Source organism: Malus sylvestris, chromosome 10 (assembly GCF_916048215.2).
Source record: "Malus sylvestris chromosome 10, drMalSylv7.2, whole genome shotgun sequence".
Lineage (NCBI taxonomy): Eukaryota > Viridiplantae > Streptophyta > Magnoliopsida > Rosales > Rosaceae > Malus > Malus sylvestris.
This window is the reverse complement of record NC_062269.1, coordinates 24,088,508-24,210,955: the sequence shown is the minus strand read 5'-3', so window position 1 is coordinate 24,210,955 and position 122,448 is coordinate 24,088,508. Positions and strand designations below refer to the sequence as shown.

Here is a 122,448-nt window from a genome sequence, read left to right as displayed (position 1 = left end):
AGTCACCTAAAAAAATTTGATAATGGTACTACTTTAAAATTTTCTTTTAAATATGCTTAATTAAAAGAAAATTTTATCCAAAGCACTCTCGGTAAGGCATCTAATAATAAAATATATGTACAAACGACCATCTAGAAAAATTAGTAGAGATTAGACAAAATAAATAAATAAATAAAAAGACGAAATCGTTCAAGCACTTTCGGTGCAGAAACAAAATGTAAAAAGAAATATTCAATCAGTTGTAATGACAAGCTTTACAATTTTTGTGAAATGGTCAACTCTGAAGTTCGACATCATAATCCATAAACTTTAGATTTATATTTAACCATCGATTGTCGTTTACACTATATTCTTCTCATATGACTTTATTTTTAAGAATTAAAAAACAAAAAACAAAAACAAAACCATGATCTTTTAGCAGATGTAGAAAAATGAACGTTTCGAGTCATTATCATGTTCTTGTGTTTATGATAAACTAAAATATGAGTCGATATAATAGTTTCTATAAACTTTATAAACTCCGAGCAATGAATTTCACTAACGCTATAAATATGAATGTGATACCAACGATCCAAACCTTTTATCTTTCTGCATCCGCAAAATGATCATGTTTCCAAAAAAGAAAATGTGAAAAAATGAATTTCAGTGAGAAGAATGGAGCGGAAATCTAAACGACAATAAACGGTTAAATTTAAATCTATAGGGACGTCCCCATGTCCCTCCCGTGTGGCGACGTGGGGCGTAAAAAAGGAAAGAGAGGGATGAGGTTTCTCTCGCTTTTGGCATAGCGGGCCCCCAACGAGAGGCCCGCACAGCAGGCTATTAGCTCAGTAGTAAAGCGCGCCCCTGATAATTGCATCAACAAATGGCAAATGCTTTTCCTTGTGTGGATCCTATTTCAATGGGAACTTGATGAGTCGATCCGCAAACACGTCTCGCTTTTACTGCTATATCGGGAGTTACTCCACGTATTGCTTGACGTAAGATAGATAGTGGATTTGTTTCTATCTTTTGTTGAATCTTTTTCATGGCTCGATAGATAATTTGATAAGCCAATGATTTTTTTCCGTGTTTCAGAATACGGTTAACCAACATGTTAACTAATCAATTACGATAAATTGGATCAGATTTTGCAGTTTTTTCTTCTGCAGTACCTCGGCATGACATGAGCGTGAAGGGGTTCAAGAATCAATTTTCTTTTTATAAGGGCTAAAAGATTTCATTTCAATTGGAATTTGGTTATTCACCATGTACGAGGATTCCCGCTAAGCATCCATGACTGAATGGTTAAAGTGCCCAACTCATAATTGGCGAATTCGTAGGTTCAATTCCTACTAGATGCACGCTAATGGGACCCTCCAATAAGTCAAAGATTGAGACAGTTATGACTTCCATTATTGAATTTCCTTTACTTGATCGAACAACCCAAAATTCAGTTATTTCAACTACATCAAGTGATCTTTCAAATTGGTCAAGACTCTCTAGTAGTAATATGACTTATATATTGTAAATGAGTTTTATCTAGCTGTCTTCTCATAGAAAGTACATGGTATCTTATTCATCCCTTTCTTTTCTTCATTGTTTAAAAGAAAAAGTGAATGCACTTGCGACTTTTACCATGTTATTCTTCAATACATGATAGACATCTTTAGAAATGAACAACCTACTGCATCTTCCGGGCTCTTCAACACATTGTTCGTATACAATTTCCCAACCCGTTTCTTGTACCAAATCATGCATATCTATGGTTTCCCGTTCCAAATCAATCGATATGAGAGACCTATCACGGAGAACTCTAATTCCATCTGCCGCACATGAACCACCATGCATTTGGCCAAAGTCTACCATCTTTTTTACATATTCAATAGGCTCCCCTTTATAAAAGCATGCTGTATCTAGAAATACCTCCTGCGCATTTCTTCCTAATCTATTATAGCTTACCCTGAACGTTTTTTTAATTTCTTCGGTGGGATAATTCTTCAGTGTGCTCAGTACATCTTCCCATTCGTCTTTGCTTTCACATGGAAACAATAAGGAATCCAAAATTTCAAGAGCTAGCTTTCGTGAGTATGCTCCGTTCTCTACTTGTTACAATGATTCTACTTCCATCCCGGTAGCGAAGATTATCTCCAGCTACATCTTTTATTTGCCTTGATCACTAACATCATAAAAAACAATGAGAACCTTTGTACGGCTGAGCCTGTCTCAAACAGAAATCGAATATATGGAGAGATTTTCTTGCTTTAAGATCTCTCTAAGAAGCGTTTTATGCACTTGATTGACTCCATCTGTTTGCTCTGCTTTCTCCCCAACATTGTTAAGAAGACAAGAAGCTTCGAAGTTAGAAGAGTCTCTTGAACACAGCCTTAGCAAGGGTGGTCTTTCCAAGACCTCCCATACCCCAAATGCCTACAGTGCAAACACATTTCCAATCATTAATGCTTAAGAACGATTCAACTTGCTCGAGGCCACTTTTATGGCGCGTTTACTAATCCGTAATCAAATTGAGAGAAATTGAATTGAGGAGGAATTGAAATGAAGTGGAATCAGAATCAGATTCCTTTTGAAGTTGTTTACTAAAACTGTCTGGAATCGGAGTAGGAATGACATTGAACTGTTTACTAATTCACATGAATCGGAATGAAAACTATTGTGATTACTAAAATACCCCTAGTTTAATTAATCTATTTTATATGCTAATTATTTTTAGTAAATATTTTATTCTTTCTTTTTTTTTTAAGAAGAGAGAACCATTATTATTTTTTATTTTTTAGTAAAACTTTTATTATCTAGAACCCACGGCTCACAATAATTAGTTTTACGTCACTTCCGCTCCACCACATTGAACTTTCCGGTAAAACCAAGGGGTTGAGAAAATCACAACAAAACCAAACCTCATGAGGGCTCCGAAGAGGCCGATCCACACCGTATGGACATGGGCGTGACGCCAGCCGTCCAAAGTTTAGGCCTTTCTGGCCGTTGTTTCGGGGCACGGTGGCGCTGGTTCTGCTCCGATTCATCGTCCACGATCACGACAACCTCTTTGTTGCAGCTGAGGCTGTGCACTCGATTGGAATCTCCGTTCTTATCTACAAGCTCATGAAGGAGAAGACTTGCGCTGGTAAAGTTTCGAGCTTTTTAGGGTGTTTTTTGTTTTGTTTGAATGGGTGCAAATTTTGGGATTTTAGGGATTGTTGATGCGAATGATTTTTTTTTTTTGTTGATTCGATTTTAGTACTTGCTTTTCTGTTGTGGGGAATCCGGTATTTTCCTATATTAGGATGACTGGAATTTCGCATGCAAAGTTTCCTGAATTGGGTTTGTTTGGTTTATGAGAATTTTATGTTATTATCAATGGTGGCAACTGGGTTCGGATTTTCTGAAGATTTGATTTTTGCTTTGGGTATGCTTGCCATTTTTGGGTTGATTTTGCTGTGCTGAATCCTATGGAGGAGGACGTGGAGGATTTTGAGGTGGTGGAGCGAGAGGAGGCAGCGGAGGAGCAGAGAGCTGCTGGAGAGGATGGCGGAGGACAACGAGAAGATGGAAAGGAGTATTGAAGGTGCAGGGCATTTTGGGAAGAAAATTCAATTCCGGATGGAGCCTTCTCCCCGGAATCCAAATACTACCTTCTTCTAGGTAATCCAATCCCGACAATATCAGGAGATGAATTCCTGATTTTACGTGGGGCTCGCAGAACTGTTCATTCCGCTTAAGTTGGTAAACAGAGGAATAATCCGTAATCGGAATCAGATTCCTTATTCCCATTCCGATTACTGGTTAGTAAACACGCTAATTCCAACCAAGCCCTTTAAATCATATGAGGTTTCATGTTTCAATTTCGTTGAAACATCTTCCACAACTTCCTCAATGAAATCGGCCTACGTCCTACAAAATATGATTATAAATTACAAGCAATATATAATAAGTAATGCCTTCACTAGTATGTACGGTTTGTTTAAAGACTAGTTTGGTATTGTCGGCTTTTTTAAAACGCTGCTTCTATTGTGCTATAAGAATAAGTAGTTGTAAAATAAAGCAATTAAGTGTTTGATAATTTTTTTTGTTAAATTGCTCTCAACAAAATTGTCTGATTGTTTTGTAAAATTTTATATAAAACAGTTATAACCATGTTAAATAAGTAAAAAGGGTATGAGATTCGATTTAATATAATAATTTATTTGATATTTTATTTATAATCTTTAATTGCTCACTATTTAATAATTCTTATCTTCTATATCTCTCACAATTTTCACGGTAAAAATCTCCACGGACAAGGATTCTCTCCTCTTTTTTTCCATACACTTCCATCATTCCCCTGTTTGTGTGGTCACAGTTAAACCACGTCAATATTTTATATTGATTTTTTTATAGAGATAATAAGACAAAAAGACGTGACTTAACCGTGACCACATAAACATGAGGAGGATGGAAGTGTATGGGAAAAAAGGAGGAGCGAATCCTTGTCCAATCTCCACACTTTCTCGACGACCAAACACCCTGTTCTGTGTCTCTCCAAACCCTAACCCCCAATCCCCCACTTGGCCCAGCCAATCTCTGCCCCTAGGGTACGCCGTTGTTCCGGTACATGCACACGCTGTTGAAGGTGCTCCACCTCTGCCCGAAAGTATATGGGTCGTGCAACAATCTTCGCAGAGAGAGGGTGATAGTTGAAGTCTTTATAATGAATATGGTTCCTATAAAAAAATAAATAAATATTTGAAAAGAAATAGTCACAAGTAGAAATTGATACAAGTTACAAAGTTACTTACCCTTTTTTGTTTGAATTATCATACCCAGAAAGATTGGCTGCAGTCCTCAAAGCTTTCCTCCACTTGCGCACCTTGCCCATACCGTCCTTGAAACGTTTTTCAAGTTGAGCAAACGCATCTGCATAACTCCCCTCTTGTATTCGCACATCTGATGGATTGATGTCGTAAAAAATGGGTACAACCATCTAGCCTTTTTTCTTTCTGCATTTGAGTATATGCACAAGTTCACTCAAACACCATGTGGAAGACGCATAGTTTTTGGAGAAAATGATTACGAAAAGCCTTGATTTCTCGATTGCTTCTTGTAGGCGGGGTTTAATTTCGTCTCCTTTCTTCAGCTCGTAGTCTATGTAGGTTTCAATTTTCTTCCTTTCCAAAGCAGAAACTAATAAACACATCATACTTTTCTCGAAAATGGGGTATATTAACATCATCATTGTTATCATCAACATCATCAGCAGCACCAGCAGCAGCAGCGACATCAGCAGTAGCAGAAGACGACGTAGAAGAAAATGTTAATGATCTGCAACACGTGTACAACAGAGTCCCAATCACCTTCATCTCTCTATCTCTTAGAGAGAAGAGAATGAAGCGATCGAAGTGAGTATTTGATTATAGAGAGCAAAGAGCGAATATGAACTATAGTTGCACCTGAGACAACATTAGATTTTAGCACAAAAAAGAAATTAAAGTTGTACAACTTATTGAGGATGTGTGCAAAGTTACAAACACGCCGGGAGGACAAAAATTAAATTTTTTGGAGAGGCTAGGACTAGTCACCTAAAAAAATTTGATTATGCTACTAATTTAAAATTTTTCTTTTAAATATGCTTAATTAAAGGAAAATTGTGTCCAAAGCAGTCGTTTTTAGGCATCTTTCAATAAAATATGTGTACCTCGAGGATGACGAAAAAAACATAAAAAATGAAATTCTGAAATTGCTGAAGCACCTCCGGCGCATGGGCATTCAAACCAGAGAAGGATCTTCCGGATCCTCCATCATGTGGGAATTCTAGGAATCTTCGCATCTCAGCCGTTCATCTTGTATCATGTGGTCAATTTTTGTCAAGTACTATTTGTGTTGTCACACCCCGATCCTGACATATGTCCAGGATCGACACGTGACGTCACCAAATACCCGTATATCTAACATACCTCGCCTCCTGAATATATACAAAGTATCCTTCAAGATCCAGATGCACAATAATTTTTTGTATACTTTATGGCTGCATCTAACCTCTTCGTTAGACTGCCTACGTACCCTCAATAGGGATCAAATCATTCGTAGTTCACCTTATCACAAAATCAGACGTTTATCCACTAAGTTCAAGCAGAAAAGCATAGCATTCCTCAATCATTTATTATAACCTGACAACATGTAATTCCTGGACTCAGGCTACATAACCAATCCCCATGAAAACATGATTTCTCTCCCATCAAGATATAAATCATTATGTCTCATCATGATATCGCAATTCACAACACACATCATATTTAAGAGCCGACGAAACATAAAACCATTCTCTAGCCACATTAATTAATTAATTTGATCAAAGTAATAACAATCATTCCCATATCTTCTAAATTCATACCTTATGAAATCATAATCGAATCATAGAAAATCTCGAAGGAGTCATTTAGACGTCCAACATCTTTTCTAACTCAATTCACAAGACTCTCGAAACCATTGACACAAATATATATAAAACTAAGGCTAGAGTGACACAGTTAGGCCAAGCCTACTTCTCCAATTAATGGGATTTTAGGCCACTCCACGAAATTCAACAACTTTGGGTTCCGGACTACTCAACGGAACCAAACCAAACATGATCGCCTATAAAATGTACCAAGTACAACCAATCACCATCACCTCTAGAATGCGTATGGTCCCCCATCGCGGATATACCAAGCAGAACCATAGGCATAATCTCATCGTGTAGGCAGTGATCACCCATCGCGGATATACCAAGCATGATCACCCCTGAATACATATGGTCCCCCATCGCGGATATACCAAGCATGACCACATCCATGTACCACTACTACGTGGTGCAATCTCATCATCACACATTAAACATAATTATACGCATACATGTTATCGATTCCACATATCAACCAGCATCTAGTCATATGGAGCACAACACAAGGAATTCCCTTAATTACTATTTCTACTAAAAATCTAATAAAGTACCTAACTCATCTCCATCTCAAGCTAGGTAGTAATGCCAAGTTCAAATAGGTATTCAGTTGGCAATCATATCCAAATAATTATCAAACAATAATTAAATCCCATAATTGTCATAACATTCATCATAATTATCAATCACATTATTAAAAAGATAATTAAACACATATATATCACAAACATCATTAGTGTACAAGCCAAATCCTATTTAATAAGCATAGGTCTATGGCTAAATATATAAAATCACATTTCAATAGAAATCACATTTATAAAACCAAGTCGTAATCACAATTGATATTAATATAAGAATTTAAGGTAATCACCATAGCCCCTATATTCAAGTCACTCTCTAACCAATGTAGGCCCACTAGGCCTCACTGCGTCTCCCGTAGTACTAATTTTAGTATTTAAAACGTTTCGAGACATGTTGACCAAAAGTCAACTCTCGATCAAAGGTAGGGTTCACAATTCTACATAACTCGATCTGTAAGATCCGCACGTTGGATTTCAGATATGTAACTTTCCAAAATCCACATTATGCCTCTAAAACAACATACTAAAATTTCATCACGATCCAACGGTCGGATCTCCGCCAATTACAAATTCAAGTGGCGACCAAAGTTTGATTTTATAAACTTAGAAATTCAATATGGAAGGATCCGTACGTGGATTCCCGATCTATCAGTTACTATGGTCCTTAAATATTACGTACTATTACGTAGTAAAGTTTGTTAACGATCCAACGGTCGAATCATCGATTCATATTTTGATCAAGTAATGTATCATAGTGAAATTAGGTTCAAACGATCAATCCATGTCATATGAATATCAAATACAAAGTCAGGATATCTAATTGAACTTAGAAAGTCATCGTCGGCCCATTGGCCACGTGCCGCTGCAGGTGGCGGTCGGCCACCCCGCTCACCGGAAAATTCAACTATTTTAAAAAATTACGAAATTTTACAAACAAGTAGATCTCAGTGAGGGGAACAATTTTCATACCTGTGACCAAGGCCAATTTTGCCGGGAAACACCTCGATTTTACACAAACCCGCCGGAACCCTAGAAAAGGGTGTGCTTCGATTCGGATTCCATACGAGCTCCAATGCCTCCACCACTGCTTGGGCTTTGTTACTGGGGTTGAGAGGAGTCCTTTGGTGGTGGTCATCGATGGTGAAGCTTGCCGGAGGCACCGGAAAAAGGATAAAACAGTCAGGACACCCGTGGGTTTGTGGCTTCGAACTGAAAAAAATGGGAAACAAATTGAGAAATCTAACACTACAGAGATGTAGGGCTCGTCAAGGGCTTTCCATGGACACCAAGATCACCTAAAACGGAGTTCGTATGAAGGAGATATGAGCGGTTCAATTTTGAAGGTTCGCGGGTCAAAATGACCCATTTCGGGTCTCCCTCCTTTCTCCCTCCTTTCCTCTTTTTCTGATTGGCTGTCACCCCCCCCTTTCCTCTCCCACACTCTCTCCTTTCTCCCCTCTCCCTTGCTGCCACTTGGCAGCTTCTAAACATTTAATTATTTATTTTCCAACAACTAAAACGTCTTTAACTTCTTCGTTATAGATCCGTTTCACGAACGGTTTGCGCCTACGCGTTCGTGAGATCGAACTCTATCCAAAGATATAAATTGTGACCTCGAACAGTCTACGAATTTTAAATAATTAATTTCCAAACTCTAAACTTCACAACTAGTTTAATTAAAGTATAACTTCAAATAACTTAATATAAATTCTCGAAAAATAATATAAAATCTCAAGAATACAAACACGTACATTATAACAGTGAAATCCGGGAACGGGATTTCACATTCTTCCCATCTTAAAGAAAATTTTGTTCTCGAAATTTCAGTATCAATTCCATATTCACCAATGCCACATATTAAACAGATAATGATGCCCTGATGACATTCACACTTCCATTATACTCGAATTTGGCTATCGTCAAGTTCGACAACATCGAACCACAACTCACAAATTCAATTTTCATCTTCTCAACACGATCTCAACGACAAATCTTTGTACAAGCACAAAGAATGCCACTATTAATAAGAATTCATCAATATACTCATGATTCAGGCAACTAAACCAACCAAATTTGTAATTACAAACTTTCCCCATCATTCCATTTATAGTGAATAAAATCATAAAATCAATCTACGAGTTTATTCAAACTCAAAATAAATAAGTCAACGAATAAATCATCGTGATTCTCACTCATACACTCAGATTCCCAGCAACATTTATTGGTAGAATAAATATCAGGAATTCTAGCCATACACATTGGCAAAATAATTATCGAACATCAAGCCGCAATCCTCATTGGCCAAATAAATACCAGAATTTCAAGCCAAACCATCAGAATTAGCAAATCAAATATCAGAAATTCCGACCAAAATCATTGGAATTTCAAATCACAATTATTCACCACTATATATTAAGCCAATCATAGCCTCGGGTTGTGATTTCGTTCCCGTTTATAAAATCATTATGACTTTCATAAATACTAAAATTTCCAACCATAATTATCATGGCCAATACACATCACACATATTTTTCACTTCAATAATTCATTCTCGCAGCTCACACATGGAGCTTCTCCCCGGAAACATTGGGTCATTGTGCCCACTCATTCATTGCTTACCTTCCATGGCCTTTTCGGCCCGAATCAATATTTCTTAATGACACAGGTACAATACGACTTTTCCATCTACTTGTCACAATTTCACAATCATCTTAACGTTCGAAATTTTCATAACACATAACACAATATCACCCAATTCAAGATTAATTCGAAACTTTACTCAAACGCTCATCTTGGAAGCTATAACATGAAATATGATATTTTAAAATTTTCCTTTAGTGTTGTTTTCAGAGCATACCTACATCATATATTTTACTACACAAGGAACGAGATCATAGGTATCAATGTGAACGTTGTGAAAACAATCTTTGAATCAAGAATAGCTATCATGGCAGCAGTTATTCTCTTTCATACAAATGAAGGGTTAAACTTTAGTCAACATGCCACATTCAACCAATTTGTTTTGAATCAAGGTTATAATGGTAAGACGAGCATCGATATTAAGATCATTTATTGGCTGAGTTGTGCAACAGCAATTTTATAATCTTTCACATACTCCAACACAATGAATAAGATAGTAATAATTCAACCAATTTGTTCTCAATTTTTCACCAAACAAATTATGCAATCAGTTCATGTATCAATTTAAAGATAGTCTCAGTCATAGAACTAACTTATCTCACATTGACAAAGTCACATGCCAAATCTCAAGCCATGACTAACGTGGCTAACCAAATATCGGAATTTCACACCATAATGCGTTAATGGCAAACCATAATCACAGTTTATAATTTCATTCCCCTTCAACAAATCACCATATCTTCCTTAAATATTAACATTTCCAACCACATTTGTTGTTGGCCATAACATTTTAAAATTTCTATCCACACTTATCATTGACAGAATAATGATTTCACCATCATTTTCTTTTATTTCAATCTGTGGCTAGTACGTTGGAAAATATTGTAATATACCTGACCAATACACAACACACTTTCTTTTTCTTTTCTTCTTCTTCTCCTTTTTTTTCTTTCCACATCTACGGGTTTTTTTTTTCCACATCTACGGGCCTTTTCCGCCCATTTTCACATCCACGGGCCTTTCTCGCCCAATTTCACATATCCACCCTAAGGGATCTCGATGCGGATTAACCAAGCATGATCACTCCTAAGCATACATGGCCATAAGGATCGCCCAACGCGGATTAACCAAGCGCAATCCATATATATAGTAAGGTCCCCCAATGCGGATTAACCAAGCAAGACCACTAATGACCCCCTATCGCGGATATACCAAGCAGGGTCATGGTCTCCTACTAGCCCTCAATTTAACAACCATTCCAATATGCAATTCAATTCACTTTTTCAAAAATATTATCAATCCAATTTACTTCACTTCATGATGATTTGCAACATAAATATACTTCTCACATAACTTTCTCATTACACAAAGAACTTAGGGAATAATGCAATACCAATGCAAATCATAATTTCCATTAAGAAGATTTTTCATAATTACCATGGAAATTTCACCACAAACACAATGCAATTCATATATGTATCTCAAATATATATGTGTCCATATATCACATGAATGCATCTTTATGCCCAAAAATTATGAAATCATGCAACTACAATGCATATCGTAATTCACGCCAACAAGACTCGAGATGCTTGCATATCATAGAGTAGGATTATTTGCTCTGATACCATTAAAGTTGTCACGCCCCGATCCCGACATATGTCCAGGATCGACACGTGACGTCACCAAATACCTGTATATTTAACATACCTCACCTCCTGAATATATACAAAGTATGCTTCAAGATCCAGATGCACAATAATTTTTCGTATACTTTATGACTGCATTTAACCTCTTCGTTAGACTGCCTACGTATATGATGTGCGCACGCATAAATTCTATTGATGTCTTAGGTCCACATTTATATTCAAATGCTAAATTTTGTAAAATGTGTCATATATTTATACATCCTATAACTTTTTGAAGTCGGCGAATATTCAACTAAATAAATGTGCAACAATCAATGTCTATGGTCTATTATACATAAAATACTATCAAGAAGAGAAATGGCACAATTCGCAACGCAAGGGATTTGAATTTGATCAGATCAACTTTACTCTCGCAAAGACCCTCGCTGCCCTTATCTTTTTTAAGTCCTTCCTTTGTCTCGACTAATTGGGCTTCGTTTGGTCTTAATCTTTAATTTGATTTGTTTTGGACTTATTTTGAAGCTATGAAGGTTCAAAAACGTGACTAGACTATTTCTCTACTGGGTAGATTTCCTAATCAGATTTGAAATGGTAACGGCGGAACCTAGTGTTTAAATTACTTTCCAAAATCTTCTTTACTTTACTAATTATTTAATTATTTTTATTTAAATTCGTTTTTATTATTTTAAATTTTAAAATCAACTTTTTCCAAACAGTCAATATGAATAGCCAAATAATGGTGTGTGTGTACACACACCCACTCCATTGAAAATTCACGAATTACGATTTTAGTCCAAATACTGTTACGTATATAAAAACTCGCATCGGTCAAAGAAACAAATGAAAAACTAATATAGAGAGAACTGTTTTTACACTTAGAAACAGTCAACATGCAATCGAGCAAGGGTCTTCTTTAAATCACGTAATGGTTTGCGATTCAATTTGGTCATAATATCATCGACAGCAATCCTCGACAAAATTGGCCTCCGTCCTGAGAAATATGATACAATATTTAGTAAGCATGCCTTAATAAATCTTGTATGAACCATATGGTAACAAGCAGAAATTGGTACGAGGTAGAGAGTAAGTTACCCTGTTTTGCTTGAAGTATCCACCCTGACATATGGGCTGCTTCCTTCAAACTTCAAAGCACCCCTTCACTTGTGCACAGTAGCAGAGCCAAGATTTCGATTTAGGAGGGGCCTCCCACAAATGTTAGGAAAAAAATTAAACGGATAGTATTTGCAAAACTATTAACCAAAACATCATAATATATAAATTGACAAAACTACTTTCATTGTTCTTTGGACTCTTTGGAGACGACGACTCTAATATCTCAGGCTATGATTTTATTTTGAAATACTTTTCCATAACTGAAAACTAAAAAATATAAATTGACTAACTTTAAATTGTAAGAAATATGAACATATATACTAAATTTTACAAACTAAAACAAATTAGGCAATTAATTAAAAGAAATTGCAAGACATCAATTTAGTAAGAAAATAACCGTAATTTAGAAACAAAAATTGCAAGAGGGATTGAGAGTAAAATGCATACTTTGGGTTGTAGGTCAACTAACTAAACTTCAATTTCTTTTTCTTTGTTGGAATATATAATGGAAGTAATCTTCTAGTATACAAAACAAATATTATTTGTTGAATTAATTTACATATAAAGATGACAATCTATATAAATTTGACAAATTGCAAAGAATGGGAGTTTTAACGAAAAATGCGGTACTGTTCATTTTAACGAAAAATCACGTTTTTACATTAAAAAGTCAAACTTAGTACTATTCACTTTACCCTTTATTTTGTCATTTTCGTTAAAACTCAAATTTGTCAAGTTTTTTTCATTAGTTTTCTTAAGAATTAAAGATGATAACCTGTGGAGATTTGGAGTTCATGCTCCGCTGTAGTTGCTGCTCCGGTGAGACAATGTGAGAGAACAAAAATCGAGAGTTAAATGATGGGACGAGTGAAATTTTTTTGTTTCAAATAAAATATTTATTTTATTATTGGGAAACGGAATGAAGGTTATCAGATTGTGTAAAAGTTTATATCAATTAAATATTTTAATATTGAAAAGGAGGCCAATTGAGTAAAAGTCTATCACATTAATTATTTTAATATTGAAAAGGGGGCCAATTTGATTGGAAAGTGCACTGGAAATGGTATAAGCCCCTATGCTACAAATAGGATATAGGTTTGAATTACAAAAGTTGGACTGGGAAGAGGGCAGGACGGGTTGTTTTATTTTTTATTTTTTTATTTTATACAAAGGTAGGGTAGGCCTAGGACTACTGTGGTCCTTAGGTCCCTCCGCCTCTGCTTGTGCACCTTGTCCATATTGTCCTTGAAACGTTTTTCAAGTTGAGCAAACGCATCTGCATAACTCCCCTGTGTTTTCGTACATGTTATGGATCTATTCCGTAAAAGATGCGTATAACAGTATCCACATCTTTCCTTGCGTCCTAGTATATGCACAAGCTCATCCAAACACCATGTGGACGAAGCATAGTCTTTCGAGAAAATGACTACCGAAAGCTTTTAATTCTCTACTGCTTCGAGAAGTAAAAAAAACGTCATACTTTTCTCGACGAGAAGTAACAGCAACAGAATCATAAGAAGAATCAGCCATATTCACGGCCTGCAAACCCACAAGTAGTCAAAGCATCATATTCTCATAATCCAAAGGCCTTGATTGGTACGAAGGATTGGATTGGAATGGATAAGCCAAGGTATGTTGAATGAAGAAATGAAAAAGTTATGGTCAATTTGGTTGGGGGCAGGAAATGGATTACCCAAGAAGAAAACTTATCCATTCCGATCCTCTCAAAAATGAAAAATAATTCTCCTCTAACTTCACTTTATGTTGAATTTTGAGGGTTATCAATTCCAATCCAATCCTAGACACCAAACGAGACATAAATGTAAATGATGCAATCATGCACCGATCAATATAACCAGTGTGATTTTGGCAAGATCACATTTTCAATTTTTCATGTCAGGAATATTACAGATACCAGATTAGCAGTTTCAGGATAGGTAAGTTGCAGAGAGATGAATTGCAAAGTGAGAAACAATATAATTCAAAAGAGAGTAAGGTGCTAATAAGCGAGCATCAGGTCCTAATTAAGCAATTGAGATAGAACTTGCTGCCAGAGAGACTACCTTGGAGCAGTTGCATGCAGAGATTTGATCAGGCTTTAGCAGTTGACATTGCAGTTGACTATCAAGTTACAAGTTATCGAAAATACAAAACCCAACAGTGAAAGGGTATTAGGGAGGCTCTATAGGACCTACCCCATTGAACTACTTTCTCTGTCTCCTTTTTAGCATAGCAGTCCACTATTTTCAGAAGTCAAAGAAGACTCACAGAGTCATTTCAGCATCTCTTAGCTACCATCGTACGATTCATTAAGGTCAGGAATCGAACTCAGAACATGTTGTGTGGAATCTGGTTTAGAATAACTACTTTTCTCTCTTACTTAAGTTCCAACATATCGGCAGCAGAAGCTTCAAGTCTTTTTCTGAAAAAAAACAGTCCAAGACTCCAAACTCCAGAGTCCCTTGTCTCCAAGATTGGGCTTAAGTCCATAACTTGAATTCAAGTTGGTCGGGTCGGGTTGGCGGCTAATCTGATGTGAGCAAAATTTGTGGCGATAAAAGTGGCCGAAATCATCCACTTTGGCATCCTTGAGAGCTCTATTGTTATGTAAAATTTTAACTTTATATGATACTTGCCTCTGTAAATTTTGTCTGTCTACGATTAATATGAAAATTACAAACCTAATTTTTCACCCAAAAAAAAAAAAAATTCAATAATGATTTGTTCTATCAACGAAAAGAAGACATAATTCAACTTTGTCTTTAGTTTTCTCTAATTTCTTGCTCCATACACCTTGTATCTATATATTTTTTTGGCTTAAATGTCAACATGGTCCTTGTGTTTTACTCTATTGATCAATTTAGTCCCTGTGTTTTCAATTCAGCCATATTGGTCCCCGTGTTTATATCTGTTAGCCAATTCAAGACAATCCGTCAAAGGACTGTTAAAATTGACATGTGCTAGGCACGTGAGAGGACAAAAACGTAATTTTATTGTACACCCACTAAATACCAAAAAACAAAACATGGAAGACCTTTGAATCTATTTCTTTCCCATGCATATGATATGGATTATCAACATGAATCAGCTTCCAGTTCACTAAAGCTGCATGTGTCGGTTAAAACCACTCACCAATCAGGCAATAAACTTCAAACATCGAGTATCATTGTGTATATTCTAGCAACGACCCGAGCAGAAGCGCACCCAGAGAGGTTAAGGAGAAGTTCCATAAAAAAATTGTTATCATCGTCGTCAAGAGAAGCTTCATCGTCGTCGTTAACTTCTACCGTCTCCAAACCAACATTATCATTTTTCAAAGCTTCAAGCCGAGCAAGGGTAGCCTAAAACACCAACCAGCATAACCCATCAACTCTAATAAATTTATACAAATTCACAGAAAAAAAAAACACCAAACTATATATATATATATATATATATGGAAACCTTTTTGGGTAGGATTAATCTGGAGCTCACTGTGAGTGGTTCAGCTAAAAGTCGTCGTCTTTTATGAGATTAAGATTTGGGTAGTCGATCAATTCGCAAAATATATCACATAAAACAGAGACAATTGTATCAGCTAGAGAGAGAGAGAGAGAGAGTCGATGAGGCTGTACCTCATCACCTGGCGCACCATCGTGCAGGATCATCGTCGCCGGAGTTCTGTACCTGAGCCGTGAAGAGGAAGTCGATGAGACATGATCTGGAGATTAAGGAGAAGGAAGGGAGGCGGTGGAGGTTTGGGAGTGATGGAGGCTACAGGAGAGAAAGGGTATAAGAGAGGAGCGGCTACGGGAGAAAGAAGGAGGGTAGAAGCTCTGATTTATGACGACGCCGGAGAAGCAGTGGGGAAAACGGTGGAGAAGCCATGGTTGGGTTGCAGCAATAAAATTACGTTTTTTTTCCTGCCTAGCACATCTCAATTTTAACCGTGCTTTAACAGATTGTCTTGAATTGACTAACTGATATAAATATAGGGACCAATTTGACCGAATTGAAACACAGGATTAAATTGGCCGATAGAATAAAACACATGGACCATATTGACATTTAAGCTTATTTTTTTTTATTTCAGACAAAATGAGTAGAGGAAGATCTAAGAAAACATGGAAATAGACTTAAAAAAAAAAGAGACATAAAGTAGTTAGAACTAACAGAAGACTTAATGCAAAACTGAGACGACGTTTTAGGATTATTATAATTGGCCTCACTTAAAAAAAAAGTCTTTATTGTTGTTGTACATGCTCTACGATAGGCATGGAACATCAGATGGCCTTTTAATTCTCCTTCATTTCTTTCTCCCTCAAAATTTCAATCTTTTGTCTCTGGTTTTTTGTAATGAAAATTTGCCCCAGCAAATTAATTAGCTCTTCAATATGCAAATTAGAAACATAATTTTCCCCAAAAAGTTTACAAACATAATTAGATTGAAGGCATTCAACTTCCACCAGAAACCTATCATACTCAGCACTCCTTTTTTATTTTTAAATTAAAAAAAACAATGCCACTTCCACTCCAACGTACCTATCATAAAAAAAAAACGAGTTTTAACGAAACACTTCTGGTAATATTCACTTGTAATGAAAAATCACATTTGTACTTTTCCCTCGTACTTCGCACTATACCTTTATTTGTCATTTTTCATTAAAACTAAAGTTTTTTTGAACTTTTCATTAGTTTTTCTTAAAAAAAAATTACATCATAGTGAATATATTGAAGAAGAAAAAATAAATAAAGATACAAAAAGTTAAAGGGAACATGAAACCATACCCTAACAAGAAGTAGAAAGATGATCTAGTGGTAAAAGACAGATTGCGAGGCTTCCTTCAAATTAAAAACTGGAGGTTTTGGGTTCGAAACCCGCTGCTGATGTGGAAGTCAGACTTGTGCCCAGGGAGAGGCTGAAATGCCTCTGTGAGGCCCCCGGAAGAGGTGGATAACTGTGGCACGGAGGACAAGAATTCCACCAGTGAACCCCCAACATAATCAAAACCATAGTTTGCCAAACAATCCACCACTTGATTTCCTTCGCAATAAATGTGAGAAAACAGAATATGGATGGGGAGAGAGAATATGCAACAATTTGCCCAATCAACCGATAAACGGCAAGGCACCCTGAGAAGATCCATTAAAAAAGAAAATGCATTGCCAAAGAAGAATCTCAATGCAATAAGAATGCAAACCCCAATCCAAAACTAGCCATATAAACAACATAAATAATAGCTTTAAGTTCCACCTCTAGTAGCAATTTCCAAAAATCCTGACACATTCGTTTGTTTTTGTTGTTTCTCTACTTGAACAGAGAATTGTTAACCTCCATGTGGGACATGGGTGGACTCATGTTTTAGTCTGTCTGTCTGTCCTATGCATTTCACATTGTATTCTTCAATGTAGCTATGGTTATTAAGACAACGTTCTTTGTACCCCAGAACCAAACTACCATTTGAACTTTTCTCATCAACCAAGTTAAGCTTTTATGTGCCATCTTAAATAGTTATAATTTATTGCTTCAAATTACTTTAGATGCAAAATTGTTGTTCTCTTACTTTTTTTTTTGATCAAATGATATTATCTACACTAAGAGGAATGAGTTGAACTTAGCCTTACAATAAGCTAGCAATAATATGGTTCAAATTAAAAGTATGAACTTCGAGTTCATAACTCCCGCAAACGAAAACATATATACAAGGGAATCTATGCATAAAGAAATTAAATTAAATTAAATTAAATGGGTTAACATAACCCAGGCCCAAATGTTGGGCTACGAAAGGGAAAGTGTAGGCAGAGTCCCGATAAATAAGATTTTGGATTTCATATGGGCTAAGAGAAATAGGTCCAGAAGAAAATAAATAATTTTCTCTGACTACGGATTAGACTGCAAGTCAATTGGGAGAAAATAAATAATTTTCTCTCACTCGGATTAGCATGGAAGTACAATATGCTTGAGAATCAAGGAAATTTATATTGATACATTTGATGAGTTAATTGGAGCATCTCAAATCCCTGTACATAGACACAACGCTAGAAAATTTCAAATCATAAACTTTTTTAAGAAACTAAATCAGAAAATTTCAAATCCCTGTACATAGACACAATACTTTGGCCTTAACATTGTGTACTGTTGATTTCACTGTATTTACTATTGGCTCTACAACAAGCAAATTATAAACATAACTTTCACCACAAAACTACAAACATAATTCAAGGAGATGACCCCCTCATCAAACTACAGTCGGGTTATTAGATCGAACAATGACTCGACTTGCTACAGGCTCGTCGCACTGGCTTCAGGTTCACAACTTCCACTTGCTTCAGACTCGTCATGTCCCGTATCTTCTTCTACTTTTACTTTCCATAATCATGACATCAGTTTTAATTTCTCGGCATCTTCGGCATACAACAGGCTGATACCACACTTCACCTTCACATAGGAAGTGGGTTGGCCGGAAATACTCACTGGCCAGAAATGAACAGAGGCCTCCCTAACAAGTTTGCGAAAATCAGTGGAGTATTTACCATCTTCTTCAAGTTCAAAGGCATTGTAGGTCACAAACACGTGATGTGGATTGAAATTGGAGTCGTACCATCCTAAATAGAAAGGACACCTGATCATTTCATGACTTTCACCATTCTTAGTTATGAACTAGTAATAGAACCCGCGCGATGCTGCGGGTTTTAAAAGTTTATAAACATGTATAAAGTTCTATTCCAATAGTAGAAAATGATAGTAGGCAAGAGAAGCAAGGGGTTAGCCTAGCTGTATAACAAAGCTTCAGTAATGCATATTTGAATGAGAAAAAAAGTGAGAGATGTTAAAAGAAATAAGATAAAATTGGTAGAATGATAAATTAAAAAAGTAAGTTGAAAGGTGTATAGAAATGATTTCATCAAATGTAAAGGAAAGGACCGCTAATTACTAAGAGATGCAGGTAACACAAAAACAGTTACTCTTGAGCTTACAATTATGATTGTTGTTTGAGCAAGATCATTCAGCTGAATCTGCTCCCTTTATCTGTCTCTTACATGCTCCAGCCAAAAACACATAGAAAGAAAAAAGAAGAAGAATGTACGTGTTTTGTTCTCTTCTCATTTCCTCCTAAAGATAGTCACAATGGATATCATTGACAATGATAGTATATTATTGTTTCTTTGGTCAAATGTAATCTAATATTGTCAATTGGTAGTTAGTTCTATAACATTGTTTTTGCAAAAACGAAAAAAGAATGTTGTAGAAAGATGGATCAGATACATTTGGTTTGGTATCTCTATGTAATATAGAGATATAATTGGCTGAGTTGTTTCAACTTCCATGATTTGAACAAATAATCATCACTTCCATCTTTTCTCTTCAGAGGAATCGACTGTTACTAATTTGTAGATAAAGATTTTCTTACTTTATTTGGTATAAATACATGGTCAATGAAGTTGATTGTTCACTGAGGAGTTTATGGACATCCAAAAGTATAAATAGAGATGGTGCCACGAAAGATATACTTTCTCTACATGTTTTAACCAAGCCAAAAAATATCTTAGAGGTAGGGGAATTGTTAAATCTAACCAATAAGTAATGAAAGTGATTTATATATAGATATAACAATTTCTTTATTGGCAAGGTATGTGGAGAGGGTATATCTTTAGTAGGGATATCAAGATTGATACTCTTGGATGTCCACGTAAACCGATGGGTGATCAGCCAGGTAATTGGTCATGTGTTTAGACCAAACAAAAGGAAGATAGTTCTTATCTACATTGGTAACAAGCCATTCCCCTGAAGAGAAATGTTAGTAAACATTGAATTTAAATGTAAAATGTTAGCAAATGATCTGAAAAACAAATGCATCAAACATGTAAAACTCACCTGGAAGCACCGGATTAGATGGGTCTCAGCCAAGTTTGAAGCAAATCCAAAATGGGCAAAAAATTTCTGAAATAAAAAACCAAAGCACATGAGATACTAACAAAAGTCATGCAAAAAAACATGGAAAATCAAAACCTTGTGCGGGAACAAATATGTAGAACTCACTTGGAAAATGTAGAAAAAAATTCCATTGTAAATATTGGAAAAAGGGAATGAGAATGTTATTTTTGGCCGGATTCATAATGGTCTTATTGTTAACTACATTGCAAAGATGAAGGATTTGTACAGAGAAAGAGGAAAAAGGCAGAGAGAAACAAGAGAGATTCTAGAGAGAGAGAGTGTTTAGAGAGAATAGGAATTGTATTGATTGAATGAATATTTACAACTATGAGACAACAGTTTATATAGAAATCCTAACCACTTTAATCAAATACTAACTACCTAACTATATTACTAACGTATTACATTTTTACCCTTAATACTCCCCCTCAATCTCAACTGGGGTAACCCAGTTTGAGATTGGAAGAACAACTGCAATCACTGTTAGGAAACCTAGAAAAACAGAACAACTTGAACCAACTGCAACCTTGATTCTGCAAATATGGAAATGATCTCGAACCTGTTCTGAATAACGAGTTTGTTATAGCTGCAGAGCAGCAATGAACATCAATCTGCCCCAAATATATTCACTGACTCACTGCAACAAACTCAATCTGCAAGCTCAGTAGGAAGCACATCCAAAAGTGTAATATTCCTCTGCCTTTTAATAGGATCTTCACTGCAAACCAGATAGAAATTTACACCTTTTGTAGATACAATCTTCCCATCCAAAACATCCAATATTCCTCTGCCTCTCGCAGGAGCTTCAATCGAAAAACAACCTCTTATAAAATTGTAACACACCCTCAGGCCGGTTATAACAATTTCTTACGGGATTACCCTTCGTGGGATTTACCCTCAACAACTTCATTTAACATTGGCTTCGGCCTTTTAAAAACAGACAAATAACAAACTATAGTGTGGCATCGGCCTTAACTATAGCACCACGGGATCGCCCTTTGTGGATTTTACCAAAAACAACTTCTTTGAACAATGGCAATGGCCTTCACAATTTCAACAACTGAAAATCAACATCTATGTAGGATTACCCTTCGTGGGATTTACCTACTCAAAACACAGGATTACCCTTCGTGGGATTTACCGTGAACAACTTCTTCAAACTTCATCTATAACCGGACTTACTGTAGATTCATGCTAACAATTGAGTTGGTTAGACTTGACATTATAGGTTGTGAAAAGAAATATATTGCACAAACTCCTGCACTTGGACAAGAATTATCCCCAGGTTGCCTGGCATTATCCATTAACAAGGATCTGAAGCAAAATTCTTAATTGATTCAATCATACCAGAGCAACTTAACAAATGCTACTCAATATACGTAACAAATTCACCAACTTTCTGACTTCGACCTTCTTCAATTATCAACTTCATAAAACTCATAAATGTCAACAATTTACAACTCCCTGAACAAGCAACTTCATAAATTTCTTCAATTCCCAACCACTGCAATCAACCTTAATCATATACGCAAACCCCGAAACAGATCATATAAAATTCACACCAACACTGCATAAAATTTCATTGACCCAAAAACACAAACACCTTCTGTGCAGAATTGTAAAACCAAAGAAATGTAAAGACCTGATTCCAACAGTGCCACCAGAAAAGATTACAGCAAGAGCACCCATCCAAGAACAGCAACTAGACTCCAAGAACTTCAAGAACCATACCCAAATCCAATGCAAATTCAGTGAACATTATGAAAGGAAAAAGCAAAGAACCATACCATAATCTGCAGAAAGAGCAGAGAGTGAGACCTTTCTGCTCAAACTAAAACTCTGAAAGCTGAATCGTTTCTTCCCCAAGACCCAGTGGAAAAAAAAACGCGATAACACACAGAGCTGCAGCAGCGGCATCACCGATCAGCCATGGGTAAGGTTCACGGATCGCTCGCACGTGCCGGGAACGTTAGGGGTTAGACTCCAAATGTGACGAAGCAAGACAAGAAGAAGAAGCCCAGAGGCCGCGCCCACAAGAGGCAGCAGTACAACAGGAGATTTGTCACAGCCGTTGTTGGATTCGGAAGAAGACGGGGTGCGTGCTGCACAGCCAGAATCAATGGCGTAAGCCTGGTGGCTCTGATACCATGTTAACTACATTGCAAAGATGAAGGATTTGTACAGAGAAAGAGGAAAAAGGCAGAGAGAAACAAGAGAGATTCTAGAGAGAGAGAGTGTTTAGAGAGAATAGGAATTGTATTGATTGAATGAATATTTACAACTATGAGACAACAGTTTATATAGAAATCCTAACCACTTTAATCAAATACTAACTACCTAACTATATTACTAACGTATTACATTTTTACCCTTAATACTTATAAGGGGAGTTAGTATCATGAAACACAATTTGATAATTTAAAAGTGAAATAGTTTAGAACATTGAAAGCTTGAAAATAAAAAAGAATTAATCTAACTTGAATAAACAGGAATCAACATTCAGAGATAGGAAAAGATTGAGTTTTTACCTGCTAGTCTAGCCATAGTAACGAAGACTACAACTCTTATTCAAAGATCAATTCTTTTTCCAATAGAAAACTGTACGTTAAGACAAATTTATTCAATTAGAATGAAGCCAATGAGATTAAAGCCAAAATTTAAAACTAAGGGTGAAAATGGATTTGACAGCCAAAAAAATTGATGATAGGAAAGGTTGCAAACCTTGGTAAAGTAGAAGGATTTTGAAAGCTGTAGACAAAAGCCATATAAAATGGAGACCAACGTCTGTTGAAACAGAAAAGAGAATTAAATTACATATTTGAATGATAAATCTAATGATATAAACAAAAGATCTAAAACTATGTAAAACGTTATGCATCCATTAATAAAATTAAGAATTTTGTTCTAAATTTTGTAGCACATCTTTGAAAACTATATTTAGAGTATGGTTGTTCACATCATTTTCTACATTTGTGATCAAAATTTTTAAACCTTCTCTTGATGTGACTCTAGACAATGCAACATATAATTGACCATGAGTGAAAACAGGTTCGGGAAGATATAGTCCAACTTGTTTTAAAGATTGTCCTTGACTTTTATTAATGGTCATTGCATAACATGGCCTAACTGGAAATTGACGTCTTTTAAAAATGAAAGGCCACTTGTTTTCAGTTGCTGTAAAAGTGATTCTCGGTATGAATACTTTGTGACCAACATTATTTCCAGTAAGTATCTTAGCTTCAATAATTCTAGGAAATAATTGTGTGACAATTAATCTAGTTCCACTACATAAACCATAAGATTGATTTAAATTTCGCAACAACATAATTGGCATTCCTATTTTTAAAATTAAATTATGTGTAGGTAAACCATTGAAATCAAGCGTATTTAAAAATTCTGTAGCATACATTATTTCAAGATTCTCAACATTTCCACTTGAGGAACACAAAGAATCGTAACTTAAAAATGTATGTTGTTCTCCAGGTAACAAATTGGTTATATAATTGTTTATTTCTGTTACTGTTGTATTCCGAGGTGTAACAATAGCTCGTTCTCTTAAGTAAACAAAATTGTGAAACAAAATTTTAAAATTAGGATAAGTTGCTTCAAAAATTGAAGAAATTGGGTTTGTAGAAGGATGAACTATTAAATCTTCAGGTATTTGAATAAATGATGTATCACTGTCATTTGAATGATTTGCATCGTTAATTTTTCCGTCACCTATTTGTAAAATCCAGTTTGCAAAATCACTGATTTTCTTTTTTTCTTCAACGTTTAAATCATTTCTTGACAATCTCATGTTTTCTTTTAAACGAAAAATTTTAAAATGAGACCACAAATAAGAACTATTTAGGGAAGCATTTATTATATCTTCTTTGGTTCCTGCAGGTAAAACATGTAGTATTTGTCGAAAATCACCACCTAGTAAAAGAGGTTTACCACCAAATGGAAGTTTCTTATTTGAATTTTGCAGATGTGATAAAATGTCGGAAAGTGATTTATCTAATGCTTCAAAACAATATTTATGATTCATAGGTGCCTCATCCCATATAATTAAATAAGTTTTTTCAATTAATGTAGCAAGATGTGTTTTTTTCTTTATTGGACAAATTGAAGAATCAGTAATAATTAATGGAATTTTAAATCTTGAATGAGCTGTTCTACCACCTGGTAATAATAATGATGCTATTCCTGATGAAGCTACAGCTAAAACAATTTTTCCTTCAGATCTAAGTTTACATATAATTGTATCCCACAAAAAAGTTTTTCCAGTTCCTCCATGACCATATACAAAAAAAAAGACCATGTTTTTTTCTATCCACAGTATCTATCACAGTATCATATACATATTTCTGACCTTCGTTAAGCTGTGATTTTAAAATTGCACGCTTTTTGGACAATTCTTCACAATCATAATTTAACTCTTCTCTTAAAAGTTTGTTTTTAATTTCTATCATTTTATTTTCATCAGGCATTGGTAAATTATATTTGTCCAAAGATGTGGAAGCATTGTTAAAAAGTAATTCTAATTCAAATAAGACAGAATTTTTTAATTCTTCTTCTGGTATAGCCATATTAGGAATTCCAAAATTTTTTTGCAGTTTGTATAAAATATCATCATACATGTTCTTCCAATGAGCATAAAAAAGAATTTGAGGATTTGCAACATCACAAAATAAAACAATTGTAACAAATAGTTGTCTTAATTGAGGAGATGATGCAACATTTACAGCAGTTGATAAAGATTCTAACCATTCTTTATCATCGCCTAATAATCCTAAAGATTTACATGCATCATGGTATGAAAAATGCACAACACCATTAACAGTTTTAATATCATTAAAATCTAATGCGCCTTTTTTCAAGTTTAAAAGCATTCTTAAATAATATAATTCACCAGATGCAGGATGTACATATGCTATTCTACCAATTGATCCTTTACGCTTTCTTGGTTTCCAAATTTTATTTTGTGTGTCATACAAAAATTTTGATGGAATTTGAGCATAAGTTAGTAAACGTGCTTCATTATAAATTTTATTGGCTTCAAACCAGCTTGTTAACATCGTATGTTCAAAAGCTTTTTGTCTAACAATTGATTGAAGTGATTGATCACCACTAAAAACAATATTTTGTTCCAATGGTAAATGAACATGTAATCGTTCAACAGAGGGTTCCCTATGATGTATTGAGTATTGAAACAATCTCCAAATAGCTTCATAAGGTGATATATATCTACAATTCAAATATGCTAATATTTCATCATTTTGATCCTCTTGAAAAATTAATCGTGCTCTATCTGGACCCTTGTTAACATATTTGAATAAATATTTTATAAGCATTGATTGACAACAGGATTCAACATTTATATGAGCATTGTATCTTAGCAATAGTTCAGCATTATAAGGAACAACAAATCTATTATCAATTTTAACACCATTTTTAATCACAAATTTTGTATCATCACCACGACGTCTATAAATCGGAAAACCATTAGATTGAAAAACTGTTTCATTTTTATATGATTTTGGAAAATTTTTGGAACATTTGTTTTCCTTCATGCATGGAGATTTTTTATTAATATGACCGTATGGACCGTGAATCATAAATTGATTAACAATTTCATAAAGTTTAGGATTAAGAATTTTGTCTGGTAATTCAGCTGAAATAATTGAATCTATATCAGATGGTAAAAAACACTTGAAATTTGATTTTAACCATATTAACATATGAGAATGAGGCAAACCTCTTTTTTGAAACTCAATCGTGCAAACATCTGCAAGCAAATAAAAGAAATAGATAAAGTTAGTTTCATAAAAAAAAAATAATAATGATGAATAAATAAATAGCAAACAAAAGAATAAGTTTAAAAAATTTACTTGCTTCAATTTCTCCAAAAGGTTTTCCAGATTTTATAAATTCAAGCATATCATCGAGTTTCATTTTAAATACTCTAGAAATTAAATCAGGTCCATCCTCAGGTTTGAATCCTGGTTTTTTTTCAAATTCTCTTATGATTTCTGGCCATTTGACATTGCAAGTAAATGTTATGAACAAATCAGGGTGTCCATATTCTCTACAAATTGCCATTGCATCTTGATAATTATTGATCATGTATCTAGGACTTCCTGTATACGAAGCAGGTAATATAATTTTTTGACCCACATTGTTTGCATCATTATCACCTCTTGCGACTGCATCGTAAATTCCTTTATAAACATCAGTTCTTAAATTTTTTTGATTTTGTCTAATATAATCCAATCTATCTTCTTCAAGTGTTGCATAAGAATCCACTATATATTGTTGAAAAAGTCTACCTCCTTTTAACAATGTAGTTAACCATGGTTCTCGCTCTTGAATTTGATAAGCTATAAAAGCTCTCATAGGCACTCTTTGTCTTTTAGTTTTTGGACCTTTATAATTTTCATTCCATTTTAAATCCGGTCTACCATATGGAAAAAGAATAGGATATTGCAATGCCATAAATTTTGGATTTAATTTTGTAACACGCTTTAATTCATCACTTTTAGACTCTATAATAATATCTCTATTAGAATCAGAAAGTCCTATATCACCAACTATTAAACCACCAATTTCATCACTTGTCGGTTGGTCATATTGTTTGCTATCAATTGGTTGTCTTGCTAACAATGTCATTTTTAAAGAAGTGAGGCCATCAGTTTCAAATCTATCCCTTGCAATGCGAAAAAGTTTAACTAATTCATTTGATTCATCAAACATTTTAATCAAACTTTCAACAATTTGTGTATCCAATCTTCCATTGTTTCCATCAGAATCAAAAGCTTTCAAACGATTTTGTACTTCATTATATGTATCATAAACATATAACTGAGCAAATTTTGGAGGCTAATTATCAGGAGGTAAAAGAGAGCCCATTAAATGACAAACTTGACCGCTAATTTTAAAAATGTAAGGACTTGATCCTTTATTGATTGAATGATCAATTTTGGCACCCATAGAAGTAAAGGAAAACATAGAATTGTAGGCTCTAATATTTTCTCGAAATGATGAACTTTTTTTACCTCCATTTGGATCAAGCAATAAATCTAATAAATATGGAGCTGGTTTTGAAATTGGAAGGCTTATTTTTCCTTGTTGACAGCAAAGAGTAAAAACAGGTTGATTTTTTGTGCATCTTTGTTTAAGAGATTCTTTTAACCAAAAATAAGCACCACAATAAGTACATTTATAATTTTTATCCCCCAAGTCTGCATACTCTTTGACAATACCTATACAAAAAGATATATTAAAAAAATCAATATTAAATACAATAGATCATTAAGTAGAAAATAATGTAAAAATTTGAGATAAGAAAATATTATATAAGACAAAAAAGACATACCAGTCCTTTTATTTTGGAAAAATGCTTGACCTCTATTGATAAGATTGGAATTCTCAACGTGTAAAGTTTTTTTAACTGTGTTTTCAACATCCTTTGAGATATCAACAACGTTTTTTCCTTTTTTATCATATCGGTCAGAAATTTGTCGATTGCATATCATATGTTGTGTTTCACCATGAATAATATTTTGACCTAAACATTGCATACGACCAGATTGACTGCTGCTAGATTGATGGTCTAAGAACAAATTTGTTTCTGATCGACTGCTGCTAGACTGATGGTCTAAGAACAAATTTGGAGAAACAAATTCATCAATTTGAGGTAGAAGAGTGGCCGCAGAATTTTCCACATATATATTTCTACGCACTCTTTTTGGTTGATGATTATCTTTGAAAACCTCAGCATATTTATCATCCACAGTATTTTGTTCGTGCTGGGCAGGTTTAATTGTTAAATTTTTTGCAGCTCTTTTTGACATAGCGTAAAAAATTTGTTCTAAGCAATTTACAAACAAACAGTTGTAAATTAAGCTGGAAAAAAAAAAGGAACAAAATTAATAAACATATGAGACAAACACTGAAATATTGGAATTTTAATGCAATGAAGAATAAATAAAATAACAAACATAACAATGCTTGTAAAAAGAAAAAATAAAATTATATATTTATGCTTTAAAAGAAACAGTTCCAAAATTTAAAGCTCTTACCTTAAACACCAAAAGCCTTGCACAACAAATCCAAATGGTTTAAAATTATGCGTTGCACAATTTTGTGAGAACCTGTAAAAAAAAAAATGAGTCAGCATTAGTACGTTAGAATCAAACCATTCAAACGTGCATACAAAACAAAAACCATTTGGACCCCATTTTTGTACAACAAATCACAAACGCTGTAAAATGCATTTAATACAGGGCAAATAAATACTGATAAAAAAATTGTCAAATGATAAATACAGGCTTCTCTAAGTAAGCCCATGCAACTACACACATAGAAATAGATCAATAATAAGAATATAAATATACCTACCATTCTTTGAAAACAATGAATAAATTAAATCATCATCTTCACAATTATAAAGAAACCAACTACATGATTAACAAAAGTTAAGCCTAAAAAGAAACGGAGGACATAGAGATCCATTATAAATTGCCACTTACATCAGAAACAAATATTAGTTTATTCAAAATCAATCATGGAAAAAAAATATATACGCAAAGGAGAAAATAGACAATAAGCACAAATAAAATTTTGAGATTATCAATTCATATTGCAAATCACAGGTCACAAATTGAAAGCAAATGATATCATCCAAGAATATAAATTTTTTTTGAGCTAATCAATTCATATTGCAAAACACAGGTCACAAATTGAAACCAAATGATATCATCCAAGAATACCTTTTGTATTTTGTCTCTATATTGATTGCCAACAAAATTGTCTTTTTTTTTCCTTTCTCAACCCTGTGCAGTTCAAAAGTAGAACCACCAAACCCTGTAACGAAACAAAATATTGTTCATAGCAATTTCCAAAAATTTAATTAGATTTAACTAATACAGTCCTAAACCCGTTTAATCTGAAAAATATAAAGAGAATTCTGTACATTACAAAATCAAATCAAATCACACAATCTCAAACATTTTATTCATACCTTTTTTATTTTGTCTTTATACCGATCACTAACAGCCTTTATATATTTTTACTCAGTCTCTGAAAGTGATTTTTTTTCAAAAACCTGCAATTATAGCAAAAAAAAAAAAAAAATTAATATCACAAAGATACAAAAAAATTGCAACCTTGAATACCAACAGACTTTAAAAACAAATTCAAATGAACTAAACGGAAAAGAATAACAAAAATTCATGTAAAAACAAAGAATTTAAACATATTAGACCATATGCTGACTAACTCTGACTAAATCATGAACACTCTGAATACAAATAAATGAATGTGCAAGTAGAGGTGTAAAGTAGAGGATCCCATAATTGTCCCAATTTTATTTTCATGAGCAGTTTAAGAAGACATGCGTGGACAATAATTACTCTGTCAATGATGGAAACAATTTTAATAAAAAAGGAAAATTAAATCATGTTTTTGCTTTTTTGGTTTTTTACAAAATTCATCTACTTTTTGCATATGGGCACTTTCATATCGACCCATTCACATGCTGTTTTTCACTGAGAAAGAAACTAACAAAAGCATCATGCTTTCATCCCTTCTTTATGTTCTTCTGATATTTCTGATCACCTAAAGTGGTAGCTTCTTTTTCCTCTTCCCCATATCCATCCAAACAATTTTTAAGCAGGATTATCAATAAATTAACCAAAAGAATGTAAGATCAGAGAGCAAAGTCTTAATGGCACGTTTACGTACTCGTAATCGGAATCAATTTATGGAATTGGATTCCGATTACGGGATACACCTTTGTTTACGTAATCTTGGGGAATCATAATACATGTGGGGTCCACATGCATTAAGGAATCAAACTCCTAATTTTGGAGGAATTGGACTCCCTACATAAGGGAGGTATTTCAATTCCTTGTGACTTGAGATATCCGGAATGGAGTTTATTTACCAATTATGCCCTCACTTGTTTCTTATTATCCCAACATTGCCTTTCATTTGACACTCATTATGCCATCTTTTAATAAATAAATAAAACCTATTTATATATTTTTATATAGATGAATTTTATTATATAAATTTAATTCAATTAACTAGTATGAAAATAATTTATTTATGTAAAGGCAATTTAGTAATCAATCTATTTTTCATTCCGATTGAAGTGAATTAGTAAACAATTTATATCGATTCAACATCATTCCTACCATATTTTAATAAATAAATAAAACTTATTTATATATTTTTATATAGATGAATTTTATTATATAAATTTAATTAAGAATTTAATTTAATTAATTAGTGTGGAAATAATTTATTTATGTAAGGGCAATATAGTAATCAACTGAGTTTTCATTCCGATTGAAGTGAATTAGTAAACAACTTATATGGACTCAACATCATTCCTACTCCGATTCCAGACAGTTTTAGTAAACAACTTCAACAGGAATCTGATTCTAATTCCACCTCATTTCAATTTCTCCTCAATCAAATTCCTCCTCAATTCAATTCTTCTCAATTTGATTACGGATTAGTAAACGCGCCCTAAATGTTGTGCTAGGATAGCACCAAACCCGTTGGAACCAACTCAAGCTAACCCACAGGAAATTTATCAAATGAAAATGCAAGAACAAAATATTAAAGACACTAAGATTTTAACGAGGTTCCTCAACAGTCAGTATAACTGGAGTACGTCCTCGGAGCAGTAGGAGCTCACCCAATAATCCACTATCAACTAAATGGGAGTTTACAAAGTGTTGGCAATCTCACAACCCAAAAGCCCAATACACCCAATAGCTCACACACACCAAAGAAACAAATAGAGAAAGAAATATAATGAATAATTTATTCTCTATACATATAGCTCAAAACTAGTACAACAACAATCACTTTGGTGGATGATTACTAACCAATTGAAGCATCAACTTGTTCTTCTTTTTGGGCTCTCTGCAAGACTGCAACTCTCTGAATTTTTCTCTCTATTTTTCTCCTCTAAAACAAAAGGGCAGCAGCTCTCTTCTCTCTCTCTCTCTCTCTCTCTCTCTCTCTCTCTCTCTCTCTACCACACAACCGAATGGAAGAAAGCAACCAAACCCTCCATTATTAAGGAGCCAAAACTCACGGGTGGTAAACAAAAAAACAACCCATATTTTCTTCCCCAAAACAAGGAAATATGTTGTCCACTTTTGGTTTGTTTATTCTAAAGTATATGGCCACTTGGCCACATAATCCAACAATCTCCACCTTGACCAAGTTCCGAAAACGCCATGATAAGCCAACCAACACAAAAAAAACACTCCCAATCACTAGCAAGAGAACAACTAATGCCGAGCCAAATGCTCCAAAACTCCTACTGCTCAACGCCTTCTTTATATAGGCATAATGTGAGCCAAGTTCAAACAGTGAACAAACTTGGCTACATCAACAACCTTAGTCAACATATCAGCGGGGTTGTCTTTAGTTGGAATCTTCTGGAGAATGATCTCCCCTTCACCAACAATTTCACGAACAAAGTGATAACGCACATCTATGTGCTTGGTCCTCGCATGATGAACCTGATACTTAGCCAAATAAATGGCACTCTGACTATCACAATGTACCTCCACCTGCTTCTGATCAACCCCCAAATCTCTAATAAGCCCATGTATCCAAATGGCCTCCTTTATAGCTTCAGCAACTGCCATATATTCAGCCTCTATAGTAGACAAGGCAACAGACGACTGCAAAATGGACCTCCAACAAACTAGCCCTTTAGCCATTGTAAACACATAGCCTGTAGTAGGCTTCCTTCCATCCAGATCACCTGCATAATCTGAATCAACATAACCAACTGCAAAATGACCAATACCAGAGTCATCTCTCTCAAAGCATAAACCAACATCTCGAGTACCATGGAGATACCTCAATATCCACTTAGCTGCTTGCCAATGCTCTTTACCTGGATTATGCATATATCGACTCACCATGCCAACTGCATGAGCAATATCCGGTCTAGAGCATACCATTGCATACATCAAACTACCAACCAAATTTGCATATGGTATATTTTTCATTTGCAGCTTCTCTTTATCAGTTTTAGGACATTGTAGAGAACTCGATTTAAAATGAGGAGCCAAAGGGGTACTAACCGGTTTGGTTAAATCATGAACTCCAAACTTCCGAATCAACTTCTCAAGGTATTGTTTTTTATTCAAATTGACCAAACCCTTCTCTCTATCTCTAGTGATCTCCATGCCAAGGATCTTCTTCGCTTCACCAAGATCCTTCATCTCAAACTCATTCTTCATTTGCTTCTTCAATTTCTCAATCTCTTCGACATTTTTTGAGGCAATCAACATATCATCAACATATATCAACAAATAAATGAAAGACCCATCTTGCAACTTCTTGAAGTACACACAATGATCATATTGACTTCTAGAATAATTTTGGCCTCTCATAAATTTATCAAACCTCAAATACCATTGTCTTGGAGATTGCTTCAAGCCATAAAGTGATTTCTTCAATTTGCAAAACAAATTCTCCTTCCCTTTCACTATATACCCATCCGGTTGACACATATAAATCTCTTCATTCAAATCACCATGTAGGAAAGCCGTCTTCACATCAAGTTGCACAAGCTCAAGATCATACTGTGCAACAAGAGCTAACATAATGCGAATTGAGGAGTGCTTCACAACCGGAGAAAAGATTTCATTGTAGTCAATGCCCTCCTTTTGTGCATACCCTTTAGCAACTAATCTTGCTTTGAATCTCACATTGCTTTTCTCATCAGCATCTTCCTTCTTGGCATACACCCATTTGCAACCGATAGCTTTCTTGCCCTTAGGCAATTTAGCTAACTCCCAAGTCTTGTTCTTCAAGAGAGAATTCATCTCATCACCCATGGCATTGCACCACCTCTCCTTCTCCTCACTTTCAATGGCTTCCTCGAAATTGGATGGAATCTCATCAGTGATAATAGGAAGAGCAAAAGAAACATAGTCACTATACCGAGCTGGCTTGGTAATTTGTCTCTTTCCTCTGTTCTTGGCAATGGACTCTTGAGGTGAAACTTGCTCTTCAACTTGAATAGAATCTTCAAGTTCAACTTCTTCAGCATCCTCATGGTCTCCAACTTCTTCACTTGTAGTGGCTTCGACATCAGCGGAAATAGGATTTGAAGTACCAGACGCAACTTTCTCAAGCTCCACCTGTTGGACATCTTTCACATTCTTCTCAGAGACTTTGTACATACTTTCTTCATCAAATGTCACATCTCTGCTGATTACAATTTTTTTCATCTCTGGGCACCACAACCTGTAACCTTTGACACCACTACTAAAACCAAGAAAGATAGCCTTTTTGGCTCTAGGATCAAGTTTATTTTCAGTCACATGAAAATAAGCAGGTGAACCAAAAATATGGATATAGTCATAATCAGAAGAAGGTTTTCCAGTCCATACCTCCATTGGTGTCTTACCCTGAACAGCAGCTGAGGGTAACCGGTTGATGATGTGACATGCATAATTAACTGCCTCTGCCCAAAATGACTTGCTTAAACCCGATTGAGACAACATACATCTAACCTTCTCAAGCAAGGTTCGATTCAATCTTTCTGCAACTCCATTTTGTTGTGGAGTTCCCCGAACACTGAAATGTCTCACAATTCCTTCCTCTTTGCAAACTTTAAAGAAAGGATCGGATGTGTATTCACCACCATTATCCGATCTCAAAATCTTAATCTTTCTCCCAGTCTGGTTCTCAACCATTTTCTTCCAACCCAAGAAAATGCTTAACACCTCACTCTTGTGCTTCATAGTGTAGACCCAAGACCTTCTTGAATAATCATCAACAAAGGTCATGAACCAATGTCTACCACTCAAAGAGGGAGTCTTTGTAGGACCCCAAACATCCGAATGCACATAATCAAGAATGCCCTTCGTCTGATGTACAGCAGTACCAAACTTCACTCTAGTTTGCTTCCCCAAGACACAATGCTCGCAGAAATCAAGCTTACAAGTCGTGGCACCTTTTAGAAGACCTTGTTTCACAAGCCCTTGTAGAGCTTTCTCACCGGCATGGCCTAATTTCATATGCCACAGTCTAGTAGTATCTGAATCAGATGTGCCCATATTTTGAGAAACTACAGATGCTTCACCTGTCACAATGCTTCCCTGCAATAAATACAAATGGCCACATCGAGGAGCTTTCATCACAACAAGTGCACCATAAGTAACTTTCAATGTCTGTCCATCTGAATGAAACCTGAAGCCCTTGGATTCCAAAGTACCCAAAGAAATAAGATTTTTCTTCAAATTCGGTACATACCGAACACCTGTCAACTCTTTAACCATGCCATCATGCAACTTCAAACGAACTGTACCAATCCGTTTTGTTTAGCAAGGATTGTCATCTCCCATGAACACAACGCCACCATCAAACTCTTTCAAGCTTGAAAACCAATTCTTGTGAGGAGTCATATGATGAGTACAACCCGTATCCAACACCCACTTAGTAGCACAATCAAATGATGAGGAAGTGGTTAAAGCAAAATCAGAAAAATCTGTTTCAACCTTAGCAACATTAGCTTCAGAACTTTCTTTGCCTTTGGTCTTCAATTTAGGACAATCTTTCTTCCAATGGCCCTTATTATGACAAAAGGCACATTCATCCTTTTCCAAAGGTTTTCTACCTTTAGAGTTTCCTCTAGGTCTAGACTGTGATTTTTTCCTGCTAGAAGATGACCTCCTCTCCGATGATCTACCTCTAACAAATAAAGCTTCAGAGGTACTATCATGATTTTTATCTCTATGCCTCATTTCATAATTCATCAAGGCATTTGACACATCTTCAAATTTCACAGTTTCTTTACCATGCATAATAGTGGTAACAAAATGCTCATAAGAGTCCGGCAAGGAATTCAACAATATTAAGGCCTTATCTTCATCCTTAATATCCTCATCTAAATTTAACAAGTCGGCAATCAACTTATTAAAAGCATCAAGGTGTCTAATCATTTTTGTACCTTCTTTGTATTGGAAGCGGTAGAGTTTTTTCTTCAAGTGTAGCCGGTTCTTTGCACTCTTCGTCATATACTTGTCTTCCAATTTTTGCCACAACACACTTGCCAATGTCTCCCGCATCACAAAATACTTCTGAGTTTTTGCAAGGCACAACCGAATTGAAGAGCAAGCCCACAAATTTAATTTCTCCCATTCCGGCTTCGACATAGCTTCCGGCTTCTCTCCCAAAACGGCAAGTAGATCTTGTTGAGCCAACACATCTTTGACCTCACATTGCCACATCCCAAAGTTGTTTGTGCCATCAAACTTTTCAACTTCGAACTTTGCATTTTGCACCGTAGTTCTTGCAAATCCGGAGCTGCTTCCAAAAGGATTCTCATCTTGCCCGTCTGACATTTATGGCAATTAGACAGTACCCAAGAGCAACCAGTGCTCTGATACCAATTGTTGTCCAGGATAGCACCAAACCCGTTGGAACCAACTCAAGCTAACCCACAGGAAATTTATCAAATGAAAATGCAAGAACAAAATATTAAAGACACCAAGATTTTAACGAGGTTCCTCAACAGTCAGTGTAACTGGAGTACGTCCTCGGAGCAGTAGGAGCTCACCCAATAATCCACTATCAACTAAATGGGAGTTTACAAAGTGTTGGCAATCTCACAACCCAAAAGCCCAATACACCCAATAGCTCACACACACCAAAGAAACAAATAGAGAAAGAAATATAATGAATAATTTATTCTCTATACATATAGCTCAAAACTAGTACAACAACAATCACTTTGGTGGATGATTACTAACCAATTGAAGCATCAACTTGTTCTTCTTTTTGGGCTCTCTGCAAGACTGCAACTCTCTGAATTTTTCTCTCTATTTTTCTCCTCTAAAACAAAAGGGCAGCAGCTCTCTTCTCTCTCTCTCTCTCTCTCTCTCTCTCTCTCTCTACCACACAACCGAATGGAAGAAAGCAACCAAACCCTCCATTATTAAGGAGCCAAAACTCACGGGTGGTAAACAAAAAACCAACCCATATTTTCTTCCCCAAAACAAGGAAATATGTTGTCCACTTTTGGTTTGGTTATTCTAAAGTATATGGCCACTTGGCCACATAATCCAACATTAAAGCATCAACCAATCAGTTGAATCCATATGGTTAGCGTTATTGTTGTATGGAACATTTCAAACCTTACATGTTCAGCAAACAGAGTTTAGAGTATCAGTCGAATTTATGGGAAATAGTCAAGTTCAGACAAAACAATTAAAAGGATTGCTAAGACATATCAGTCGGGATTTGGATTTAATGAACACCTAAACGGATTTTTTTTTCCTTTCTCAACCCTGTGCAGTTCAAAAGTAGAACCACCAAACCCTGTAATGAAGCAAAATATTGTTCATAGCAAATTTTCCAAAAATTTAATTAGACTTAACCAATACAGTTTGAAACCCATTTAATCTGAAAAATAAAAAGCTAATTTTGTACATTACAAAATCAAATCAAACCATATAATCTCAAACATTTTATTCATACCTTTTTTGTTTTGGCTTTATACCGATCACCAACAGCCTAAAAATTAATATCATACTGCATAACTGTATCCCCCTGTTGATTCCATCCTTCTGCTTAACTCTATCTATTGTCTAATCTTTCCAACTCAGCCATAACCTTCAAATGAAAAATCTAGATGGAGTCTTAACTCGCTGAGAGAGATGCTTGAACTTTAAACAGAGAAGAAGCAGAGACTTTCACAGAGAGAGAATGGTCAAACATGACGGGTAGCGTCCGTCAATGGTTGATAAAACCCTCTAGAATTCTTTCCTTTCTCTTTCTACATCCTTATCCTCTCTGCCTCTAAATAATTCCTCTCTCTCTTGGTGCTTCGTTGAGGGCTTTTGTAGAAGAGCTTTTGGGGTTGCCATATTCGTGGACGGTTTTGGTCCAGCAGTTCTACTCTGACATTAATTTCCTGGGGTTTTTCTAAATCTGGTGCACAAAAAAATGGCAGTAAGTTCACAATTTTTGTGGGTTTTTTGTGCTTTTTTTTTTTAATAAAGTTCTCTACACACCATTATCGCTCAGTCGATTCAAATCTTCAAGAAAAAAGGTGGGTTGCTAGATTCATAGCTCTCTACCATCTTTAAGTGAATCCACAATGTAAGATATCTTAACAGTTCAAATTAAATCGAAAAAAAAAAAAATTGAAAGAACTTGAGCATCATACTTTCATACTCAGAAATAGAGAGAAAAAAGAATTGGGGGAAAAGTTGGGAAATTTACCAGAGGGATTTATGTGGAGGCGCCGAGAGGAGGCGATGGGCAAGGCGGATTGAAGCTTAAAGGGCGGAGCTTCGACTCTCTGGCAGCGGCAAGATCTAGGGTTTTTCCACAGAGACAGGGGGAAACCTAGATTGGGAAAATAGGGAGAGAAATAGACACCTTGATTCGAAGAGATATGGTGAAGCTCTAAATCGAGCAGCTTGGTGCAGGAGAACAGTGAGGTGAGGAGGGAGACGGGGAGAGCAGGGTCAATCAAAATAAGAAAAGCTGATAATGGAGAGAGAACGGAAGCACCCAAAGAAATCGAAACCGGAGAGGATGAACGCGTGGGTTGGGAGGGCAAAGAAGTCATTTCACTGTAGAAAAGACGGAAAAAAATTTGCTTAACAAACGAATTGAGGGGCATTTTGGTCCGCACACTGCCCTAGAACAGTAACCTGATGTTTGAGTTTTAGTATATATAGAATTTGTACTTACATCCGAACTCCACACCATGTCGAACCCGGCAGTCGTTATAAGTAACAACCACAGAGAGAGCAAAACCCAAGAAACCATTACAAAACCAGCTCGGGGAAGGTTGATTATTATTGAAGATCCGTCATATTGATTGCTGAACCAATTTGGAATTTCATGCCCCGGACATACAATGGTAACCAAAGGCCGAGAAGAGTTTTCCTGTAACATTGATGGACAATTGGACTATATATTTTAGATCAGTGGAAAAAGACATTGTATATTTTAGAACATTGAAAAGTAGCAACAGAGGGGAGAGAGAGACATACATCATATTTTGTTTCTCTTAACTTCGGGGACGCACTTGCGACTCGCAAAATTCTAAGTTGTGCATCAGCCATTATGTTGCTTCTTGCATTGTGCTCTAAATTTATGCAGTCAAAAAAGTTGATTATTTCTTGACAAAATTTATCCCAACCTTGCGTGAGTGTTGTCCTTGAACTTGACACTGTCTTTAGTGATGTGCAACCTTCTGCTTCAAGATAGACTAGCACCGGGAGCTCTGGTAAAGACTGAAGCATCTTGCAATTGGTTAACCACAGGCGAGACAGGCGAGACAGATGAGGTGCTTCTTTGATGCATGCAGGTATGCTCCTAATCAGGGTTTCACTCAGATTTACATCTTTCAATGAAGCTGAGCAAACGAGACTATCAGGGATTTCTGATATACCGCTGCGACTGAGGTTTAGTACTTCCGAAGAGATCAAACTGACAGTGCCGAAGGTAATTCCTTGAGTTTCTGACAGGCATAAAAGTTGAGAGTTACAAGATTTTTTAAATTGTAGATGTTGCTTGGGACAACCTCAAAGTTCCCGCAAAGATGGAGATCTAATGTTTGAAGCCCAATTAGATTATCAATCGAACAAGGGCTTTTTAACCGCAGTCCCTTTGAAACAAAGAAACTCCAGATGTTCCATTGGCTCCAATATTTCTGGGAAGTATATGAATCTAGAGCAACCAGAGAGATCAAGTCCCTCAAGACATTTCAACTTACAAATGCTCGTTGGGAGACTTTCAAGCCTTTTGCAACCTTTTAATTGAAATGTTTTGAGAACAGGGAGAAACTCGATTGTTGAGTGTAGCTCTTTAATAGCTATTTCTTCTAAACTAAGAAACTCCAAATGTTCCTTTGGATCCAAGATGACTGGGAAGTATTCAAATCTAGGGCAACCAGTGAGATCGAGTTCCTTAAGAGATTTCAACTTGCAAATGCCAATTGGGAGACTCTCAAGCTTTTGGCAATCCTTTCGTTTAACTGTAGTGAGACTAAAGAGGTGCGGCATTGATGATATAGGCAATAATTTTGTTGATGTCCTAGCCAAATCTAACACACTTATATCCTTGGGAAGCTCGGAAAACTCGCCAAGAGATAAGCAGTGATCTAGACTAAAAGTACCGGAGGCTTTCAGATTACAAGTGCTGCTTGGAAGTTTCTCAAGTTCTTTACAATCCTCAATATTAAACTCCTGAATTCTTTCATTAGACCAAACTGATAATGGCAACTCCTTTATACCAGAGCTTGTAAACTTAAGAATTCGATATTGCCTGGCATCTCTGGCAGATAATTGAGACTCTTGCACCATCCAAGTTGAACATAAGTAAGCTTGTATAGAAATTGAAAATACGAAGGAATTTCAACCAAACTTGTACAACCAAAAAGATTTATTTACTCAATCTTCAAACACCGAGAGAGATTTGGAATTTCAGTCAAATTGCTAGAGTAAGTAAGATCAAGCACTTTTAAGCTCATAAGATTCTGTTACAAATGAAAGAGAAATAGTAAGAATTAATACTTTAGATTGAACAACATTGTGCCCTGCATGTTATAAGAAGTAAAATAAGCATATGTACCTGGCCTTTCTTCCAAAGTTGATCAACTAGGACGTGGGGCATTCGAAGCTCAACAAGATTTTCTGGAGAAAATTTTGACGGCAAAGATTTGAAAGGAAATCCACACCAGTAAAGATAACAAAGAGAATTGGGAAGATCTAGAGAAAAGTTTAATTGGCCACAGCTAGAATTATCAACATTTAGCAACTTCAGTTGATTCATTTTTTTGAAATCTGCATGATTCAAGTGTTGTTCTTCAATCTCAGATATGTTAAAGAAAACGGCTTCAACAGCTGAAGTTCCCTGTCAATCAAGAGCAAATTATAAATTTGAATACAATACACAACAAAAGTTAACCAGAATTACATTTATAAGAATTTAACTTGTTATAAATGAGTTTCTAATAGAAAGTTAATGACATTCTATAAAGTTAATGCATTTGGCTTATACCGTATTATTTTTCAATACATGATAGACATCCTTAGCATTGAACAACCTCTTACGTTTTCCAGGCTCTTCAACACATTGTTCACGAACAATTGCCCAACCCATTTCCTGAAGCAAATCATGCATCCCTTTGGTTTCCCGGGTTGAATCAATTGATATGAGAGACTTGTCAATGAGAACTCTAAAACTAAGGCGGGTGTCCTCACCTCTGAAACTAATAAACACATCATACTTCTCGCGAGGAGAGGGTCCAGATAAAGGAGGAGAAGAAGAAGATGAAGCCATATCTCCCTATCCACAACCTGCACACCTACAAGTCAAAACATGCAAATTGGCTGTATATGAATAAGAAATGAGTGATCTTTCGACAGATAATTTATGCAACAGCAAAAGTCAGTTGGATTACCTCCGGAGTCCAGACCAAGATAGAAGTTGTAAAATATTACGACCAAAACAACCTAATTAAGAAGACGTTGCACTGATCACGACGAAATTAAGCATGAGAGCTAGAAAGCAGTTGCAGAGATCCCTTTATGTTTTAACAATTGCAGTGACTATTTGCACAAGAACAATGTAGGAAAATCACCAGACGTTAACAACCAAAAAAATTAAACTTAAAACTAAAATTAAAAAAAATAGAAACTTCCAAGGAATTCAAGCCATGCAACTCTGACTATCTGGTGGCAACTCAACAAAACTGCACAAATTTAAAATTATCATGACAACATAACTCTTTCACGCTGTTTTCGAACATTTTGCTCTTGTTTTTCTCCATCCTTTTCCCCAATCTCTCCATAGGCATCATATGTGAAAAAATGTAAAAAAGAATTCAAAAGGAGATGTGGCCCATGATCATCTTTTTTTAACAAAGAATAAACAAATTGAATTGAAGTGTGAATTGTGAAACTTTTAAGTCTTCCATGACGTGTGCTCTATAGAAGACCATACTTTTTCAATGGAGAAAAAAAAAATCCAATTAATACACTATTTGGTATTTCAACTAATTTCGTCAAATGTTTGATGTAGAATACGTACCTTAAATCGTATTACAATCGAATTTCGGATGGAATTGATTTGTTTTATTTCATTTGGTATATGGGAGGGCAGAAGGCATAAAACGAGAAAGACTTACCACAGTTTTTAAATTAGACTCCCAAGTCTACAGTAGTTTTCTCTACGATCGAGCATAGTTGATCTTGCACCTCGAGTTTTGTTCTCTTTCAGGTACTTGTTCATCCCCTTGTTTCTTATAAGGGCTCAAAGTATCACTTCCGCTTGCTTCAGACTCATCACAACTTCTCAGACTTTTAGTATCTTCTGCTACTCTTAGCTCCGTCACGCAACATCAGATTACTTAGTATCATCGGCATACAACAGGCAGACTCCACACCTTTTTATCTTCACTGTGTATGAGTTAAGTGGTATGTCATGATGATCTATTGAGTAGAGAACTCAACAGATGCCTCAGTGACACCATTGTGAAGAGCAGTAGAGCATTGTGCTCCCCCCACAAGGTCCAATGTATTATAGCACACAAACACGTGGTCCCAATTGAAATTGTAGCGGTTGCTTTCTTCATCTTGGGTTTCACCCCACAGTCGATCACACAAACGACAGCTAAATTCATGGCTTTTACCACTATTCCCTTTGAGTGTGGATTTACATCCGAACTCCAATCCTTGTTCAACATTATAGTTGTCAAATTAACTCAACAAGAAGAGGGAAAAGGAAACCCAAGAAGTCTGACCCAAAACAATTTGGAGGAAGACTGATATTTATCGAAGATCCCTCATTTTGAGCTCCAAACCAATTAGGAATTTCACTTCCCGGACATACAGTGGTATCTAAAGAATTTCCATCCAACGATTCCACATTGTGTGAAGCCGCCATTCGCATAATTTGAAGATGTGCGTCATCCATTATGCCATTCCGCGCATTCTCATCCAATTTCAAGCAACCAGAAAATATAAGTCTCAGAAATTGTAATATACCTCATTATTATTTGTTTACAAGAGGAAAGTCCTCTCTTATAGATGGCGAAAACTACACAACTAGTCCTAACAAGTGGACAAGCCAAATGATGATTACATGAGGAAAACACCGAAGAGGAAAAATGAGAAAAAGAAAGTAAAGCAAAGTAATGATGGCTAACTATAAAGTAAAATAATGATGGCTAGCTAGAGGAATAATTACAAGTCTATTGTCTATACCAATAATGTCTAGCAGCTATTGTTGATTTGTTGACACTCTCCCTCAAGTTGGTGCATAGATGTCCTGAATGCCCAACTTGCTTAGTGAGTTGTGAAATACTGTACTTGTGACTGCTTTGGTGAGCCTGTCTGCTAATTGATCTTCAGATTTAATGAATGGAACTTCAATAAGTCTTGCCTCAATTTTTTCTTTAATAAAATGTCTATCCACCTCCACATGTTTGGTTCGATCATGTTGAACCGGATTGTGAGCAATGCCAATTGCAACCTTGTTGTCACAATGTAGACGCATAGCATGCTTGGGCCTAAATCCCAAATCTCTCAGTAAATTCTTCACCCAAAATATTCTGATTCAGCACTTGATCTAGCAACAACCTTTTGTTTCTTACTACGCCAAGAGACTAGATTTCCTCTAACAATAACAAAGTATCCTGATGTTGATTGTCTGTTAGTTACAAACCAGCCTAATCAGCATCAGTGTAGCCTTTAACGTATAGATGATCATGTTTTGAAAACATTAATCCTTTCCTAGGAGCTGACTTTAAACACCTTAAGATACGGTTTACAGCATCCATGTGTGTTTCACTTGGTGCATGCATAAACTGGCTTACCATGCTGACTGCATATGCTATATCTGGTCTAGTATGTGCAAGATATATTAGCTTACCAACAATTCGTTGATATCTCTTTTTGTTGGTAGGTATCTGATCAAGATATTCACCAAGTTTGTGATTCAGCTCAATTGGGGTATCTGCTGGTTTGCATGCTAGCATCCCAGTTTCCGTCAAAATATCAAGAACATATTTCCGTTGTGATAGAAATATTCCTTGTTGTGAGCGGGCCACCTCAATTCCCAAGAAATACATTAAGGCACCGAGATCTTTCATCTCAAATTCACTTGCTAGATACTTTTGCAGTGCTGCCTTCTCTTCTGGATCATTTCCTGTAACCACCATGTCATCCACATATATAATAAGAGCAGTGATTTTACCTTTCTTATGCTTTAAGAAAAGAGTATGATCTGAGGTGCTTTGCTTGTATCCGAAAAATTTCATCGATTTGGTAAATCTCCCAAACCAAGCTCTCGGTGATTGCTTTAAACCATACAACGACTTTTTTAGTTTACAAACGTTGTTGGTCTGATTGGGATCTAGCTTGCATCCTGGGGGAAGCTCCATATAAACTTCTTCTAAATCTCCATGCAGGAAAGCATTTTTGACATCGAATTGTTGCAAGGGCCAGTCAAGGTTTGCTGCTAGGGATAAGAGTACACGAATAGTGCTTATCTTAGCTACAGGGGCAAAAGTCTCTCCATAGTCAATGCCATATGTCTGCGTGTAGCCTTTTGCCACTAATCTTGCTTTGTATCGCTCAATAGTGCCATCTGCATTGAATTTTACTATGTATATCCACCTGCAACCAACTGATTTCTTCCCCTTGGGTAGGTTAGTTAACTCTGAGGTGGAATTTTTCTGGAGTGCCTCCATTTCTTCATTCATTGCACGAGTCCACCTAGGATCTTTCATAGCATCCTCTACACTACAAGGAATAGATACAGTGGATAATTGATTTACAAATGCCTCACATGATGTAGATAGCCTATGGAGGGACACATGGTTAGCAATTGGGTATTTAACCTTGGCTCTAGGATCAGAATCATATAACTGTTTAGGAATCCCTCGAGATTTTTGAGGGAGAAGTTGATAATTAGTGGACTCAATTTGACTTGACTCAGGTACGATCTCAATAGAATTAGATTGATCAGTTACCTATTGATTGTGTTCAGGGGCTGATTGATCATGTGGTACTATCGAAGAAGGCAATCCCAAGTCATCTGGACTTAACGTTGCTAGATGTACTTCTGTGTCTGATGTTGGTGTCGATGATTCTGTTTCTGCGTGTATTGTTTGATTACAGTCGTCTGCCGACTTATCAACATTTATCTCCGTTTCCGAAATTTTTGCAACAATTTTAATGTTGCTAATGTCTTGGGTATCCTCTTCAAACATAGTATTCTCCTCCTGAAGGGGATACTCAATGTCTCCCTTTGAAAAATATGTTTCTCCTTCTTGAAATTAGACATCTGCAGTGATGTATAGAGTTTGGGTAGGAGGATGAAAACATTTGTTGTGATAATCCGTCCCAAATTTTATTATTTTATAAATTTTAAAAATGTGAAATTACGAATATGCCCTAAAGGCGAGGATTTTGACTTCTGTTGACCATCGTCTAGAGGAACGTATGACTTATTCTTTTGGCGTAATTGTGTAATATTCGTTAGTACGAACGCATAGGCGAAAACCGTTTGCAAGTCCGAATTATAACGGTATAGATACAGACGTTTGAAGTTGTGAACTATAGATTGTGGGAATTATTTAATTCCCACATATGGGTTAAAGGTTAAGTTAGTTTATTAAATGAGGGCCAATCAGATTTTTAAAAGGGGACCAATTGGAAATGAAGAGGAGGGAGCAAGCTTTCCTTCCTGTGGCTTTTCACACACAAGAAACCCGGTTTCGACCCGGGGAGAATTCCGGCCACCTTCACCTCATTTTCAAGCGAAATTCACCCCACCTTCACCTACAATCATCACCATACTTCTTCTCCTTTATTTTTCACCAAAGATTCGACGGAAATTGGGGTAAATTCGTGGTATTTGGGCATGGTGAGACCGACGGGTTTTAGAGGTGATTTGTCGATCCGGTGAGTTTCAACACTAACAACCACCCTTAATCAACTCCCCTTGGCCCCTGGAATAAGACCCAATCAGTTGTAGGGTCGTTGGAACATTGAGGAAGTCGAATCGAAGAACACCCATCTTAGGATTCCGGCGGGTTTGAGTGAAAATGGAGCTCTTTCCGGCCTATTTGGCCTTGGTCACAGGTATAAATCGATTACTCATGTTGTGTAGATGAATTTTCATGTTTGGATGTGTGATTTGGTGAAGAAATGAGAAAGTTATAATGATTTAAAGTTTGCCCAGTTTCCGGAGACCTCCGCCACTTTTGAGGCGTTTTCCGGCCAAATCATGGCGAGATAGCCATTATGTAAGGTACCAATTTCTTCGTCGCATCAAGAACTATGATTTTCGTTTTTGAATCACTTGTTTTCATTAAGTATTGACAAAGTTATGGACGTTGAAAGGTTGCCCAGAAATTCCGCGAGTTACCAGTTTTCTCGCGGACAGCCATCTTTCAAACCATTTTCCGACAACCTCCGACCACCATTTGGACTCCAAGCTGGTATAATTTTGTTCTACTTTTCTCTAGCTTAGATTTGGTATATTATAGGTTGAATTTTGTTGAAAAACAAGTGAGATATGGAGTTCCAAAGATCGCTCAGGAAATCTGCAAAATCTGCAGATTTCAGGCAAAGTCCCATTAAGGTCCACCATTTGATTAGAATAGTAATCGATGATCCGACCGTTGGATTGTCACCAAACTTTAATACATTATAGTACGTAATATTTGAGGACCATAGGAACTTACAGATTGGGAATCCGACGTACGGATCTCCTCGAATTGGATTTGTAAGTTCGTAAAATAAAATGTTAACCGCCACTTGGTTTTGGCAATTGTCGGAGATCCGACCGTTGGATCGTTCTGAAACTATAGTATATTATTCTAGAAGCATAATGTGGATCCTTGGAAGTTACGGATCAGAGATCTGATATGTAGATCCTTTGGATTGAATTGCGTAGACTTATGTGCGATGTAAGTTATGTATTGTATCAACGAGAATTCTGAGATATGGTTTGATAATTGGTCACAGGCGCCGATCGTTTGTGACGCCTCGATGTTCATGCTAGGAAGTTGTAGCGCGGACTCCAGGTGAGTGGATCTTTCCTTGCTCATCTTATGTTTCATGATTGATAATTCTATAAATGCTCTTAAATAAAACTGAGAAACTTATGCCATGACATATATATTTATATGTTATAAAATACTATGAGATGGTTGAGTTAGATTTCATCATGATCTATCCATATGCGTATCACTATAAATGATTATTGTGAACTATGAATGGCTTGATCCCTGTTTAGGGTACGTAGGCAGTCTAACAAGACGTTAGATGCAACCATATAAGAAATGAGATTAAATAATCGAGACCTTAGCCTTATTTAAGGAATTGAGCAATGTGTGTGGGCTTTTGGTTTTCAGTATATATTTATATACTTGATATTTTCCTAGAAATATGTTTAAATGAGATTATGCCTTGAATGCCATGCATATAAGTTTATAATTCGTATATGAATTGGTATATGATGTATTATATATAATTGCGTTGCTGTGAGCGCTCTGAAGTGCAAAGGTGAACGTAGGATATTCAGGTAAGTTCAGGTAAGTTTAAGTAAATTCAAGTAAGTATACGGTATTAGATGATTGATGAGATATATGATGAGATATGAATATGTCGTATAGGTCACTAGAGGTGACTCCGACTTATATGCTAGCCATGATTGATGAGATATGTGATGAGATATGAATATGTCGTATAGGTCACTAGAGGTGACTCCGACTTCTATGCTAGCCATGATTGATGAGATATATGATGAGATATGAATATGTCGTATAGGTCACTAAAGGTGACTCCGACTTATATGCTAGCCATGATTAATGAGATATGTGATGAGATATGAATATGTCGTATAGGTCACTAGAGGTGATTCCGACTTATATGCTAGCCATGATTAATGAGATATGTGATGAGATATGAATATGTCGTATAGGTCACTAGAGGTGATTCCGACTTATATGCTAGCCATGATTAATGAGATATGTGATGAGATATGAATATGTCGTATAGGTCACTAGAGGTGACTCCGACTTATATGCTAGCCATGATTGATGAGATATATGATAAGATATGAATATGTGGTATATGTTACTAGAGGTGACTCCGACTTATATGCTAGCCATGATTGATGAGATATATGATGATATATGAATATGTGGTATAGGTCACTAGAGGTGACTCCGACTTATATGCTAGCCATGATTAATATGTGATGGGATATGAATATGTCATATAGGTCACTAGAGGTGACTCCGAGTTATATGCTAGCCATGATTAATGAGATATGAATATGTCATATAGGTCACTAGAGGTGACTCCGAGTTATATGCTAGCCATGATTGATGAGATATATGATGAGATGTGAATATGTCGTATAGGTCACTAGAGGTGACTCTGACTTATATGCTAGCCATGATTGATGAGATATATGATGAGATGTGAATATGTCGTATAGGTCACTAGAGGTGACTCCGACTTATATGTTAGCCAGGATTGATGATATATGTGATGATATATGAATATGTCGTACAGGTCACCCTAGGTGACTCCGACTTGCGTACTAGTATGAGTTATTAATCGCATCATTATTTGATATTATTGATGAGATGTGTTGTGGTACATTATGATTTCTCTGGAAATTATACAGGTGTTGTAACGAGTGATTGCATGTTTATATGTTTTCTATTAGTATTTTACTTACAGGGTCACTCACCCTTATCTTGTCTTCACCCTTCAGGTATTATTAGCTGAGTTTTATTATCACCAAAGACCCGCGGCGATTCTTAGTATCGGAGACTATTTCGAGAGTACGATTCTTATATCACTTTTCTGTACTTGCTTATGCTCTAACATCACGTGTGAAGTGGGTTCATTCCCACTCAACAGTGCACTCTGGTATTTAGGTACTCTTAGGTTTAAATTTATTCACAATTTTCCACAACCTCACACTTTATGGCTTCGTCACCTTCCAGGTGTCGGCCAGCACGGCTTGATTCGGAGTTCTAGTGGACATTCCAAGTCGGGGTGTGTCATTTGTATCCCTTTTTTGTATCATAATAACCCAAGAATACACACCGGAGGGCACATGGATCAAACTTCCCCCGTTGATGTGGATAAACCTGTACATAAGCCACACACCCAAAGACACGTGGTTCTAAGTTTGGGATAGATGGAATGGTGAGAAGGTGGTTAAGTGTTTGGAATGGTGTTTGATATTGGAGAGTACTGGATGGTGTTCGATTTATGAGATAAGTTGCAGAACACAGTGCCTCCCCCCAATACTTATGATGCATGTTGACACCATATAAAGATGCACGAACCACTTCTAAAAGATGTCGATTCTTCCTCTATGCTACACCGTTTTGTTGAGGTGTATAGGCACATGTGGTTTGATGAACAAAACCATGCTCTTGCAAATAGTTATGCAGAGCATGATTGACATATTCTTCTCCATTATCAGACCTGAGTGTCTTAATTTTCTTGTCAAACTGAGTTGCAACATATTGATGAAAAATATTGAACTTGGTAGGAACTTCACTCTTGTGCTTCATTGGAAACACATAGGTCATTCTAGTACAGTCATCTATAAATGTCACAAACCATCTAAATCCAGAAATGGTAAGAATTCTGGCAGGACCCCAAGCGTCAGAATGAATGACCATGAATGGCACAGAACTTTTATTTAATCTTAATGGATAGGAAACACGATGACTTTTGGCCAAAATACAAATTTCACAATGGAAATCGGATTCTTTGAATTAAGGAAAAAGTTCAGGGAATAAAAGTTTAAGATAACCAAATGAGGGATGTCCTAATCGCCTGTGCCATAACCAAATCTTCTTCATTCAGGTTGATTCGTCTCTGCTTACATGATGCACTTGACTCAATCTATTGCTGTATTCTTCCGTTAAGTCCAAATAATATAGTTTTCCCCTTCTAGTACCACAACCAATCACGGCCCTGGTGAGCAGATCCTGGAAAGACAATATAGTGGCAAAAAAGAAACATAACAATTAAGGGAGTCAATAATTTGAGAAACAGATAAAAGATCGTAATCTAGGGATGGTACAACTAGGACATGATCAAGATGGAGTGAGGAAGTTAGTGAAAGGGAGCCTTCTCCAATAACTGAAGATATTGAACCATTGGCACTGGTAATGAATGTCTGGTTGGCTGTTTTTAATGAGTGAAGAATGTTAGCATCAGATGTCATGTGATCTGTGGCACCTGTATCAATAATCCACGATCTATTACAAGTATTAGCGGATGTATAATTAGATATACATGAGGTGTTCAAGGCTTTTGGGACATGGTCAGATGAGCTAACATCTTGAGAAGACTCAGAGGTGGTGTATGATGCTTTGCTGGATTCCTTCTTTCGTCCTTTGTGAACCCATCTTTCTGGATAGCCAATAATCTCATAACAGCCTTGAATAGTATGATTTTTCAATCCGCATTTGGTGCACTGCATAGGTGGTCGATTACGAAATCGATCAGCTGTTGAGGAGTTTATGTTTTGAAGTCGAGGTCCTTGTGGAGATCGAGAATTTGTGGTAAAGAGCACAGTAGCTTCAGGCATGGTGGCACTTTCTGACATGGTTCCTTGTTGGTTGCTTTCACGTTTGACATGAGAGTATGCTCCTTCAAGACCAGGTTTGGGCTCCATCCTCAAATCTCACCACGAATTTGATCAAACTTGTTGTCTAATCCTGCAAGAAAAATATAGACTCGAAGTCGCTCAATTTCTTGCTACCTTGATGAGATATTATCTGGGTCCTTCATGTTAGTAGGACTAAGTTGATCAAGTTCTTGAAAAATCTCGGTGAGATTGCTGTAATAGTTAGCAATAGGAGCTCCATTTTGCTTCATGGTAAATGACCTTTTATGAAGATCATAAATTTTGGCTTCATCAGAGCCATATGAGTAAGTCTTTTTTATGGCATCCCATACCTGCATGGCTGTGTTGTAACAGATGAACTGCTTCATCTGATTGGGTGTCATAGCATCAAATAACCAACTTTTGACTTTCAGCTCGCCACTTGTTATACAGTGGGTCTGTGATTGCAGGCTGCTTGGTATCACCGGAAAGATGCCCATGTTTTTCTCAACCAGCAATTTTCATCTCTATGACTTGATGCCATAGAGAATAGTTGTTCTCATCAAGTTTAATTCCTGCAGAGAAATTGGAATTATCATTTTGCCACTTGTGTGGTGGAGTTTGATTCACCTGGTGTGAAGGACTGAATTGGTGGGTCTGATACTTCATCATCACTAGCCATTGTATAGGCTTAAGATCAGTGAAGTTGAAATAAAAATAAAACTAATATGATGATTGAGATATGATATGGCGGAAGATTTTTTCTGTTTTTTGAGGTTCAAGAGTCAGTCATGATCGACTGTTCTCATACCATCTCAGAAATTGTAATATACTTCATTATTATTTGTTTACAGGAGGGAAGTCCTCTCTTATAGAGGGCCAAAACTACACAACTAATCCTAACAAGTGGACAAGCCAAATGATGATTACATGAGGAAAACACCGAAGAGGAAAATAAGGAGAAAAAGAAAGTAAAGCAAAGTAATGATGGCTAGCTATAAAGTAAAGTGATGATGGCTAGCTATAAAATAAAGTAACGATGGCTAGCTAGAGGAATAATTACAAGTCTATTGTCTATACCAATAATGTCTAGCAGCTATTGTTGATTTGTTGACAATAAGTTTCTCGGGGATCCTTCCATAAACTCCATGTTCATAATCATCACAACCTTGTACAAGTTGAGTCCTTAAACTTGACACTTTCTCCAGAGAAGTGCAACCATGTGCTTCCAGCCAACGTACCCCTGGGAGCTTGGGTATAGATTGAAGGCTTTTACAATTATTTAACAACAGGCAAGACAGCCGAGAAGCTTGTTTGATTCTTGCTGGTATCCACTTAACCATGGTTCCTCTGAGATCTAATCCTCGTAATGAGGTTAAGCAAACGAGGCGATCAGGGATTTCTAATATACCAGAATAACTGAGAGTTGCTTCTTCCAAATCGTTCAAGCCAAATGAGGATGAAGGCAATTTTTTAAGTTTAGAACAGCCAACAAAACTGAGAGTTCAACGACAGTTTAAATTGTAGATGCTGCTTGGGACAAACTCAAGCTTCTTGCACAGATGGAGATCTAATGTTTCAAGCCCAATTAGATTTTCGATTGATGAAGGTAGCTCTTTAGCTGCTGTCCTTCTTAAACTAAGAAACTCTAGACGTTCCATAGGCTCCAAGATTTCAGGGAAATAGTTGAATCTACAGCACTCTTTCAGGTTGAGCTTCCAAAGGGATTTCAACTTACAAATGCTCTTCGGGAGACTCATGAACCTTTGGCAATTTTTCAAGTCAATGATTAGGAGACGAGAGAAATTTGATTGATGAAGGTAGCTCTTTAACTGCTGTTCCCTTTAATGAAAGAAACTTCAGATGTTCCAAAATTTCTGGGAAGCATTCAAATTTAGAGCAACCAGTGAGATCAAGTCCCTCAAGACATTTCAACTTACATATGCTCGTAGGGAGACTGACGAGACTTTTGCAATCTTTCAGTCCAATTTCAGTAAGACCAAAGAGACACTCAATTGATGAAGGCAATGTTTCTATTGCTGTCCCATTCAAAAATAACTCTTGCAGATCCCCAGGAAGTCCAAAACCTTGCGAAGTGCTGAGCAGCCCTCTATACTAAACCGAAAGGGGAATTTCAGCTTGCAACTGCAGCTTGGAAGATTCTCAAGGTCTTTACAAAATTCGATATCCAGGTGAGAAAGATTTTCGTTTGATCAAACTGATGAAGGCAATTCCTTTATTGCAGTCTCTGACAAATATAAGGTTTTAATATTGATTGGCAACTCCAGAAGATATTTGAGATTCGAGCATCCGCTCAGCCCAAGAAAACTAAGTTTGTCAAGATATTGAAAATATGAAGGAATTTCAACCAAACTTTTACAGCAACCAAGATTTATAAGTTCAATTTTAAGACTCAGAGAGAGACCTGGAATTTCAGTCAGGCGTTTGGAGAAGCTAAAATCGATCAATTTTAATAGAAAGAAAAGAGAAATGACAAGAATGCATAACAAAGCCAGATTATTTCCACACTAAGTTTTTACAAGAACTAAGATAAGAATATATACCTGGCCTCTACTCCAAAGCTGTTCGACTTGACTGTGGGCCATTTGAATGTTAACGAGATTTTGTGGAGAAAACTTTGATGGAAAATATTTCAAAGGGTATCCCTCCCAGTGAAGATAACCAAGCGTATCGGGAAGAGACTGAAGACCTTCAGGAAGGTACAATTTGCTGCACTTATTGTCCAAGCTAGAAGAATTATAGATCTCCAGCACTCTCAGATTATACATCTTTTTGAAGGCTGCGGGATTCAAGTGTAGCTCTTTAATCTTAGACATATTAAAGAATATGCATTCAACTGTTGCAGTTCCCTGACAAACAAAAGACCAGAAGTATAAACGAGGATGCAGTAGACAACAAAATATTCTGATTTTTTTTAATCATAAATGAGTTACTTCTTGGTGTCTTTCATAGAATTCAAGATTTTTTTTTCTTTTTTTTTTTATAGAAAAAGAAAATGAATGCATTTGGCTCTTACTGTATTATTCTTCAATACATGAGAGACATCCTCCTCAATGAATAACCTACTGCGTTTTCCGGCCTCCTCAATACACTGCTGACGAACCATTTCCAGTCCCATTTCTTGTAGTAAATCATGCATTTCTAGGCAGTTCATCTCTGAAATTGAAATGAGAGACTTATCAATGAGAACTTTAATACCTCCTGCAAAAAAACCACAAATATCTAACATTTCTTTTGCAAGACGTATATCCATCCCTTTGTAAAAACATGCTATATCAAGAAATATCTCCTTTGCATTTTTTTCTAAACCATCCTAACTTAGTCTCAACACATTCTGAATTTTACGGTTGGGAAACTTTTTCAACTCGTTCAATTGATTTTCCCAGTCTTGTTTGCTCTCACAGTGAAGGAATGAGGAGCCCAAAATTACAAGAGCTAGTGGTATGCCTCCGGCATAATCGACCACCATTCTTGACAACTCTGTATAATATGACCCCATAGAGTCATTTTTGAAAGCGTGCAAATGAAAGAGCTGAAGAACTTCATCACAGCTTAATCCCTCAACCTTGAATATCTTGTCAGCATCAGCCATTTTCTTAAGTAGTCGTCTGTCTCTAGTTGTTATAATGATTCGACTTCCGCAACCAAACTGAATATCATTACCAACTAGAAGTTCCAATTGGCTTGAATCATTCACATCGTCAAGAACAATGAGTACCTTTGTACGGCTGAGCCTTACTAGAAGTTCCAATTGCTTCTAGAAGGTTAGGTGCAATTTTATCCCCACTCTCAAGCTTGTAATCAATGTAGGTCTCAATTTTCTTCCGAACTAAAGCGGAATAGAGATGGCTGGTGAAAGTATCGCGGGTGTCAACACCCAGGGCCGGTCCAGAGATTTTTGAGGCCCGGGACGACGTAAAAAAAAGTGTCCTAACTTCATGTAAGAAAATTATTTATTTTCACACATAAGACATCGAAAAAATTATACTTAGAAAAACACTTCAAACTCAATAATTTAGAAACACAGAAAAACTAATTTATTTTGTATTGAGAGAGGGAAACAAAAAAACTTCGGGCTTACAAGTAGATAGATGATGAGTTTTGTTTTCCATCTGAACTTTGAATGTGTTTTTGAATAAATCATGAGATGTTTTTTTCTTATTTACTAACCTTGCAAATATGGGACTAAAAAATAATGATGTTTTCGAGTATTTAATTGATATGTATTATTAATGAATGGGCACTAAATTAAATATTTTGATAACACGTCATATAATTTGCAAATTTGGTCTACATATTATTCTTTGTTGAAGATTAGACTTGAATTAAAATGAATATTTAAAAATAACAACCCACATAGTACTAGATAGTAACTAAAAATAAATTACCAACCAAACAAAAATTTGTAAAAATTGAAAAGAATAAACATGCACATAGCATTTCGAACTTATAACCTCTTGTTAATTTTAAACAACAAAAATCATTGTTTCTAATTAAACTTCTTGATCCTTTAACCAAATTTTCTAAATTTATACTCTTATAAAAAGAAATTTGTAAAAAACGGAAAGTAAATAAGCACACATGGTGTTTTGAACCCAAGACCTCCTCATTATTTTCAAATGACAAACCACCACTTCTAGTTAAATTTCTGTGTCTTTGAACCAAATTTTACAAATTTATACTCTTATAAAAACATATATAAATATACCGCCCTAATAATTTTGGTACCCCTAATTTTTTTGGCCCTGGACGGTTGCCCCGCCTGCACTGGGCCTGGGCCGGCCAACACCTCTGAAACTAAGAAACACATCATATTTTTCTTGACAGACGATATCCGAAGCAGAAGACGAATCGGCCATATCATTCATAAACTGCAAGCCCACAAGTCAAAGCATCATACTTTTACCATAACCAATCTCATTTTTGCCAAATTCATACATAACCCTTTTTTTCAATAACAACGAAGATCCTCTCCGGATCTGAAACCAGAAATTTACCATCTTTTTTACGATATTAAAGATACAACAAGAGATTGTGTTGTCATAGAGAACTGGCGGAGGGTAAATAAAAAGTTAAAAATTGCAGAGAGATTAAATGCTAAGTAAGAAACAAATGTAATTAAGGAAGGATGAACTGCACCTCAGCCTCAGGAAATTATTAACAAGTTGAAAGTTGCAGAGGGATTACCTTAGTTTCCACTTTCCGGGAAGAGGAATTGTATGCAGAGATTTGACCAAACTTGGAACCAAATGTCATGTATGGCTTGCTCACTCGTTCTACACCAAACAACCCATAACTGGAATGGGACAGGTTGGGGTCGGGTCGGGTCCCAACTAAATAATATAGTGAAAAGAGTTATTTATTTATTTATTTTTGGAAGAGACAATATTATCTACACGAATGGAAGAAAATGAGCTTAACTTCATAATGAACTAGTAAATTAGTAATAATATAGTTCAAATTAGACTTTAATGATAATCAAACGTAAGACCTTTCACTTACAAATAAAGTAATTTTTTAAACTATAATATTAAGGGCTGGTTTGGTATTGTTGTGCTTTGAAAAAAAACTGCTGTGAGAATAAGCGGCTGTGCTGTGAGAATAAGCGGCTGTGAAATAAATCAGTAGAGTGTTTGGTAAACTTTTTTGTAAAAGTGCTTTTGAAAAAAAAAACAGTTTAATAGTGGGTTTTTTCATTAAAGAAGCACTGTAGCTCCGTGTGCTTTGAAAAAAAGCCAGTTTTCCAAAGCTGCAAATAGCAGCTTTAGCTTTTTCCTTTGATTTCAGCTTATTCTCACAGCAGCTTCCAAAATAAGCCATTTTTTTTCAGTTTACCAAACACCTAAAACCCTCACAGCTTTTTTTCATGGGTGCTTTTTTTTAAGCACCTCACTCCCAAACTAGGTCTAAGTGGTATGGTGAAAAGAATTGTGACATGTAGCCAAACTCCATCCTCGTCATCATGCATCACAATCACGACTTCATCACGTCGTCGTTCAAAGTTTGGAAGCCCCACCCACCTCTCAGAGATTGAGGGGTCAAAGTAATTCTAATTTAGTATTTCTTATCAACTTTATAAATTTATTTTTCACTCTAATTGTTTTCTTGGCCTATATTTGTTATTTTGGAAGCAGTTTCCGAAATGTGATGTGTAAGGGCTCATTTGGCAAGTGTTTTTAAATTACTGAAAGCGTTTTTAGAGAAAATATTTTTGAATTCCAAAAGCACTAGTTATGTGTTTCTTGTTGGAAGCACTTCAAATATTTTTCTAGAATTAACTTGTATTTTTACTAAAATTTGGTTTCAAAATCATTGTATTTAAAAGCGTTTTCAGTTGTTTAAAAACTCATGTCAAACGAGCCCTAAATAACTTCCATCTATTAACATGAACAACAATGGATGACTGAACTAAAGAGATGAGAGAAGGTAGAGAGAGAAAGAGAAAGAGAGAGATCGTATATTAGAAGCTTCAGAAATATTACAATGATATTCATATCCAATTGAACACACTACCACTTCTTATATAGCCATAAAGACTAATTACAACATTACCCTTCTACCTTAACTACCATCGGATCAACTAGATAATGCCATGTGGCATTCTGTTATATTGGTTATTACTCCCCCCTCAAACTGAACAGCCAAGTGAAGTTTGAATCAACCAGCTGGAAACTGATCGGAAACAGCAAGTGCAAGCTGTCGGCAGTGCTTGACAAACACAGGATTATGCAATCCTTATGTGAACACATCTGCCACCTGATCTACAGCAGGTATATACTGGACAATCAAATCACCTCGTTGCACTTTTTCTCGAACAAAGTGATAATCGGTATCAAGATGTTTTATCTTGGAGTGAAAAACAGGATTCGAGCTTAAAGCCAAGGCGCTGAGGTTATCACAGTGAAGTAATGGAGGGACCAAGATTCTCTGATGCATATCTTTGAGGAGAGCCCGAATCCAAAACAAATCTGCTGCAGAATGTGCTAGAGCTTTGTATTCAGCCTCGGTGGAACTACAAGAAACTGTTGACTGGTTCTTAGATTGCCATGAGATTGGGTTATCTCCTAAGTAAGTCACAAACCCAGTTATAGACCTTCGGGTATTTATATCTGCTGCTAGGGGTGGGTTCAAAAAACCGAAAATCGAAAAAAACCGAAAACCAAACCGAACCGAAACCGAAAAAACCGAACCCAATGAAAAAACCAAACCGAATTGAAAAAACCGAACCGAACCGAATTCTTTTGGTTCGGTTCGGTTTTAGTGATCTAGAAACCGAACCAAACCGAATTAATTAAATTAATTTTTTTATTTAATTATTTGTATTGGGTATTATTTTCTAAACCCAATTTGTAAGTTAAAATGTGCTAAACCCAATGTGTTGCCAAACTTTAAACTCAAAATATTAAAAGAAGGCCTATAAAAACTCTAAACCCTAACCTATTATTTCTCCCCCATATAAGGTTCCGGAACCAAACCTCCTCCTGAAGTACCTACATCCATCTCCATAGCACTGTCTACTTCTACCCCAGCTTTCTTTTCCAAATCTACTCTCATATAACATGTAACAGAATCCATAAACATTTATTTCAGGTAGATTACTTGGGTAATTTGTTATGGAAAAAAATCCAACACACACTAAATAAATCCACCAACGCATTACTTTTACTAATCAAGTTGTCAACATGCAGTTACAAGCAAACAACCCTGATCTTTGAACAACATCATACAATTTAACTTTTCTAAGTCATTTGTACGATTTTTGTGTTGTGAGGTTGTTAGTTTGGACTTTAGAAGACTTGATTGATGATTTTAGTTCAACTTTAAATGTTTATTTTCATTGTCTTTGATTCTAGTTAGAATGCTTATGTTATGATTGTGTTGGATATGTTAAATTTTAAAATTTCAATGTTTTTCATTTTTTGAAAAAAAAAACAAAAACCGAAACCGAACCGGAAAAAACCGAACTGAAAAAAAACAAAAAAAAAATGAACCGAACCGAAATTTCGGTTTGGTTTCGGTTTTGGCAGAAAACCGAACCGATTTAAACCGAACCCACCCCTATCTGCTGCCCAATCTGAATCTGAATAGGCAAGTAGATTGAAATCCAAGCTCTGTTTGTAGTGTAGACCATAGTCAAGTGTTCCTTTCAGGTATCTCAAGATTCTTTTGACAAGGTGCATGTGAAGATCCGTTGGGGAAGTCATAAACTGACAGACCATGTTAACAGCATGAGCAAGATCTGGCCGAGTAAAGGTCAAATACTGAAGAGCCCCTACTAGACTTCGATAATGACTTGGATCAGAGAGAGCAGTGCCTTCTTGTTCAAGTAGCTGGGCATGTGGTTTTGACGGTGTGGATGTGGGCTTACATGTCTCCATTGCCGCCTTCTTCAGTAAATCCTTAGCATATTTAGATTGACTTATAAACAGTGACCCATCATCCTTATACTGAATATGCAAGCCCAAGAAGAAAGATAATCTGCCCATATCCTTGAGATCAAACACTTCTGCAAGATTAGTGATTACTGCTTGAATTTTTGTAGGATTAGAGCCAGTGAGAATGATGTCGTCTACATAGAGTAATAGAAGAATAATATCTCCTTCATCGACTTTAACAAATAAACTTGTGTCCGAAAGAGAAGTTGTGAAACCAAGAGATGGAAGATAACTCGTAAACTTTGAGTTCCAGGCTCTCGGGGCTTGCTTTAAGCCATAGAGAGACTTAATGAGTTTACACACATGATTTGGAGAAGAATGATCCACAAAGCCTTGAGGCTGCTGCATATAAACCTCTTCCTCGAGATCACCATGCAAAAAGGCATTTTTAATGTCTAGTTGTCGCAGATTCCAGCCATATTGTGCAGCTAAGACAAGAATAATAAGCCTTACAGTGGTGTGTCTGACCACTGGACTGAAGGTTTCTGAGTAATCCAGCCCTTGTTCTTGAGTGTAACCCTAAGCAACTAACCTAGCTTTATACCTTGATATTGACCCATCTGGATTTTTCTTGACTTTATAGACCCATTTACTGCCTACAATGGTTCTGTTAGATGGCGGAGGAACTAGAATCCAAGTACCTTGAGCCTTTAAAGCATCATACTCTTCTTGGATAGTTTTTTGACACTCAGATTTACAAGATGCTATCCTAAAATTCTTAGGTTCTTCAATATCTGATATATTTGCTAAGAACGAAAAACCAGCAAAGCATGCACCAGTAATTGGACCAAAAACAGGATTATCAGAACCTGAGTCCAGAATTTGTAATGAACTTAACTCAGGTAACTCTGCAAGATAAGCCGTATAATTCTTTCTTGAGATAGCTCCTGTTTGTAATCTAGTTTGAATCCCATGATGTGGTGGTTGTTGTACAGGTAAGACAGGTGAGACAGTATGAGATGAGCTGTCAGAAAGAGGGAGTATTACCTGTAGTTGAGTAGGATCGAGGACAGGAAGCAAATGAGGTTGATGTGGTGTATCACTAGCTGAAGAGTTGGAAGTACTAGGTGTTAATGCTGATGAAGATGCATGGCTTTGATGCTGTGGAGAAGTACTAACAGATCCTGATGTCCCAACAAGATGAAGAACTGGTGACTGACCATGCGCAGATTGATTCCTTGTAGCACTTAAGGGAATAGGAAATGGAAGAATCACAGAACTAGTGTTATCAATTGACTTAACAGAAATATCACCACTGTGAGAGGACTTTAACTTTGCAGGAAAAATGGATTCTTAAAAAATGACATGCCTTGATATAATATACTTCTTGGACTGTTGATCATAACAGATAATGCCCTTATACCCCATTGCATAGCCTAAGAAAATACACATTTTGGATTTAAACTGCAATTTATGACTGTTGTAAGGTTTTATCCAAGGAAACACAGCAGATCCAAATATTTTCAAAGACTGCAACTCAGGCAACTTGTTGTATAACAGCAGATAAGGAGAACTAAAGGACAAAGTCTTACAAGGCATTTTATTAATCAGGAATATTGCATGTGCACAAGCAAAGTACCAAAACTCACTACTTAAACCAGAAGCACTTAGTAAAGTGAGAGCAGTATCCACCACATGCCTATGTTTCCTCTCAGAAATCCCATTCTGTTGAGGAGTGTAAGGACAGGAAATAAACTGCATAATACCTTTTTCATCCAATAAAGATGTAAACCTCTTGCTAGTATATTCACCTCCACCATCTGTTTCCAACCCTTTAATTGTCATTCCAAACTGGGTGCAAATGAAAGTATAAAACTTGACAAAAATTGCATATACATCAGATTTGTTGCACATGGGAAATATCCAAGTAAATCTTGTATATTCATCAACAAACAGTACATAGTATCTAAAACCTTCCACATACTTTACAGAAGTTGGACCCCAAACATCAGTATGAACTTTCTCAAAAGGAACCACACATCTGTTATTTCTAACCGGAAAAGGTACCCTAGACATTTTTCCCTGAATACAAGAAATACAAGTAGTACATGTATTATCTAACTTGTGTACAACTTTAGACTGTTTTAACATTGCTGCCATTGTATCATGTGCTGGATGTCCCAATCTTTGATGCCAAATATCTGATTTCACCATTTTCCCTAAGTAAGCCACTGGATCTCTTGTAACAGATTCTAGCCTTCCAAAAGCTTTAACCACCGGAATCTGAAACAACTCTTCTGGTTTACTCCTTCTGTGATACACCACCTCCCTTGTCTTCTTGTCCTACACAAAAAATTCACACTCATCACATATAAACCAACTATTATTATATGCACATAATTGTTTCACTGAAAGAAGATTTCTGGCAATATTTGGAACATGAAGAACTTTACTGAGAACAAGAGAACGATCATCAATATGAATGGTAGTGGAGCCAATATGTGTAATTGGTAGACTTGAACCATTACCAATGGTTATATTATCAGAACCTTGATAAGAAGCCACTTGATTTAATGCATTTATATCTGCAGTCATGTGGTGTGAAGCACCTGAGTCCACAATCCACGAATTCGGAGGAAGGACCTGAGATGTTTGTTGTGCATTCATGGCAGATAGGGAAGATGGAAGTGGCTGACCTTGATATGTGTAATTGGCTCTATGAAAACAGTCAAGAGCAGAATGTCCTCTTTTTCCACATATCTGACATTCCATAATAAAGCCAGCTGTTGTATTGCCCGTATTTCTGTGAAAACAGTTCACTGCAGTATAACCTCGTTTATTGCAGATTTGACACACAATGACAACATTCGGTCTAGCTTCTGTATTGCTTGACCACGATCCAGTAACATTCTGAGCTTGTCTTGACCCGGAAGAGTAATGACCATTTCCACTATGAAACCTTCGACCTCTGAAATTGTTACCAGTTCTATAGTTGTTGCTATTATTCCTGTATTGACCACCATTGCCATTGCCAGACCTGTAACCCCCATTGTAGTTCTGAGTCCTGAACCCTTGCTGCTGACCAGAATTAGATTGAGCTATAAGACCATATCCATATGATTGATCATGATGCCCTGGAGGAAATGTATTAGAACCAAACATCTGAGGCTCCACACCATGCTGATGAGCATTATTGAATGCACCCCGTGGTTGCTGAAAAATCGTGCCGCATGTAGTAGCAGGTATATGAGCATGATGTTGAGAATTGGACGAAGATGCATCACTCGAAGATCCACTTCCATACATGACAGATCCCAAATTAGTATTCTGACCAGAGTGAGAACCCTGAACATAAAGCGCAGCCATGCTCTGAGATAGTAGATTCATTTCTCCTTCAATCTCCTTTTCAGTTCCAAGTAATTGTGCACGAAATTCCCCGTAAGGTAATGGAAGATTCCCGTGCCAAGATAATAGTGCGAATAACACCATATTCCTTAGGTAAACCTGCCAACCCAGCAATGATAATATCATTGTCAAAAACTGTCTCTCCTGCAGCCATTAACTGATCTCTAATATTCTTCAAACGCAACAAGTATTTATCAATGTTATCTGCCCCCTTCTGAATCGTATGCAACTCAGTTTTCAAATGGTTAACCCTAGATTTCGAAACAGAAGCATAACGTTCAACAAGATTCGACCATGCTTCAAAGGCAGTCCTGCACCCCAAGACATATTCCATTGCCTCATCTGTTAGTGTAGCAAGTAGCAGACTAATAAGGGCCATATCAGTAGACTCTTAATCAAGAAACTCTGTGGTAATCTCCCTTGTAATACCAGCCTCTGAACTGACTGCATACTTTGATGGGCAACCAATCGTACCATCAAAATGACCAAATAATTTGTACCCTTTAAGAACCGACTGAAACTGAAAGGCCTATTTGGCAAAATTATCATCTCTAAGTTTTATAGTCAACATACCCAACAAATTCTCAATCTTGAATGAAGAAGACGCCATTGAAAAAGATTCAATCAATCAGAACTCTGAGTAAAAAATTATCAAACAAGGAGACTGACACTCCACGAATACACAAGCGACTTCCAAGATTCACAGAACAACACTCAAATAAGGAGAATGACACTCCAAATCACAACACAAATCGCACACTTCGACTAGAGACACTAAATCAGGAGATTGACACTCCAAAACACAACACAGGAGACTGAAACTCCAAGATTCATAGAAAGAATGACACTTTCTTCGTGAAATTGATAAGTCCTAGAGAATGATACTCCAAGAACCAATACAGAAAGAATGATAATTGCAGAAATCAACACATCACGATTCTACCAAAAACCCCAAATATTCGCTTCAATTAAATTTCAACAAATTGAACCAAAACACCAAACACCACAGCTCTAAGAAAGAAACAAAAGCACCTGATTCGCTCCAGATTTCCAAGAACGCCGCTCCAGATTACCAAACACCCAATCTTCGAGCACCCAATCTCCGAACACCCAACCAGCGGAAGTCTTTACCAGAATCGAGAGTGGCGATGAGCCAATTCGGGCTCTAATACCATATTAACATGAACAACAATGGATGACTGAACTAAGGAGATGAGAGAAGGTAGAGAGAGAAAGAGAAAGAGAGAGATTGTATATTAGAAGCTTCAGAAATATTACAATGATATTCATATCCAACTGAACACACTACCACTTCTTATATAGCCACAAAGTCTAATTACAACATTACCCTTTTACCTTAACTACCATCGGATCAACTAGATAATGCCATGTGGCATTCTGTTATATTGGTTATTACCATCCACACAAAAAAAGGGAGTGTCTGGAAAAAATCACGATTTATTGCTTATCTCTTTCAATCCCCACAAAATGCTAAGATTAGGAGGGGTTAATTCCTTTCATGGCCAATCCCTTGTAATCCCCTACAAATGAGAAATTATTTGTCTCCGGCTCTCAGTCTTCCCTCATACCTGGAATTATATGAATTATGCAATTCAATCGATTCCAATGTATCATATGCACGAAACGAGCGATAAGGAGAGTTTACATTTTATATGATGAAAATTTGGACAACATGCATACTAGATATCTAACAGGGAATCGATATCTAGTAATAATATGCTTCTTGTTGGAAACACTTCAAATGCTTTTCTAAAATTAACTTGTATTTATTTTCTAAGGTTTGGTTCCAAAAAGTTTTATCCAAAAGCGCTTTAAGTCGTTTAAAATCATTTGTCAAACAAGCCCTAAATAATTTCCACACACACAAAAAAGTGTTTGAAGAAAAAAAATCACGATTTGTGATTTATCTCTTTCAATCCCCACAAAATGCTAGGATTAGGAGGGTGTTTGGGCCTAAAATGATATTTTGGGCCGAGCTTAGAGTCATTCTCGCCCCAGTAGCATTCGTCTAGAATCTTGTTATGGACCATCCAGTCAAGGTTGGCCGAATCCTATTGCGAGAAGGATTGGTTTAAATAAAGGTGAGGTAGTTGAACCCTAGTGCAATAAGGAGTCTTAAGGCTGAAGATGTTTAGAATTAAGGGATGAATCTGGTTTGTTATGGAGCTTGATTCAAAGTCCTATTGAAGCTAGGATTGGCCAAAACCTAATTAGATTAGGTTGAGGAATTCTAATCCGAGTACATTTCTAGTTTGACCATGAAAGGGGTTCGCTACTATAAATAGAGAAGGGAGTGCATCATTCAAGGCTCCTTCAAATCAACACATAAATTGCCCTGCGCAAAGCTTCTCAACAACCTTGAGATTTTATCCTCTTCCCTTTTCTTCTTGCCAACGTATCTTCAGTTTGGATAGACAACACTGTGAAGGCAACCGGTGACATCTTCAGTTTGGATAAACAACACTAGAGCCGTAGAATCAGCCGACTAAGGGACACCTTCAGTTTGGATAAACATCACTGCTTCGAGGCCAACTGATTATTATCCAAGTCTCGGTCGACAAGGATTTTCAAGTCCTTGTTGGTAGACGTCATCTTATCAGCTTTCTCGACGAAGTGAGGTGTTACCAAGTTACTAAGCTCGACACATTGAAAGCCGAGTTTTATTTTATGATTGGATATTCGCACGTACATTTTAGAGTTCGACATTCTGACGGCCGAACCACATTTACCATCAAGACATTTATTTCTTTCGAGTATTTGTGTTCGTATAGTCTGGTGCTAGTTCGGCGTACTTATACTATCACGAATATAATTACTGAGATTGAACCCAGAACTGGCGATTTGTGAACTTCGCAGAAATAGCAACCTTGTCTTCAGGCTCTAAAACTGATAGGATTAAAAGCACACTACAAAGTAGCACACAAATGTCCTATTGATTTTCCTTATTAACGCTAAGATTTGTCAATTGTAGCATATAAAAATAAGGGTCTTTCCCGCAGAAGATTGTTTTATCTAACTACCTAAAATGTCACAAAAACTGGGTTGCTGTCCTTACTGACCAGCCACCGAAAAATAATTATTAGACCGACTTATACTTATCTAAAGTCTACGAAATTTTATATGCATATACTAGACACACAGAGCTACACTCACACAAATTTTTGGGATTTTTGGAGTTGATTTGCTATTTAAATTAAATCGAACAAAAACAGGACAGAAACAGATTTTAAGTAATCACAAATTAAGAAAAACGAGTTAGGGGAATTGCTATCCACCACCAAATAATCATGCAAACATGTTATGTTTCATTCAAATTCCTTTTATTTCTGGATGAAGATGCTCAAGTTGGCTCAATGTTAGAACTCAACCTATTACTCTTTCTTACGTAGTATGTTAAGAGAATGGCGTTTTCAACTTAACTTAGTTCCTAGCATGCAATCTAGAATGGCGTGTTCATAGATTTAACAAGAAGAAATCATTAAGAACGAAAAGAGTTTGAGTTATCACTAGGCATCGTAAGTACTGGCGTTGTCTTACTTATCCTAGAAATTGGTTCACATGTTAATCGCAATTAACAAGTACTACTCTAGAACATATGTAGGTCCTCATTCGACAAGGGCAGACACACACATATTCATAGCATTAGAATCCTATATATGCTTACTAAGTATGCATCCATAGAAAACAAATAAAGAATTCATCAATGAGACAAGTAGTGAACCAATTTTCATCCATTCATAAAAGTAATTCAAACGAAATGTCATAACAAACTTGCAATCATATTCGGGGCTTCAAAACAGCCCCTAACTACTAAAAATTTAGTTACACATAGTTCTCAAATTAAACCAAAAGAAAGACATGAGTTTGAGAAGATAAAACCGAAAGAAGAGAATGTCAAGATTTCCTCCTTCCTTTCCTTCCTTCCTCAACGCAGCAGCCTTGCCTTTTTTCCTTCCTTTCCTTCCTTTTTTTCCTATCTTTTTTTCCTCAGAAACACTCCTCTTTTGCTGCTGTAACCTACAGCCTTTATGCCCATGCTTGTTGCCCCATTTCTGCTCCACAACTCACCCCACTAACAGCCATTTAGTGATGACAATAAGTGAGAGGAAATGGTAAAACAATTGTAACTCTTTGGGCAACCTTTATGCCAATTACTCACACTTAATCCTCATCTTTATTTTCATTTCCTCTGATATTTGAATAGGTATCAGCTGGCTTGTTCTTGGCTGCATCAGTTTTATTGGGTTTATTGCTTTCATTGCAGTTACAAACTGCACAGCGTCTTGGAAACCTTTCAGTGTTAAAACGGCCATAACTTCTTCTAGAAAAATGATATTAACAATCTGCGAAATTCTCCAGAAAATAGACATCTGTAGCTTTCCAAGTATATAAGGCTCATTCTCTAATTCATTCTGAGCTGTTTGCAACTTGCTTCCAAAGTCAGCTGATCTGCACAGGCAATTTTGACGAATTTGTTACTAAAAATCCTACTTGTGCTATTTTTCTTTTATTTGCTTGACAAATCCTACAAAACACAAAAACTAAGTAAATAGCTCAAAAATATAAGGAACTAACTAAGAAAAGACAAGTGAATTTGATGTAAAGTATATATAAATATGAGCTTATCAAATACCTCCACACTTAGCTTTTGCTAGTCCTCGAGCAAAACGAAGAAAATATAAAAAATATTAGCTTCCCCCTATGTGACCCTCATAAAATTTCATTCAAGAAAACAAATCATCAAGAACCTTAGCTAGCACCTAACAAGCTAATCCAAGCTCATCTTCCTTATTCAAATGTTAGCAGTAACCTGTTAATCATCCATGAAGTGTAGTGTGTGTAATAGCCATGCTAATGCAATTTCAAGTTTTTTTTTTTTTTTTTTTAAAACACCACATGCTAACTAGTGACCTTCTCACGGGACATACACTCAATCACATATATGTTTAGTTTAACGTGTTTCGCTCAAAGAATCAAATGTGAAAGATCAACCATAAGCTTGCATAAAGATCTCATCTCCACAATCATAATTGCAAAACTTAAATCAAGAGGACTTTTATTGGTTGTAATGAGGCTTAGGAAGAGAGTTATAGAAATGAAAGGATAGGTAAACACAAGTTCTAAGCTACATTGCAAGCAATTCTCTTGTTGAGATTTACGAGAACTCAAGCTCTCCAACCACTCTACTAATACCTCAAACCACACCCCTAAACTGAAACTTAAAAAAAAACTTTTTATTTGCTTTATATACAATTTTTTTTTTCTTCTATTTTTTCTTCTTGTTTGTTTTTTTTTTTTTTTTTTGAATCAATTTTCGCACATAACTAAATACAAACATGAAATACCCTCACATTTATTCTTTTGCCAAACTCCTTCAAAGTACTTCACAAACATTTCTCATAAGACAATCTCACATTGCTCACTAGCTAGCTTGGAGAGGGTAAGGAAAAATGTTTAAGGTATAAGGGTAGACATATCTGGTGATAAGAAATAAAAGGCTCAACATATACGGCTCAAATTGGCAATCTAATGATATCATTTTTCTTTAGGAAACATGCTTATTTGGGCCATGGTGATAAGCCTAATGCCTCTATCATTTTCAAGTTCATGCAATCAATGACAAACATTTCAAAAGATCGTTACGCAAGTTCTAGAGATGTAATTCACATAAGTTCATCACACATGAAAGAATATGAGTGTATGAAAAATGCACACACTTTCAATAGGCTCAAAAACTCACATAGGTTGTATATGGTCACTATATTCACATATGAAGCTTTAAGTCATGCTTTAGTTTCACATCAACAAGGCTATGTGCATTTGGTTTTTCAAAGATGATTAAACATGTACAAGGCTAACAAGAGAATAAGGAATTTCACACAACACATGCTTACTAAGTTCTTGATCACCGTGGTTCAAATTCAATCAAATTATATCATTGGGTCGGGAAACTAACAAAAATCTACTTCAAAACGATAAAGAAAATAAGACAATATTTTTTGGATTTTCACATTTTCAGGATTTTCTCTCTTTTTTTTTATGGGATTTTTTTAGAGAAAACAAAACTAATTAAGAAAACAAAAAGCAACAACAATGAAACAAATCGAACCAGTTCTTAGTCAAAGGGACGAAAATTTTCAATTTGGTCATTTGTTCAATCCTTACCCCCAAACCTAAACTGGACAGTGTCCTCAATGTCAGAAAATGAAAATAAAAATAAAAATAAAATAAATAATAATAAACAAAATAAAGCATTTGGACTGAAAACTTCCCCAATTTGCAGTGAAAGTAAGCGATGACCCCCAAAATTCAATTCTACAATCAACTCCAAGGGTAGACATAACCAAATATTCCTACAAAGAAAAGAAATAATTCAGCTTAGCACACAAGAAAATTCAGAAAAAACAAACTAAAAATTGAAAATGACATAAAAAGACAATGAATAGAAATATTGGGTTGCCTCCCAATAAGCGCTTGCTTTTATGTCCGCAGCCGGACGGTACCAAGAGTAATCATCCAAGGGGAGCTGGTTCTTGGAGGGGTACAACCTCCACATCATGCTCCGTAAAAGACTCGTAATATGCCCATTTACTTTGAACACGTTTCCGGTCTTTCCACTTTGGATTTCCACTGCACCATGAGGAAAAATATTAGTTATAATAAATGAACCAACCCATCGGCAACACTCATGTCCATGTTATAGGCTTTGATCGCCCAATAAGCTTTGTGCTCTAACTCTACTGGAAGACGGCATGGTTTCCCATAAACTAACCGAAATGGGGACATTCCAATATGAGTCTTATAAGCAGTCCTATACGCCCACAATGCATCGTTTAAGCGCATGCTCCAATCCTTCCTATTAGAACTCACAGTTTTCTCCAAAATTTGCTTCACCTCACAGTTTGATACTTCTGCTTGACCACTAGCTTACGGATGATAAGGTGTAGACACCTTATGTGTGACATTGTACTTCCTAAGCAACGCTTCAAATGTTCGATTGCAAAAGTGACTCCTTCCATCGCTGATGATTGCTTTAGGTGTTCCAAATCTTGCAAAGATGTTAGTCTTAATAAAATCTGAAACAACTTTTGAATCATTAGTTTTGGTGGCTTTCGCTTCCACCCATTTAGAAACATAATCCACAGCCAATAAAATGTAAAGAAAACCATTTGAAGATGGAAAAGGTCCCATGAAATCAATGCCCCACACATCAAAGATCTCAACAACCAAAATAGGGGTTTGTGGCAATTGATTTCTTGGGCCCAAGTTACCTGTTCGTTGACAACGATCACATGTTGCACAAAACTCGTACGCATCCTTAAACAAACTAGGCCAATAAAAACCACTCTCTAACACCTTCAGGGCTGTCCTCTTTGCTCCAAAATGGCCACCACATGCATAAGAATGACAAAAAGTTAGAATAGATTTAAACTCAAATTCGGGGACACACCTTCTAATCAATTGATCAGTGCAATATTTCCACAAATAAGGATCATCCCACTCGTAGTATTTGGCGGTTTTGACAAGCTTATCTTTCTGAGCACGTGTAAAATCATCCGGAATCTTTTTGATGACCTTGTAATTGATAATATCTGCATACCAAGGGTCAGTAATCTTTAATGAAAACAATTGCTCATCCGGAAAACTCTCACGTAAAGGGATGAGATCTTCCTCTGTGTTTGAATGCACAAGTCGGCTAAGATGATCTGCTACAACATTCTCACTCCCTTTCTTATCCTTGATCTCCAAGTCAAACTCTTGAAGCAGAAGTATCCATCGAATGAGTCACGGTTTTGCATCTTTTTTTGTGAGTAGTACTTCAAAGCTGCATGGTCAGAAAACACAATAACTTTAGTCCCAATCAGATAAGATCTAAATTTTTCTAAAGCAAATACAACAGCTAGAAGCTCATTCTCTGTTGTTGAATAATTCAATTGTGCATCATTGAGTGTTCGAGATGCATAATAGATGACATGTGGCACTTTGTTGACACACTGCCCTAGAACTGCACCAACAGCATAGTCTGAAGCATCGCACATCAACTCAAAAGGTAAACTCCAATCTGGTGGCATGATCACATGAGCCGTGGATAACAACTCCTTAAGCTTGTTGAATGCTACCACACACTCTTCATTCATATCAAATGTTACATCCTTTTGAAGTAAACGGCACAAAGGTCTAGAAATCATTGAGAAGTCCTTCATAAACCTACGGTAGAAACCTGCATGTCCAAGAAAAGAACGAACCTCCCTGACAGTAGTAGGGAGGGGTAAAGAACTAACAAGTTCTACTTTAGATTTATCAACTTCAATTCCCTTTTCAGATATGATATGTCATAGAACTAATCCATGCGAAACCATGAAGTGGTATTTTTCCCAATTTAAGACCAGATTAGTTTCTTGACAACGTTTTAAAACTAGGGACAGATTATGTAGACATGTATCAAAAGAATCACCATAAACTGAAAAATCATCCATGAACACTTCAATTATTTTCTCAATCATATCAAAGAAGATACTTACCATACACCTTTGAAATGTGGTGGGAGCGTTGCAAAGTCCAAACGGCATCATCCGGTATGCAAATGTGCCAAATAGACATGTGAAAGTCGTCTTTTCTTGATCCTCCGGAGCAACTGCAATTTGATTATATCCAGAATATCCATCAAGAAAGCAATAATGAGAATGACCAGCGAACCTTTCTAACATTTGATCTATGAATGGGACTGGAAAGTGATCCTTGCGTGTGGTGTTATTTATCTTCCGATAATCTGTACACTCTCCAACTATTTTGCACACGTGTAGGCACTAGCTCACTAGCTTCATTCTTAACAACTGTGACTCCGGATCGCTTCGAAACTACTTGAACAGGGCTCATCCACTTGCTGTCCGAGATAGGATATATGATGCCAACGTCAAGAAGTTTGATAACCTCTTTCTTAACGACCTCCATCATGAGTGGGTTCAAATGGCGTTGAGCTTCCCCAGTTGGTTTTGCACCTTCCTCTAGCAGAATCCTATGCATACATGTAGCTGGATTTATACCTTTAATATCTGCAATGCTCCAAGCTATGGCAGTTTTGTGATCCTTCAGTACCCGGATCAGTTTCTCCCCCTCTTCTGCTGTGAGTTGTGACGATATGATGACTGGTAATGTTTCATCCTCTCCAAAAAATGCATACTTCAAATGTTCAGGGATCGGTTTGAGCTCCAATTTAGGTGCCTGAATCACAGAAGGAAGAGTTTTTTCGTTAGAAGTAAGAAGATAAATAAAATATGAAGAATACTTACCACTAATTGGTGAAAGAGACTCAAGGGCTGCCACTATCTGGATTAATTCTTCTTCAATGTTCTCAGAATAATTAAGATTTCCATGTGTAATGCTATGCACTAACACCTTCTCTAAATTATCTAGTCTCATACCTTCATTAAAACAATCCTGCACAAAATAGTCAAACACATCAATAGACAAACAAGATTCTAATTCACTAGGGTACCTCATAGCATTGAAGATTATGAACTTGACGCTTTCTCCATCAATTTCCATGGTTAAGGTACCATCATAGACATCAATCTTCGTACGCGCTGTTCTAAGGAATGGTATTCCCAATATAAGAGGAAGTGCAGTAGGCATAGGGTCATGTTCCATCTCAAGAACAAAAAAGTCAGCGAGAAAAATGAGCTCATTCACTTGCACAAGTACATCCTCCAATAGGCATTTGGGATATCTATTTGAACGATCTGCCAACTGGATTACTACCTTTGTTTTCTTCAAGTCTCCAAGGTTCAATGACTCATATACTGAATATGGCATCAGATTGATGGATGCCCCCAAATCACACAATGCTCTCCCAAACTCTTTGCCTCCAATTACACATGGAATGGTAAAGCTACCGGCATCTTTCAACTTTGGTGGCAGCTTTCTCTGCAAAACAGCTGATACTTCCTCGCTCAATGCCACAGTTTCTTGATCATTGAATCTCCTATTGTTCGTACAAAGCTCTTTAAGGAACTTTGCATACTTGGGCACTTGTTTTATGGCATCTAAAAGAGGTAAGTTCACTTGGACTTTCTGGAAAGTATCCAAGATTTCCTTATCAGTTTGCTCTTTCCTAGACTTCATAAACCTACGAGGAAAATGAACAGGGACACATGAGTTAAATGAATTTTGAACTTCTTTACTTACCTTATCAGAATCTTTTTTGTTCAATTATGTAGCTTTAAGAGACTTTTAAGCTTCTGTTGAAGCCTCATCTTGCTCAAGATTCTTGGTTTGTAACTCCCCTTGCTCAATTGTGTCTTTTCTAGTCCTCTTTTGTATCCTCGACTGCTCAAAAACTTCTTTTCCACTCCTTAAAGTCACAACATTCATCTGCTCCGCATTTGGATTCACCATGGTTTGGCTAGGCAACCTTCCTGGTTGGTGTTGTTGCCCCATCAAACTTGCTAACTGACTCATTTGGCGCTCAAGGTTTTCAATTGCTTTGTCTATTTTCTGTTGATGAGATTGAGTAGAGTTAGCTAAAGAAGCAATTAAATCCTCAAGAGACTTACTTGGAGCTTGTTGTTGTTGAGGCTGAAATGGTGTCTGCGGTCTTGCTTGAAAGAAGCCAGACGGACGGTTATAGTTGTTGGGAACATATTGTTGTTCGTTGTCTTGATTGTTCCACTTTAAGTGTGGATGATCGTGCCACTCTGCGTTATAGTTGTTGGAATATGGATCATACTTTTACCTTTGTTGCCCTTGAAATCCTCCTAACGCATTAGCTTGCTCAAGACCACCTTGATCCATCAACGAATGGCACATGTCCGTGGCATGTCCCATCATTGAACATACACCGCACACCTGTTTTGGAGCCACCATAACCTGTTGCACAAGATTAGTCAAGTTAGCTAATTGTAATTCAATACTAGAATTAGCACTTACCTCGTTAACTTTCTTAAGAGGTAGCTCATCTCTGCCTCCAAATTGTCGTGTGTTGCCAGCAATGTTCTTTAGCAATGCCTTAGCATTAGTTGGTGCCTTGTCCATGAATGCTCCTCCACTTGCTGCATCAAGCATTACACGATCAGTACCACATAATCCTTCATAAAAATACTGTATTAAAAGATGCTCTGAAATCTGATGATTAGGACAAGATGCAACCAAATGTGTGAATCGCTCATAGTAATCTCCAAAGGGCTCTCCATGTTGTTGTCGGATTGCACATATGTCTTTCCTTATGCTTGCAGCTTTTGTGGCCGGAAAATATTGCTCCAAAAATGCTTGCTTCACCTGGTTCCATGTGTTCATTGATCTCGGAGGTAAATTGTAAAGCCACTCCTTTGCCTTGGCTTCTAATGTAAATGGGAATGCCCTCAACTTGACTTGCTCCTCATCCACATTTGCTGGTCTCATTCCCGAGCATACCACATGAAACTCCATGAGATGCTTGTTGGCATCCTCTGTTGAGAAGCCATGGAACTTAGGCAAGTAGTGAATCATGCCGGACTTGAGCTCAAATCCTTCGTCTGCATTTGGATAGGTGATGCACAATGGTTGTTGATCCGTATTCGGCGTTGCCAACTCCCTCAAAGTACGATTATCAGCCATGCCTTCTTGTGGTTCTTCCTCCTCTTCCGAATTCAAATGTAGTGGAGAAGATGGTGGTAAGGACACCGATGCACGCTTCTGCTTGATTTTTCTCTGAAGCTTTCGAAGTGTTCGTTCAAGCACAGGATCGTACGAAGCTAGATCAATGCTCTTGGACCTTCGAGTATGCACATACTACGAAGAGTACCTGAAATAAAAACAAAAACAAAAATACTAATGAGACAAGAAAAGAAAACAACAGAAAAATAAGTAATTAGAAATAACAATCCCCGGCAACGGCGCCAAAAATTTGATAGGATTAAAAGCACACTACAAAGTAGCACACAAATGTCCTATTGATTTTCCTTATTAACGCTAAGATTTGTCAATTGTAGCATATGAAAATAAGGGTCTTTCCCGCAGAAGATTGTTTCATCTAACTACCTAAAATGTCACAAAAACTGGGTTGCTGTCCATACTGACCAGCCACCGAAAAATAATTATTAGACCAACTTATACTTATCTAAAGTCTACGAAATTTTATATGCATATACTAGACACACAGAGCTACACTCATACAAATTTTTGGGATTTTTAGAGTTGATTTTCTATTTAAATTAAATCGAACAAAAACAGGACAGAAACAGATTTTAAGTAATCACAAATTAAGAAAAACGAGTTAGGGGAATTGCTATCCACCACTAAATAATCATGCAAACATGTTATGTTTCATTCAAATTCCTTTTATTTCCGGATGAAGATGCTCAAGTTGGCTCAATGTTAGAACTCAACCTATTACTCTTTCTTACGTAGTATGTTAAGAGAATGGCGTTTTCAACTTAACTTAGTTCCTAGCATGCAATCTAGAATGACGTGTTCATAGATTTAACAAGAAGAAATCATTAAGAACGAAAAGAGTTTGAGTCATCACTAGGCATCGTAAGTACTGGCGTTGTCTTACTTATCCTATAAATTGGTTCACATGTTAATCGCAATTAACAAGTACTACTCTAGAACATATGTAGGTCCTCATTCGACAAGGGCAGGCACACACATATTCATAGCATTAGAATCCTATATATGTTTACTAAGTATGCATCCATAGAAAACAAATAAAGAATTCATCAATGAGACAAGTAGTGAACCAATTTTCATCCATTCATAAAAGTAATTCAAACGAAATGTCATAACAAACTTGCAATCATATTCGGGGCTTCAAAACAGCCCCTAACTACTAAAAATATAGTTACACATAGTTCTCAAATTAAACCAAAAGAAAGACATGAGTTTGAGAAGATAAAACCAAAAGAAGAGAATGCCAAGATTTCCTCCTTCCTTTCCTTCATTCCTCAACGCAGCAGCCTTGCCTTTTTTCCTTCCTTTCCTTCCTTTTTTTCTATCTTTTTTTCCATCAAAAACACTCCTCTTTTGCTATTGTAACCTACAGCCTTTATGCCCATGCTTGCTGCCCCATTTCTGCTCCACAACTCACCCCACTAACAGCCATTTAGTGATGACAATAAGTGAGAGGAAATGGTAAAACAATTGTAACTCTTTGGGCAACCTTTATGCCAATTACTCACACTTAATCCTCATCTTTATTTTCATTTCCTCTGATATTTGAATAGGTATCAGCTGGCTTGTGCTTGGCTGCATCAGTTTTATTGGGTTTATTGCTTTCATTGCAGTTACAAACTGCACAGCGTCTTGGAAACCTTTCAGTGTTAAAACGGCCATAACTTCTTCTAGAAAAATGATATTAACAATCTGCGAAATGCTCCAGAAAATAGACATCTGTAGCTTTCCAAGCATATAAGGCTCATTCTCTAATTCATTCTGAGCTGTTTGCAACTTGCTTTCAAAGTCAGCTGATCTGCACAGGCAGTTTTGACGAATTTGTTACTAAAAATCCTACTTGTGCTATTTTTCTTTTATTTGCTTGACAAATCCTACAAAACACAAAAACTAAGTAAATAGCTCAAAAATATAAGGAACTAACTAAGAAAAGACAAGTGAATTTGATGTAAAGTATATATAAATATGAGCTTATCAAAAACCCGAAGTCCGAGACATGATCCTTCCTTGGTTGCAGTCACGAGATCAAGAAGTCAACAGTGCGCTCAAACGCCTCATCAACATATATTACTCCCCGGTCAAACTCGCCCGATGAGTTGGCACGCCCCGTACACAACCGAATGACTTAGTTTGTTTATTAATTATTTGGCATGCACGCTACGTAGATTTGGTAGTTTTTAGGGTCAACAGAGGGTTAATTTCCTTCATGGCTAATCCCCCTTCAAATGAAAAATTATTTGTCATGGACTCTTGGTCTTCCCTCATACCTTGAATTATATGAATTTTGCAATTCAACTGATTCCAATGTATCATACTCACGAAATGAGCCATAAGAATAGAGTGTACATCTATGAGAGAGAGACCATATAATTTACTCTTTATAAACATGGTTGATTTTGCACCTCCAGGTACATGGGAGGCAGCATGCATAAAATAAGAAAAACAACCACATGAGAGACCCCAAGCCAGCAAGAGCATTGGCTAAACCCTAAAACCTTGTTAGAAAACATAGAAACTCAATTACCACAAGTTTTTTCTCTATGAACATAGTTGATCTGGCACCTCCAGTTTTGATTTCTTTTGAATTCTCTGAAGAAGGATCATCTTCTTCCTCATAAGAGCTAAAAGTATCACTTCTGCTTCCTTCAGACTCACCACGGGGTCTCTTAGTTTTACAGTCTTCGAAAGAAAATACTTTTTGCTTTAATGTAACACACAATGGAATCTTCCAAGACCTCGAAAGGTTTTCAAAGATAAATGCCCTCACGACATCATCATCAACAATATATGTAGGGGTGGGCGCGGTGCGGTTTGGTGCGGTTTCGAGTGAAACCACAACCGAAATTGAAACTTTTTGCGGTGCGGTGCGGTGCGGTTTTGAAGCCAAAACCGAAATGAAACCAAACCGTTTGGTTCTGTTCGGTACGGTTTCAAACGGTTTCGGTGCGGTTTCAAACGGTTTTAAATTGACTTTGTACTTCACATTTCTATTATAATGTAGCAGGAATCAATACAATTGGATATGTAATAGCTGAATAAATAGGGAGGAAGGCAAAATGACGCGATACGCACCATAGTTTGAAGTTCATCGGTTGAGAACGGGTTACAGTAGTGGTCCATGCATAGATTAACAAACTGAAAACAACAAATGGTGCAGTGAAGACGGTGAATCAACGCAGTCACAGATTAAATAGGGAGGATAAGATAATACAGCAAACTCACATGAATTTGATTTTCCCCGCATTTAATCCTTCCTGCAAGTGCGCCCCAGCGAATAGAAGACCTTGCATAAGTAGATCAACCGTCTTTTATCGAATCAGGAGGTCCTCTTGCAATCGGCATTCCACTGCCATAATTGGTTCTCGGCTTTGCATAGTCCACAAAAATAACGCGTCCATTCAGTGGCTGTGAGTGTTTTGAATATGTCATTTTGGAGTTATTTAATATGGCAAGATTCAAATGGATTAACGAAAACATAAAACAAGGAATTACCTTGCCATTCATCTTCTCCAAGGCTTTGTGGGCTTCATCTTCTGAAGCAAAGGTCACGAATCCAAATCCTTTCGATCTTTCTGAGACTCTGTCCGATACAATTTGGGCTGCCAAAAATAAATATGGTTTAAGAACAAGATGACAGAATATAATCAGTTTAGAGATAGTTGCCTCAGTATTCTTGCATTTGAATGCAAATCACCTTCTATCACTTGTCCATACTGAGAGAACGCTTCAGATAACCCCTTCTCAACTTGGTGTAAAACGATAGTCCTACAACGCGGGGAGACAAAGAATTCTTCAAATCAAGAGGATAAACATCAACAAACAAAGAAATTTGCATGAGAAATAAACAAGAGAAAACAAATCAAACCGATGGCAGTTAAACAACTTCAGGCAATGCAAAAATTATGAACTTATATGTCATAACGTAAAAATTTGGGTGACCGATTGTTCATTTTGCTAGCTAGAGCAGAACTATAGAAACCCACACCTTGCTTTTACCACTTAAATAATTAAACCCCAAGACATATTACATAATCTCTTCTCAAAGAAGCTATTCCACATGTGAAATCATGCAAGAATACCATAAATTTTCTTATGCAGATGGCAGATATACAGAGTCAGAGAAGTGATGGAATTGTTCCCATAACTTCTCATCCCACCAAGAACCGGATTTTAGCAAGGGTAATGTGAGCAAGGATACACTAAACAGAGTTCATGATTGCTACTTAAATACATCATTCTGATGAGAAATTTCTTATAAATACAACAGCAACATACAACAACAAAGCAGAGATGAAATCAGTCAGGCAGTCGCTCGCAGAGGTAGATGCAGGCAGGCAGAAGCAGATGCAGAAGCAGTCGCTCGCAGGCAGAAGCACATGCAGAAGCAGTCGCTCGCAGGTGACCAGGTCGCAAAGCAGATGCGGAGATGCAAGGAGGCGCAGACGCAGTCGCAAACCCACTCGGTGTCGGTGCAAACCTAGAAGTTCTGGCGGCGCAAAACCAAATGTTTAAGTGTTCTGTATAACCTAGTTGAATAATGAACTAAATAAAAAAAAAAGTGCGGTTTCGGTTTGGTTTCGGTTTCGGTGCGGTTTTGAAAACCCAAAACCGAAACTAAACCGTTTTGTGTGCCGCGGTTCGGTTTTGAAACCGAAACCGTTTCAAAACCGCAAAACCAAACCGTTTGGTGCGGTTTGATTCGATTCGTGTTTCGGTTTCGGTTTTCGGTTCCAAGTTCCCACCCCTAAATATATGCAGGCCAAGTAGTTTCTGTTGTGTTATATATGACTTTCATACTTATCTCATACTCGTCTGGGTCCACATTCACAATACCATGTACTTTCTTCTGAAGCTCCACAAATGTAATTTTATCTGAAACAAGTAATCTTTCGTTTTGCAATTTTGTCAGCCCACCTCCCACCATAGTTCACTAAAATTGTCAAACTAGACATCTTCCTGAAATAAGAGCATAACAATAAGAAAAGAAAAAAGTGACATGTGCATTGAAAAAAATTAATTTAATATTGCCCAGATTATTAGTACAATTAATTGACAATTTCCAAACCAAGATAAGAAGAATAAAAACACAAAGAAAGAAAACTTTCTATTTCTTAAACCTAATTTTTCTAATATGCACTAAAAGAATTTTTATTAGCTTTGTCTCTAACTGATTGGCAAATGCTATTAGATTTGTCAATCTTCCATTCACACAAGGAACCTAATTTTTCTAATATGCACTAAATTATGCTTTTTGTGAGTGGCCCTTTACAACAGTGGTGCAAAGGTGTTGAGCCCTTGTATGACGGCGTGAATTCAAATCTTGTCAGTGGCTAATCTAACAAAATTCTATCCTTTGATAAAAAAAAAATTATGCTTTTTGCGCTTTCTAAGAACAGCAGTCTCTCGATTCACTACATAGTCAATAATAACCTTCAAAACAGAATCCAAACATGGACAACACCATTTATAATGCAAAAGTACGGAAAACTAAATATGAAGCACATATAATCCAAAGGATTGAGATAAATAACGTTACAAAGGTTGACAATTCGTTTTTCAATAAATATTCAATCAAAGGAAAAAACTATAAAAGCAAAGAAAAAACGTAGACGAGGAAAAATGCAAAATATCAACCATCTACACTCACCTTTGTTTAGGGTTGTACAAGTCTCCACCAATAGTCGATGCCTTCATTATGTCCCCACCATTTCTTAGGTTTTGCCGCCATAAATTTTCATCTAATAGGGTTTTGGTTTTTTAATTTATTTCGTTTTAAAGTTTAAGTGTATTTGTGTCTATTTAAGTGATATTTTGGATGTATTTGAAAGTTTTTATAAAACTAAACCACCACCGCTCTCAAGTTCTCTCTTGCCGATCTCCTCCTCTCTGCGCCTCCTCCGAAACACCTTTGGTAAAATTCCGAACTTTACTCCAAGTTGTATTTTCTCTCTCTTTTTGCACTTTCGAAAAGTTTCAGTTTTTTGTGTTCCTAATCTTATGTCTCTAAAAGCAATTTAATTTTGTGTTTAATTTGGATTTTTGCATTGCTAATTTTGAATTTTGTGTTTAATCTGCGTTTTTGTGTTTTGAATTTTGAATTTGTAGCCTGATCTTCCATTGGAGTTACAACATCCAAATTTTGCATTTGTTTATGTTAGAGCATCTCCAAAGGAGATGTCAAAATCCTGGGTGGAATGCCACTGTGCATATTTGACATCAAAAGTCTCTCAAACCGAAGTGTTATTTGCTTACTAGATTTGAAGGCTTTGTGATTTGGAGTCAAATTTGACATCAATGTTAAATTTATTTTTAATTCATTTTAATGTTGAGTCCCTTATTCCACTAACATTTCAACTAATAAAATTTTATTTCAACATATCTTTTTAAATTACAACAATTTAAAGCTCTATTTAAATAATAAAATAATATATGACAATTCGGTTGGAGAAACACAAAATTTGATATAAGACTTTAGATTGCCACATCAGGCATCAATTGTAATTTAACTTTTATAATTTGACATTTCCTTTGGAGATAATCTAATGACAATAATTCATTCAAATTCTGCATTTGTCCAGTAAATTGTAAAAGAAAAATGAATTATGAGGAACTTTGAGATTGTGCAGGCTTTGGTCATGAAGGGTATCAGCAAGTTGTTCCCCATGCAGGTGATTAATCATTTCCCAGTCTGTGCTCTATTTGGTTGATGAGAAAATGATTGAAAAAGATGGTTGTTTTTGTTCATTTGTTGGTTGATTTGTATATGGACTATGTATTAATTTGTTCTTTTTTTTGGGGGGGGGGGGGGATTTTGGGTATAGAGGTTGTGTGTGGAACCAGCAATACAAGGGCGGGATATGATCAATCGTGCTCAAACTGGAAGGGGGAAAACTCATGCTTTTGGGATTCCCATATTGAATAAAATTCATAAACACAGCGCCACCCACACCCACATATATGCGATTTTTGTTTGATTATATATGGCCGTGGATGGTGGTCTTTCCAATACCACCGGTGCAAATACCTTTCCAATCATTAATGCCTAATAACGATTCAACTTGCTCAATGGACAACCATTCGCAATGCAAGGAATTTAAATTTGATCAAATCAACTCAACTCTTGTAAAGACTCGTTTTCCTCAATTTCTCACATCCTTCCTTTGTCTCGACTAATTGGGTTTCGTTTGGAAATCGGCCCAAAGTGACCTTGAATATGCCAGGGTCGGGTCGGGTTGTATGATAGAAATGAGCAGCGACAAGTGGCAGAAAATCTGTCCACTTTGGAGAATGACCTGGCAACACTGAGCTCAATCAATCGTTCCATCCCCCTCTCTCTGAAAAATGAGCGTCCTTCCAGACTCCGTACGGTGACAGACAGAGAGAAAGCTTTGAAAATGGCAATGGCTTGGAGGCATCCTACCCTCCATCACCGTGACTCCGAAACGCCATCGTTCCAAGCCTCGCTCTCATGGTGCCGGACTTTAGCTCCAGACCATCTCCTTCCTTCGTCATCTCCTTCCACCTCTACCGCCACTCATTCGTCTCCTCCCTTCAACAGGAAAGCTTTCATTTTTCCACTTTTATTCACAAATCGCAAAAAAACCCATATTTTTGTTTACAAACTTGAAAAGAACCCATTATTTATCTTCAAATTTGAAAAGAACTGCATTTTCAATTTTTGATTTGTGTGTGCAGGGACCAATACGTGGCGTTTCATGAAATGTACGGCCAGGGCGGGAGCTGGGGCTGTGAATCTTGCTCGGGGGACACCCGTCAGACCCTCCAGCATACTGGTTGTCGGCGCCACCGAGACTCTGGGGAGGCAGATTGTGAGGAGAGCAGTTGATGAGGGATATGTTAGGTGCTTGGTTAGGCCAAGACCAACCCCTGCCGATTTTCTAAGAGATTGGCATGCTACTGTTGTCAATGTAATTCCAACTCACTAACTCTTATAAATTTTATAAGAGATTGGAGTGCTACTGTTTGTTCGTTGTCTAATTTTAGCTTCCTGCTTGCTTTACAGTATTCGGGCTTTATGTTATTCCTTGTTCAAATAAAAAATAGGTTTCACTTAAACCTAAACTTCCTCTCTTACTATATTGTTACTGGCATATCCAGATTTGTGCTTCACTGTCAGCTTGATGTTTCAAATTAATTTCCGTATCTTCTTATTATTCTTATTCTCATATTATATAGCACTCTTCCAACCCCCATTTACTTTCTTTATCAGAAACAACAATTAAACCAGACAGAGTTATAAGAAGTTGCACGTATAAAAATCATTCAAAACACAAGTATGTATGCTAGATATCCGTCTCTCATTACAGTTTCTTGTGTTTCGTTGTGAGATGGAATATCTATTTTGATGTTAGTACTAGCTACTAAGTGAAAGGGCTTATCTTTACGTTTTATTCTCACGGAATTATTGGACCGTATGCAGTATTGCAGTGCCTATATTAGAAGAGAAATCAATATGGGGAACAGATGCCCCCACAAGAATTGCATACATGGACACCCAGTTTAATCATGCATTGACCGTTTCCCTGGTTGATTTTAGAGATACTTTCTTTTTGTTTACCTCTCGTTATGGTATCTGAACACTTTTTATTTTTGGTATTAGGATGTGGCTCCTCTGACCTTTATAGGTTTAAGAAATGAGAAAGTCAATGGGAAGCTTCTCACATTTGCTGGCGCTTGCACTTGGACAACCCAAGAGGTGAGCGAGAATGTTTACCACCAGAGGCCCTTCATTGTTCTTTCTTCCTCTAATTTTTATACTCTGCAACTGAACTTAAGGCCAGCTCCTACTGTGCCTCACCCTCATTGTAACCAAGGTCTAGGGTTTTTAAAAGTGCCTTTTGCTTTCAGGTAATAAGGCTTTTTGAGTGCACAAATGATGTTGCTGATAGATTGGCATTTTCAGAGGTAAGTTCTTAAAATGAAAGATGTGAATATGATCAAAGAAAATCGTATTTCAGAATGTTTTATTTGCACTCATTTTTTTCTTTCTTTTTGTTCGTATGTTTATGAGGAAATTAGAAACAAGCTCAAATGCCTTGCACTTTTTTCTTTTCTCAATATCGTTGATTCTATATCAAATTTTGTCAATATAGTTATCAATAACAAAGAAGGTCAAGTAATTTTCTCAATATCATTGAATTTTTTTTTCCGTAAATGTTGCTTATTATTTTCTTCAACAGGAGTTCCAATGAATTTTATTTCTCTTGTGAGAAAATTTTCTCTAAAGGAAATGCTAGAAGGTATCTGTTTGGGTTTTGTTTTTGTCTTAATATATTAGATAAATTTTGTTATGGGCTTCGATTTTTGAATCAACTGAATTCTTTGGTTTGTATAACAATCTTAATTGATAGGTGGTCTATTATGGCGCAGGTATTAGTTATATTTGTAGAACTCAATGAATACTTTATATTTCTTAAACAAGGACTGCCAGTCGGTATGAAATTTCTCATCTCTTACTCCTCCCTTAATTAGGATTCAAATAGATTTTGAGATAGATGTAGACAATTTTAATATATTTCACACGTTTAACATAGAATTGTGGTTGAATACTGGATGAACTACCCAATTTTTTACCTTTAAATTATTTTTTACATTGAAGTTCAGGAGAGCCGTAAACCAACAACAGACTAATCACTTCGACTTGCATCTGGCTCGTTACTTCCACTTGCTTGCTCAGACTCATCTCTTCCACTTGCTTCCCCAGACTCTTCGTTTTCTTTTGCTTCCTCGTCGCTTCCACTTTATCCCTCAGAGTCATCGCTTCCACTTGCTTCCTCAGATTCATTGCTTCCACTGGCTTCAGGATCACCACTCCCACTTGCTGCATGCTCATCTTGTTCTTGTCGCAACATGACATCACATTTTAATTTCTCAGCATCTTTAGCATACAACAGGCACATCCCACACTTTTCCACTGTATGGAATCCCCTTTCTTGCCAGAAGTGAACAGAGACCTCAGTGACGCAGTCGTAAAAAGCAGAGGACCATTTTGTTCTCTCTTCATATTCAAGGTCTTTATACAATACGAACACATGCTGTAGATATGAGTAACGAGAAATTCCTTCATCGTCAATTTCTGAATTGAAATAACAATTGATTTCATGACTTTCCCCCTCTCCAGTTTTGAAATTGTACTTGCATTCAAACTTCACATCTGGAGCAAAGAGTTTGGATGCAACAACAGAGACAGCGAAACCCAAGAAACTTTCACGAAACCAATTTGCAGGAAGCCTGACATTTATTGAAGCCCCCTCATTTTGATGTACGAACCAATTTGGAATTTCATCTCCCGGACATACAATGGTAACTAAGGGCCCAGAGTACTTTTCCTGCAACATTGATTGACATCTTGTTACTTAACAGAGAGAGAGAGAGAGAGAGAGAGAGAGAGATACATAATCTTCCTCTTCTTTAAACTTTTCCTGGAACATTGATTGACATCATGTTACTTGAGAGAGAGAGAGAGAGAGAGAGAGAGAGAGAGAGAGAGAGAGAGAGACTCTTCTTTTAAATTTGAAGATGCAGTTGAGAAACATACGTAATCTTCCTCTTCTAACTTTGAAGATGCAGTTGCCACTCGCATGATTCTAAGCTGTGCATCAACCATTATGCTGCTCCTTGCATCATCACCCAACCTTCCGCAATTAGAAAAGTTAAGTTGCTCTCGAAGCATTTCATATCTATTCCAACATTGTGTAATTGCAGTCCTTGAACTCGACACTGTCTTCAGTGACTTGCAGCCATTTGCTTGAAGACGACTGAGCACTGGGACCTCTGGTAAAGATCGAAGGCTCTCGCACTTGATTAAGCACAGGCAAGACAGCTGAGCAGCTTGTTTAATGCTTGAGGGTATGCTCCGAATTTTGGTTCTGCTTAGATTAAGATCCCGTAATGAGGTTGAGCAAATGACGCCCTCAGGGATTTCTAATATACCGCTGTATTTGAGGTTTAGTACTTCAAGAGAGGGAAAACCAACTGAGCCAGTCGGCTGAGGAAAATTTCGGAGTTTCCAACAGTAACTAAAGCTGAGCGTTTTTATATTTGTTAACTTGTAGATGCTACTTGGGACAACTTTAAGTTCAGAGCAACTAGTGAGATCAAGTTCCTCAAGAGATTTCAACTTACAAATGCTCGGTGGGAGGCTCACAAGATTTGTGCAATCCTTCAGTTTAAGTTTGGTGAGACAAAAGAGACACTCCATTGATGACGTGGGCAATACTTCTATTTTTGTTCTTGAAAAATCTAATTCACCAATGCCCCTGGGAAGCTCCCAAAACTTTTCAAGAGAGCAGCAGCCCTCTATGCTAAAAGCACCAGAGACTTTCAGCTTGCAAGTGTTGCTTGGAAGTTCCTTAAGTTCTTCACAATATGTAATATCCAAGGAAGAAATTTTTTCATGAGACCAAACTGATGACGGCAACTCCTTTATGCCACTGCCTTGTAATTTTAAGAATTCAATATTGCCTGGCATCACTGGAAGATGCTTGAGACACTCGCACCCTGAAAGATCAAGATAAGTAAGTTTGTCAAGATTTTTAAAATAGTGAGGAATTTTAACCAAACTTTGACATTCAGAAAGATCCATGTGCTCGATATTTGGACTCCCCAAGAGATTTGGAAGTGTAGTTAGATGTCTGCAGCCACAAAGTTGGATCACTTTTAAGTTCCCAAGATTCTGTAACAAATTAAACAAATTAAAGAGAAAATGTAAGAATTAACAACTTAGTCTGAATAAGTTTCTACACTACATCTTAGACAAAAAAAAAAAAAAAACTATAACAAGCACATATACCTGGCCTCCATCCCAAAGTTGCGTGACTTCGCTGCTGGGCATATGAAGCTCAACAAGATTTTCAAGAGAAAATTCTAGGGGCAAAGATTTCAGAGGATATCCCTTCCAGAAAAGATAACGAAGAGAATTGGGAAGGGAGAGAGTTTTAAGGTCTGACATTTTGCGCTTCCACCGCCAAGAAGTAACACTGAGCAATCTCATATTATACATCTTTTTGAAGTCTGCACGATCCAAGTTTAGCTCTGTATTCCATGACCATGAACAGGGAAGGATTATGGCTTGAACCTTTTCAGTTCCCTGACAACCAACAGCAAAGTACAAATGTGAACACACTAACACACAACAAAATTTAATCTAAACTACATTTGTAGGAATATGACTTTTTTTTGTTTTTTTTTTTGTACATGAGTTTTCTCTAGCTGTTTTCTCTTAGTACACAGTATTTTATTGATCTATTTCTTTTCTTTATTGTTTTAAAAAATTGTGAATGCACTTGCGGCTCTTACCGTGTTATTTTTCAATACATGATAAACATCCTCCTCAATGAATAGCCTACTGCGTCTTCCGGGCTCTTCAACACATTGTTCGCGAACAATTTCCCAACCCATTTCTTGTACCAAATCATGCATATCTATGGTTTTCTGTTCCGAATCAATCGATATGAGAGACCTATCACGGAGAACTCTAATTCCATCTGCCGCACATGAACCACCATGCATTTGGCCAAAGTCTACCATCTTTTTTACATCCTCAATACGCTCCCCTTTATAAAAGCATGCTATATCAAGAAATGCCTCCTGCGCATTTCTTCCTAATCTATTATAGCTTACTCTGAACGTATTTTGAATTTCTTCATTGGGATAATTTATCAGTGTGCTCAATACATCTTCCCACTCGTCTTTGCTCTCACATGGAAACAATAAGGAACCCAAAACTTCAAGAGCCAGTGGAATGCCTCCAGCATATTTTACCACCCTTGGCGACAACTCTGTATATTCTTCTCTAGGAGAGTTATCCTTGAAAGCATGAAATTGAAAGAGCTGAAGAGCGTCATCAGTTTTTATTTTCTTAACCTCATATATATATTTTTCTTCACTAACAGCTTTCATGAGTACGCTCCGTTCTCTACTTGTTACGATGATTCTACTTCCATCGCCGTAGCGAAGATTATCTCCAGCTAGATCTTTTATTTGCCTTGAGTCACTAACATCATCAAGAACAATGAGAACCTTTGTACGGCTGAGCCTTTCTCGAACAAAAGTCGAATCTGTGGAGAGATCTTCTTCCTTTAAGACCTCTCTAAGAAGTGTTTTTTGCAATTGATCAACTCCATCTTTTTGCTCTGATTTCTCCCTAACATTGTTAAGAAGACAAGAAGCATCAAAGTTAGAAGAGAGTCTCTTGAACACAGCCTTAGCAAGGGTGGTCTTTCCAATACCACCCATTCCCCAAATGCCTACAGTGCAAACATCTAGCGAATCATTATTGCTTAATAACGATTTAACTTCTTCGATGCGGCTTTGAATTCCAACCATGCCCTTTAAATCATATGAGGTTTCACGTTTCAATTTCGTTGAAATATCATCCACAATTTCCTCAATGAAATGGGCATCCGTCCTGCAAAATATGATTATGAATGACAAGCAATATATCGTAAGTAATGCCTTCACTAGTCTATGAGATTTATTTAAAGGCTAGTTTGGTATTGTTGGGGTTTAAAAAAAAAATGTTTCTGCTGTACTGTTAGAATAAATAGTTGTAAAATAAAACAGTTGAGTGTTTAGTAAAAAAAATTTTTAAAGCGCTTTTAACAAAAAAAAAAAAAACCAACAACAAGAGAGTGTTTGTTAAAATTTTATATAAAATTGATGTAACTATGTTAAATAATTAAAAATGGCATCAGAGTGAATTTAATATAATAATTTATTTTATTTTTTATTTATAATATTAAATTGCTGACTATTTAATATTTTTGTCTTGTCTCTCACAATTTTCACAGTAAAAATGTCCACTCTTTCCCGAGGACCCAAGGAAAGGGATTCTCTCCGAATCTCTTCCACCTAATCTTACTCATCAAACAATATGGACCCTTGAAATTTGGTCAAACGACTACAAACAGGGGCTCACTCTAAAAGTTATAATAACTTTAGTCGTTGGATCAAATTTCAAGGGTCTGAATTATTTGATGAGAAGAATTAGGTGAAAGAGATCCGGAGAGGATCCTTTTCCAAGACCAAACACCACATTCTCTCTCTCCAAACCCTAACCCCCAAGAGTAATGTTAAGGAAACTTAATTTGGAAACTAAATTTTGAAAACTAAACAACATAGAAGTTGATAATTGGTTTATGGGAAATTTTATTTAAACTCATTTAACTTCTTTTTACATCCAACTTAAATTTTAAATGTTAATTGTTTATTTTACCCTATTGCATAATTACTACTAAGTACAAAATGAAATTAATAATAAAACTCATTATCAATAAACCCAAACACTATACTTAAACTCTACGATCATTCTTTGTTTATCCTACGTTCATTCTGGCAAAAACCCTAATAGCTGTCATAGAGAAAAATAAGTTTTTTTTATTGATGGATGGTCATTTTGAAGTTTTGAATCCTCCAACCAAGCTATGACTCAATTTATGAATTTTTTGTTCGTTTGATTTCAAATTTTTAGAAGTTAGTTTACTATAATTTTGTTCAACAGATGATTTGACACCGCTTCTCTGTAGAGGAATTTGTAGTAAATTACTCCTTCGATTGAGAAGATTGAACTAATTAATTAAGTTTATAGAATAAATTTTTGCTTCAACTATTTAGAACCCAAAATATCTTATTTGATAACTCTAAATTGATTGATGACCTTGTGTATTGTAGGTACATTTGTGTGAAGGTCACCCTATGCCACTAGTTTCTACCATGTGGCACAAAAAGAGTCAAACAAGCAGTGCTATTAAAGTGAAAAACTTGTACTCAAAATACCAGGGGCGTGTGGATCAATTTAAGCAACTTCGAGGGCTAGAGAATGTAGCCACTAATGATATTGTGGATCTTGAAGATGATTAAAACATCGAAGCATTTCTTGACACCCATGGACCTCAATTTGTTTATCAATGCACGAAACGTACCGCTCAAGACTCCTCGAGAATGATTCTCGAGTGGAAGACAAAAATAAGCTTCAAGTCTTTAATATGTACATTCTTAAAATTCCATGTACTAAACTAGTATTTACTATTTAAAAGGTTGAGGGTTGTGTGAATTTGCAACTAAATTAAAAGGTTGAACTGGACATGTAGGTGGGGCCGTAGCTTATTTAATCACTTGATGTAGTATTTTTTAAGGAAGAAATATAACAACAAAACAAGCCTTGTTTTTCCATAACGTTTTCTCTCATTGTTGTGGGTATTCCGATTCTCCTGTGAATATATATAGTCTCCTCCCCGTAGATTATAGTAGTTTTAGATATATGGTTTGCTTTTGGCTCTGGTTTTGGTCACAGGCTCACAGTTGCTGTTATTGGAATCGGTTTTGTTGAAAAAAATTATTATTTTTGGCTTACGAAAGCAGAACTGGAGACATGCATGCTTGTTCTGTATGAGTTCAATTTCAAGGAGGAAGAAGAAGAAGAAAATAGTGTAATTAATCAATCTTAAGACTTAGTTTTAAAGAAATGGTGTTTGATATTCATCTCTCAGCTTGAAGAGATCATGATTGGAGCTTTTAATTGCCAAAATTCAATGGTTCTATAACTTAACTCGGGAGAGACCAACAGTTATGGATCCAATAGGCAATACACTAGTTTGCATTGATGTACTAAACTCGGGAGAGATCAACAGTTATGGGTGTAAAAATAAATCCACGTATTGAATTGGGTTTATGGGGTATATTAGGTAGTAAATTAGGGTTTAAAGAGATATTAATAGTTTAGTTAAAAATCAAATGGGTGCAAAGAGTAAGTTGGGTGTAGAAATAGGTTACATGAATTTAAATAAAATTTCCCTTGGTTTATTAGTTAAGTGAACGTGCTCATATCTATTAGTGACATATCATTTAGTTTACAATTTAAGCCTTCAAATTTAGTCTCGCTAGCATTACTCAACCCCGAATGCCCAACTTGGCCAATCCAATCTCTAGCCCTCGGGTACGCCGCAGTTTAGGTACACGCACACGCCGTCGAAGGTGCTCCACCTCTGCCAGAAAGTTTATGGATCGTGCACCAATCTTCGCAGGGAGAGGGAGAGAGAAAGGAGCGGTGGTGCACGCATGGCGTGATGTAGGCATGGTAACTGAACAGGTGCGGTGAAATTTTGGTGTAATTATGAAGAATTAGGGTGAAATATCTGTGGGTTTTCTTTTGCATGAAGGGCGTGCAATAATCTTCGCAGGGAGAGGGAGAGGAAGGAGTGGCGGAATTTTAGGGCCGCGCGAGGAATTCGGGGGTTGGAATTTCAGGTCTAGTCAGACACCGAAGGTCAAGGATATGCAATTCAACTGATATGCTTTTCCACTTTGAATGACCCTTGTTTGTTTTTTTTCTTTTCAAAAGCTGATGAGTTTTAATGAAACACTTCTGTTACTGTTCATTTTTAACGTTAAGGACATTTTTAGCCTAAAAAATCACTCTTGTTACTGTTCACTTTATTTTCGTTAATTTTCGTCAAAAGAAGCAGACTTAACAAACACAAATTTCGCATTAGCTTTTTTACATTCCTACTTTTAAAATAATTTAAGCAGTATCCAAACCTAGTAGATGGTTGACGTCTATACATGAATATGGTTCCTATAAAAACTAAAATAAAATTTTGAAAAGAAGTAATCACAAGTAGAAATTGATACAAGTTGCAAAGTAAGTTACCCTTTTTTGTTTGAATAATCAGACCCACATAAACCGGTTGCTTCCACCAAAGCAGCTTTCCACTCGATCACCTTATCCATACGGTCCTTGAAACGATTTTCAAGTTGAGCAAATGCATCTGAATAACTCCCCTTTTGTTTTCGCACATCTGATGGACTGATGTCGTAAAAAATGGGTACAACCATCTGGCCATTTTTCTTTTTGCATTTGAGTATATGCACAAGTTCAATCAAGCACCATGTGGAAGACGCATAGTTTTTGGTGAAAATGATCACCGAAAGCCTTGATTTCTCTATTGCTTCTAGTAGGGCGGGTCCAATTTCGTCTCCTTTCTTCAGCTTGTAGTCTATGTAGGTTTCGATTTTCTCGCGAAGTAAGGCAGCATGAAGATGGCTGGTAAAAGTAAGGCGGGTGTCCTCACCTCTGAAACTAATAAACACATCATACTTTTCTCGAAGAGGGGGCATATCAACATCATCGTTATCATCATCAACAGCAGCAGCAGCGTCAGCAGCACCAGAAGAAGAAGAAGAAGTCGAGGAAGAAAATGTCAATGATCTGCAGCACATGTACAACAGAATCCCAATGGCGATGATGACGATGTTGAAAACTTGAATGAACCCAATCAGCTCCATCCCTCTATCTGTTAGAGAAGAGAATGAAGCAATCGAAGTGAGAGTATTTGATTACAGAGAGCAGAAAGAGAATCTGAACTATTCTTGCATTTGAGGCTAGATCAGATTTTAGTACAGAAAAATTGAGGTTGTACTACTTCTTGTTGAGTAAGTGCATAAAGTTACAAACACACCAGCTGAGGACAAAAATTAAAAATTTGGAGAGACAGAGACTAATCACCTAACAAGTATTTGATAATACTACAGCATTAAAATTTTCTTTAAAATATCACTTAAAAATCCGAATATAATTTAGGTGTACGTTTATTTTCTACTTTAACCCTTTGCTAACACCAAGCCCAAGGTTAAAACCAAACGACACGTCCTTTTTTTTCGTTATTCTCGAACTCATCATCTCGATTCTTTCACCACAAACGGCTCAACAACCTCCGATTCCATCGAAACTTGCCGTATCTTGTGTCGTGGAAGAAAAATGCTCTCTTTAAATTTCCCCAATTTAATGATTTAATAAAACTAAAAATTTGGATCTTAAATTCTAAAATCAAAGAAGTCTTCCATATAAAACAGCTCCAACAGGGTTTTCTCCTAGATGTTGAGGTCATTAATTCATGGTGGATTTGGTGGTCTTTGGGTTCGTCCATTATGTTGTTGAGTTGTTGGAGTGTGGCGGTTGGTGGTGCGGTGCTGATGGCAGATGTGACGGTGGGATAGATTGGTCGTGGTGGTGATGAGAGAGAGAGGCAGCAGTGGTGGTTACTGTTAGAGTTCTATGGAATTGCAGAGTACAAAAACCAAGAAGAAATCAATAAGATTTTGATTTCTATCAAGAACACAAACGAAAAATGGAGATGCCAGGAAGATGAAGAGCTCTGTGTATTTTCTGATTTCATTCAGCTATGACTGAAATGATTAATTAGCTACAAACATAGAGTGGGGAAGATATAGCCGTTTGAAGGCGCACTACCACACCCATTACACAAACTCACGTGTATTTCATATGCTCACATATGAGTGAGATGTTATACCATGAGACACACATATACTTAGCCTATTAGCTTTGATTTAATCTCAGCCTTACATTTCAAAACTAAGAGAAAAAGAGACATTGAAATTACAATGAAACAGAACACAACAAAATACAAGGCAGCTGCAAGGCTTAAACATCAACACTCTCCTCTAAGCTGGCAGCTGACTTTACTCCTAGCATTTCTCTGAAATAGTTGAACTTCTCCTTTGGTAGTGCCTTTGTCAGGATATCTGCCATTTGTTCTTCAGATTTGCAATAAACAAGTTCAATCTCGTTCTCTTGTATTGCATCTCTGATGAAATGAAATTTCCTGCTAATGTGTCTTGTTTTCTGATGAAACACAGGATTCTTAGTAATAGCTATTGCTGAAGTGTTATCACACATTAGCACAGTAGGTTCAACTTGTTCTTCCCCGAAGTCTTCCAATACAAATCTTAACCATTTGGCCTGAGATGTTGCTTCAGCAGCACTTACATATTCTGCTTCTGCAGTGGATAATGCCAATGTGTTTTGTTTAACTGATGCCCAAGAGAACACACCTGAGCCAAGATTGAAAGCATACCCTGATGTACTTTTCATGTCATCTATACTCCCAGCCCAGTCACTGTCACAATATCCAATAAGAACTGCTGACTTTCCTTTTACATATTCAATGCCAAAATCCATAGTACCTTGAATGTATCTCAGTACCCTTCTTGCTGTTCCCATATGTTTCTTAGTTGGACCATGCATGAATCTTGCCAAGAGACTAGTACCAAACATTATATCTGGTCTAGTGGCAGTAAGATACAGAAGACTTCCCACCAATTTCCTGTATTCAGACTCATCTGCAGCTTCACTCCCATCATTCTTGCATAACCTTTCATTTGCTGCCAGTGGTGTTACCACAGACTTACAACCTTGTAGTCCAAATTTCTCCAGCAGTTTCATTGCATATTTCTTCTGATGTATGAAGATGCTTTTCTTGGTTTGAACAATTCCCATACCAAGAAAATGATGTAGCAATCCCAAATCAGTCATTTCATAATGCTACATCATGTCGTTTTTAAATCTGTCAAGCATTGTGTCACTACTTCCAGTGTACACAATATCATCAACATAGACAGAAACTATGAGAATCCCTGACTTTTCAACCTTAGTATATAAGGTGGCTTCATTAGGACTTCTTTTAAAACCTGCCTTGGTGAAGTAAGAATCAATTTCATCATACCAAGCTCTTGGAGCTTGTTTAAGGCCATATAATGCCTTACTCAACTTATACACTTTATCCTTCTTGCCTTGTATGACAAATCCTTGAGGCTGATCAACATAAACTTCCTCTTTGAGTACACCATTAAGGAATGCAGATTTTACATCTAACTGGAATAGTTGCCATTCTTTCTGAGCTGCAAGTGCAATCAAAGTCCTTATGGTGTCAAGCCTAGCAACTGGTGCAAAGGTCTCATTAAAGTCAATGCCTGGCTTCTGTGAATAACCTTTTGCAACCAATCTAGCTTTGTTTTTCTGAATGCTTCCATCAAGGTTCAGTTTTGTTTTGTATACCCACTTCACACCTATCACAGGTTTGCTAGATGGTCTATCTACCAGCATCCATGTATTATTCTTCTTAATCATGTCTAGCTCAGCTTGCATAGCTTTCATCCAAGACAAATCTAGGGCAGCCTTTTCATAATTCTCGGGTTCCATAATGCATACATTACACTGTGCAATGACTTCATTTAAGGATCTCCATTTCTTTGGAGTAGAATCATAGCTTTGTGATAGATCAATGTTTGAGCTTGGATCATCAGCATTAGTATTCAAATCATCTAGTGAAGTATCAGAAATAATCTCAGGGAATACACTGCCATCTTGAACATTTGACCCTTGAGTTAGATCAGATTCTGCCATATCAGTAGTGATCGATACACTGGACTGTTTTCCAGAGCTGTCATCCCAATCCCATCTAGCATTCTCATCAAATACTACATCTCTAGACAATATAATCTTACTAGTGATAGGATCAAATAATCTGTATCCTTTCTCACTGGTTCCATAACCCACAAACACACATTTGTGACTGTTGCACTCAAGTTTGTGTCTTAAATTCATGGGAACATGAACATAGCATACTGACCCAAAAATCTTCAAGTGTGCAATTCCAGGTTTTCTTCCACTATAGGATTCAAAAGGAGTCTTTTTATCCAAAGCCTTAGTGGAACATCTATTGAGGAGATACATTGCAGTGTGCACAGCTTCTGCCCAAAACTGGTATGGCATGCCCTTTTCATGTAACATAGATTTTGCCATCTCCACCACAGTTCTATTCTTTCTTTATGACACACCATTCTATTGTGGTGTGTATGACATGGTTAGTTGCCTTTGAATCCCAGAAACATTGCAATAGTCACTAAATTCAGAAGACAAGAACTCACCACCTCTATCACTTCTTAGATACTTGATTTTGTACCCACACTGCAATTCTGTCATTGCTTTGAACCTTTTGAAATACTCCAATGCCTCAGATTTGTACCTCAGAAAGTAGACCCATGTCATTCTCGTACAATCATCAGTGAACAGAATGAAGTACTTGTTTCCAGCATTTGAGGCAATTTGCATTGGACCACAGATATCAGTATGTATCAATTCAAGTGGAAATTTAGCTCTCCAAGCAAATTCTCTTGGAAACTCATCTCTATGTTGCTTGCCAAGCATACACCCTTCACAGACATTCTTGGAATTTTCCAAGTGAGGTAGCCCATGAACCATTTCTTGCTCCCTGAGTTGCAGCAAACTCCTTGTGTTTAAGTGCCCTAACCTCTTGTGCCAAATCTGAATGCAATGAGATACACTAGCTTTTAATGCTAGTGGTGTGGCAGGCATCATTGTTAAAGGAAAGCATCTGTTGCTAGTCATTTGAACCTTAGCAACCAGTCCATTCAAGTTCCAGCTATCAAAAATACAAATTGCATTACCACCAAATAGCAGATAGTAACCATGTTCCAACATTTGCCCCACACTTAGAAGATTTTCGTCCAAACCAGGCACTAGCATTACTTCTTGTATGTGCTTTCTTCCCATCTTGGTTTCAATGACTAGTGTGCCTATTCCTGCTACACTCACAACTTCACCAGTTCCCATTTTTACTTTTGCATTCAGATTTCTACTCACATTCACCAGCAAGCTTTCATTTCCTGTCATGTGGTTGCTACAACCACTGTCAATATACCAAGTGTTATTGACCTTCACCTGAGACACAGAGTTGCAAGCAAAAAATAATGTTCCCATATCATCAACCTGATTTGCATAGTTAGCCTTCTGCACCACTTTGTTCCCATTACAGTTTCTGACTTCATGACCAAATTTATTGCAATTTGTGCATTTAGATTTTCCTTCAAACCAGCACTTTCCATAGTGCAGTTTATCACAATGTTTGCAAGCTGTTTTGTTCGAATCATGAGAATTATTCTGCTTAGAGATAAAATTATGCTTAGTATCCCACTTTTTCCCTTTGTTCTTCCAACTTTTCCCTGATTTCTGAGTACCAGAGAACCCACTGGGTTTTTGAAACTTAGACCCAACATTTAGACTAGCAAATGCCTTTTCAGTGGAATGATCAGTATGCATATCAAGCCTTTGTTCATAACCCTTCAGAGAAGCAACCACTTCTTGGATTTCAAGTGTTTCAATATCCTTTGAGTGTTCAATCACAGCACAGATAGAGTCATAACTTCTAGGCAAGCTTATAAGTAATTTTTGAACAACCCTCTCCCTAGATAGTTCTTCACCATAACTCCTCATTTGATTCATGATGTCAAACAGTTTAGTAAGATATGCAGACAAAGATTCATCATCTCTCATCCTAGTATACTCAAACTCTCTGCGTAAACCTTGTAATTTCACATTTCTAACATGTTTATCACCTCTGAATTCTTGCTGTAGGATATCCCAAGCTCCTTTGGAGGTTTCTTCATTAGAAATCCTGGGAAAAATCTGATCAGACACAGCTCCTTGAATCAACCCAAGGGCCTTAGCATCCTTCATTATGATCTCCACAACGTTTGTTGACATTTGAGTAGCTGCATCCTTCTCCTTCTTTTCATCAGCTATCTCAACCACAGTCGATGACTCTGGGATAGTAAACCCAGTCTCTACAAGATCCCAAAGTCCATGAGACCTGAGAATGGTTCGCATTCTGATATTCCAGAATTCATAGTTCTCGCCATTGAAAATGGGAGTACGAAGTTCAGAACTCATTGATCCAGCCATGTTAGACACAGATCTTCGATTTGAAGATTTAAGAAACTCGATTCTTCAGCGATTCACTGAAGAACCCAAAAAACACAGATTCACGCCCAGATTAAAACGATGAACCTGGCTCTGAGGCCATGTTAGAGTTCTATGGAATTGCAGAGTACAAAAACCAAGAAGAAATCAATAAGATTTTGATTTCTATCAAGAACACAAACGAAAAATGGAGATGCCAGGAAGATGAAGAGCTCTGTGTATTTTCTGATTTCATTCAGCTATGACTGAAATGATTAATTAGCTACAAACGTAGAGTGGGGAAGATATAGCCGTTTGAAGGCGCACTACCACACCCATTACACAAACTCACGTGTATTTCACATGCTCACATATGAGTGAGATGTTATACCATGAGACACACATATACTTAGCCTATTAGCTTTGATTTAATCTCAGCCTTACATTTCAAAACTAAGAGAAAAAGAGACATTGAAATTACAATGAAACAGAACACAACAAAATACAAGGTAGCTGCAAGGCTTAAACATCAACAGTTACTGGGTTTGATGGCTGTGAACGGTGCGGTGAGGAAGATGACGGTGGAAAAAGAAAGAAAGACCAAAGTCAAACAATTTACTCAAAATTTGTGTGGGGTTTAGTTTGTCATTGAACTTTGTTGAATGACACTACAATTTACTCAAAATTTGTCACATGTCATGTCTGAAATATAATTTTTGATCATTCTTTTATATTTAAAATTTTCATAATTATTTTTCTTCGTAATTGATATAGATCAATCTAAAAAAAAAAAGTTTAATTTTTCTCTTACCGATACTCTGTACTGTTTAGATCCTGCTCATTTCTGCTTTCCCCCACAGCTGTCATATAAGTTTGGCCCTCTTGATACTGCTCGTCACTAACCAAATGGTTCAAACTCACTTGATGGGCTGTTTGATCTTCATTACCCGTTGCTATTGCTCACTGTCGAATCCAACCTCAATTGGGGATCCCTCTGCCTCCCCACCGTTATTCGACTCAATCACTGCATCCTTATCGACCGCATTGTTCGACACAATTACACTATCAAATTTTGTCAGTATAGTTATCAATGATAAAGAAGGTCAAGTAATTTTCTCAATATCGTTGAATTTTTTTTCCATAAATGTTGCTTATTATTTTCTTCAACAGGAGTTCCAATGAATTTTATCCTTGTTGTATCTATTTGTCAATTATTTTCCTGCAACATTGATCGACATCTTGTTACTTAACACAGAGAGAGAGAGAGACATACATAATCTTCCTCTTCTTTAAACTTTTGTGAGAGAGAGAGAGAGACATGCATAATCTTCCTCTTCTTTAAACTTTTCCTGAAACATTGATTGACATCATGTTACTTGAGAGAGAGAGAGAGAGAGAGAGAGAGATACTTCTTTTAAATTTGAAGATGCAGTTGAGAAACATACGTAATCTTCGTCTTCGAGATCGAGAGCGAGAGAGAGATCCGTAATCTTCCTCTTCTTCTTTTAAATTTGAAGACGCAGTTGAGAAACATACGTAATCTTCCTCTTCTAACTTTGAAGATGCAGTTGCCACTCGCATGATTCTAAGCTGTGCATCAACCATTATGCTGCTCCTTGCATCATAACCCAACCTTCGGCAATTATAAAAGTTTAAGTTGCTCTCGAAGCAATTCATATCTATTCCAACATTGTGTAATTGCAGTCCTTGAACTCGACACTGTCTTCAGTGACTTGCAGCCATTTGCTTGAAGACGACTGAGCATTGGGACCTCTGGTAAAGATCGAAGGCTCTTGCACTTGCTTAAGCACAGGCAAGACAGCTGAGAAGCTTGTTTAATGCTTGAGGGTATGCTCCGAATTTTGGTTCCGCTCAGATTAAGATCCCGTAATGAGGTTGAGCAAATGACGCCCTCAGGGATTTCTAATATACAGCTGTAATTGAGGTTTAGTACTTCAAGAGAGAGAAAACCAACTGAGCCAGTCGGCTGAGGAAAATTTCGAAGTTTCCGACAGTTACTAAGGCTGAGCGCTTTGATATTTGTTAATTTGTAGATGCTACTTGGGACTACTTCAAGTTCAGAGCAACTAGTGAGATCAAGTACCTCAAGAGATTTTGTTGGAATATATTAGTATTTTAGGTATTATATTGTTTGGGCTTTCTTATAAGTTTAGTTTAGGCCTAGCCTGTTAGCATTAGGGTTATGGTTAGTTTATTATAAATAGAGTGCTTTGTTATTCATTAGAGAATAAGTTGGTCACAATGTAGCCTCATAAGGTTTTGTAGCCGTTCCGGCATTCTCGTTTGTTTAAAAATATTTCTATGGGTTCTTTAGAAAATGGTCCTTGAAACTCTTATTTTCCAAACAAAAATCCACCTAATATTAAATATCCAAATAAAACCCAAATTTCAAATAGAGTACCATGCAGACAAATATGTAACCAATTATTATCATATATTTACAACTTATGCCACAAAACCCTAATTATGTCAATAAATATTATTACTTACCCTAATTATGATTAGTAATTAACCCCATATGAAAAATTTCACCTTTCTTGTATGGTAAATATTAGGAATATATATATATATATATATATATATATTAATTTAACCATGTACATAAACAATTATGGGCACATTTTTCATATGAAAAAAAAAAAAATCCTTGTACAATCAGTTATTTTGCATCAAATAATAGTGTTGGATAAAAAACAATAAAGAACCAATTAATATTCTTTTATGTTGTAGGTACATTATTTTCTTATAAGATTAAACAATAGGTAAATTATATTGTAGATACATTATTTTCTTATAAGATTAAACAATAGGTAAATTATATTGTAGGTACATTATGTTTGTAATATAAAAAAAAGAAATTGAAATTTATAAACAAAAAGTAGTAGATATATTATTTTTTAATCAAATTTCCTTTATTTGTAGGTGAATTATTTTCATGCATTATTGTATATATTGGGCACATTTTACTACTAATATATATGTGTGCAATAATTTACCTATATTATTATATAAAATATAGATAAATTTATTTTGAAATCAAATAACATTTTTTATTTTATAAGTAAATTATTTTACATGTATCATTACATATACAGGGCAAATTTATTACTAATACACATGTCCAAATAATTTACCTATATTTTTTAAATATAGCTAAATTATTTTATAGTGCTCTTTCATATTTTCATTTGGTAAGAAAATGACAAGATTAAATTAAAATTGTCTAATTTTATGCAAATTTGAAAAACAATTACGAAATCTTAAGGAAAGTATAACATTATTAGTTCTTTTTTTCCTTAACATACAATTTGTTATGACATATTATTATTTTAAACATTAATGCATTTTTTTCCATTAATCTCTCCTTTCAAATTTGCATAGAATTAAATGTTTACATTAAAACGGTAATTAGGGGTATTTTAGGCATCTGCAAAATGTAAAATGTGTAAAGGCAAACAAAATTAATGAATTTGCTTATGTGGAGCCTAGTCATTGGGTTTTATTCAGATAAAAAGACTATGTCGGGTTTTATGTAAAGAAATTTGAGTTTCAGGGGCTAAAGTCATATTTTCAGTATTTCTATTAGTTTGTAGTTTTGTTCGTTATGCACTCTGATATTCAACTTGGTATCAGAGCAGGTTTGATAATCTACTTCTGTTCAGTATCAGTTTGTCTGTCTCCTTCGTTGTTTGTTTTTTTTCCAGTTTCCATCCGTAGTCTTCAAGAATGAAAAAAAAAAAGGTTCTGTTTTTGAAAAAAAAAAGAATTTGGTGAATTTGTCTCACACCCAAATTTGAAAAAGCTCCACCGCACCAAGATTTCTGCATCCCTCCAGCCCCACCGCTGCATCACCGCATCCAGGCTTGCCTGGACCACTCTCGCACCAGTACAAGATCCGCTGCATCTGCACCAATTCAACTCGCCCCACCTCGCCTGCATGACTCACTGATGCTGCACCTGGAACCTATCTCTAGCCTGATCCTTCCCCACCATTGCGATTCGCAACGATCCCCACCTCTGATGTGCTTGTTTTGCAGCCAGTCTGAATCACATCAGTTTGCCAGCAAGAATCAGGTCACCAAGTTCGCCAGTCAAGTCAAGTTAAGTTCGCCAGTCAAGTCAAGTCAAGTTTGCATGCATGCCAGTCCGCCTAATGGAGCCAGTCCGCATCTGCTTGTTTGCAAACCCATGTCGTATACCGACATGAGTTTGACGGGGGTTGTTGGAATATATTAGTATTTTAAGTATTATATTGTTTGGGTTTTCTTATAAGTTTAGTTTGGGCCTAGCCTGTTAGCATGAGGGTTAGGGTTAGTTTATTATAAATAGAGTGCTTTGTTATTCATTAGAGAATAAAATGGTTACAATGTAGCCTCTTAAGGTTTTGTAGCCGTTCCGGCATTTTCGTTTGTCTAATAATATTTCTATTAGTTTGTAGTTTTGTTCGTTATGCACTCTGATATTCAACTGATTTGAACTTACAAATGCTCCGTGGGAGACTCGCAAGATTCATGCAATACCTCAGTTTAAGTTTGGTGAGACAAAGGAGACACCCCATTGCTGATGTGGGGAAAACTTTTATTGCTGTTCCAGAAAAATCTAATTCACCAATACCCCTGGGAAGCTCCCAAAACTTGCTAAGAGATGAGCAGCCCTCTAGACTAAGGGCTGGTTTGGTATTACTGTGCTTTGAAAAAAAGCTGCTGTGAGAATAAGCGGCTGTGAAATAAATCAGCAGAGCGTTTGGTAAACTTTTTTGTAAAAGTGCTTTTGGAAAAAAAAGCAGTCTGATAGTGGATCTTTTCATTAAAGGAGCACTGTAGCTCCGTGTGCTTTGAAAAAAAGTCAGTTTTCCAAAGCTGCAAATAGCAGCTTCAGCTTTTTCCTTTGATTTCAGCTTATTCTCACAACAGCTTCCAAAATAAGCCCTTTTTTTTTAGTTTACCAAACACCTAAAACCCTCACAGCTTTTTTTCATAGGTGCTTTTTTTTAAACACCTCACTCCCAAACTAGGTCTAAAAGCACCAGAGACTTTCAGCTTGCAAGTGTCGCTTGGAAGTTCCTTAAGTTCTTCACAATATGTAATATTCAAGGAATATATTTTTTCATGAGACCAAACTGATGACGGCAACTCCTTTATGCCACTGTAGCTTAAACTTAAGAATTCAATATTGCCTGCCATCTCTGGAAGATACTCGAGATACTTGCACCATGAAAGATCAAGATAAGTAAGTTTGTCAAGATTTTTAAAATACTGAAGAATTTTAACCAAACTTTCACATCTAGAAATATCCATGTGCTCGATATTTGGACTCCCCAAGAGATTTGGAAGTGCAGTTAGACGTTTGCAGTAACGAAGTTCGATCACTTTTAAGTTCATAGGATTCTGTAACAAATTAAAGAGAAAAGATAAGAATTAACAACTTAGTCTAAATAGGTTTCTGCACTACATCTTAGACAAAAAAACTATAACAAGCACATATACCTGGCCTCCATCCCAAAGTTGCGTGACTTTGCTGTCGGGCATATGAAGCTCAACAAGATTTTCAAGAGAAAATTCTGGGGGCAAAGATTTCAAAGGATATTCCTTCCAGAAAAGATAACGAAGAGAATTGGGAAGAAAGAGAGCTTTAAGGTTTAATATTTTGCACCCCCAAGATCTAACACTGAGCAATCTCATATTATACATCTTTTTGAAGTCTGCACGATCCAAATTTTGGCTCTCCAATCCATGACCAGTTAAAGAATATGGCTTGAACCTTTTCAGTTCCCTAACAACCAACAGCAAAGTACAAATGTGAACACATTAACACACAACAAAATTTAATCTAAACTACATTTGTGGGAATATGACTTATTTTTTGTAAATGAGTTTTCTCATAGGAAGCACACAGTATTTTATCGATCTATTTCTTTACTTTATGGTTTAAAAAAATTGTGAATCCACCTGCAGCTCTTACCGTGTTATTTTTCAATACATGATAGCCTACTGCGTCTTCCGGACTCTTTAATACATTGTTTGCGAACCATTACCCAACCTATTTCTTGTACCAAATCATGCATATCTATGGTTTCCCATTCCGAATCAATCGATATGAGAGACCTATCACAGAGAACTATAATTCCATCTGCCGCACGTGAACCACCACACAATTGGCCAAAGTCTACCATCTTTTTTGCATCCTCAATATGATTCCCTTTATGAAAGCATGCTATATCAAGAAATACCTCTTGTGAATTTCTTCCTAATCTGTTGTAGCTGTTGGAAATTTGAGTAGTTTGAGTAGAAATTTCCTTGTCCCACATTGGCCATTCCCAAAAGATTTTATTACTTTATAAGGTTTTGTCCTTTAAAGAAAGTGATTGGAGTAATAGGCCTGGAGACTAAAATTGGGCTCACCCTTGGGGTTGGGCTTTGGGGTGTAATAATTAATTGGTAATTAATATATAATTAATATATAATTATTTTTCGGATTTACTTAATTATTTTTTAATTAAATTCGAATTTAATTAATTAATTATTTTTTATGAAAAGACTCATCCTTTCAGATGAAGTCTGAGAGTTCTTTCTGAACACAGAGCAAAGCACCTTTCTGAAGAGATGTCTCCCAACAGTCACACCCCATTCTCATACATGTTGCAAACAGGCATCTATCTGCTATATATTCATACATCTGCATAGCATTTAGAACACATAATAATAAACTTCATCTTCTACATTCATAAACCTTCTTACTGAGAGAACCACACTAAATTCACCAGAAGTTAAATTTTCCGGTGCTGGAATTTTAACTTGATCGTTGAATCCTGGTGAAGCAGACGTTCGTAGAACTACAAGCACAGAGTAGGGACGAAATTTCTGTTTCAAGGATATTGCGGTACGCAAGCCTCGATCTTCAAGTTGTCTGTTTTATAATTCATATTCTATTTTATATTCTGTTAGTTTTTATTGCATATATTATTTATTAGCATATATAAATTATCACAGATTGTTGACTTATATCCAACAGTAGCTTACTCTCACATGGAAACAATAAGGAACCCAAAACTGCAAGAGCCAGTGGAATGTTCCAGCATATTTTACCGCCCTTGCTGACAACTCTGTATATTCTTCTCTACGAGAGTTATCCTTGAAAGCATGAAATTGAAAGAGCCGAAGAGCGTCATCAGTTTTTAATTTCTCAACCTTATATGTATATATTTTCTCTCTCTAACAGCTTTCATTAGTACGCTCCGTTCTCTACTTGTTACAATGATTCTACTTCCATCGCCATAGCGAAGATTATCTCCAGCTACATCTTTTATTTGCCTTGAGTCACTAACATCATAAAAAACAATGAGAAACTTTGTACGGCTGAGCCTTTCTCGAACAGAAGTCGAATCTATGGAGAGATTTTCTTCCTTTAAGATCTCTTTAAGAAGTGTTTTTTGCAGTTGATCGACTCCAGCTTTTTGCTCTGATTTCTCCCTAACATTGTTAAGAAGACAAGAAGCATCAAAGTCAGAAGAGAGTCTCTTGAACACAGCCTTAGCAAGGGTGGTCTTTCCAATACCACCCATTCCCCAAATGCCTACAGTGCAAACATCTAGCGAATCATTATTGCTTAATAACGATTTAACTTCTTCGATGCGGCTTTGAATTCCAACCATGCCCTTTAAATCATATGAGGTTTCACGTTTCAATTTCGTTGAAATATCGTCCACAATTTCCTCAATGAAATGGGCTTCCGTCCTGCAAAATATGATTATGAATGACAAGCAATATATAGTAAGTAATGCCTTTACTAGTTTATGAGATTTGTTGAGGTTTGGTATATAGTAAGGTTAGTTTGGTATTGTTGAGGTTTAAAAAAAAAAAGCTGTTTTTGCTGTATTGTTAGAATAAATAGTAAAATAAAACAGTTGAGTGTTTGATAAATTTTTTGGTTAAAGCGTTTTTAACAAAAAAAAAGAAAAAAAACAGTGACGAGTGTTTGTTAAAATTTTATATAAAATTAGTGTAACTATGTTAAATAACTAAAAAAGGTATCAGAGTAAATTTAATATAATAATTTATTTTATTTTTATTTATAATCTTTAATTGTTGACTATTTATTATTTTCATCTCCTATCTCTCACAATTTTCACAGTAAAAATCTCCGCTCTTTCCTGAGGACCAAACACCCTATTCTCTCTCTCTTTCTCTCTCCAAACCCTAACCCTGAAGAGTAATGCTAAGGAGATTCAATTTGGAGACTAAACTATAGAAATTAAGGGACATGAAAGTTGATGATTAGTTTATTAGTGAAGCATTGATGGACGTGCTCATTTCTATTGATGACACATCATTTAGTTTACTATTTTAGTTTCTAAAAAATTTAGTCTCCCTAGCATTACCCAACCCCAAATGCCCAACTTGGCCAATTCAATCTCTGGCCCTCAGGTACGCCGCAGTTTAGGTACACGCACACGCCGTCGAAGGTGCTCCACCTCTGCCAGAAAGTTTATGGGTCGTGCACCAATCTTCGCAGGGAGAGGAAGAGAGAAAGGAGCAGTGGTGTAGGCATGGCGTGATGCTGGCATGGTAACTGAAGAGGTGCAGTGAAATTTCGGTGTAATTCTGAAGAATTAGGGTGAAATATCTGTGGGTTTTCTTTTGCATGAAGGGCGTGCAATAATCTTCGCAGGAAGAGGGAGAGGAAGGAGTGGCGGAATTTCAGGGCCGCGCGAGGAATTCAGGGGTTGGAATTTCAGGAATTTCAGGTCTAGTCGGGCACCGAAGGCCAAGGATATGCTTTTCCACTTTGAATGACCCTTTTTTTCTTTCAAAAGAAGACTTAACAAACACAAATTTCACTCTAGCTTTTTTACATTCCTACTTTTAAAATAATTTAAGCAGTACCCAAACCTAGTAGATGGTTGAAGTCTATATATGAATATGGTTCCTATAACTAAAATAAAATTTTGAAAAGAAGTAATCACAAGTAGAAATTTATAAAAGTTGCAAAGTAAGTTACCCTTTATTGTTTGAATAATCAGACCCACATAAACCGGTTGCTTCCACCAAAGCAGCTTTCCACTCGATCACCTTATCCATACGGTCCTTGAAACGATTTTCAAGTTCAGTAAATGCATCTGCATAACTCCCATTTTGTTTTCGCACATCTGATATACTGATGTCGTAAAAAATGGGTACAACCATCTGGCCATTTTTCTTTTTGCATTTGAGTATATGCACAAGTTCAATCAAGCACCATGTGGAAGACGCATAGTTTTTGGAGAAAATGATCACCGAAAGCCTTGATTTCTCTATTGCTTCTAGTAGGGTGGGTCCAATTTCGTCTCCTTTCTTCAGCCTGTAGTCTATGTAGGTTTCGATTTTCTTGCGAAGTAAGGCAGCATGAAGATGGCTGGTAAAAGTTTTGCGGTTGTCCTCACCTCTGAAACTAATAAACACATCATACTTTTCTCGAAGAGGGGGGATATTCACAATATCATCATTGTTATCATCAACAGCAGCAGCAACAGCGGCGGCATCAGCATCATCATCAGAAGAAGATGAAGAAGAAAATGTTAATGGTCTGCAGCACGTGTACAACAGAGTCCCAATCACCTCCATCTCTCTATCTCTTAGAGAGAAGAGAATGATGCGATCGTAGTGAGAGTATTTGATTATAGAGAGCAGAAAGAGAATCTTAACTATTCTTGCATTTGAGACTAGATCAGATTTAGTACAGAAAAATTGAAATTGTACTAGTTCTTGTTGAGTTTGTGCATAAAGTTACAAACACACCAGCTTAGTGATAAACCAAATATTCAGGACCTTTCTCCACGTCAGCAATCCATGGTAAATGACTCTCCAAGTCAGCAATCTCAACACCAGCATTTTGAATTAATCAACTCGCACTCATCAAGTCAGCTACACAAGTTGGATACTCTTCAAACTCTTCAACAGATAGAAAGGAATCACAAACCTTCCTCATCTAAAACTCATGTGTAACTTAGTTTTGAATTTCAAATGTAATTACGTGATATGTTTATACTGTAACCTCATCTTGTAATCTATATATAATGAAGTCCATACCTCACGCATGATTAACTGAGTTGAGCTTATGCAATCAGTCTTTACAACCCTAGCTTAAAGAATCCATTTCTACAATGCCTTAATCCTCCCAGTAATCTACAGTACTGAACATTGATCCCTCCCCTTTAATATATCCTTCTAGGAACCCTAGTCCACCTACTCTACCACAAAATCCGCACCACCCCATATCCTACACCATACCACCCACACAACCTAATCTTCACCATTCTCCTATATTAAACAGTCCTATTCCATCACCATCACCTATCTCAACTGTACCTTCTCTCCCTGACCCTTCACCAACCCCATCCTCTACGAATGCACTAGGTGTTGCTCCTGTCTCATCTTCCTCTCAGAGACACATTTAACCTGTTCACTCCATGGTCACACGTTCAAAGGATGGCATTCAAAAACCAAATCCCAAATATGCTCTTGTTTCTGATGTTACTAATGAAATAGTTGAGCCAACTTGTTTTACATAGGCAAATAAGTACCCTGAATGGCGTATGGCAATGGCAGAAGAGTTCAATGCTCTTCAAAGCACAAGAACATGGTCCTTGGTTCCCTTTCATCCCTTCATGAATGTTCTACCAAATAAATGGGTGTACCGTATTAAACGTAAATCTGACGGTTCCATTGAAAGATTTAAAGCACGCCTTGTTGCCAATGGTTTTCATCAACAAGAAGGGATCGATTACAGTGAGACGTTCAGTCCTGTTGTCACTCATGCTACCATCATACTCATTCTTTTTGTGGCTTTTCATTTTAACTAGCCAATTAGCCAACTTGATGTCAAAAATGTGTTTCTACATGGTTCTTTAACTGAGGAAGTATACATGCGCCAACCTTCTGGCTTTGTCGATCCACAGTTTCCATCACATGTGTGTCATCTTCGACGGTCCCTATACGGCTTAAAATAGGCCCCACGTGCCTGGTTTTAGTGCTTCTCTCAACATTTGGAAGAACTCGGCTTTCATGCATCAATGGCAGATTCTTCGCTACTCATTTTCTTCAATGGAACTACTGTCATTTATTTGCCCATCTATGTTGATGACATTCTTGTCACAGGTAATAATCCATCTCACATCTCCACATTGATTCAACAATTGGGACAAAAATTCTCCATGAAGGACCCTTGGGGCCTTACAATATTTTTTGGGAATGGAAGTTACGAGAACATTGACGCCCATGTATTTAACACAGTCAGAATATATCCTGGACCTACTTAAACGCACTCAGATGGCTGACGCCAAACCATTGTCTACTCCAGCCCTTCCTGGCCGCAAGCTTAGTTTGTATGAGGGTGAGCCATTGGATGATGGAACTAATTTTCAAAGCGTTGTTGGGGCTCTCCAATACCTCTTATTCACACGACCTGACATTGCTTTCGCTGTAAATCAAGTCTGTCAGTTTATGCATTCACCCACCACTGCACATTAGGCTGCAGTTAAGTGCATTCTTCGCTACTTGAAAGCCACTCATGATCGCGGTATTGTTTATAAACCCAATTCTTTGTCCCTAATAGCCTTTGCAGATGTTGACTATACCGGTGACCCAGATGACCGATGCTCCACTAGTGGTTATTGCATTATTCTAAGGGATAACTTAATCTATTGGAGTTCTAAAAAACAAAGAGATGTGTCTCGCTCAAGTACAGAGGTTGAGTATCAACAAATGGCCTATACCTCCACCACTTTATCCTGGTTCCGACACATATTTTGTGATCTTCATCTTCCTCTCAATCCCCCAAGATTATGGTGTGATAATATCAGTGCACTGGCAGTAGCTTCCAATCCAGTTTATCAGGCTCGTATGCGTCATGTGGAGGTTGATTATTATTATGTTAGAGAAAAAGTAATTCGAAATAAACTTGTTGTGGGATATGTTTCATCAGCTGACCAAATCGCCGATCTCTTAACGAAGGGCTTGTCCATAGTGCGTTTCAGTTATCTCCTTTCCAAGCTTCATGTTCGTCAATGCCCACTCAGCTTGCAGGAGCGTGATAAACCAAATATTCAGGACCTTTCTCCACATCAGCAATCCATGGTAAAGGACTCTCCAAGTCAGCAATCTCAACACTAACATTTTGAATTAATCAACTCGCACTCATCAAGTCAGCTACACAAGTTGGATACTCTTCAAACTCTTCAACAGATAGAAAGGAATCACAATCCTTCCTCATCTAAAACTTATGTGTAACTTAGTTTTGAATTTCAAATGTAATTACGTGATATGTTTATATTGTAACCTCATCTTGTAATCTATATATAATGAAGTCCATACCTCACTCATGATTAACTAAGTTGAGCTTATACAATTAGTCTTTACATAGCTTAAATGCTTTCACTTAGGACAAAAATTAAAAATTTGGAGAGACAGAGACTAGTCACCTAACAAGTATTTGATAATGCTACTACATTAAAATTTTCTTTCAAATATGCTTAATTAAAAGGAAAATTTGTCCAAAACACTTTCTGTAAGGCATCTTTCAATAAAATATACGTACAAACGACAATAAAAGAAAATCATCCAAGCTCAGACAAAAAAACCATAAAAAATAAAAAGACGAAATTGCTCAAGCATATTCGGCGTTGAAATTGTTTGCATTCAAACGGAAGAAAAGGTTACAATATATCCTAGTTGAGGGCTTTAACTAGACCTGGCATTCGTGTCGTGTTTTCCGTGTTCGTGTCGTTTTCGTGTCATACCCGATATCTTAACGGGTCGTGTCGTGTAACACCCGTTAAAATAAACGGGTAAAATGACCCAACCCGAAATCGACCCGATAATATTAACAGGTAATATGACCCGACCCGTTACCCGTTAAGGAAAATATATTTTAAACCAATAAATAATCAAATAAAAAACATAATACTAAATAAGTATATACATACCATATTGTCACATCCAAAACATAAAAACGCATTTTTCTTTTAAGTATATTTTCACTTACCTAAAGTCTTTAATATTTTTTTAATTAATGTAGAAGTGTAAAAAATATATAAACGCTCATAATGACAAACTTCACAACTTTCATGAAGAGCTTAACTTCGAAATTCGCCACTATAATCATATAATCATAGATCAAAATTTAACCGTTGATTGTTGTTTACATTTACACTTCATTGTTCTCATCAAATTTTGTTTTTTCAGATTTTCTTTTTTGAAAACTTGATCTATTAGAGGATGCAGGAAGATGAACGGTTTGGATCGTTGATATTATATTCAGAGTTTTACGGTTAGTGAAAATATTGCTTGATGTTTATAAAGTTTCTACAAATTATATGACATCGACTCATATTTCTGTTAATCGTAAATATCGAAACGTGATATCAAAGATCTGAACCGTTCATCTTCTTATATTAGCCAGATGATCATGTTTTCAAAAAAGAAAATTTTAAAAATGAAATTCAGTAAGAAGAATAAAGCATAAATGGCAATCGACAGTTAAATATAAATTTAAGGTTTATGAATTATAGTGTTGGATTTCGAAGCTGACCCCTTCATGAAAGTTGTAAAGTTTGTCACTATGAGTGATTGTATATTTTTTTTACATTTTTTACACTTCTACAATAATTATTATTAATTTTTCCCTCAAATAAAAAACATTATTCATGAAGGTTTGGAGGATTTTAAAAATCTAAATGATAATGTAAGTGTAACCATTATCTACTCGTGGAGGAATATTGATGAATCACGAGTGTTTATATATTCTTTCACATTTTTCATACTTGTATGTATGTCTTCTTAATTCTTGCATATACAAATACTATATTAGTTTATTTTAATTTTGGATAACAACATATTAAGTAAAATTTATCCTAGTAATGATAATAAGGAACTCTCATAATAAAAATAAATAATGATTAAAACTTTTTTTTTAAATTTATATAGAATAATAATACAAAACTATATATTTAATATAGAATATATTGTATATATTAATATGGCTATTGTATTTTATAATAAATCTTTTAGTAATTAAACTTTAAAATTATCAAAATAATTTTTTTCTTAACAGGTCGAAACGGATTACCCACGTGTTACCCGCGTGTATACCCGTTATTAACGGGTCATCCGATAATGACCCGATAAGTTATCGTGTTGACCCGAAACCCGTTATTTTCGTGTCGTGACACCGTGTCGTGTCAGAAACTGCCGAGTCTAGCTTTAACAAAGAAAGGTGAAATTAAGAAAGCTTTTTAACCAAAATGGTCCCTGAGATTTGTATAACACATTACTTTGGTCCCTGAGATTGAAAATCAATAGAAATAGCCCCTGAGATTGTCGTCCACCATCCATTATTTTGGTCATTCCGGGAAAACTGGAAAACTCGCTGGAAACTGAGTAAATTTTAAACGTTCATAACTTCTTCAATACTCAACATAATCAAGCGATTCAAAAACAAAAATCATACTTCTCAATGAGATGAAGAAAATGGTACCATTTTTTTACTGTTAAATCGTAGTGGTTTGGCCGAAAAACGGCTCCAAAGTAGCTGTCTTGGTCTCGAGTTAGCCACTTTCGAGTCGGTTTCCGGACAAAAAAGGGCGAATTAGCCATCGATAAATGTACCATTATCTTTGTCTCGTTGAGAAGTATGATTTTCATTTTTGAATCACTCGATTTCGTTGAGTATTGAAGAAGTTATGAACGTTTAAAGTTTACCCAATTTCCGGCGAATTTTCTAGTTTTCCAACGGACCAGTCACCTTTCAGTCTATTTTCCGGTGATATCCGACAACTATTGGTCTTCCAAATAGGTATAATCTTGTTCTACACTATCCTATCTTCATTTTGATATATTATTGGTCGAATTTGGTTAAGAAACGATTGAGTTACGAAACTTTAAAAATTGCCTAAACTTCCGGCCAAGAGCTTCGAGACACTTAACGGAGTTTTTAACGGAAGAACCAAAACAATGGATGGTTGACAATCTTAAGGACCATTTCTATTGATTTTCAATTTTAGGCACCAAAGTGATGTGTTATGCAAATCTCATGGACTATTTTGGTTAAAAAGCCAATTAAGAATGAATATCCCACCTCCTTTTCCTGATGGGAGGAAGTTTCCTGGTGCTACTGGACAACTTGTACTCTATACAACAAATTATACATACACTAAAACTGGGTTCCCCCGGCACTATTTTTCACTGTTCGTGAACAGTGAAATGACGGAAATGCCCTCATCTTCTCCTTGCTTTACCGTTCTGTTTCCTTTTTTTGTACAATGAATTCTCAGTTTTGCCATGTTGGCCACACGTCCGTCTACTTCCATAGGATGTCGACGCGTTGGTCTTCTCGAGTCTTCCATCCTTTTCGATCCCTGTCTCACAAACGCCTTTCTTCCTCTCAATCCTCACGTTTTCTGGCTCTCTGACCTCGAGTTCTCTGTCTCTCTCTCTCTCACTTTCTTGCTAATTAAGAACGACAAACCAATCACAATTTGTGCAGATATTTTCTGGAAAAATATAAACGATGCGCTGTTCTTCCTTCCTTCCTCCTCCCCATCCATTTGACAGTTTCTCCTCCATTTCGACCTCTCCCTTGGAAATCCATTAGAGATCTCTTCAGGTTTCTTTGTCAGAATCTCTAGAGAAAGAAATTTTATTTTATTTTTTTTATTTTTTAAGTTTTTGGTTTGTAGGTTTTTAATTTTTGACTTTCTGTGCAGGTAAAGGAAGAACCCAGACGATATATGTTCACTGAAGGACTTGATAGGAGCGTCCTTCATTGGGTTAGATAGGTTTGTGAAGAAAAATCATTACCCTCTTTCTTCGAATTAAAAAATAATAATAAAGTAGGGTTTAAGTATACTATTGTTTGATTTAGTTCTCAGCACCATTCGTGGTATTTTTACTGATCCACTACCCGATTAATAAAACCCATATTTTAATTGTTTTTATGAATTTTTGGTGTCTGATTTTGGTTTTTTATGTTTTCGATTGCTTATTTGGCGTTTAATTTTTAATGTTTTCCCAGTGATTGAATTCTGGGTTTTTAGCCGTCACCAATTTTAGTCGACCCAGGTAGCAAATGGAGTTTGCCCCTGTTTGCTTTCCTTTTCTCACCAGAGATCTCTGCCAGTATGATCCGCCAGTAACTAAAGCTGAGCGTTTTGATATTTGTTAATTTGTTAATTTGTAGATGCTACTTGGGACAACTTCAAGTTCGGAGCAACTAGTGAGATCAAGTTCCTCAAGAGATTTTAACTTACAAATGCTCGGTGGGAGGCTCACAAGATTTTTGAAATCCTTCAGTTTAAGTTTGGTGAGACAAAAGAGACGCTCCATTGATGACGTGGGCAATACTTTTCTTGTTCTAGAAAAATCTAATTCACCAATACCCCTGGGAAGCTCCCAAAACTTGCGAAGAGAGGAGCAGCCCTCTAGACTAAAAGCACCAGAGACTTTCAGCTTGCAACTGCTGCTTGGAAGTTCCTCAAGTTCTGTACAACATGTAATATCCAAGGAAGAAATTTTTTCATGAGACCAAACTGATGACGGCAACTCCTTTATGCCACTGCCTCGTAATCTTAAGAATTCGATATTGACTGGCATCTCTGGAAAGATATTTTGAGACTCGCACCGTGAAAGATCAAGATAAGTAAGTTTGTCAAGATTTTTAAAATACTGAGGAATTTTAACCAAACTTTCACATCCAGAAGGATCCATGTGCTCGATATTTGGACTCCCCAAGAGATTTGGAAGTGCAATTAGACGTTTGCAGTCACAAAGTTGGATCACTTTTAAAGTCAGAAGAGTCTCTTGAACACAGCCTTAGCAAGGGTGGTCTTTCCAATGCCACCCATACCCCAAATGCCTACAGTGCAAACACCTTGCCAATCATTATTGCTTAATAACGATTCAACTTGCTCGATGCGGCTTTCAATTCCAAACATGCCGTTTAAATCATATGATGTTTCACGTTTCAATTTCGTTGAAATATCTTCCACTACTTCCTCAATGAAATAGGCATCAGTCCTGCAAAATATTAGTATATTAGTATGAATGAGAAACAATATATAGTAAGTAATGCCTTCACTATCTATGAGGATTGTTTAAAGGTTAGTTTGGTATTGTTGGGCGTTTTTAAAAAGCTGTTTCTGTTGTGATGTGAGAATAAATAAATGTAAAATAAAGCAGTTGGTGTTTGGTAAAACTGAACAGATGCAGGCATGGCGCAGGCATGATCCGATGTGGATCTGGCCAAACTGAACAGTTGCGGTGAAATATTTGTGTAATTCTGAAGAATTTGGGTGAAATATATGTGGGTTTTCTTCTGCATGAAGGGCGTGCAATAATCTTCATAGGAAGAGGGGAGGAAGGAGTGACAGAGTTTCAGGGGTCAGAATTTTGGGGCCGCGCGAGGAATTCAGGGGTTGGTATTTCACGAATTTTAGGTCTAGCCAGGCGGGAGGTTGTGTGTTTTCGACTCTGATGGCCAAGGATTTCCGGATTTTCGACGGCAGAGAGTATGCAATTCAACTGATACCCTTTTTTGTTTGAAGAATCAAATCCAAAAAGATTGGTTGCAATCCTCAAAGTAGTTTTAACCAAGTATTGAAGATGGTCACAGGTAGAAATTTGAAAAGACAGTTGAAGTCTATATAATGAGTATCGTTTCTTATAAAAACTAAAAATAAAAATTTGAAAAGAAATAGTCACAAGTAGAAATTGATACAAGTTCAAAGTTAGTTACCCTTTTTTGTTTAAATTATCAAACCCAGAAAGATTGGCTGCAGTCCTCAAAGCTTTCCTCCACTTGCGCACCTTGCCAATACTGTCCCCTTTTTCCAGTTCAGCAAATGCACCTGCATAACTTCCCTTTTGTTTTCGCACATCTGATGGATTGATGTCGTAAAAAACAGGTACAACCATATGACCATATTTCTTTTTGCATTTGAGTATATGCACAAGTTCAATCAAACACCATGTGGAAGACGCATAGTTTTTGGAGAAAATGATCATCAAAAGCCTTGATTTCTCGATTACTTCTAGTAGGGCAGGTCCTATTTCGTCTCCTTTCTTCAGCTTATAGTCTATGTAGGTTTCGAATTTCTTGCGAAGTAAGGCAGCACGAAGGTGGCTGGTAAAAGTTTTGCGGGTGTCCTCACCTCTGAAACTAATAAACACATCATACTTTTCTCGAAGAAGGGGGATATCAACATCATCATCGTTATCATCAACAGCAGCATCAGCAACACCAGAAGAAGAAGTCGAGGAAGAAAATGTCAATGATTTGCAGCATATGTACAACAGAGTCCCGATGGCGATGACGACGATGTTGAAAACTTGAATGAACCCAATCAACTCCATCTCTCTGAGAAGAGAATGAAGCGATCGAAGCGAATATTTGATTACTGAGAGCAAAGAGCAAATTTGAACTATAGTTGCACCTGAGACTAGATCAGATTTTAGTACAGAAAAATTGAAATTGTACTACTTCTTAATGAATCTGTGCAAAAAGTTACAAACACGCCAGGAGGACAAAAAGTGAAAATTAAAAAGAAAATTTGTCCAAAGAACTTCCTGTAAGGTATCTTTCAATAAAATATAGGCACAAACGAGGGTCCAAGGAAGATCAGCAGAGATTAGACCCTAAAGAAAAACAAAAAAATATAAAGACGAAATTGCGAAAGCACTTTGGGTGCGGAAACTACGTGCATTCAAACGGAAAAAGAAGGTTATAATATATCACTAGTGGAGGACTTTGAAAAAGGTGATCCAGGAAAATCATCAAAGTTAGAAAAGAAAAAAAAACATAAAAATATAAAGGCGAAATTGCTAAAGCACTTTCCGCGTAGAATTTGTGTGCATTCAAAAGGGAAGAAAAGGTTATAATTACCCCAAGTGGAGGACTTTAAGAAAGAAAGGTGAAATTGAAAATGAATAAGAAATTGTACTACTTACTGAGAAATGTATTCCTCAAGACCTGTCTCCAGAACTATGATGTCATACTCTTTATCCATGGCAATCCAGCAGAGAAACCAAAAGCTTAATTTACAAAATTAAGAGCCTTCTGGTACATAAACCCAAATGCACCACCATTATCTGCATGCTCGAGTAAGCGAAAGACTAGAAGACCGAAAGAAGGGGGTTAAGTACCGGTTTCAATTGCGTCAGGACCCTTATAAATCTGGTTCTGGAATGAGGGTGGTCCAACACTCTCGTAGTGACCATACTTGTCTTCCTTCACCCAGTCTGCTGTGTAGCACTGCACCAGCTCCTTCAGATGTGGCTGCTGCTCCAAATTCTCCTCAACAACAACAAAGCCTTTTCCCACGAAGTGGGGTCGGCTATATGAATCCTAGAACGCCATTGCGCTCGGTTTTGTGTCATGTCCTTCGTTAGATCCAAGTACTCTAGGTCTTTTCTTAGGGTCTCTTCCAAAGTTTTCCTAGGTCTTCCTTTACCCCTTCGGCTCTGAACCTCTGTCCCGTAGTCACATCTTCGAACCGGAGCGTCAGTAGACCTTTTTTGCACATGTTCAAACCACCGTAACCGATTTTCTCTCATCTTTCCTTCAATTTCGGCTACTCCTACTTTACCTCGGATATCCTCATTCCTAATCTTATCCTTTCTCGTGTGCCCACACATCCAACAAAGCATCCTCATCTCCGCTACACCCATTTTGTGTACGTGCTGATGCTTCACCGCCCAACATTCTATGCCATACAGGGTCTCCATCTAATTCTCCGTTCTCTTGCAAGATAGATCCTAGGAAGCGAAAACGGTCGCTCTTTGGTATTTCCGTGTCTCTGATCCTCACCCCTAACTCATTTTGGCCTCCATTTGCACTGAACTTGCACTTCATATATTCTGTCTTTGATCGGCTTAGGCGAAGACCTGTAGATTCCAACACTTCTCTCTAAAGGTTAAGCTTCGCATTTACCCCATCCTGAGTTTCATCTATCAACACTATATCGTCTGCGAAGGCATACACCAAGGAATATCATCTTGAATATGTCTTGTTAACTCGTCCATTACCAATGCAAAAAGGTACGGACTTAAGGATTGTTGATGCACAAAATCAGTGAGGACTTTGGTACAACAGAAAGTATTTAAGTTTGTGACCTTCGCTAGATTGCTCTGGTCATTAGTGTGGATAAGTATGTAAAAGGATAAAGACAGGAAAGCAAAACACAAGATGTACGTGGTTCACCCAGATTGGCTACGTCCACGGAGTAGGAGTTCTTATTAATTGTGAAGGGTTTACACATAGGTTCAAGCTCTCCTTTAGTGAGAACAAGTGAATGATTTAGTACAAATGATCTTCTCTGGGAGTACTCTTCCTCCATCCAGGGGTGGTATTTTAATCGGTGGAGATGCACAAGGTAATGTATCAATTTCACTTGAAGCTTACTTGTAGTTCCAGGCTTGGTCAAGCGCGATACAAACCATGTAGTAGGAATCCCCCAAGTCGCCGAGCTAGGAGATCTGCTGAAAGAGGTGGCAGACAAGGTAAGCAATCAGAGCTCCAAGCAATCAGTCCCAGATCAGAAGTTTGATTTCGAGTTCCGGCTGATTGTTCTCATTCTCCCTATCTTGCCGGCAGCATGAAGGATAAAGAGAAGAAAAAGGAGGAGAGATGATATGAGATACTTTTGCTTTTGAAGAAGTAACTTTCCACAGGCTTATTCTTGAACTGGGTTGGAGGGTTTGCTGGTTTCCTCCAGAGTATAAGGCCGACTGAAGAATTTGAGGGTCAAAACAGGTCCATCAAATCTAGAGTACGTTCGACCCTGATGATATGGGATACTTTTGTTGTTACGCTTGTCTCCACATGCTTCCTTGTATCCTTCTCACTTGCCCTATTTGTTCCTCAGGCAGATGTGGTATCTTCTCTGGAGGCATAAGATGTTGAAGATGAGTACTCGAGAGCAATGCCAGGTAAGTAATCGGTAAGGGGTTCCAGGCAGTCAGTTCCTGACTGGAAGCTTGATTCCAAGTGCTGACTAATTGCTCTCTTTCTCCTTGTCTTGCAGGTAAGAACAAGGCCAAAGGAAAAGACAGGGAAAAAGCATGATATGGGATACTCTTGCTTTTAACCCTGATGATATGAGATATTCTTGCTCTGGTGTAGCTTGTTTGCAGAGGTATTATCGGGGGGAAAGAAGGCTGAGTATTTCGAGAGGCTTCGTTGGGAGTGCCCTCTCAGATATGAGGAAGGGTTGAGCATTTTTGCAGGTCTACCTGTCCGTTGGGGATGGAGGTCGACATATATAGGAGTCTCCCTAACAACAAGTAGTAATGCTATTCCTTTACTCTTCTTGGTCATAGCCATGTAGTGGGAGCTGCAAGCTTCACGTGTTTTAACTTTGTCAGAGTACTTTGAAAAAGTGGTCCTGTCGGGGATCTGGCTCTCGAGATTCGGAGAGCGGTGCCTCTTCGATTTTTGAGAAGGCAATCCTGCTGGGAGTCTGGTTCTTGAAGTCATAGCAATGTAGTGGGAGTTGCAAGCTTCACGTGTTTTAACTTTGTCAGAGCACTTTGAAAAAGTGGTCTGTGGTATCTGGAAAGCTGATGTTGCGTGTGAAGATTACAGACAAGCTTTATCCAAGGAAATCTGGCTCTTGCGTGTGAACTATATTGTTTTATCAAATCAAAATTGCTACCATCACAGATGTGCAACATATTCATGCTGGCTCATATTCTTCATCTGCTCAAGTTGTATAATGTAATTATCCAACTACAAAACGACCAAAAGAATCAAACTTCTGCTACTAAAAAGCTTTTAAAACTCATAAAATTACCGGAAACTTTATATGAGTCGAAGAACCCCGGTATTTAAGTCCAGCACGATCATAAGCTCTTCAAGCTTTCTCCTCCATATCATAATCACCTGCAGTTCAAATTAACAAAAATTCAGTGCCAAATAAAAAACAACGTAGTGATAATTTAAACTAAAATCCCAAATTATTGTTGTAGAGAAAAGACATGCCATGATAAACTGCATTATTTGATTTGAATGGAATCCAACAGCAACATACCACATGAAATGTAAAGAATTAATAGCAAATGTCAGATTCCAGTGGCAATTTATAGCAGAAGTCAGATTTCAGTAGGGACCAAAAAAAATTTAGTAAAAAAGAAACAATTCCAAACAAATAGAAAGAATGGAGTTTTGTTTTTATTGACCAACCTCACCTTCCTTTTCTAGTTTTCCCTTACTTCTTGCAGCTGTTGTCCCACAAATTTGTCTCCTATCTTTCAGTCCGTCCATGCCTAATGGAAGCACAATTTAAGAAACGCTCTTGTAGTTTTAGCTCATTATCCCATTGAATCAAAACAAATTCAATCAGAAAACATAAAATTAATAACAAATGGGGAAAAATGAAGATCGTAAAAAGACAAAGAAAACTTTTGGGCCTACTTGAAACATTCGAACCCTTAGTGCTTCTTGAAAGCCCAGTCCTGTACTTTGAAAATCTGCACACAAAAAAAGGCATAATGAGTACGAGCAAATCTGGATATCTGGTATTAACATCTCACAAATTAAATGAATAATTCAGATGGAATGAAATCACATCAAAGGAACCCAAAATTCAAATAAAAAATGGTACTAAACTGTAGAAATTTAAATGAGGAATCCTACAAAAAAGTAAATCCATTTGATAAAGACGTGAGTAAATTCACTTCATAAAAGATAAATTCATAACCTCAACACAATTAATTATCCAAAAAGGAACAGAAGTTATCCACACCTTAACAAAAAAATTCATGGTGTAATGATATATTTTCAACAGTTTTGTTGTTTGTTTATCTGCATTTGCACTTGCACCAGCATTTGCTGCAGATTAAATGAAATGCATATGAGAGGAGAAAGAGAGAGCCTGTGTTAAAAAGTTTGACTGATTGAATGTATAAAGCCTTGTTTCCTATAACAAACTGACCACCATATATAACCGATTACACAACCATATAACTCCAATCTAGCTAACCAAGAAAGTGATTATAGCCAATTAACCAATATCAATTGCACTGATTGTAATATGCATTTATACCAAAACACCATAAAATTGCAAATTATTAAAAAACAAGACATCAATTATCTAGATATTTAAAATTATCATATGATTTACTATGCACTAATTGTATTGTTCCATTCAGTCAAGAAACTAATGCAGTTCTAGGCTCATCGTTCCTATTCACATTATCCCAAGAAAAATCAAGCTTCAAACTGAAATTCAAAATCAACATTGACCCAAAATACAACCTCAAATCAAATTCAAAATTAATATTGACCCAAGGTATAAAAATTGATCTGCTTTAAACTCAGAAATTCGAAACCAACCCATCACCTAGAAAAGTACCAAACAGCAAAAGAAAAAGAGGAGAAAGGAAGACACCACATTTTGCAACCCTTTGAGTTTTTTAAGTCTAAATCTTTCCTCTTCTGCTTTCAATGCTTAAAATTTTCACACTCAATGGGTTTTGTCTCCCATTCTTCTTTACTCGGCTTTAAAAATAATTTCCATAAATTAAATAAGCAACAATTTTCTATGAATAAAAAGAAGAATAAAAAAAGAATGCCCACAATTTTGTGTGGCAAATACTGCAGCTTTGTACCTTCCTAACATAGGATCTATTCTTTTCCTGTAAGAAAGATTATTCTCTCGTTGCCAGTTGGAATATAAGGGAATGTATTTTCTTTTCACATTTCAAGTTTCTTACAATAAAAAGGAAACTTGTTTGCAGTGTGTCTTTGCATACTAACAATGCAAATCCCAAGTGACGATGCAAATTCTAGTTCCAAAGCAAAAGAAAACAAAATGAAAAATTGAAGAAACCAGCCTTTTTGTTCAGTGTGATAGCTGACAATTTATCTAATGGGAATATGAATAATTGTGTTCCTCATAACAAAGTGCAAATAAAAATTGAAGAAAGCACTTGAAGGTGAAATGAGGTGTGGGTAAAAAAATCAAATGAAAATTGAAATTGAGATGGAAGGGGAGAGAACAGAAGATACTAATCAGCATATTGCCCACATATATTTCAGAAACCACCAGATTTGTAGTAAGGTAGATTGCTAAAGCTGTTCGAGAAACTTTCGTCTAAAATATTATGAAGGAATGCAAACCAAGTAATTGGTAGCTGAATGAAATTTTGGCAAAGATTTACATGGTAACCTATGAAATTCATCAATAAATCATCTATACAGAAGCAATGTTCCCAGTCACGATGATTAAAATCTAAAACATTTATTCATGCATTCGTGCATTCGTGCAGGGTAAAGAATGGACTCTGCCTGGCTTCTATCAAGTGTCAACAAATGAACACATTTCAAGTTGCACAAAGCCAAATTAAGTGCATAAGTGAGATAAAAATTGAACTTACCGATTGTCCTCAATCTTCATCAACCGTGAATCATGAATTATGGATATTATTCGGACCACGAATGTGTAAGACCCTCCAATTACGGTTGGTAATCGGGTTCGAAATAATGTTTGTAGAAGTGTGCTGATTCCTTGAATAAAAAGTAGCGTCTGCACTACTCTCACTTTGTCACCCTAATCAATTAAGTCAAATCAAGAGCACATTCATCATCCATATCAGTATAAAATACACAAACATTAAAAAAAAATTCAATCTTGACCATTTTTGCTATGTGAAACTGACACTTAATTCTTTCTTAAGAAATTAGCAAGATTTAATAATACACAAAATTTACTTGAATTTAGTCCCCAATTAAAACAAAGGCCACAACGAAATAAGAATTGAATGAAAGTGGTATACAAAATCAACTCACATCCTCACCACCCATCAAAGGAACACGGAATGTGGGGATCATCACAGCAGTTCCCAAGGCCAAAATGTAGTGCCGGAAACCCAAAGCAATTGCTTCCCCTGTTTTCAAAACAAAAAATGAGAACCAAATTGGGGAAATTTTAAAACCCAACAAAAAAGTAGAGATTTGGGTTTGAGAAAAGATGAAAAATAAACACACCCCAAGTGGGATTTGAGTCAATGCCTTACTCAAAGCCTTGGAGTTGGTCCATTGTTGGATGGCTTCTCTCTTTTGGTTTTGGAGCTGCCATGGCTTCTGCCCAAATCAAAACCCTTAATCTGCCTCTAAATCCAAAAGGATTTTTACCAAATGAATCAAAGAACACTGATTTGAGAGAGAAATCCTCTCTGGGTTTTGTTCAATGAATACAAAAATGGAATTTACTTGTACCAATTTAGAGAGAGAAAAAACAGAGAAAGAGATTAGAGTTTTATGACAATGAAAAAAGCACAAATGAGAAAAAGCTAATGGATCATGGAGGTAAAAGAGGACTGATGACCACGCAACCCTTTCTCTTTCTCTCCCTCGAATCGCACTCTCCCGTCACCGCAGCCCATTCCCTCAGAACCCTACCCCCCAAATCCCGCTCAACCCTCTCTCTCTCTCTCTCTGTGGAATCGTACACCCACCCCTCTGTCTACATGCAACCCTGTCCTCAGGCCATCTCCAACCAAGGGTTGCCAGAGGAATTCTCCAAGATATTAATATTTTAATGAATGGTATATGATCATATTTGCTTCTGTCTCTAACCGAAGGTCAAACATAATTTATTATTTAAAAATTACAATTTAAATTCAAATCCAACGGCTAAGTAACGTCAGCTAGCTGTTGGTAGCTGACATCATGCTGACGCTAGCTATTGGATTTGAATTTTTTTTGTTATAAATAGGGTGGATATTGGGCTATAATTCACACAACTTTGAATTCAATCTATTTCAATTCAATCTCTTTCAATTCAATATTTTTCAATTCAAGTTTGCAATGAATTCCAACTTTGGATCATTTTCGGATTCCAATTGGGAGTCCTCATCCAATTCCAAATTGGAAGCAAAATGGGTGCAAATGATCTAGATGATGAGGAGTCTGATGAAGAAGTTTAAGTAAGGCGCAACAAACAATACAGAGCAGCAACCATGGTTGCGGCCAAGGTGTGTCAGCCAACTGAGGAACAACCTCAATGGGGTGGCTCTGTTGCTGGTTGCTCTTACAAACCACGAAACAGAGCAATGGTGCATGCCAATCTAATGAACAACTACTTCAACCTCAACTCGGTGTACACAGAAGAGGATTTCAGACGTCGCTTCCGGATGAGGCGTTATGTCTTCGAGCGTTTACTTCGTGATGTCCAGCATGTCAATCCATACTTTTGACAGAAGCGGGACAGAGTAGGCCTCCTTGGTTTTTCACCTTATCAAAAGGTTACTGTTGCACTCCGAATGATGGCCTATGGCTCCTCAGCTGATTCGATCGATGAAACTCATGGTATGTCTGAGTCTACATGCCTTGATACTCTTGAACAATTCTGTGACACAATTGTTCAGGTTTACAAAGACGAGTACCTCCGCGAGCCAA

At 36.7% G+C, this 122,448-nt stretch overlaps 8 protein-coding genes, 1 non-coding gene and 1 pseudogene across 16 annotated transcripts; 1 reads left to right on the top strand and 9 right to left on the bottom strand.

The window, feature by feature from the left end:
* Positions 1–18,538: 18,538 nt before the first annotated feature.
* On the bottom strand, positions 18,539–38,828 carry LOC126585338 (disease resistance-like protein DSC1). The gene is made up of 3 exons (XM_050249750.1): positions 38,349–38,828; positions 38,044–38,241; positions 18,539–18,977 (listed from the first exon to the last, which is right to left on the bottom strand). The coding sequence occupies exons 1-3, from the start codon at positions 38,598–38,600 to the stop codon at positions 18,936–18,938; spliced, it is 492 nt and encodes a 163-aa protein (XP_050105707.1). The 5' UTR covers positions 38,601–38,828; the 3' UTR covers positions 18,539–18,935.
* Positions 19,626–19,728, bottom strand: LOC126588104 (small nucleolar RNA Z103). Its single transcript, XR_007611329.1, has one exon. It is a non-coding gene; the product is annotated as a small nucleolar RNA Z103 (small nucleolar RNA).
* LOC126585326 (uncharacterized) lies at positions 19,978–37,938 on the bottom strand. Of its 2 annotated transcripts, XM_050249718.1 has the most exons (9): positions 37,567–37,938; positions 29,064–29,157; positions 28,374–28,445; positions 27,668–28,197; positions 27,510–27,554; positions 26,051–26,080; positions 23,029–23,091; positions 22,836–22,905; positions 19,978–20,313 (listed from the first exon to the last, which is right to left on the bottom strand). In XM_050249718.1, the coding sequence occupies exons 1-8, from the start codon at positions 37,916–37,918 to the stop codon at positions 22,883–22,885; spliced, it is 1,209 nt and encodes a 402-aa protein (XP_050105675.1). In that variant the 5' UTR covers positions 37,919–37,938; the 3' UTR covers positions 19,978–20,313; positions 22,836–22,882. The 2 variants fall into 2 exon arrangements, 1 of the variants encoding a protein (XP_050105675.1); XR_007610434.1 differs by lacking the exons at positions 19,978–20,313; positions 22,836–22,905; positions 23,029–23,091; ... (2 more) ...; positions 29,064–29,157; positions 37,567–37,938 and adding exons at positions 29,315–29,398; positions 36,820–36,863 and having other exon boundaries at positions 27,155–27,554.
* A 25-nt stretch (positions 38,829–38,853) lies between the features above and the next one.
* On the bottom strand, positions 38,854–41,045 carry LOC126585324 (disease resistance protein RUN1-like; annotated as a pseudogene).
* Positions 41,046–52,472: 11,427 nt separating this feature from the next.
* Positions 52,473–53,634, bottom strand: LOC126585333 (putative disease resistance protein At4g11170). The gene is made up of 2 exons (XM_050249745.1): positions 52,997–53,634; positions 52,473–52,829 (listed from the first exon to the last, which is right to left on the bottom strand). The coding sequence occupies exons 1-2, from the start codon at positions 53,231–53,233 to the stop codon at positions 52,488–52,490; spliced, it is 579 nt and encodes a 192-aa protein (XP_050105702.1). The 5' UTR covers positions 53,234–53,634; the 3' UTR covers positions 52,473–52,487.
* A 7,449-nt stretch (positions 53,635–61,083) lies between these two features.
* LOC126584342 (uncharacterized) lies at positions 61,084–63,128 on the bottom strand. Its single transcript, XM_050248751.1, has 4 exons — positions 63,109–63,128; positions 62,793–62,925; positions 61,212–61,859; positions 61,084–61,158 (listed from the first exon to the last, which is right to left on the bottom strand). Exons 1-4 carry the CDS (start codon positions 63,126–63,128, stop codon positions 61,084–61,086), a joined length of 876 nt encoding a protein of 291 aa, XP_050104708.1.
* Positions 63,129–76,622: 13,494 nt separating this feature from the next.
* Positions 76,623–78,351, bottom strand: LOC126584341 (uncharacterized). Its single transcript, XM_050248750.1, has 5 exons — positions 78,225–78,351; positions 77,703–77,934; positions 77,122–77,192; positions 76,920–77,026; positions 76,623–76,832 (listed from the first exon to the last, which is right to left on the bottom strand). The coding sequence occupies exons 1-5, from the start codon at positions 78,349–78,351 to the stop codon at positions 76,725–76,727; spliced, it is 645 nt and encodes a 214-aa protein (XP_050104707.1). The 3' UTR covers positions 76,623–76,724.
* A 2,392-nt stretch (positions 78,352–80,743) lies between these two features.
* LOC126585339 (protein HIGH CHLOROPHYLL FLUORESCENCE PHENOTYPE 244, chloroplastic-like) lies at positions 80,744–98,071 on the top strand. 7 transcript variants are annotated; one of them, XR_007610437.1, is made up of 6 exons: positions 80,744–81,355; positions 82,048–82,143; positions 82,296–82,352; positions 82,818–83,750; positions 84,012–84,296; positions 98,058–98,071. XR_007610437.1 is itself a non-coding variant. In XM_050249752.1 (5 exons), the coding sequence occupies exons 1-5, from the start codon at positions 81,143–81,145 to the stop codon at positions 83,076–83,078; spliced, it is 462 nt and encodes a 153-aa protein (XP_050105709.1). In that variant the 5' UTR covers positions 80,744–81,142; the 3' UTR covers positions 83,079–83,784. The 7 variants fall into 7 exon arrangements, 3 of the variants coding, with proteins under 3 accessions (XP_050105709.1, XP_050105710.1, XP_050105708.1); XR_007610436.1 differs by lacking the exon at positions 98,058–98,071 and adding an exon at positions 84,503–84,689; XR_007610438.1 differs by lacking the exons at positions 84,012–84,296; positions 98,058–98,071 and adding an exon at positions 97,566–97,625.
* LOC126584340 (disease resistance protein RUN1-like) lies at positions 83,596–114,404 on the bottom strand. The gene is made up of 6 exons (XM_050248749.1): positions 113,788–114,404; positions 112,865–113,069; positions 85,746–86,651; positions 85,240–85,536; positions 83,986–85,122; positions 83,596–83,601 (listed from the first exon to the last, which is right to left on the bottom strand). The coding sequence occupies exons 1-6, from the start codon at positions 114,402–114,404 to the stop codon at positions 83,596–83,598; spliced, it is 3,168 nt and encodes a 1,055-aa protein (XP_050104706.1).
* LOC126585331 (disease resistance protein Roq1-like) lies at positions 105,018–105,623 on the bottom strand. The gene has a single exon (XM_050249739.1). It carries the CDS (start codon positions 105,621–105,623, stop codon positions 105,018–105,020), a length of 606 nt encoding a protein of 201 aa, XP_050105696.1.
* Positions 114,405–122,448: the final 8,044 nt, after the last annotated feature.

Excerpts from the sequence above, each read along its gene's own strand:
- LOC126585326 (XM_050249718.1), bottom strand. The coding sequence starts at position 37,918 with ATGACTTCTTTGCCCTCCCAACCCACGCGTTCATCCTCTCCGGTTTCG. Across the intron at positions 28,198-28,373 it reads CAAGGCTTTTGGTGTTTAAG|CTTAATTTACAACTGTTTGT; the intron begins GTAAGAGCTTTA and ends TTTTTTTTCCAG. Across the intron at positions 26,081-27,509 it reads GGGGGATAAAAATTATAAAT|ATGTTTGCACGATTGAGTTT; the intron begins GTACTTATTGTG and ends ATTTGCTTGCAG.
- LOC126585338 (XM_050249750.1), bottom strand. The coding sequence starts at position 38,600 with ATGCTTCAGTCTTTACCAGAGCTCCCGGTGCTAGTCTATCTTGAAGCA. Across the intron at positions 38,242-38,348 it reads TAAGAGAAACAAAATATGAT|GAAAACTCTTCTCGGCCTTT; the intron begins GTATGTCTCTCT and ends TCAATGTTACAG. Across the intron at positions 18,978-38,043 it reads ACATGGTGTGGAGTTCGGAT|GATGGTACGACTCCAATTTC; the intron begins GTAAGTACAAAT and ends CTTTCTATTTAG.
- LOC126585333 (XM_050249745.1), bottom strand. The coding sequence starts at position 53,233 with ATGGATATACGTCTTGCAAAAGAAATGTTAGATATTTGTGGTTTTTTT. Across the intron at positions 52,830-52,996 it reads ATGTATTGAAGAATAATACA|GGAACTGCAACAGTTGAATG; the intron begins GTAAGAGCCAAA and ends TTTGTTTGTCAG.
- LOC126584342 (XM_050248751.1), bottom strand. The coding sequence starts at position 63,128 with ATGGTAGTTAAGGTAAAAGG. Across the intron at positions 62,926-63,108 it reads ATGGTAGTTAAGGTAAAAGG|AGCCCGAATTGGCTCATCGC; the intron begins GTAATGTTGTAA and ends ATATGGTATTAG. Across the intron at positions 61,860-62,792 it reads GGAAATCTGGAGCGAATCAG|GTTTACCTAAGGAATATGGT; the intron begins GTGCTTTTGTTT and ends CTGGGTTGGCAG.
- LOC126584341 (XM_050248750.1), bottom strand. The coding sequence starts at position 78,351 with ATGGTGGGAGGTGGGCTGACAAAATTGCAAAACGAAAGATTACTTGTT. Across the intron at positions 77,935-78,224 it reads CCCAGACGAGTATGAGATAA|CATTTGGTTTTGCGCCGCCA; the intron begins GTATGAAAGTCA and ends AGAACACTTAAA. Across the intron at positions 77,193-77,702 it reads TTCATCTCTGCTTTGTTGTT|GACTATCGTTTTACACCAAG; the intron begins GTATGTTGCTGT and ends CCCGCGTTGTAG.
- LOC126585339 (XM_050249751.1), top strand. The coding sequence starts at position 81,143 with ATGAAATGTACGGCCAGGGCGGGAGCTGGGGCTGTGAATCTTGCTCGG. Across the intron at positions 82,144-82,295 it reads GCACTTGGACAACCCAAGAG|GTAATAAGGCTTTTTGAGTG; the intron begins GTGAGCGAGAAT and ends TTTTGCTTTCAG. Across the intron at positions 82,353-82,817 it reads ATAGATTGGCATTTTCAGAG|GTATTAGTTATATTTGTAGA; the intron begins GTAAGTTCTTAA and ends ATTATGGCGCAG.
- LOC126585331 (XM_050249739.1), bottom strand. The coding sequence starts at position 105,623 with ATGGAGGTGATTGGGACTCTGTTGTACACGTGCTGCAGACCATTAACA.
- LOC126584340 (XM_050248749.1), bottom strand. The coding sequence starts at position 114,404 with ATGGAGTTGATTGGGTTCATTCAAGTTTTCAACATCGTCGTCATCGCC. Across the intron at positions 113,070-113,787 it reads GATAATTTAAACAAAAAAGG|GACTGATGCCTATTTCATTG; the intron begins GTAACTAACTTT and ends AATATTTTGCAG. Across the intron at positions 85,123-85,239 it reads AACTTTGGGATGGAGGCCAG|AATCTTGGGAACTTAAAAGT; the intron begins GTATATGTGCTT and ends AATTTGTTACAG.